This window comes from Pseudophryne corroboree, chromosome 12 (assembly GCF_028390025.1).
Source record: "Pseudophryne corroboree isolate aPseCor3 chromosome 12, aPseCor3.hap2, whole genome shotgun sequence".
NCBI classification, from domain to species: domain Eukaryota; kingdom Metazoa; phylum Chordata; class Amphibia; order Anura; family Myobatrachidae; genus Pseudophryne; species Pseudophryne corroboree.
Window position 1 is genome coordinate 131,540,872 of NC_086455.1, and position 117,515 is coordinate 131,658,386.

The window sequence follows — 117,515 nt, forward strand, 5'->3', positions numbered from 1 at the left end:
CCAGTCCTTTGGTACCATGCCTGATGTAGTTGAATCAAAGAAAATCAAATATATAGACCTTGCTAGTTCTGAGTTAAGCTTCATAAGACGCATAGTTCATTACTGTAATCCTACCACCTACAATGATCTCCTGTAGTAAATGTTCTATTTTACTTCTAAGCTGTCATAACAATTCTGGGAATAGTATGAACAAGCATTCTGAGCCAGTTCCACACATAGCAAATTAGGTCTCAGCCTATAGTGAAGCAGCATTCAGTATAAGTATTTAACAAAAAAAAAACTAAATTCTTAATTGCACTATAAATAAATTATAGTTTTTAATGAATTCATGTGTATTTTGTGAATTCTAAACCTTAATTATCTACATATATACACATTTACTATATCGCCTGTTTCAGAAAGTGCATGGTTCCACACATCAAAATGGAGCAGCTTGCTGTCTTGAGTGTTTAAAAAAAAAAAGGGAAGAAAAAAGAAAACTCTCTTTTTATGGGGCACTCTTAACAAGTTAAAAAAATGTTTTTTAAATATTACATTGATAAATTTTATTAATGGACTCACAGACATAACAAACACTTAACACATATAAGGTATAATTCGCACTGTGGCTTATTATAGCAAAATAGAATAAGAATATTTCATAATCTGTTCCTCTTGGTATTAAACCACTGTTATAAGTATAATAAATGCATACTATAATGCCAACTTATTTGTCAGTGTTACTCTTTTGTTTCTGTTTCTAAACAAATGGAGATATACTTATGCACAGAGTGTGTCAAAATAAAGAACATTGTAACAAATACTAAACCGTTTGAGAAAGAAGATCTTGTGAATGCAGTATAGTGAATTACCCTTGGTACAAAAAAATATATATTTACTCATTAATCATATAATAAAATTCTGTATCCACTTAATTAACCTAATATCAAGAGAGAGGTATGCGTTTGACCTATACAAGAAAAATATATATCTCACACCGCTACTTCTCGCCTTCCTATAACAAATTCTTTACAGAAAGCTGATGATCAGTGAGCGAGTGCAAATGATATTAATCAGGCGTCTTGCATTGATGCTGCTCACCACTCTTGTGCTGATCATCAAAACATCCAATGTCCAGTAAGCAAGTAACATTGAGCTTCTACTATTGGTTGCTATTGGTAACCATCCTATTGTAATTCCAGCAACCAATGAGAAAGCTAATTAGCTTAGTGTCAAGAAAAAAAGTAAAAAAATAGTAAAATAGAGCTCCTACTGTCTGTTGCCAATGGTAACTATCCTATTGTAATTACCAGCAACCGACAAGAGGGCTAATTAGCTTAGTATAACAAATGAAGTGTACAATCTTGTAAAAGAGAAATATCACACACCGCTGCTTCTCTCATTCATACAACAAATATTTTCAGGTAACTGATGGTCATTGAGCGAGTGCTAATAATATTTGTAAAACCTCTTGCATTGCTGCTTCTCACTACCCTTGTACTGATCATCGAACCATCGATAGGCCAGTGAGCGAGTGTACGTGATAAATAGTATAGATTGAGCTTCTGCTGTCAGTTGCTAATGGTAACCATCCTACTGTAATTCAAGCAGCCAATGAGAGAGCTCAGAAAAAATAAAAAGGGGAAGGAAAATAAACACATCTATAGATAGAACAAATGTCAGTCTCCCACTAGAAAACATCTAGTGGTTATTAGAGACGAGTTCTCTAATTGCTACATAATGCGGCAATTTGCTATGATGGTTCACTTACTGACGAAGCCGCCCTCGGTGAAACATGCATGTAGGAGGCTCTAATGGCTACCTGACCAATGTGTAGAAAGGATTTTAAGTTATGTCTTTTAATTTTTGACAACTAAGTTCCCTGATTTATCCACATTCAATATCAAAAATTGAACAAGGAGGTATTTATCTAATAATTGAGTGTGCGTTTCTATAATGTATATGTATTCTTGCTATAACAATCATGCTTAGAAGTTTTACCAATTAATAATTGATTACAGATATAGATAAGAATAACATCACATTCTTTATTAACACCTTTTTATAACCAGATGTATTCGCTCACTGCTCTTTCGATGCTTGGAAACTTCCAGGTATGATGAGGAGAAGCAGTGATGAATGATGTTTCGGTGGGGCTTCCTATCTTTCATTCATTTGTATGCTCAATGAGAATCTAAAACCTATCTATAGATGTGTTTATTTTCCTTCCTCTTTTTCTCTTTTTCTGAGCTTTCTCATCGACTCATTGGCCTTTCGATGTTTCGATGATCAGTACAAGGGTGGTTAGAAGCAGCAGTGCAAGAGGTTTGACAAATATACCTCCTCTCTTGGTAAACTAATCAGCTCCTTTGGATATCAGTATCATTTGTACGCTGATGATACTCAAATCTACCTATCCTCCCCAGATTTGTCACCATCTGTATTGGCTCGTGTCACTGGATGCCTGGCTGCCATTTCATCTTGGATGTCATCTCGCCACCTCAAACTCAACATTTCCAAAACAGAATTAATTCTTTTCCCACCAGCTAAGAGTAGTTACCAACCTGATATCTCCATAACTGTTGACAATGCAACTATCCACCCCACCCCACAAGCTCGTTGCCTAGGTGTCACCCTTGACTCTGAACTGTCCTTTGTTCCACACATTCAATCTGTCTCTAAATCATGTTACATGCACCTTAAAAACATATCCAAAATACGCCCTTATCTTACACAAGACACTGCAAAAACTCTAATCCATGCACTCATCATCTCCCGCATTGACTATTTTAATAGTCTCCTTACTGGTCTTCCCAAACATAGGCTCTCACCACTTCAAGCCATTTTAAATGCAGCTGCGAGGCTAATCTTCCTTGCCAGACGTTCTTCATCTGCTGATCCGCTCTGTCAGTCCCTCCATTGGTTACCGGTATTCTACTGTGTCAAATCTAAAATACTTTTACTTACATACAAGGCTATTAACCAAACTGCACCATCATACATCTCCTCGCTCATCTCAAAATATCTCCCTACCAGACCTCTCCGCTCTGCACAAGATCTGCGTCTCTCATCCACATGTATTACCTGTTCCCACTCAAAATTACAGGACTTTACCCGGGCTTCACCCACTCTGTGGAATGCACTCCCACGCACAATAAGACTCTCTTCTAGTCTCCAAACGTTCCCTGAAAACTCATCTCTTCAGACAAGCCTACCAAATTTCAGACCCACACACACAACCTTCAATGCTTCCCTATCAAGTTACATCCCCTCTGTACAGTCCACATAAACTCACATTTTGTCTTCCAACATTGCTGGGTGATCATATCATACAACCCATTAAGAACCTAGCAATCTGGGGAACCATTATGTAACAGGTAGCATCTATCCTTGTGTATCAATGCCTATTTCCCTATAGATTGTAAGCTTGCTAGCAGGGTCTTCCTACCTCTGTCTGTCTGTCTGTCTTTGCCCAGTTTTGTTCTATAACTGTTCTAATTGTAAAGCGCAATGAAATATGCTGTGCTATATAAGAAACTGCTAATAAATAATAATAAATAAATAAATTATTAGCACTCGCTCAATGACCATCAGTTATCTGAAAATATTTGTTATATGAAGGAGAGAAGCAGCGGTGTGTGATATTTCTCTTTTACAAGATTGTACACTTCATTTTTTATACTAAGCTAATTAGCCCTCTTGTCGGTTGCTGGTAATTACAATAGGATAGTTACCATTGGCAACTGACAGTAGAAGCTCTATTTTACTATTTTTTTACTTTTTTCTTGACACTAAGCTAATTAGCTTTCTCATTGGTTGCTGGAATTACAATAGGATGGTTACCAATAGCAACCAATAGTAGAAGCTCAATGTTACTCGCTTACTGGACATTTGATGTTTTGATGATAAGCACAAGAGTGGTGAGCAGCATCAATGCAAGACGCCTGATTAATATCATTTGCACTCGCTCACTGATCATCAGCTTTCTGTAAAGAATTTGTTATAGGAAGGCGAGAAGTAGCGGTGTGAGATATATATTTTTCTTGTATAGGTCAAACGCATACCTCTCTCTTGATATTAGGTTAATTAAGTGGATACAGAATTTTCTTATTATATGATTAATGAGTAAATATATTTTTTTTTACCTAGGGTAATTCACTATACTGCATTCACAAGATCTTCTTTCTCAAACGGTTTAGTATTTGTTACAATGTTCTTTATTTTGACACACTCTGTGCATTTGTTTAGAAACAGAGAAACAAAAAAGTAACACTGACAAATAAGTTGGCATTATAGTATGCATTTATCATACTTATGACAGTGGTTTAATACCAAGAGGAACAGATTATTGAGAAGAAATATTATTATTCTATTTTGCTATAATAAGCCACAGTGCGAATTATACCTTATATGTGTTAAGTGCTTGTTTTGTCTATAAGTTAGTCCATTCATAAAATGTATCAATTTAATATTTGTAAAAAATATTTTCATTTGTTAAGAGTGCCCCATAAAACAGAGTTTTCTTTTTTCCTCCCTTTTTTTCATATATTTTCTAACTCTTGGGTGCACCACTGGGTTTTCAATTACAATCAATTATCATTACATTTGTGTATAATGAAATGTAATATACTCTTTTGTTGCTATTCCGGTTGTAATAAATAGACAAATAGTCACCTACTGGTTAGGTGGCTATACCGGTGTGCCGACCACTTATCCTCTTCCTTCCGGTCTTGAGTGTTTGCATGTTTTGTTATGATCACCGCTTGGTAAGTAGGAACATTTTTTGGTAACAGATGCACAAATATTGTAATAAGATTCAGTGGGGAAGAAAATGGGGGGGTGCTGCAGGGGGTCACCGCAAAAGCCTATTTGTTTTTTGTTTGTTTTTTACCCGCTCCACACAAAAGGATTTGATTCTTACAGGTGTCTCAGCGATGCTGGTAATTCAGTATCATCCTACTCAGTACTTTTACTACAAATACTTTTTTTTTTTTTTTACTGAGCAGGCATCTATATGCAGGGATATAACCGTGTAATAACATTATTTGAATACACAGAAGCAACACATAATAAAAAACAAACTGATGTTATATGTAAATTAGGGTGATAATAACATGATTAGGATAAAAATATAAAACGGTTTACAAAAAAATATAAAACGTTTGATAAACGCGGTGATTCTAAAGTGCTAGTAAACCTTTTTTTACAATGTATAATGAGATCGGAGCTAAAGACTAGAAACTTAGACATATGTCCGATAAATAGGGATATTTCCACAAATAAAGTTGCAGGATTCCATTTTTTGTCATAAATGTGCCTTTGTGTGTGACTGCTGTTGTACTCGGATAATTTAAAGGCAGGAACTTTTCCATGCATATCAAGTTATTGCCCTACAAATCATAGCCTTCTCTTGAACCTTAGTTTATTAAGTTCTGTACCTTTATGCATCTGTATTTGTAACTTCTTGCAATTTAAAGCCACATGTCAATAGATAAGTAAGATTCGTGAATGATACTAATGTATATTCCACCTGTCTCCTTTTCCACTCAGAATGTATATGCAGCGTAAAAAGCAGCTACCGAGGGAGTCAGACTTGGTTTTCAATTGTCTTTCAAGTAGAAGTTGAAATCTGATACACTTTTTTTACCCAATGCCTGCAGGCCTAATTTCCCTCTGTGGTCCCTCCTCGTGCGGGCGGCGCGCTTGGTAACAAATTTAAAACTCCTCAGTGTGCAGGAATCAAAGGCGCAATAAATTGTAAACCAATCTTACTGTCTGAAGCCTGACGTGTTGTTCAGATCAAAGAGAACCAAACATCTGGCCAGGCCAAGCAAGGGAGCTTAGGAAAGGCCATTAAAACGAATACATCTCCTTCAGGAACTTGCCTAAATCTGACCTACACTAGGTCTAGATAGTGTGTATACAGTAGTGAGTGGAATAGTAACACAACATCTTTAACAGTATACATCCGGTATAGACCCCTGTATGTGGTTCACTGTAGTTAGCACTGTATAACATAGGGCCTAATTCAGAGTTGTCTGCAGCAGCAAATTTGTTAGCAGTTGGGCAAAACCATGTGCACTGCAGGGAAGGGGGGGGGGGGGGGGCAGATATAACGTGCAGTGAGAGTAAAGGGCCCAATACACTACAGCGATTATGCTCGATTTCAGCTCAATTCGATCCAATATATTGGGTGAAATCTGGCATTTTGGCTGTGTATCTGATCTGATCCAATCCGATGTGTGGCCCCGTGAGTGTCGGATCAGATCCTCCAGATCGTTAGTGCTGCACTCGTGATATGTCAGTTCCCGCAGGCATGGCTGGGATAGCATACAATATATTGTATGCAAAATGTACCAAATCGTATGGAACCACTCCCGGGAAGCTCTCGGGAGAGTTCAAGGGATATCGCCCCGACTTCAGCCTCTAGACATATCGTTCTAGTGTATGGGGCCCTTTAGGTTTGGGTGGGGTGTGCTCAAATTGAAATCTAAATTGCAGTGTTAAAATAAAGCAGCCAGTATTTACCCTGCACAGAAACAAAATAACCCACCCAAATCTAACTCTTTCTGCACATGTTATATCTGCCCCCCTGCAGTGCACATGGGGGGTAATTCCAAGTTGATCGCAGCAGGAAATTTTTTAGCAGTTGGGCAAAACCATGTGCACTGCAGGGGAGGCAGATATAACATGTGCAGAGAGAGTTAGATTTGGGTGGGTTATTTTGTTTCTGTGCAGGGTAAATACTGGCTGCTTTATTTTTACACTGCAATTTAGATTGCAGATTGAACTCACCCCACCCAAATCTATCTCTCTCTGCACATGTTATATCTGCCCCCCCCCCCCCTTCCCTGCAGTGCACATGGTTTTGCCCAACTGCTAACAAATTTGCTGCTGCAATCAACTCTGAATTACCCCCACAATCTGCAGAATTTGCACTCACTTTTCTGTCAATAACCATTTTACCAACATGCAGGCATTTATACATTAAATAGAAAAGTGGCCGCTTAAAACTGCCAGTGTGGCAACATTTCTGTACAGATCTATGTGTCATACCCAAAAGAAACAATTGTAGAGTGAATGAACAGAATGGGCATTTGGATCATTTGGGGCATGTGATTTAGATTTTGGATGTTACATTGTTATACAGCAGTAAAAAAAAGTTTTGGATGTTGCATTGTTATTGCTTGAAAATGGAGTACAGTGGACAAGCTATTATACGGGGACACAGTTTGTATTTAAAGTTGGATATGAGTATATATGTATGGCTTATTGTCTATAAATTACAATTTAACAATCCCAAACTTCCCTTATAGGGTTTAGAAGATCTCCTATTGAACAGTGATATGGTAACCCATCCCATACCCCACACAAATGAAGCCTCATACAATCCATATGACTACCAGCACTAATGTGTGGGGGTGACTATGTGGGATTACTATCCAGGGCACTACAAATGAATGGGACCTGGATTTGGCCTTAATCCTCAGGCATTGCTTGATTCTCTCAAATTATTAAAAAATGTGTCAGTTTCAGTTCTTTGATCTACAGTATGTGAGCAACATAATCAGCTGCTGAATGGGAAATTGTGAGTCCAACCACTCTGAGGATGAATAGATGGCAGTGAGTGTGAGTTGTGAGACGATGATACAGGCACTCCGAGTAAATGGCAGTAAATAGGAAGATGTGAGGTAAGGGCACAGGCACTCTGAGGGTGAGTAAATGGCATTTTCTTCCCCTGTCCATATACTCTGCTCTTCTGTCTATCCTCTGCTACTCTCCTCTATCTAGTTGGTAGTCTCCACAGGAAGTGCTGCGGATCCAGTGCCTCTTTACATAGGCACTCTGCACCCGAATTTGCTGGCAAAACCTTTTTCATACCCATTCCTTGTGGTCCATAAGGTAACCAAACAGAATGCAAGTTGCTCATATCAATTTGACAATATACTTCAGGTGCTTGAAAGGGAGGGGTAATTCTAAGCAAGAGACAGGATGGGGATTAACCCCTGGTGCCCCCCAGCACACCAAACTATATGGGTAACATGACTTGAATACCTACATATAATAGAAATCCAGAGGTCTTCGTTACATATATCTGCAGAAATATGGCAAAGCCACCAGGCCTCGACAAGGCTCCTCTGATGCTGGTGGTCCTAAACCTAATACTATATCTGGGCCTGGGGTGCAGAACCCCACAAACCGGCACAGGCCAGCCACCCCAGGGCAGCACACATGTGAGAAGGTAAAGTGTTAGTATGTGTTAATTAAAGGGAATGCAAAATCTGTATACAAAAAGTGATACACTAGTGACGGTGTAATTAAAAGACCTAAAGGATTAATAACAGTGTTAAGGGGGGTGCTAAATAAATATTATAGTGTGCTACCCCACAGAAGCCCAGCCACTCCAATCAGGGGGAACTGTACCCCAGACCCATCTCCAGTACTAATAATAATAATAATAATAATAGCCCTTCTGGGTCATACTAAATATAGTGCCACATGATAATGGCACCTAACAGATATACCCAAATTGAGAGCTAACTTACCTGGAGCCACCCCTGGGATCTCCATATGGCACTGTAGGAACCAGCATGCCCTCCAAACACTGGTCCCATCTATGCCTCTCATACTAGCAAAACAGAATGCAAGTTGCTCATATCAATTTGACAATATACTTCAGGTGCTTGAAAGGGAGGGGTAATTCTAAGCAAGAGACAGGATGGGGATTAACCCCTGGTGCCCCCCAGCACACCAAACTATATGGGTAACATGACTTGAATACCTACATATAATAGAAATCCAGAGGTCTTCGTAAAGGGCCCTACTCACTGGCCGACCCGCCGCCGAGCTACCCGACGGCGGATACGGCCGACGAGCGACCCGGCGGCGGGGGGGCAGTGACGGGGGGAGTGAAGTTTCTTCACTCCCCCCGTCACGCGGCTGCATTGAAGTGCAGGCAAATATGGACGAGATCGTCCATATTGGCCTGCATGCACAGCCGACGGGAGACCAGCGATGAACGAGCGCGGGGCCGCGCATCGTTCATCGCAGGAGTCTCCACACTGAAAGATATGAATGAGTTCTCGTTCATTTATGAACGAGATCGTTCATATCTTTAAGAAAATCGGCCAGTGTGTAGGGCCCTTTACATATATCTGCAGAAATATGGCAAAGCCACCAGGCCTCGACAAGGCTCCTCTGATGCTGGTGGTCCTAAACCTAATACTATATCTGGGCCTGGGGTCCATAAGGTAACCCAAGATTACCTCACTGGAGACCTTTCAGAACTATTAAAAATTTAATTGAATTGTTTGGAGATGTGCCGCGGATATTATATTATTGGAATTTCCTGATGTTACGAATTGGCTTTATGAACATGCTGTAATACACCAATTGTACTTTTTTTCAGAAAACACACTGTACGTATACCTTCCCCCCTTCTCTCTTTTCCCTGTGTCATGGTATGCACTAATTCCTAATATTCATATTTTTATTTTTGTAGCCCTTAATAAATATTATTGTTACATTTTAACTGCACAAAATTTGCTTCCTTTTGTCTATACTGTAGGTTGTACGCTGGGATAAATTTTTCAATACTGTGCATCCATTGGGCCTTAATTAAAATATATCTTGAAATTCCTTTTCCTGAGTACAAGACTTATTGCATATTATTGCAATATATTTATTGCATAGTTTTCCTGGTCATTTACAGGGATTTCCTTTTACCCTTATTACTATTCCCTTTTAGGTGTCATGGGCATTGAGCACCTTTGGTTACCATATTGTTTGTCCTATATGCTTTTTGTATGGGCTCATGGCTGTTCCCTTTGTACTGTATATACATGCATTTATTTACTTAATGCTGATATGGTGTTTCCTTATTATATCCCTTTCACACTGCCAGCAATATTCCCGATTATTTCATGTGAACGTGCAGCAACCTGGGATATTGTGCAGTGTGAAAGCACCCAGTTCAAATAACCGGGTCCAGAGATTCTAGGGAAGGTCCGCCTGGAGGTGTGGCCTGACAAAGATTGGCATTTAACTTGAAATTCCATAGAGAAGCACGGGTATTCAGCCAATATATATATATATATATATATTTATATTTATATACATATATGTGTGTGTGTGTGTGTGTGTGTGTGTGTGTGTGTGTGTGTGCCAATATATTCAAATAGAATTGAGGCTGTAATTGCTGCCAAAGGTGCATCAGCAAAGTAGTGAGCAGAGGTTGTGAATACTTATGTACATGTGATTTCTTAGTTTTTTATTTTTAATAAATTTGCAAAAAAAACAACTTTTTTTCGCGTTGTCATTATAGGGTATTGTGTGTAGAATTTTGAGGGAAAAAAATAATTTATTCCATTTTGGAATAAGGCTGTAACATATCAAAATGTGGAAAAAGTGAAGCGCTGTGAATACTTTCCGGATGCACTATATATACCAATACACTATATGGACAAAAGTATTTGGCCACATCTGCTAATTATTGCATTCAGGTGTTTCAGTCAGACCCAGTGCCACCACCTAGCCATGCAGTCTCCATTTGCAATAATTTGTAATACAAAATGGGTCATTCTTAAGAGCTTAGTGACTTCAAGTGTTGTTCTTTGATAGGATGCCACCTTTGCAGTAAGACTGTTAGTGAAATTGCATCCCTGCTGGGATATTGGGGGTAATTCCAAGTTGATCGCAGCAGGAATTTTGTTAGCTATTAGGCAAAACTATGTGCACTGCAGGGGAGACAGATATAACATGTGCAAAGAGAGTTAGATTTGGGTGTGGTGTGTTCAATCTGCAATCTAATTTGCAGTGTATAAATAAAGCATCCAGTATTTACCCTGCACAGAAATAAAATAACCCACCCAAATCTAACTCTTTCTGCACATGTTTGTACGGTCAACTGTAAGTGATGATATTAGAAAGTGGAAGTGTTTAGAAATAATAGCAACTCAGCCATGAAGCAGAAGACCACGTAAATTCACCATGATGCGTCAAAGTCGCCAACGCTCTACTGATTCCATAGCTGAAGACTTCCAAACTTCCACTGGCATTAATGTAAGCACAAAAACTGTGTGGTGGGAGCTTAATGGAATGGATTTCCATGTACGAATAGCTGCATGCAATCCTCACATCACCAAGTCCAATGCCAATGGTCGGGTGGAGTGGTGTAAAGCACACCGAGACTGGACTGTAGAGCAGTTGAAACGTTTTCTGTAGAGTGACGAATCACGCTTCTCTGTTTGGCAGTCAGATGGGCGAGTCTGGGTTTGGCGGAAGCTGGGAGAATGTTACCTGCCTGACTGCATTATGCCAACTGTGACTTTTTTTGAGGAGGGATAATGGTATGGGGCTGTTTTTCAGGGTTTGGGCTAGGCCCCTTATCTCCAGTGAAGGGCAATTCTTAATGCATCAGCATACCAAGAAATTGTGGACAATGCTATGCTTCTAACTTTGTGGCAACAGTTTCTGGAAGGCCCTTTTCTATTCCAACATGAAGCAAGGACTATAAAGACACATGGTTTAATTAGTTCGGTGTAGAGGAACTTGACTGGCCCTGACCTCAACCTCACTGAGACCTTTGGGATGAACTACAAGTCTCAGCATGGTAGCACCTCTTATTATGTTTGAAGTGTGCAGTCACCTGATCTCAACCTGATCAAGCAAGCACTTGCTGAAGACAATACTAAAGGCATAAAGATCCACAAGCAAACAGCTAGTTATTAGTCTGGTATCATATCCAGATAACCTGGTTTTTTTTATAGAGGTTTATACATTTCATCAGATATTCTTCACATCATTGTTTGAGCATTTTGATAAAGTATCCCTGATGAAGTCCCGACAGGGAAGAAACGCGTTGGGTCGATCTATTGTTCTAGTTCTGTATCGTATGCTTCAACAAAGAAATACACTAAAAACTGAATGTAAAACCGGATATATCCGAAGACGTCCTCTGTAAAATCATAAAGATGTACTATGTTTTATTCTGTACTTTTATGAATACATTTTATTCTATGTAATTAAAAATTGGTTTGTTTTAAACTGATGTACTAATATTATCGAAATAGTTCCATACATGTAAGCATCCTCAGATCTGTTTGTTTGCCGTTTTCCCCAGAACCTTTGCTAACAGGAGGTTCTTCTAGAGGTGCTGCTCTTTTATTCTCTTAGCGCAATTGGGTACCCTTTCCTTTTTTTTTTTTTATAAATATATATATATATATATATATATATATATACACACAAGTAAATGGGCAGCACTCCATGGACTTGTATCAAGTCCAAGATACAAGTCCGTGGAGTGTCACCCATTCCTTATGTCTGCGTATGGTCCATGCTGTTCCAGGGGAGGGCACCCAGGTAATACAACTGATTTAATTGGCGTGCCGGTCATATTACATTATATATATATATATATATAATATGAGAAAAGGGATAGGGGTATTAGCGACCAACAGTGTCTAGTAGATTTAGATGAATATGAATAATTTAGCAGGATGCACGTTTATAAAAAAAATCACAGTATATTTATTTATACAAAAAGTAATAAAAAATGGCGGGCTAAAAGATTATAGGCATAAGATGTAAAAACTACACAAAAGTAAAGCTAGAATCATACACAATAAAAAATTTTAGCAATAAAAAGTCGCTAAAAGCATAAAACGTCTAAGATAAGAGAATATTGCTTTTATTAAAATGGACGGTCAATTGAGGTACCTCCAACGCGTTTCGTCCATCAGATGTCATCAAGGGGCAGGGGGCTACTGAGCAGTATCTCTATTTATAGCTGATACAATTAGGGATAAGTGATTATGGCATCACTTCCTGTTGGGGCTATATATTACTAGTATCACAGTAAACTTAAATATAGGCATATGTCAGGAGTAGAGAATGTAATGACAGTTCCAGAGAGCTTGATATAGTACAAAAACGAGTGTTAGAACTTTTGTTATTGACAAAAATAGTCCGGGGGCACGTCCAGCGTCACTTTCGCCTCACTTCCTGCGTCCGCTCTGTCGTAATGCGCATGCGCGCTCCGCCACACTTCCAGTGTTCGCGTCTGGATTCAATCACTGCGCTTCCCCGCTTCCGGCCAGTTCGTAACATTGGGTATGCCACACTTCCTGTCGCGGCGGGACTCAGTGGTTCTCACTTAGTTATAGGACGAAATCGGCTGTCAATCATCATGGCGGTCATCTTTATGAAGCCTTGTAGTCATAGACATATTTCTAGGACGTTTTTATGATGTTGTAGACGCAGCTCACATGAAATAAATAAAATAAGTATATAAGTACAAATATTGGTGCATCACTTAGACTTAGTATTTTATATCAATGAGACTCATAGAATTTGGGAGAAAATGCTATTATAAACGGGAATAAACGGAACTTTGTATATAGGCATTACACTGGGTACTCCAAATATGTATGTTACTTAATTAAATAATTAAAATAATTAAAATAATTTACATATATAAGGACATAGGCTATTCAGTACTGCCTATCTCTATAATATTAATGACCAGGTGTAAGGTATTTTCTAGGGGTAAGTAGTCCAAGTTACCATAGTAATGCACTACAAGGTAAATGGTGCTATAAATTGTATAATGAGGATTTGTTAACAGCCTCTAAGAATTACCTCCTCATAATACAATTTATAGCCTATGTCCTAATATATGTAAATTATTTTAATTATTTAATTAAGTAACATACATATTTGCAGTACCAAGTGTAATGCCTATATACAAAGTTCCGTTTATAATAGCATTTTCTCCCAAATTCTATGAGTCTCATTGATATAAAATACTAACTAAGTCTAAATGATACACCAATATTTGTACTTATATTCTTATTTTGTTTATTTCATGTGAGCTGCATCTACATCATAAAAACGTCCTAGAAATATGTCTATGACTACAAGGCTTCATAAAGATGCCTGCCACGATGATTGACAGCCCATTTCGTCCTATAACTAAGTAAGAACCGCCGAGTCCCGCCGCGACAGGAAGTGTGGCATACCCAATACTACGAACTGTCCGGAAGCGGGGAAGCGCAGTGATTGAAGCCAGATGCGAACACCGGAAGTGTGACGCATTACGACAAAGCGGACGCAGGAAGTGGGGCAGAAGTGACGCCAGACGCGCCCCCGGACTATTTTTGTCAATAACAAAAGTTCTAACACTCGTTTTTGTACTATATCAAGCTCTCTGGAACTGTCATAACAATCTCTACTCCTGACATATGCCTATATTTAAGTTTACTGTGATTACTAGTAATATATAGCCCCAAAAGGAAGTGATGTCATAATCACTTATCCCTAATTGTATCAGCTATAAATAGAGATACTGCTCAGTAGCCCCCTGCCCCTTGATGACGTCTGATGGACGAAACGCGTTGGGCGTACCTCAATTGACCCTCCATTTTAAGATAAGCAATATTCTCTTATCTTAGAAGTTTTATGCTTTTAGTGACTTTTTATTGCTAAAATTTTTTATTGTGTATGATTCTAGTTTTACTTTTTCTATCGTTTTTACAACTTCTTATGCCTATAATCTTTTAGCCGGCCATTTTTTATTACTTTTTGTATAAATAAATATACTGTGATTTTTTATAAATGTGTATCCTGCTAAATTCTTCATATTCATCTAAATCTACTAGACACTGTTGGTCGCTAATACTCCTATCCCTTTTCTCATTTTTAAATTGCAAGGCAGCTTATCCCTGCCTAATTTCTTAGGGGTCAGCTGACACCTTACATTCTTAAAGGAGTGTCTATATTGTGGTATTTTACAACCTTAATTTTTACTCCACCCACATACACCTGTGGCGCTATACTCCCACTATTCTATATATATACTGTATACAGGTTGAGTATCCCATATCCAAATATTCCGAAATACAGAATTTTTGGAGTGAGACTGAGTGAAATTGGTCGACACACCTTAGGTCGACATGGACAAAATGTCGACGTGGACAAGAGGTCGACATGGAAAAAGGTCGACATGAGTTTTTCACAATTTCTTTCTTTTTTGGAACCTTTTCATACTTAACGATTCACGTGGACTACGATTGGAACGGTAATCTGTGCCGAGCGAAGCGGAGCGAAGGCACCATGCCTGAAGCATGGCGAGCGAAGCGGTGCACTAATTGGGGTTCCCCATCACTCTACGAAGAAAACGACACCAAAAAAACATAAAAAACTCATGTCGACCTTTTTCCATGTCGACATTGTTCCCGTCGACCTTTTGTCCACGTCGACCTAAGGTGTCGACCTAAGGTGTGTCGACCTTTTTGTTGTCAACCTGGAGTCCCAGACCCCTTTAATCTAGATTTGCTGGTTGGAGAATACAGTGATTGTAGCTTATCCTTACCCACAAAACCAAAGTGCATTATTGTACATCTAACTGTAAGCGCATTAGATGTACCTAACTCCCAGTCACCCTGCTCACATGTCCGTGCTTCCCTAAGGGGTCCCACCAAACCCTGGTGAGCAGGTCCGGATTTCCCACAAGGCAACCACCTAGGGCCCTGTGGGTCCCAAGGCGCCTTTGGACAGGCCCCACGAAGAAATCCAAAAAGTTTTCCAGAGTCTCGTTGTCTGCACTTTGCATGCTAATTAATTGTAATATATGTGTAACGCAAGGCGGTCCTGTACACTTCCCACCTACCATAAAAAGTAAATAGTCTGTGGTGATGACTCATCACCATCGTTCTATTTCATAGACACTAAGCAGGGCACAGACACACATTACTGTGTACAGATGTAGACATGCCCATCTTACAGCGATGTGGTTAGCTGGATGGCGTGCCAGGCTGTGACTATTCAAAGCCAGCGATCGTTCCATTAATTAATGGAGCGATTGCCGGCTGCGAAAAGTCGCAGCTCGACATGCCATGCAGCAAGTCATGTTGCAGCATGCTGCATCATAGCAAAGATGAGCATGGCTTTCAGATCAGATCGGCTTCAGAGCACCAGGACGCACGCAGGGACATCCCCATTGCTTCTGAGTATGCCCCCCACATTCTCCTACCCACCCGTACTATGATCTTATCAAAATAATGTTATCTCAATTTTACTTCTGCCACTAGTTACCTGCTATTGTTTATCCCCCCCTGTAATTTTTTTTCCTTCTTCCTCTCTTCCACCCCACCGTGTGTTTTTCCTGTAATGTTTACCTCCACTGATTGCACACCCTGCCATTGTGCCCTACATGCAGGGTACATCATACTGCTACATAAGCATCAGTTTTCCCATATATGAACTTGGCCCTTGTATGGCTCACCTCCCACAGTGTAACCTTCAAAGCGCGCCCAACATGGCTGCCCCATATGGTACACTTGTGGATGGGATGAAAAATACATAGGCCTGATGGTTTTGATGGAACCCTACTCTGAACTGTAGGAAATCACCCCCATTTTGTGTCATCTCTTCTAGGGGTAGACTATTCCACCCTGGGTAATCCTACGCTGTGCGCCCAAGATGGCTGCCACACCTGGTACCTTGTGAGGGTGGAATTCACAACCCTTGGAAGTCATTACCCAAAATGCCTACACCAATCCTGCATTATGCTTTCTGTGTGCTTAAGGTTTGCTTTTTTGTCGGTATTGCTGTATTAATCAAATCCTCTGTATCATGTGCATTGTTTTTGATATCTGTAAAGCGCCTTGAGTCCTGTTGGAGAAAGAGCACTATATAAATAAAATTATTCTTATTATTATTATTATATGTTACGAGCCATGGGAAGAGGGCCATACACCTTTATATTACTAACTAAGAGGGAAAAACTTAGGATTAGGGTTAGTTTAGGGCAGGCATGTCCAAACTGCGGCCCTCCAGCTGTTGTGAAACGACATATCCCAGCATGCCCTGACACAGTTTTGCTGTCAGAGAATGCTAAAGCTGTGTCAGGGCATGCTGGGATGTGTAGTTTCTCAACAGTTGGAGGGCCGCAGTTTGGACATTCCTGGTTTAGGGGTTAGGAATAGGGTATTGTGGTTGTGTAGGGTTTAGCAGATTGGGTTAGGGTACTGGGGTTATGGTTAGGGTGAGGTTTGGGGTTAAATGACCATGATAAAGAGTTCCTAACAGACATGTCACAGGCTGTGTTTGAAAAATGACAGGAGCAGGTTGGCTGGTACAGATGGAGCCATGCGCTACATCGCAGGCAGGGGCGAGAAGCGCGCCTGTGCCTTGGGCCGCCGCTGAGCGTACACAGACGCTCTTATTCACTTTGAATGGAGTGCGTGCACGACTACGATGCATGCGCGCCCTGCTAGCTCCCGGCGGGTGGTCTGTCTTGCCAGGCGCGACTAGACACAGACGGAGCCACGATTATCGTGGTTCCATCTGTACTTTATCATTCTTTATCCGTCTTCACTTTATATCTTGTTAAAGCTTAATACATCTGGGCCCTACTTCCAAAAGACTTAGGGCCTGATTCAGATTTGTACGCAATGCTGATGTTCATGCAACTGAGCAATTATTGGTAGCTTGTGCACGTACCGCGATCACACTACATATGCACCAAGGTACTTTTGTGATGCCACTCGCAACCAGGAATGGAAATAGAGTGCTATAGATTGTTGAAGGAGGGGGGCCTCAAACCAGTCTCTTGCCTAGGGACCCATGAGGTGCAAATCTGGCTCTGCCGGTGACCACAGCCTTATTGGGCACATGCAAATGCAAGTCAGTGAAAATGAATATAATTTATGATACTGTATGTTTTCTCTGCATGTTCTTTGCAGGTCTTGCCAGGCTAAGGGGTACATTTACTAAGCAGTGATAAGAGCGGAGAAGTGAGCCAGTGGAGAAATTTCCCCATCAACCAATCAGCAGCTCTGTATCATTTTATAGTATGCAAATTATAGATGCCACTTCAGTGCTGATTGGTTGCCATGGGCAACTTCTCCACTGGCTCACTTCTCTGCTCTTATCACTGCTTAGTAAATGTACCCCTAAGCTCCATCCTCATGCTCAACAAGTCACTCAGGACTTTGCCCCAAATTGGAGAGAGCAGTTTGAACAGTCCCGCCGCCCCCCCACAAAGCTTGTTTTTTTTTTTTTGTTACAAAAGTCCCTTTACATTTGAAGAATGTAAAAAATATTTGTAATTGTGTATTTATATGATATGTGTGGTGTGCAAGATCTCTCGTTCAAGATACAAGGCCAGATGCATCATCGCTTGGAGAGTGATAAAATGGAGAGTGAAACAGTGCCAGCCAATCAGCTCCTAACTGCCATTTTTCAAACACAGCCTGTGACATGGCAGTGAGTAGCTGATTGGCTGGCACTGTTTCACTCTCCATTTTATCACTCTCCAAGCGATGATGCATCTAGCCCTCTGTCCCTAGTAAGTTGATTAAAGAGTTGCCACTGTCCGAGTATAGTGCATGTGAGACCAGTGGAGAATGAGGGGCAACAGATAGAGGTTACTGTGACTCTGTGTGCACTATGGGGGTAATTCCAAGTTGTTACTGTGACTCTGTGTGCACTATGGGGGTAATTCCAAGTTGTTACTGTGACTCTGTGTGCACTATGGGGGTAATTCCAAGTTGATCGCAGCAGGAAATTTTTTAGCAGTTGGGCAAAACCATGTGCACTGCAGGGGAGGCAGATATAACATTTGCAGAGCGAGTTAGATTTGGGAGGGTTATTTTATTTCTGTGCAGGGTAAATACTGGCTGCTTTATTTTTACACTGCAATTTAGATTTCAGATTGAACTCACCACACCCAAATCTATCTCTCTCTGCACATGTTATATCTGCCTCCCCTGCAGTGCACATGGTTTTGCCCAATTGCTAAAAAAATTCCTGCTGCGATCAACTTGGAATTACCCCCTATAGCGGGTTTGCACTTTTGTAAACTATACTGAACTCAGTTCTTGCAGTCAGGAATATTTGGTCCATTTCAGCTTTTATGGAAGTCCTGACGAGAGAAGTCTTAAGTTGGGGCGATGCAATGTAACGATACATCACATCACTATATGCATTGCGTGATCTTCCGCATGATGTATCGCTACATTCTGCATGTAACAACACCGCGTCACTCGTGGAATCGTCCCATTGGTCGTGGAGTACTTCCAATGGGACGATTCAATGAACGAAGGCAGTGAATGATTGATTGGTCATAAACACTATACGATGGTCATACAGAGTGTTCGAAAGTAGCAATATTGCACAATACATTGTATAGTGTGTACACAACTTTAGACCTGAGCTTTGCATAATCCTTCAATACATAAAGTAACTGATGAACATTGCAAGCTCAACCCATTAGCATGTCATAGTTTGGAAAGCAAGCTGTTTATTTTAGACTTTAAGTAGGGCCTAATCCATGTGGGTACGCAATGTTGATGTTCATGCAACTGAACGTTAATCGACAGACTGCGCATGTTCTGCGATCACACTGCATGTGCGCAAAGGTACTTCTGCAGTGCCACTCACAGTGAGATTTCTAATGCATAGTGATTGACAGTAAGGGACTGTTTGTGGGAGATAACGGGAGTGGCAGAAAAATGCAGGCATATCATGGGTGTTTTCGGAGGCCTTCAGCTGCAATCATATATGTAGAAAAACATGGTGCTAGCATCGCTACTGCCGCGGCCAGCCTGCGTGACCATAGACTTACTCAATGAGTCGATGTTCCTTGTTATTGCGTTGGTGTTATGTATGTGTACACAGCTGCTGAGGACTTTGCGATGGCTCCAGTTTGTGTCTATAATCTTTTCTGGGCGCCAACTTCACTTGCGATGATTAGCAATTCTGTAGCCTACAAAATGGCAGCTGCGTAGCCATTGGGTACAAACATGAATTAGGCCATTAGGCACAATCTGTGTGTGTATAGTCCCAGACTGCAAAGGGACATCATTGGAACTGACCCAGACTGGGGAAAAATGTGGCTATATAATGATCACACTGATACTTTTAAATGTATATAGCAGATATAAATGACAGGCATTAGTGAATTGTTCCCCCCTCATTAGTAGGATTCCAGTTGCTTAAAAAAGCATTTGCCATTATTTACTGTATTTTGCATGTAGGTGGAATAGTCAGAATTTATAGCTAGATGTGGCAGGATTTTGCAGTGTTATTTATTAGGAAAAATGCATAGTTCTAATAGATATCAAGGTTGTCAAATCACACTCCACTTAGTACCGCCACTCAGTAGCGGATCTTGCCACAGGCAAGCAGGACTTTTGCCCGGGGCGCCGCCATCCGGAGGGCGCCAGCGCCCTCCGGAGGGTGCCGCACCAGGGCAAGATCCGCTGCTATTGTGCCGCCCGCTGTGTCCCGCTGCCGCTGCCCTCTGTGAAGGGAAACTAGACGCTACGCATCTAGTTTCCCTTCGTGGAGAGGACCTTTACTGTGCGGTGTGCGATGACGTCATCGCGCACCGCACATCATTTCAGCGGCGCTACTACTTTACAGGGGGCGTAACTGACCATGCCCTCTGTATGAGGCCACGCCCCTTATTGCCGCCTGGGACGCAAAAAGCCCCTGAACCGGCCCTGCCGCCACTAGGAGTTAAGGGCCCTACACACGTAGCGATTACGATGGTCGATATGAACGATATCATTCAAAAATGAATGATAAATCGTTCATATCTTCCAGTGTGTATGCATCAACGATGAACGATGCCCGTCCCCGCAGTCATTCATTATTTATCCTCGTTTATACATGCAAATCAATTTGGACAATATAGATGTATGTACTGTCATATTGTCTAAATTGGCCATCAATATGATCCAGTCTGTATACAAACATCGGTGATGAAAAAAACGACCCAACGATAATATCGTTGGTCGTTAAAATCGCTAAAATCGCCCAGTGTGTAGGGCCTTTTACTGTTTGCTATCACTGCTCTTCGTGAATTAAGCTGCAAGACATGTGGATATATGACCTCATACGTATTGCTATGGTATTTTAGTAGCGGTGCTTTACAGTCAGACAAGCAGGAATCATTTGTTTCTACTTAAGTTTTGCAAATAAAAGTATTATAATTGCAATTCACATATGTACATACTACAGATTTTATTATAATGTGATGTATGAAACTATTCACCTCTACACAGATGGGAAAGAAAAATACAGCAGACTTTGATCTATATTTCTGGTCTCTTTAACCCTCAACCAGTTATAACTAACTTTATTACACTTCAATAAGTGGTGTAAGTCGTCAAAGGTCAGTGGTTTCCCCACCATTTGCCTTTTGTGTTGTGGTCAGGCGCGAGACTTATTCACTTCACCACCCGTAGAGGTCAGTCAGGTTCTAACGTTTGCATAGACAGATACTTCTCTCTCATTGGCCCGGTTATGTGTGTCAGAAACATGTAAGTGTGAATAAATAAAATATATATATATACACAATGTATACGTGGATACTTGCAACAGGGGCATTTTATACTCCAAGTAAGAGTGCACTTTGTGCTTTTCTGGAGCATTCAGTTTATCATCTTTAAAAGAACGACACTTGTCTGGATCCGTAGCAGAATTTATATTGGGACGAAGGTTATTTAGTGTAGAAGAGGAGAGTAGTAGTTTGGTAACATGACAATACCCTCTGCATGGGCGCAGTCCATCAAAATGGGTCTATCAGGTTATTGGTTTGTCCCCTGCTTTAAAACTTGAGTTCAATATTAGTCCAAGTCTATAGAGATGCAACGACACTGCTTGACACGTGTGATTCTTTTCTTTTTTATGGGTGGCTGTAGCTCAGGGCAGTTGAGTGTGACTACCATGCTGGTAAATTTTTTGGGCTTACAGAAAGAGCAGGATTGGAAAGATCCCTCTTCACGGCGGATGTGTCGAGGAATGTAGAAGGAATTACACTGCCCATAACAGAACCGGTTCACGATTGTACGTTTGATACATCCCTCCTCATGGATGGTTTGCTTCAATGGCTGTGTCTTACACCAATCCCTTTTTAGGTACTGCCGCTCAGTAACAATTAGAGCTTCTTGGCTGGACTCCAGAACCTCCTCGGCCACCAGAACGTGTCCTTTCCCTTTCCCTCGACCCTTACCCCCTGGCTGTACCTGACCTTGTTCAGAGTCATTGGGCTGCCCTTTGTCAGGAGGTGGAATGGCTCCTTGAGATCCACGAACCTTTTTATTTCCTTCAATGTTTGGTACCAAAAGCCCAAGGAGGAGGAACATGGGTCCCAGTGAAAAAAACAACCGGTTCATCCTAGAAAAAGCAAAAGAAGTTTTAATTTTCCCATCTATTATAAATTAAGCAAAATACAAATAATGTAAAACCAAATCAAACTAAAACAAAAAAGAACTAAATAAAATGGAAAAAAAAAACACTTAAAAATATGAGTGAAGTAATCTACAGTGTACATTTGAAGGAGGGGGATTCTTATGTCTGAGGTGTCATTAAAATGTAAGTGGACTGTGTTACAGTTAGCTACATGCTGCGGCATTGAAAATTAATCAATTCAAAATACTTCCGCACACGTAATGGCATTCTGATTCTTATCACACACTACGGAAATGTAAACCACATTAAATACCTTGAGTATACCAAAATCTCAAATTTATTCCAAAAGTGTGTTTCATTGTACCAAACTTTTTGAGAGAAACATTTTGAGAAACTATGACATATATTTGACTTTGTAGATACAGTTACTAGAAAATGTCTGGGGTCAAAATGTATTCTGTTTTGGTCTCCATGATATTAGAGTTGAGAAAATGAGGGTTGTAAAATATATCCTTTATCCATCAAACATCTCCAACATATGTCTGATACACTTGAAATAATTTTATGAAGATTAGCAAGACATCTGTAAGAGTATGTAATTTATAATTGGTCTCCTGGATCTTACAAGTAGAGCTAACATGCACCATTTTAAATACTTCAAGACCACATAATAGAAATTAAAGGCTTCTTCAAATCCATTTATTCAATTAGACTAAGTCTATAATAGTGCTGAATTACTCTTGAAATTCAGTGCCATATGCGGAAAGTATCTGTCGATGATTTGGTTTCCTGCCTGATCTCTTGTCCAGATATAGCTTCAAAAGCTGTTTCAATCAGCAATCTATCTAATAGCAACCCCTTCCATTAATGTAAATAAGTAAAGTATTATCTAACCATAATCTTTACATGCAATAATACAAACTGATGGAATCTGTTGGACCTTGAGTAACAACGAAATTAGAAACTAAAGGTGTATCAGGAACCCACTAGGATATGATGGATCCAATACAATCTGTCTTGTTTGGTACTGTGGAAGCGTAGAGTCTATCATGGGGCAGGTGTTGTCCAGGACCCTCCTGTTATGAAGTATGGGTCTTGATGCTGATACCCCACACGTCACTTCCCTCTATAAGAGTGCCAGATGTGATCAGCAGGAATAAACTAGTTGGTGCTTGAAGGTATGACTCCTGAGGCTCAGATGGTATTCCAGTAGATTAAAAACAAAGGTCCAAAGGACACAGGACCACAAGTAATGGCTGCCACCAGATTGGGGTTGATAACAGAAATGGAGCACAAAGGACCAGAGACATGATGCAGATTTACCAGGCAACAGTAAAGAAAAACTGATTGAGCCAAAGGGTCAGAGTAGCAAGCCAACACTGACTAAAGATATGGCACTTAGCAGGTTTAAACAGCCTGCTGAGTGAATGGAGATTTGAGCCAAGGTTAATGTTTGCATGTAATCACACCTTTAATAAGCAGCACATACACAGCAGAAGCAAGAAGAGATGCCTTGTCAGGGTGAGGGAAAGTCTTGCCTAGCACCACCAGAGCCTAGACACCCCAAAAACAGATTTTGGGAAATTTTAGATAATATTTCTTCAGTAAACCAGGAACCTTAACATCTGCTTTAACCCAGGCCTGCTCTTTTCACACTTTACTTTTCTTTTCCAGGCCACCATAAAAGTTTCCTTTAAGAAGGTCCAAATTTTGATGAACCTCAAACTTGTTTCTGTGCTGTATATTGATTACCAGTGGTGGACTTGGTAAGATAGAAAACTGTTAATAAGGGCTTGAACAGAGATAGATGGAAGGTATTGGGTTGAGAAGAGAGGAAAACGTTTTAGTTTAAATGCCACTGTGTTAAGAATAAGGACAATTTTAAGTGGTAGGGAGGGGCCTTAGACGGTAAACCTATAGCTGCCAGTAATGTGAGGTGCTACCTACTGAGACTTGTAGTTCTACAGAGAAAAGGGGGGGGGGGTTGTAGGTGCATTATCTCTAGCATTACTGATATCATACAGCTTAGCATATAATAAATAGTGGAGTTCGGTTATGTATTGATCAAGGCATGTAGCTGCAGGCCCACAGCAAGAGACTCCACTCTGCTGCAGCACCTAACACTATAGGGGTTCAAACCTAGGGCAAAGGACCACCAAAACCACCACAGCCAAGCGACCCCAGGGCATCACAGGGAATGATTATGTGTAGTGAGAAGGATTAAGGAATAGGTGAGAAAAAAGTGTTATAAGGTGAATTAATATAAGTGAAAAAGGTGTGACATGTATAATAAACAAACCGTGAAAGTGCCAAATTAAATGTAATGCTGCGATGCCCTGTTGTCACCCAGCCACGGCAGTCCAGATGGCCCCGCACCCCAGGAGCCACCCCATTGCTGACTTATAGTACAGAATAATTGGACTTACCTAGAATTGTGCCATGTACACAAGTGCAGTCATGCTAGGTTCACAGTTTCTGCTTCATCGAGGGGAGGGGGGGGGGGGGGGGGGCGGCAATCAGCATGCTGGGCAGCCTTGCCCTGCAATGGCGTCCCCCGGCATGCGTTCAGAAGTATTGCAAATTTTGCTAATTAGCAGAATTTGTAATCCTTACTGAATTAGGCCCAACGGTTTTTGTCTGCATAAAAGGTTTGAAGCTGAGCAGGGTTAGAGGAGGATATATTTTTTTAACAAAAATATTTTTATTGAGAAAGAGATTTTCGCATTACAGAAATTACAAACCAATGTAGTCGTACATGAAATATATATTTTCTCTGACGTCCTAGTGGATGCTGGGGACTCCGTCAGGACCATGGGGATTAGCGGCTCCGCAGGAGACAGGGCACAAAAATAAAGCTTTAGGATCAGGTGGTGTGCACTGGCTCCTCCCCCTATGACCCTCCTCCAAGCCTCAGTTAGGTTTTTGTGCCCGTCCGAGCAGGGTGCAATCTAGGTGGCTCTCCTAAAGAGCTGCTTAGAAAAAGTTTTTAGGTTTTTTATTTTACAGTGAGTCCTGCTGGCAACAGGCTCACTGCAACGAGGGACTTAGGGGAGAAGAAGTGAACTCACCTGCGTGCAGGATGGATTGGCTTCTTAGGCTACTGGACACCATTAGCTCCAGCGGGATCGAACACAGGCCCAGCCATGGAGTCCGGTCCCGGAGCCGCGCCGCCGACCCCCTTACAGATGCCGAAAAGCGAAGAGGTCCAGAAACCGGCGGCAGAAGACTTTTCAGTCTTCATGAGGTAGCGCACAGCACTGCAGCTGTGCGCCATTGTTGTCACACACTTCACACCAGCGGTCACGGAGGGTGCAGGGCGCTGCAGGGGGCGCCCTGGGCAGCAATGAGAATACCTTGTTCTGGCTAAAAAATACATCACATATAGCCCCTGGGGCTATATGGATGTATTTAACCCCTGCCAGGTCTCACAAACTCCGGAGAAGAGCCCGCCGAAATAGGGGGCGGGGCCTATCTCCTCAGCACACAGCGCCATTTTCCTGCTCAGCTCCGCTGCGAGGAAGGCTCCCAGGACTCTCCCCTGCACTGCACTACAGAAACAGGGTAAAACAGAGAGGGGGGGGCACTTTTTTGGCGTTTTTTGATATATATTAAGCTGCTATAAGGGAGACAACACTTCTATAGGGTTGTTCCTATATATTTATAGCGCTTGGGTGTGTGCTGGCAAACTCTCCCTCTGTCTCCCCAAAGGGCTAGTGGGGTCCTGTCTTCGATAAGAGCATTCCCTGTGTGTCTGCTGTGTGTCGGTACGTGTGTGTCGACATGTATGAGGACGATGTTGGTGTGGAGGCGGAGCAATTGCCGGTAATGGTGATGTCACCCCCTAGGGAGTCGACACCGGAATGGATGGCTTTGTTTATGGAATTACGTGATAATGTCAGCACATTACAAAAATCAGTTGACGACATGAGACGGCCGGCAAACCAGTTAGTACCTGTACAGGCGTCTCAGACACCGTCAGGGGCTGTAAAACGCCCTTTACCTCAGTCGGTCGACACAGACCCAGACACGGACACCGAATCTAGTGTCGACGGTGAAGAAACAAACGTATTTTCCAGTAGGGCCACACGTTATATGATCACGGCAATGAAGGAGGCTTTGCATATCTCTGATACTGCATGTACCACAAAAAGGGGTATTATGTGGGGTCTGAAAAAACTACCTGTAGTTTTTCCTGAATCAGACGAATTGAATGAAGTGTGTGATGAAGCGTGGGTTAACCCCGATAGAAAACTGCTAATTTCAAAGAAGTTATTGGCATTATATCCTTTCCCGCCAGAGGTTAGGGCGCGCTGGGAAACACCCCCTAGGGTGGATAAGGCGCTCACACGCTTATCAAAACAAGTGGCGTTACCGTCTCCTGAAACGGCCGCCCTCAAGGATCCAGCGGATAGGAGGCTGGAAACTACCCTGAAAAGTATATACACTCATACTGGTGTTATACTGCGACCAGCCATCGCCTCTGCATGGATGTGCAGTGCTGGGGTGGTTTGGTCGGATTCCCTGACTGAAAATATTGATACCCTAGATAGGGACAGTATTTTATTGACTTTAGAGCAATTAAAGGATGCTTTTCTTTATATGCGAGATGCTCAGAGGGATATTTGCACTCTGGCATCGAGAGTAAGTGCGATGTCCATATCTGCCAGAAGAAGTTTATGGACGCGACAATGGTCAGGTGATGCGGATTCCAAACGGCATATGGAAGTATTGCCGTATAAGGGGGAGGAATTATTTGGGGTCGGTCTATCGGATTTGGTGGCCACGGCAACAGCCGGGAAATCCACCTTTTTACCTCAGGTCCACTCCCAACAGAAAAAGACACCGTCTTTTCAGCCGCAGTCCTTTCGTTCCTATAGGAACAAGCGGGCGAAAGGACAGTCATATTTGCCCCGAGGCAAAGGAAAGGGTAAGAGAGTGCACCAAGCAGCTTCTTCCCAGGAGCAGAAGCCCCCCCCGGCTTCTGCAAAGCCCTCAGCATGACGTTGGGGCTTTACAAGCGGACTCAGGGGCGGTGGGGGGTCGACTCAAGAATTTCAGCGCACAGTGGGCTCACTCACAGGTGGACCCCTGGATCCTGCAGATAGTATCTCAGGGTTACAGGTTGGAATTCGAGAAGTCTCCCCCTCGCCGGTTCCTAAAGTCTGCTCTGCCAACGTCTCCCTCAGACAGGGCGACGGTATTGGAAGCCATTCACAAGCTGTATTCTCAGCAGGTGATAGTCAAGGTACCCCTCCTACAACAGGGAAAGGGGTATTATTCCACACTATTTGTGGTACCGAAGCCGGACGGCTCGGTAAGACCTATTCTAAATCTGAAATCTTTGAACCTGTACATACAAAAATTCAAGTTCAAGATGGAGTCACTCAGAGCAGTGATAGCGAATCTGGAAGAAGGGGACTTTATGGTGTCCCTGGACATCAAGGATGCTTACCTGCATGTCCCAATTTGCCCTTCACATCAAGGGTACCTCAGGTTCGTGGTGCAAAACTGTCATTATCAGTTTCAGATGCTGCCGTTTGGATTGTCCACGGCACCTCGGGTCTTTACCAAGGTAATGGCCGAAATGATGTTTCTTCTGCGAAGAAAAGGCGTATTAATTATCCCTTACTTGGACGATCTCCTGATAAGGGCAAGGTCCAGGGAACAGCTGGGGGACGTAGTAGCACTAACCCAAGTAGTGCTGCAACAGCACGAGTGGATTCTGAATTTTCCAAAATCTCAATTGACCCCGACGACACGTCTGCTGTTCCTGGGAATGATTCTGGACACGGTTCAGAAAAAGGTGTTTCTTCCGGAGGAGAAAGCCAGGGAGTTATCCGAACTTGTCAGGAACCTCCTAAAACCAGGGAAAGTGTCTGTGCATCAATGCACAAGAGTCCTGGGAAAGATGGTGGCTTCTTACGAAGCGATTCCATTCGGCAGATTCCACGCACGAACTTTTCAGTGGGATCTGCAGGACAAATGGTCCGGATCGCATCTGCAGATGCATCAGCGGATAACCTTATCGCCACGGACAAGGGTGTCTCTTCTGTGGTGGTTGCAGAGTGCTCATCTGTTAGAGGGCCGCAGATTCGGCATACAGGACTGGGTCCTGGTGACCACGGATGCCAGTCTGAGAGGCTGGGGAGCGGTCACACAGGGAAGAAACTTCCAGGGAGTATGGTCAAGCCTGGAGATGTCTCTTCACATAAATATCCTGGAGCTAAGAGCGATTTACAATGCTCTAAGCCTGGCAAAACCCCTGCTTCAGGGTCAGCCGGTGTTGATCCAGTCGGACAACATCACGGCAGTCGCCCACGTAAACAGACAGGGCGGCACAAGAAGCAGGAGAGCAATGGCAGAAGCTGCAAGGATTCTTCGCTGGGCGGAAGATCATGTGATAGCACTGTCAGCAGTGTTCATTCCGGGAGTGGACAACTGGGAAGCAGACTTCCTCAGCAGACACGATCTACACCCGGGAGAGTGGGGACTTCATCCAGAAGTCTTCCACATGATTGTGAACCGTTGGGAAAAACCAAAGGTGGACATGATGGCGTCTCGCCTCAACAAAAAACTGGACAGGTATTGCGCCAGGTCAAGAGACCCTCAGGCAATAGCTGTGGACGCTCTGGTAACACCGTGGGTGTTCCAGTCAGTGTATGTGTTTCCTCCTCTGCCTCTCATACCAAAAGTACTGAGAATTATACGGCAAAGGGGAGTAAGAACGATACTCGTGGCTCCGGATTGGCCAAGAAGAACTTGGTACCCGGAACTTCAGGAGATGCTCACGGAAGATCCGTGGCCTCTACCTCTAAGACGGGACCTGCTTCAGCAGGGACCGTGTCTATTCCAAGACTTACCGCGGCTGCGTTTGATGGCATGGCGGTTGAACGCCAAATTCTAAGGGAAAAAGGCATTCCGGAAGAGGTCATTCCTACACTGGTAAAAGCCAGGAAGGAGGTGACTGCACAACATTATCACCGCATTTGGAGAAAATATGTTGCGTGGTGTGAGGCCAGGAAGGCCCCCACGGAGGAATTTCAATTGGGTCGATTCCTACTTTTCCTGCAAACAGGATTGTCTATGGGCCTCAAATTGGGGTCCATTAAGGTTCAAATTTCGGCCCTGTCGATTTTCTTCCAGAAAGAATTGGCTTCAGTTCCTGAAGTCCAGACTTTTGTAAAAGGAGTACTACATATACAGCCCCCGGTTGTGCCCCCAGTGGCTCCGTGGGACCTTAATGTAGTTTTGGATTTTCTCAAATCCCATTGGTTTGAGCCACTCAAATCGGTGGATTTGAAATATCTTACATGGAAAGTAACCATGCTACTGGCCCTGGCTTCAGCCAGGAGAGTGTCAGAATTGGCGGCTTTATCGTATAAAAGCCCATATCTGATTTTCCATTCGGACAGGGCAGAACTGCGGACGCGTCCTCATTTTCTGCCTAAGGTGGTGTCAGCGTTTCACCTGAACCAGCCTATTGTGGTGCCTGCGGCTACTAGCGATTTGGAGGATTCCAAGTTGCTGGACGTTGTCAGGGCATTGAAAATATATATTTCAAGGACGGCTGGAGTCAGAAAATCTGACTCGCTGTTTATACTGTATGCACCCAACAAGCTGGGTGCTCCTGCTTCTAAGCAGACGATTGCTCGTTGGATTTGTAGCACAATTCAACTTGCACATTCTGTGGCAGGCCTGCCACAGCCTAAATCTGTCAAGGCCCATTCCACAAGGAAGGTGGGCTCATCCTGGGCGGCTGCCCGAGGGGTCTCGGCATTACAACTCTGCCGAGCAGCTACGTGGTCGGGGGAGAACACGTTTGTAAAATTCTACAAATTTGATACCCTGGCTAAAGAGGACCTGGAGTTCTCTCATTCGGTGCTGCAGAGTCATCCGCACTCTCCCGCCCGTTTGGGAGCTTTGGTATAATCCCCATGGTCCTGACGGAGTCCCCAGCATCCACTAGGACGTCAGAGAAAATAAGATTTTACTTACCGATAAATCTATTTCTCGTAGTCCGTAGTGGATGCTGGGCGCCCATCCCAAGTGCGGATTGTCTGCAATACTTGTACATAGTTATTGTTACAAAAAAATCGGGTTGTTATTGTTGTGAGCCGTCTGTTCAGAGGCTCCTACGTTTGTCATACTGTTAACTGGGTTCAGATCACAAGTTGTACGGTGTGATTGGTGTGGCTGGTATGAGTCTTACCCGGGATTCAAAATCCTTCCTTATTGTGTACGCTCGTCCGGGCACAGTATCCTAACTGAGGCTTGGAGGAGGGTCATAGGGGGAGGAGCCAGTGCACACCACCTGATCCTAAAGCTTTATTTTTGTGCCCTGTCTCCTGCGGAGCCGCTAATCCCAATGGTCCTGACGGAGTCCCCAGCATCCACTACGGACTACGAGAAATAGATTTATCGGTAAGTAAAATCTTATTTTTAGGGTATCTTTAATTTTGGTCTAGATAATAATGAAGTCTCAAAGCACAGAGTCTACTACTGGAACATCAAATGAAGGCTCCATACACAATGAAGGTTGTGCAAGTCGAAGACATATGAAGTGATTGTTATGAGCAAAATCTAACCAAGGTAAAATATCTACTCAGTTGTCTTTGGGCTGGAAGATGTGTAGATTATAAAGAAGTTACTGATTTATATTTTCCATCTGCCCATACGACTGGGGATAATAGGCTGAAGAGAGGTTGAGATGGATGTATAGGATATTACATCATTATTTGTAGAATTTGGAGCCAATTGAAACGCACAATCCAAAACATTTTTCTGAGGTCATCCATGGAGGTGGAAACTATTTTTGATGAAGAGTGGAGCAGACAGAATTTTAACTAGAAGAATGCAAGTGATCCATCTTGGAGAAACAATCAGCCACTAACCATATTGTGTTGAATTTCTTACTGAGAGGAAGATCGTTGATGAAAACCATTGCAGGAAGAGTCCATGCTCTATCTGGCAAGGACAAAGTATGTAAAGGACTAGAAGGTACCCAACAAAGAACTTTATGTTGGGCACAAATTAAACATGTGCAATGAAATATTCCACACCTTTGCAGGGAGAGGACTACCAGTGTTCTCAAGAGATGAGCTCCAATGTCTTTTGGACAATTGCATGTTTAGAGGGGTGTAGTATGGTATGCCGGCGGTCGGGCTCCCGGCGACCAGCATACCGGCACCGGGAGCCCGACCGCCGGCATACCGACTGTGTGGCGGGCGCAAATGAGCCCCATGCGGGCTCGCTGCGGGCACAGTGGCGCGCTACGCGCGCCACACTATTTTATTCTCCCTCCAGGGGGGTCGTGGATCCCCACGAGGGAGAATAAGTGTCTGTATGCCGGCTGTCGGGATTCCGGTGCCGGTATACTGTGCGCCGGGATCCCGACAGCCGGCATAATGAAGACCACCCGTTTAGAGATATGGGAGGTATATACCCACTGCAATAGTCTCTTACATAACCTAGGATTCACAAAGTTATGGAGGGGGAGGAGCAGTTGAAACAGCCAAACTTTTAAGTCGGTACTTTGGGGGTCATTCCGAGATGATCGCTCGCTAGCTACTTTTAGCAGCCGTGCAAATGCATAGTCGCCGCTCATGGGGGAGTATATTTTCGCTTTGCAAAAGTGTGAACCCCTGTGCAGCTGAGCGGTACAAAAACATTTTGTGCAAAACAAGACCAGCCCTGTAGTTACTTATTCTGTGCGATGATTGCAGCGACGAAGGTCCCGGAATTGATGTCAGATACCCGCCCTGCAAATGCCTGGACACGCCTGTGTTTTCCCAAACACTCCCAGAAAACGGTCAGTTGACACCCATAAACGTCCTCTTACTGTCAATCTCCTTGCGATCGGCTGTGAGAATGGAATCTTCGCTAGATCCAGTGCACTTCAGCAATGCTCTTTGTGCCCGTAGGACGCGCATGTGCATTGCGGCGCATACGCATGCACAGTTTTGCGTTTTTTTAACCTGATCACTGCGCTGCGAAAATCGTCAGCGAGCAATCAACTTGGAATGACCCCCTTTGGTTCAAGTATGGGTGTTTTTATGCATCCTAGTCTTTAATAGCCTACAACGATCAAGAAATGGCATTTATTTTTAAATTTCTAATAGTGTGAAAGATGCATGAGCAGAATAAACACTTGTCTTGATGAGTATTTATGCATTGCGCCGTTTTTACGGTCTGTACACTCAGTCATAGGAAACAGGACTCCTCCAGCAAATATCTCCATTCCTTAATGGCAAGCTTCATGGCAAATAATTCTCGCCAATGGTATAATGTCTCTCAGTTGGCAGAAACTTTTGAGAAGCGAAACTATAAAAGTATAAGGGCAGTACGGATAGTGTAATGGTTAGCATTACTGCCTCACAGCACTGAGGTCATGGGTTCGATTCCCAACATGGCCCTAACTGTGCGGAGTTTATGTATTCTCCCCATACTTGCGTGGGTTTCCTTCGGGTACTCCGGTTTCCTCCCACAATCCAAAAATATACTGGTAGGTTAATTGGCTCCCAATAAAATTAACCGTAGTGTGAATGTGTCTGTGTGTACATGTGATAGGGAATATAGATTGTAAGCTCCACTGTGGCAGGGACTGATGTGAATGGGCAAAATATTCTCTGTAAAGCGCTGCGGAATATGTGTGCGCTATATAAATAACTGGTAATAATAATAATATAACTTCCCTGTGGAAGACCGGCGGCAGACGGTCTCTGACTTCTACAGTAATATGTGCCGTCAAGGTAGAGTATCCTTTTGCAAAATCAAGCCTTTGTTGATGGTTATGAAGCCAGCCAGTTGAAAACAGCTTGTACTTTCTCTAGGTCCATTTAGATCCTGACACAGACGGCAATTCAATCATCTGCAGGAATTTACCCCGGGACAATTAATCGCCCGGGACTATTCAGTTAGCCCAAATGCAGCCCGTAGGCTGCAATTAACAGGCATTTATTTCCCCAGCAAACAGATTGTTATTGGGTGCTCTAAACATGTTAATACATAGGTCTGGGAACTTATCTCATATTCTATGTGTTAACACCAGGGTGGTGCGGTTGGGTAAATGGCTCAGCAGGTACTGGCTAGTGCCAGAGCCAGATTTACACACAATATATGAGCCAAAGGGCTCATGTGGGCATTATACAAAGATGCAGCAGTATATACTGCTGGAAATTCTGTGAGTTTTGATCAGAGATGTGCAAAAAAGTTAGGCACGGGAGCCATTGCTTCACCTCTCATAAGGGGTAATTCCAAGTTGATCGCAGCAGGAAATTTTTTAGCAGTTGGGCAAAACCATGTGCACTGCAGGGGAGGCAAATATACCATGTGCAGAGAGAATTAGATTTGGGTGGGTTATTTTGTTTCTGTGCAGGGTAAATACTGGCTGCTTTATTTTTACACTGCAATTTAGATTACAGATTAAACACACCACACACAAATCTAACTCTCTCTGCACATGTTATATCTGCCTCCCCCTGCAGTGCACATGGTTTTGCCCAACTGCTAAAAAATTTCCTGATGCGATCAACTTGGAATTACCCCCATAGACTTTGCTCTATAGTTTTGACTATAAAGTCAATAACTATAAAAAGTAGATTAATACAAAGAAGTTATTTCTAATATATTCTTTGTATTTTTCATATGGCCAAAACTCTGGTGTATACGTTAGTAAAACAGGAAAGGCTCTGTCTCACCTCACTGTACGCCACTGGTTAACGCTCAATGGGGGTCATTCCGAGTTGATCGCTAGCAGAAAATGTTCGCTGCGATTAAGGTAAAACCCGACACTTCTGCGCATGCGCGACGTACTTTCACAACGGCCGATGTATTTTCACACAAGGTCTAGCGAAGCTTTTCAGTCGCACTGCTGACCGCAGAGTGATTGACATGAAGTGGGCGTTTCTGGGTGTCAACTGATCTTTTTCAGGGAGTGTTCGAAAAAACGCAGGCGTGCCAGGAAAAACGCAGGCGTGGCTGGCCGAACGCAGAGCGTGTTTGTGATGTCAAATCCGGAACTGAATGGTCTGAAGTGATTGCAAGCGCTGAGTAGGTTCCTTTCATTTGCACTTCTGCTAAGCTAAGATACACTCCCAGAGGGCGGTGGCTTAGCGTTTGCACGGCTGCTAAAAACTGCTAGCGAGCGATCAACTCGGAATGACCCCCAATAACTGGGTAATTTAACTAATACGAAAAAGGGCTCTAATTGAATAGTCCCGGGAGTTAAAGCCCGAGGCTACCACCTTTTTTCCCAGTACTATGGCTACACACTGAAAGGCTGACACATTCCTTGTACTGGAGATCAAGTTTTCCTCCTTGATTTATCGGTTTCAATATTTGTCTATTATACCTTCACATTAACATACATCGCCGCCCATCACAGCGATGTTGATTGCATATGTACTAACATATGCGATCAACATTGCAATGCGGTGATGGAGGCCCCCTGCGATACCTGTGAGGTGGTCTGCGGGGGTCTCCATCACCTCCCTGGGCTCTCCTTCTCAGTTGCCGGGAACAAGGTAGCAGGCTGTCCCCAGCGCCTCCTCCTCCGCCCTGCACCCAGAAGGACCTCTGGCTACGTTGCTAGGGGCGGACTAGCCCTGTGCTGGACGTCCCCCCCGCATGTCTGAGTGCCTGATCGTAGCTGTGTTAAATTTAGCACAGCTACGATCAACTCGGAATGACCCCCACTGTTACAAAACTAAAATATGAATTCAATGTATTTGAATGATTCAATCCAAAGGAAAATTTCATAATTGCTTTACCGCTGTCCTTTAACAAAGTTGTGCTGATGGCAATGAAACGCGTCCGGTATCCCTGCCTGCTGTTAGGATTCAGCCATTAACAGCTGCATTGGACGCTATGGTTACTTTTCTTTCATTGAAGCTCTGCCATATACCAGCTGCTGTAAAGAGGATTATCCATGCAGACAAGGGTGCTGAAGGACAGCCTGGGCACTGCTGCATGGTTTCTCCTAACCAAGGCCTCCAAGGGGTAACAATTATAATAATTTTATTTATGTAGCGTTCTTTCTCCAATAGGACTCAATATTTACTAAAGTGCAGGTTTTTAGAAGATCATAGCAACCAATCAGAAATTCTACTTATCATTTATCTAGCACCTTCTAGAAGATAAATTGAAAAGAACTAAAAGCAGAGCTTGTATACGTCTTTTTAATATAGCAATATAAACGTAGTGTACAGTTTAAAAAAAAAGTATTTTACATACAAAACTTATTACATAAAAATAACAATATTATTACACATTAATTCTTATTCAAGAAATTTCTCACCCACTGTTAGTATTTAATAGTAGTAAGTGTCCTTCTTTAGAAGCCTGTTCCTTTTAGTGCTCCAAGTTCCAGAAAAATTAATATTGCATGTACTGTATTCCAGCACAGTGGTGCTTGCCTTTAGGTGATGTGTCCTTTTATATTTACCGCCAGAGGAATGCTCTCCCGAGCCAAGTGCAAATACAGGTTGAGTATCCCTTATCCAAAATTCAAAATCACACATTTTTGTTTCCCCTACTGATATAATGACACATATACATATATATTATATTATATATCGATATAATATATCTATATATACACATAATATATAATATATATGTCATTATCTCAGTAGGGGAAACAAAAATGTGTGATTTTGAATTTTGGATAAGGGATACTCAACCTGTATAGGCTGGAGTCCTTGTATAGGGTCGCGGTTGGGTTCTTGTCACCGTAGTGAAGTATAGGAGATTTCTGTTCAATTAGAGTGCACTCCCTGTGGGTCGGAGAAGAACTGGTTCAGGCAGAAGGATTGGATAGGTACTTGTGGGTAGGTATCTAGAAGACAGTAGCTACAATCTCAAAATTTCTGCCTTCTAAAAAAAAAAACACACTTTAGTAAATAAACCCCCAAGACTCAAACTATTGTAGTGAATTACCTCTTCATGCAAACACTCAGTTTCTGCATATACCCAGCCACTAAAGGAATATACCCAGATTTATATTTGCAATAATATACCAACCTAGCCACAGTAATGTTATATATGGAACATTTTAGAGTCTGTATTGTCTTGTTTTTCAGCAATTGGGTAGATGTAATATTATAGGCTTTGATTCTACCACCAGAGCTTCTCTTATTTTTGATAGAATAATTTTATTGGCAAGATGAAACACAAGAAACAAAGGTGACCTACGCAGAGGTCTCAAGATGACATCCAACAAAGTGACATCATAGATCATAATAACACGCAATTAATTAAGTAGCAATATATGTATAGATACCTGTTGGATAAGTCTATTTAATAAAGAAAAAAGAAAAAAAAATGTACATACACACCTCTTTTGTGTTTTTGGAAGAGAAGAGAGCCAATTCAAGTATAGAAAAGCAAAGAAAAAATGTGAGAATTAAAGAGAAAAGAAGAAGAAGAAGGCGGGAATGTAGAGAAGGGTGTAAGAAGGAGGGTAAAGGGGATAGGGGAAAAGATTACCCGAACAGTCCAATAAGCAATTAGAGAAATGTAAAAACCTTCACAAGGTTATGAGTATGGGTGGAGAAAGGGGAAGGAACAAATTATGTAAATGCAGGGGTGCAACTACAATAAGAAATCCAGGGTTCCTAGACTTTAATAAAGGTGTGAGCGGAACCCCGGAGCGTACTAGTCATATATTCCATTGAGTGGATATACCATATTTTGGCAATAATTTCAGCCAACATTGGAGGTTCAGTAGTCCTTCATAGCCCTGCTATGCAGCACCATGTCGCAAGAACAATGGGGCAGATGTATTAAGCCTGGAGACAGCATACGGAAGTGATAAACCAGTGATAAGTGCAAGATGATAAACGCACCAGCCAATCAGCTCCTAAATGTTAATTTACATATTGGATCTGAATGGCTGGTGCATTTATCACCTTGCACTGATCACTGGTTTATCACTTCCTTATGCCTTCTCCAGGTTAATACATCTGCCCCAATATGAGTAAACAATTTATGACGCTTTGCGTATGCTCATTGAAAGAAGGAAATATTTGGCTTTTATAGGAATGTGGATAAACAGAATTGAGTTAGTTAAAGCCGCAACTTCGAGCCATAGCTGGGTTAACTTGGGGCAGTCCCACCAGACATTGAGAAATGTACCATTCGATTGTTTACAGTTCCAACATAGTGGGGAGACCTCTGGGTGCATTTTATTAAGTCTAATTGGAACGTAATATCATCTATAGCATAATTTATATGCGTTTTCTTTCAGTCTAACACTAATAGAGCTAGAAGCAATGTTGGTATAGATATCAGACCAATCTTCCGTATCTAAAGTTTCACCGAAATCCGATTTCCAAGCAAATGACGTGTGAAAATGTCTAATTTGTAAATACTGGGAAAAAAAATTGTGCGGTATAGAGAATTAAGCCTGGATATCTGTAAATGTCGGGAAGGACTGAGTTTGGGTGATTTCATTGAGCAGTCTGAGTCCACTGTTTTGCCAACAAGCAAAAGCAGCGGAAGAGTATCCCAGACGAAAGCTGGGGTTGTCAAACAATGGAACCAGAGGGCTGAGGTAAGATGCTAGGCTAAATTGGTTGTTAGCCGAGTCCCAAACATCTAGAGTGTGGGATATAGTAGGGTGACCAGTGACCATCTTAGGGCGGGCTGATCTAGGGAGCGATAGTAAAGTAGAGACTGAGGGGATCATTCTGAGTTGATCGCTCGCTAGCTACTTTTTGCAGCCGTGCAAACGCATAGTCGCCGCCCACAGGGGAGTGTATTTTCACTTTGCAAGTGTGCGAACGTGTGTGCAGCCGAGCGGGACGGAAAAGTTTTTTGCAGTTTCTGAGTAGCTCTGGACTTACTCAGCCCTTGCAATCACTTCAGTCTTTTTGGTCCCGGAATTGATGTCTGATACCCGCCCTGCAAACGCCTGGACACACCCAAAAAACGGTCAGATGCAACCCACAAATGCCCTCTTCCTGTCAATCTCCTTGCGATCGGCTGTGCGAATGGATTCTTCGTTAAATCCATCGTCCAGCTATGATCCGCTTTGTACCCGTATGATGCGCGTGCGCACTGCGGTGTATGCGCAGTAGTAACCTGATCACTGCACTGTGAAAAACGGCAGTGAGCGATCAACTCAGAATGACCCCCAGAGTGCATCTTGAGGGTGTTAGATTCTATCTCTACCCAAATTCTTTCAAATTTGGGTCTGTTCCACAAAATACACTGCATTAGTCTAGGTGCCAGGTAATAGGATTTGAAATTCAGAAAACCCAATCCGCCATCAGATGTGTGCCTTTGGATAACCGAGCGTTTTACTCTGGGTCTTTTTTTAGACCAAATAAATTTCATGACATTATGTTGAAGAAGCTTGAAGACACAGGGAGGTACACGAATCGGTAAGGTTTGAAAAAGATAGAGCAATCTCGGCAAGAGATTCATTTAAATGGTGTTGACACGACCAATCCAAGATATGTGAAAACCTCCCTATTCCTCAAGATCCTTCTGAAACTGTGCTAACAGTTTCGGATAATTAGCGTGGTAAAGCTGTCAATAGTTTTTGGTGATAATGACGTTTATGGTTAAATGACGTTTATTCCAACAAAAATGGTAGGATTGCTCAAGAGAATCCTTGACCATCTGTGGGATATACTGTAAAAGGCAAGAACCTTTTTTGCGTATTGATCTTTTTTTTTTTTTTTTTTACAATTTTATTGACAGGAAAATTACAAACACAGAAAGAAATTCACACATCAATGAAACAGAAATCATACAATACAGTACATACAGAATAATATGCACAAGAAACAATTGGAGAACAGTTGACTTTAAAAGGGGTGGCTGGTATCCAATACGGTCATATTGTACCAAGTGGTGAGGCTAAAACTTTGGCGCAGGAGTGATTTGGTGTCTGGGGGCATGGGGGCAGTGTTGTGATATAGGGCAACCATGTGTCAAAGAAAGTTGCGGCCCGTTTTTCTTTTTGTAGGGAAACCTCAGACCAAACCATTGTGAATAGGTAGGATAACCTGGTACATAAAAGAGTAATAGGTACTGAGTCTGGAGATATCCACTGGAATAATATCGTCTTTTTAGCTGAGGCGGCCAGTTTATTAAGTAATTTCAGGTTGCCGTTAGTTAAACTAGATCTCGATTCGGCAGGGACTATACCCTAAAAGGCTCATATATCATCAATAGTGAAGGATAGATGTAGGTCACGAGTAATGTAGGTTTGAAGGGCAGACCACAAGAAACGAACCCGGGGACATGACCAAAGACAGTGTTTAATATCAGCCTCCAGGTCTCCACACTTAAAGCAAGCCGACGTGCCTGCCTTGCCTATCAAAAATTTAAGTTTGGGCGTGAAGTATGCCCTATGTAGAATTTTGTGGTTCATCTCCACATATGATATGGAAACCAGTTGTTTGTTCAAAGTTTGGTAAGCAGAAAGCAGAGACTTCATGGCAAGACCAGGGAAATCAATCCTCCCATTTCATCAGTCCCCCCAACCTCCCTCAAGGGTCAGTACCAAGCGGGCTTGGTCATAGATGTATGAGGTAGTGAGTGGAGATCCTGGATTGCGTTGTACAACACTGTCAAGGTCAGTGGACATACCCCTATCTCCCAGAGTGGATAGAATTGAGGTGACATAACTACAGGCCTGTAGGAAGGGGGACAGAGGTATTGGTAATGTTGGGAAGTTCCCTTGAAGTTGTGTGTGTGTTAAGAGAGTAAACGATTCCGATTGTAAAAATTGGAATATATAACAGAGGCCATGTCTATGCCATACCCTAAAAATTGGGGACATGAGGTGGGGGTGAAAGATGGGGTTTCCCCACAGTGGTAAAAATATAGATTGGTAGCGTAACAAACGTAGTCTAGGGCGCAAAGTACGCCAGGCAACACAGGCAGAGTAGATTAAGCAGTTGGATTTAATTGATGGCAGGAGAGCCTGAGGTGGAGTATGCAGCAGAGAAACTAGGTTCCAACCGGGTGCAAAAGCCTGATCTAGGTGACTATTGGAATAAGTTTGGGTACCGCTGATCCAATCAGAGGCTATTCTGTAATTAGCTGCTAGGGCATAGGATCGTAAACACGGTAGATTGAGACCACCCAGTTCACATTTTTGCTGGAGTTTAAATAGAGAGATTCGATTGTGTTTGTTTGCCCATATGAATTTAGAAAGTGCTTTGTTCAAGTTTGACAATAGGTTTTTAGAGGGATAAATGGGTAGAGTTTGAAGGACATAGAGGAATCGAGGGAAACTGATCATTTTAAAGAGATGGCAGCGACCAATATACGTTAAAGGAAGGTGGGCCCATTTGGAAAAATCCAGGAGGGTTCTCTGAAGGAGTGGGTTGTAATTACAATCATGTAATAGGGGCGGATGGTGTGGTATCTGTATGCCTAAATATGTGAGGCAGTTGTTCTGGGCCCAACGGAATGGGAAGGAGTCCCACCATCCTCGTTGTCCCTCTGGGAAAAATGCTAATGCCTCCATCTTAAGATAATTGATCTTAAATCCCGAGACCATTTCAAAGTCTGTCAACAGAGTAAGGACTTTTGGGATAGCCATTTTAGGGTTGGAGAAGTAGAGGAAAATGTCATCGGCAAAAGCCGAAAACTTTACCTCCACCTCCCCAATCATTATCCCCCGCCAAATGGGTTCCTTAATAAAGTGTCTAAAAAGGGGGTCTATAGCAAGGTTGAACAGTAGGGTGGAGAGAGGGCAGCCCTGCCTCGTTCCTCTGGCTAAATCAATGCAGTGGGTATTGTTAGAATTGACAGTCAGAAAGGCTTTAGGGCAGTGGTTTCCAAACTTTTTTGAATCACGTGACACCCTAGAATATCAGAATTTTTTTCACGGCACCCCTAGGCCAAAAATTTCTTATTGAGAAATTTAGAAAGAAATATTACATTAAGTAGATCGCGTTTATATGTCATCCTTAGGGTCAGTTGTGTGGTGAGGGACAAGATTTGCTTCTGTTTGGCCACATATTTTATGACTGGCAGCCATCAGCACTGGTTTTGCCTATTATATTGACCATGAATAATTTGAATTGGTCCTGGACCACCAACCCAGGGCACCCCTGCAAGTGTCCCGAGGCACCCCAGGGAGCCACGGCACACAGTTTGGGAACCTCTGCTTTAGGGTTATCGTAAAGGGTAAAAAACACTTTTTAGAAGGAGGTACCAAAGCCCTGTACCTGGAAAATTCGGGAAAGGTGTACCCAGGATACCCGGTCGGCATTGCAACTTACTACCAGGTTATCCACTAAGTTGGCTTGGTGCGTCGCCGTCATGGTGGCTAGAAGTGTCCGAATATTACGGACCGAGGCCCTCATTCCGAGTTGTTCGCTCGCAAGCTGCTTTTAGCAGCTTTGCACACGCTAAGCCGCCGCATACTGGGAGTGAATCTTAGCATAGTAGATTTGCGAATAGACAGTTCTTAGCAGTTTCTGAGTAGCTCGAGACTTACTCTGCCACTGCGATCACTTCAGTCAGTTTCGTTCCTGGTTTGACGTCACAAACACACCCAGCGTTCACCCAGACACTCCCCCGTTTCTTCAGACACTCCCGTATTTTTCCCAGAAACGGCAGCGTTTTTTTGCACACACCCACACACCCAGTTTCCACCCAGAAACACCCACTTCCTGTCAATCACACTACGATCACCAGAACGAAGAAAAAAACTTGTAATGCCGTGAGTAAAATACCTAACTTAATAGCAAATTTACTTGGCGCAGTCGCACTGCGGACATTGCGCATGCGCATTAGCGACTAATCGCTCCATTGCGGAAAAAAATAACGAGCGATCAACTCAGAATGACCACCCGAGTGTCTCTTGCACATGAATCCCGTTTTGGGTAGGGTGAATTAAATTGGAGAGTATGGGTTGGAGTCAGGTAGCAATAAGTTTTTTGAATATCTTAAAGTCCTGGTTAAGTAAAGAGATTGGTCTATAAGAGGAGGGGAGGGTGGGATCTTTGTTTGGTTTCAAAAGCAAAATGATTCTAGCAACGTTAAACTGTGAGGGGGCTGGGTTACCCGAGAAAATGGAACTAAATAGTTGGGCAAGAAGTGGAGAGACTTGTGACGACAGGGATTTATAATACGTAGCGGATAGACCATCTGGTCCAGGGGACTTGCCTACAGGGAGCGATTTAATCGTCTGTTCTATTTCCTGTGTCGTTATGGGAGACATTAAGAAGTCTCTGTCGTCATCAGTAAGGACTGGGAGGTTTAGACAGGTCAGAAAGTCCATTCCTGCTGCCGGATTATCTACCGGGGTGCTATAGAAGGATTCAAAGTAGGATAAAAAGGTCAAACTGATATCATTGTGGGAAGTGGAGAGGGTGCCGTCAGGGAGTTGAATGGAAAGGATAGGGGCTGCTGCCGTGGATGCACGTACCATGCTGGCCAGGAGTTTTCCCGGTCTATTTCCCCAACGAAAATAACGATTTTTCTTATAGTTAAGATTCATCTGGGCCCTTTCAGAACAGAGAGTGTCATAGAGATCCTTAGCCTGTTTATATAAGAGGTGGGAGGATTCTGAGGGGTCGGCCAATAAGGTGGAATAGGCTACAGAAACTGCCGTGGAAGCTTGGGAGAATCTCTGAGCAAGTTTTTTCTTTTTGGCTGCTACATATGCTATAATGTGACCTCTTAGGACCGGTTTAGGTGCCTGCCAGAGGAGATTAATGTCCGGGCGATGGACATCATTGTCCACAAGGTAATTAGAAAAGGATTGTGCTAAGTGAGTTTTAAAATCATCAGTAAATGCTAAATAGTCAGGAAATTTCCAGTTATAAGAAACCGTTTTAGGTTGAAGTAAGGTAATGGACATCCAAATGGGGCCGTGGCCTGATAATAGAATATTATTTATGGCCACTTGTTCTATTTTATGTAAAACAGAACTTGACACCAGCCAGTAGTCCAGACGGGAAAAGGAGTTGGGATGGGAGTAGAAGGTGTATTCACGGGAAATGGGATGGAAAAATCTCCAGGAGTCTATGAGGCTGAGGGAGTAAAGTGAAGGGAAACCGTGTGGGGGGGTGATCTGTTGTTAAGGTGACGAGGACCTCCTGAGACATCTAGTACTGGGTCCAAAATTACATTAAGATCCCCGCCCAGAATCATAAATCCCTCTGCCCATACCTGTAATTTAGAATAAACATCAGAAAAAAAGAATGCATTTGTGCCAGTAGGGGTGTATAGTCAAACCAAGGTATATAATTCACCCTCTAAATCTTTCAAAAAGAGAAAACGGCCTTCCAGGTTGCGCCACTCATCACGTATGACGTAGTGGACCGATTTACTAAACAATATCAGAACCCCACGGGATTTACTATGATAAGAGGCAGAGTTAAAACCTTGGACCCAAGTGTCACGCAATGTATTAGGATAGGAGGCCCTCCAGTGTGTTTCCTGGATAAAAACAATATCTGGGTGGAATTTTTTCAGGTGACTCAGTACTTTTTTTTATGTTTGATGGGGTGTTGAGCCCTTCTACGTTCGAGGATACACATTTAAAAGAGGTCTTAGGGTGAGGGGGACCAGTAGCTAAGAAGGACGACATGGTATTATCATATACCTTTCCTGGGGAATGTAAAACAGTGAGGTGAGATCACATTGGACATTGGCCCATCCCAGCAAGTAGGTCAATGAGGACATGTAAATAACATACCTTGAACAAATATGTAAGAGTGGAATGTGTGAAGGAGAACATGAGAAATATAACAAATATAACCTGTCAATCATTTTCAAAATTTTAAGAACCCAATGTGGAGGCCCAAGAGGCCAATTATATCCATTAATAATAACTGCAAGATAAGATAGGAGAAAAGAGCAGGAGAAAAAAGAGAGAAAGGAGAAGTTGAAAAGGCATGGAAAAAGAGGAAAAGGAGCACTAGGCCACAACCCTGCCAAATAGGCTAAGGGAGTGTGGTCTGCTGCAGTAAATTCAGGACCTCCCTGACATCACAAAACTAATGAAGAACATATTTAACAGCGTATCAGAACAATAACATCGATACTTATCAAACTCAGATGTCAATCTGCATCAGCAACAGAGTACTGCGGTGAAACAGAGTCCAATGAGGTTAAAAAGTTTCTTGCAGCTTGCGGGGTGTCAAGAAAGATGGTGGTACCATTGTAATGCACTCAGAGTTTAGTGGGATACAGTAGCGCAAAACGAATGCCCTTGGAGAACAGCTCTGTGCATACCGGGGAGAATTCTCAGCGTTTAGTGGAGACTTGGAAGGAAAAGTCCTGGAATAATAAGATTCAAGCGTCCTCGTATTTGAGGCCTTTCAGCTTCCGGTGTGCGTCCAGAATTGAGATCTTGTCGAGGTAATTCAACAGATGAAATATGACAGGACGGGGGCGCTGTGGTTGTTTATCACGCCGGTCTGGACCGATACGGTGTGCCCTCTCCACTTGGAGCGGTCTGGCTGGTGACTGTAGTCCCAAAGCTTCGGGTAACCAGGAGGACATAATATAAAGCAATTCTTTAGGTCTCGCTGATTCCGGCAAACCGATAAGGCGCAAATTATTCTGGCGATTCCGATTTTCAAGTTCCTCTAGTTTGTCTTGAAACGCCAGCATTTTAGTGTCCTGTGTATGGAACAAAGTTTTCGCCTCCGTTAATTCATCCTCCAAAGCTGAGATCCTATCTTCGGCTTCCGTTAAATGAGAGGTGTGCTGTTTCAAAAGTGCGGTCGCGGAGGTCACGGCCTCGGTGAGAGGGGCTAGTTTAGCATTGAGTAGTGGAGATAATATGTCCGATATTTCCTTGGCTCTTTTAGCCGTGTCAGGGGAGTTCAAAGAGTCATCCCTGGAGGGAGAGGTTCGGAGAGGAGATGAAGTGACCGCAGGAAACTTCTCTTTCTGTTTCTGGGTCTGAGAATTTTTAGTGTTCCTGGGCATTTTAGCCACATATTTCTCCATGGTGAGGTAGGGTAGCATAGTAAGATAATAAGATATGCTACAATGAGGTGTCCACAATAAGCTGTTCGATAGATATCATGCAGGACAGGTGATGTCAGGGAAGGAGAGGAGTCACAGATCACATATCACACTGGCAGAGCTGTGGGGCTGTAGTACTGCAGGGAGGAGGGTCGCCCAGCACAAGCGGCCCAGCAGAGAAGCCCTTCCAGAGGAGTTCTTATATAGAACAGGGAGGGAGGGTATGGCAGCCCTCGTCCCCAAGTGCCAAGTGTAGTGTCCCCGCCAAGAAGGCAGCGATCAGCGCGGTAACTGCCATAGTGGGGACAAATGGTGGCATTCACTGTGGTGCAAGCACGGATTGTGGAGCCCAGGATGTCTGTGGGGTTCCTTGCTGGAAGTTGCAGCTGCAGCCTTATGAAGCACAGCGCTGCTGCAATGAGCCCGGCTGGAAGGCACTGTAAGCTGGAGGCAGGAGACCCGGGCAGAGGCGAGTGATGAAGGCAGAGGACTGCGTGCCATTCATGGGAAGCACCCGTGAGGTTGGAGGTCTGGGGTCCCATCCGCGACGTCACTGACCGCCGCTACAAGGATCTGCCATGAGCCGCGGCTCTCTGTCTGGGGATTTAGTGGCCACACGTTTCGTCGGCAAGGTGAGGGAGGTCGTCCGTGGTACAGGGCTCCCGGCCGGGACACTCTTGTGCTGGTGGCGGTGGGCCTAAGATGGCAGCCGAGGATGCTGGCGTCTACCAAACGCCTTCGTTCCAGCGGGGTATGGGCGGTGGGGAGCCGGGATCAGGGTCCACTTACCCACTACTCTCTCCCAGGGGTGCCTCAATGTTGGGGGGGCACCGTACCCAGTGTGGAAGGGTTTAATAAGGTATTTCCCCAGCAGGGATCAGAGAGCTCACTTAGAACGTAGCCTGCTGTCAGGCCCGCCCACCGGAAGTCTCATTGCGTATTGATCTTATACCCCGACAGTGTCCCATAGTTTTCAATTTCCCGAATCAGGTGCGGAAGGTAGTGGGCCAGGTCCGAAATCGTAAGTAGAACGTCATACAGGGCAACTTTGTGTTCGGAGGAGCCACTCTTGATACCTTTAATATTAGGATTGACGTGAATATGCGCTGCAAGCGGTTCAGTGGTAAGGGCGAAGATAAGGGGGGAAAGGGGGCATCCTTAACGTGTCCCGTTAGAAATAGGAAAAGGAGAGGAGGCTACCCTGTTGGCCAGCACAGTTGCTTTAGATTTATCATAGAAAACAGAGATTCCCTGAAGAAACCGGTTGTTGAGACCTACAGTTTGGAGAGTATGAAACATAAACAGCCATTGAATCCGATCAAACGCCTTTTCGACCACCAGGGCTTCTCTTAATATCAGTTTTATGCCATGTCATGGATGTGTGTATTTTAATAAATGTTTAAATTTTTTCTAACGGCTCAGTTCACAATAATTGCTTTTGTTAAAGAACACTTAAAAAGTGTCTTTTAGCAATATTTATTTTTTATTACATTTCCTTATATACAGTAGGCCCAGCATATTCCATTGCACTTTAAAATTAGTAACAAAACAGTAATAAAAGAAATCTGGGTAATAACAAACAGACAAAGAGGTTGGAGAGCCCTGCTCACAAGCTTATATCTATAGTATAGTGCTACTATTTACTCAGTGCTGTCCCTACAGCTGGACACCAGAAACAGAGCCGGTCCTAGGCATAGGCAAACTAGGCAAATGCTTAGGGCATGCCTATATTCTGTGTGTGACTGCGGCTGTATCTGCATATGAAATGCTACGTTGCAGTGTATTCCTGGAAATCACTGTAATGTGGCATTTTGTATGCAGATACACATAGCAATGCAAATAAGATGCATTTTCTGAAAAAAAGGTGGCCGACATCAGTAGAGCTGGCCGGGAGCTGCCAGCTGACTCATGCCAGGCATCTCCTGCTGCATGGCATATTGGGGCAAGATGTATGAGCACACATCTGTATCCAAGGATCAGAATCCAGGTATTATCTTCTAGAAGGTGCTAGATAAATCAGAAGTAGAATCTGATTGGTTGCCATGGGCAACATCCATTCTTAAATAGAACTCCCATCTTAGTAAATTTACCCCTATGTGTGTAATTATGTGTATAAGGGCATTATTAATGTGCGGCATATGTTTAAGGGGCATTATGTGTGTTATTATGTGAACAAGGGCATTAATAATGTGCGGCATATGTGTAAGGGGCATTATTGTGTGGTATTATGTGTATAAAGGCATTACTAATGTATGGCATTATGTGTATAAGGTGCTCTACTGTGTGGCGTAACATATAGAAAGGGCACTACTGTGTGATCTAATGTGAATAAAGAGCAATATGGTGTGGTGTAATGTGAATAAGTGGAATTCAGTTTGATGTAATTTGAATAAGCAGCACTACTTTGAGGAGTAATGTATATAAGATAAAGTGGTACTACTGTGTGACGTAACATGAATAAGGGACACTTTCGCATGATATAATGTGAATAAAGTGGCACTACTGTGTGACGAAATGGGATACTATTATGTGGCCATGCCCCTTCCCAGCAAGAACACTACCCTTTTTGGGCTGCGCACCGAATATCCGCGCTGTTCCTATTTAAAATATAAGGGGGTAGGAGCACCAAAATGAGAACTGCCATGGGAAATGGTGCTGGGAAAGGGGTGCAGGGTCAGAGGTGGAACTACCGTGGGGCACCAGCCAAAATCTTGCCTAGGGCATCATATTGGTTAGGGCCAGCTCTGACCAGAATTATAAATAGGCATGATTGGGATCTCACGTGAGGTTATGCACTTGAACAAGGAGGATATTACTTGCTTACAAGTGCAGTAACTTGAGTGGTAGATACAAAAGGCAAGCTGCCATCTGTGCACCAACAGGCATACTGGTCAGATCCTGCCTCTGATCAATACATATAGAAGTGTAATGGCCTGAGCACAATGCAGGCATTGGACAAAACATCAGAGGCATTTTGGTCCAGGAGAGTAACAGCCCCTTTTAAACTTACGTAGTCAAATTAGGAGGCTGATTTATTTCAGTTACTTCAACAATAAATAAATAAAAAACATAAAAAATAGACAAAAACATTTCTGTTATTTTTAGTTTTGATTGTCGACTCATCCCAAGAGTATTCAGATTTGTGTAGACAAAGACAGGAAAAGCTCGTCTGCCACTGGATTCTGAGTGGTGGTACGTATATTCCCATTACCTATACTTCAAGCTATTTGTGGCTACAAGTAAACGTTGCGACTACACATTTCATAATCTATGTCACACTATTTGGCTCCGGTTCTCCTTGTCTCCATCATGCAGACTATGTTGTTCACATTCTTCATTCTAAAATAATTTGATCTCTATAGCACCAGGGAACTTTGGCAATCACATTGGTGGATGTGTATACATTTGTTTCCTTCTTTTTGTGCATTTCTCACATAGCAAAGCTGTAAAGTCACTTTCCAATGCAATATGATCAACCCAGTAACAATAGTATTGACTTCAACATAACCTGATATACAACTCCTTTTTGATTATCAGAACAATTTGATAATTCCACACTCATTACATTACATCATGTTCGAAGATGCCACTCTCAAATATCATACAATAACATTCTTTGCGATTAATATTTACCAACTATGCCAATTCAGATGGAAAAACAAGATACAAGTATGAACGAGGACACACTTAAATAAAGATAGATATACACACATATATCACACCCATTGTGTGCCTAGTACAAAAAAGAGTTTTTTTCATTAATTGTGGTAGGTTTTATACTTTAAAAAGCCTAATTGGGCTACTATATTATTCCTGCATATCGAAATGTAAGAATGATCAACCAAGCAGGAAAAAAAAGTGTTTTCATTGTCAAGTTCAGATTTTATTGTTAAAATCGCAACATAGGATCCTGAACTTTGGAGGGTGGATTAAAGCCAAAGCAGGGCCATATAGTATTTCTTTGTGGTGTGTACAGAAAATAAAAATTACACACACACACTTTCTTTTAGATCACTTCAAGAAAAACAACACTTTTTTGGTATTTTCTGAAAATGCAAGAAATACAGAAAAATAAAAGATATTAATTTTGGTACGACAACAATAATTGATATTGGAATGTGATAAGCACGAACGTGAACAAATGGGCTCAGTACGTGACTACAAATATCCTCAATAATAAAAGTGTTAAGGGGATACACATGGGCTTAGCACACCCGCTGCAATGTGTGCTAGCCCAATCCTAACTAGACCGCAAGGCTTAATGAGAGCCTTGCGATCTAGCCAGATTGTGCCAACATGCAGATCAATCTAGAGCCGGCGATAGCGACATGCGGAGCAGCGCATCACTGTCGCTATGGGGTATACACACAGAGTGATGTGTGCTTCATTTCTAAGCAATCTGACTAGCAGCAATCGCTACGTGTGTACCCCTTCAGACTTCTATAAAAGGGTTTTATTTCATTTGTTTTATTAGAAAGTCCTTTCTTTACATATTTGTTTAGCAGCATTTGCTAGCTGATTTCCCACAAGTGTGTGTTATAAACTTATCATTACTCTCTGGTATTGGATTATATGGTGTAAAACTAGAATACATTACTAATAGCTGCTGGGTACACACCTATAGATATATCTGCAGATCAATTGATCTGCAGATATATCTATGGACGGAGCGGGCAATGTGTGTTAAGCCCCATACACACTAGACGAGAAAGTAAAAGATATCACTCAGAAGGACCATTCTCAGCATAGCCCCTACTGTTTCTCCACCTATAGCCCGTCTACGTCCCTCTGACTCCAGCTCCCCTGTTTCCCTCTAGCTCCAGCACCTACCGACACTCCATCTATAGCCCTCCTGTGTCCCTCCGACTCCAGCCCCCCCCCTTCCCTCCAGTCTCTTCTGTCTCTCTACCCATAGCCCCCCTGCTTCCCTCTGACTCCAGCCCCACTGTTTCCCTCTAGCTCCAGCCCCTACCGTCTCTCCACCTATAGCCTGCCTGCGTTGCTCCGACTCCAGCCCCCTTGTTCCCTCCAGCCCCTACTGTCTCTCTACCTATAGCCCTCCTGCGTCCCTCCGACTCCAGCCCCCTCATTCCCTCCAGCCCCTACTGTCTCTCCACCTATAGCCCGCCTGCGTTGTCCGTCTGACTCCAGCTCCCCTGCTTCCCTTCAGCTCCAGCACCTGCTGTCTCTCCAACTATAGCCCGTCTGCGTCCCTCCGACTACAGCCCCCCCTTCCCTCCAGTCTCTTCTGTCTCTCTACCCATAGCCACCCTGCTTCCCCCTGACTCCAGCCCCCTTGTTTCCCTCTAGCTCCAGCCCCTACCATCTCTCCACCTATAGCCCGCCTGCGTTGCTCCGACTCCAGCCCCCTCATTCCCTCCAGCCCCTACTGTCTCTCCACCTATAGCCCTCTTGCATCCCTCTGACTCCAGCCCCCTCGTTCCCTCCACCCCTACTGTCTCTCCACCTATAGCCCTCCTGCATCCCTCTGACTCCAGCCCCCTCGTTCCCTCCAGCCCTATTGTCTCTCCACCTATAGCCCTCCTGCGTACCTTCGACTCCAGCCCCCTCGTTCCCTCCAGCTCTACTGTCTCTTCACCTATAGCCCTCCTGCGTTTCTACGACACCAGCCCCCTCGTTCCCACTAGCCCTACTGTCTCTCCACCTATAGCCCTCCTGTGTACCTTCGACTCCAGCCCCCTCATTCCCTCTAGCCCTACTGTCTCTCCACCTATAGCCCTCCTGCATCCCTCTGACTCCAGCCCCCTCATTCCCTCTAGCCCTACTGTCTCTCCACCTATAGCCCTCCTGCATACCTCTGACTCCAGCCCCCTCGTTCCGTCTAGCCCTACTGTCTCTCCACCTATAGCCCTCCTGCGTACCTTCGACTCCAGCCCCCTCATTCCCTCTAACTCTACCGTCTCTCCACCTATAGCCCTCCTGCATCCCCCTGACTCCCGCCTTTGTGTATATGTAAAAGGGACATTATACAAAGCATATTTTGCCTACTCTTAGTGAAGTCAAATGCTAATGTTGTAATTTCTCAGTATTGTTTAATTAAGTAACTATGAGTTCCATAACTATTACTTTGATATTATAAATTACAGGAAACAAACTACTAGGCTACAATTTACTAAATAAATATGACAAAAGTTCTACATCTGTGTCCCAGTTACACAAACTTGCTATGCTACCACTGAATAAATAGTGGGAATGTCACAATAAACTCTCCAACCACTGGTGCGAAGTAACAACAAACAAACCAACCAAACAACCACATACTGAATAACAGTTACATAGTTCACGCGCTAAATTCCCAAACGTTGAATGAGATGATTTGCACTCTAACTACAAGACAATTTGCCCATTTTTGGCTGCATCAGGTGTGTGTGTGTGTGTGTGTGTGGGGGGGGGGGGCGTTGTTTCTTATTCTCTGCATATGCTAATATTACAGGGTTTTGGTCCTTGGTGATAATAAATAATGATAGCTGGCTGCTCTTTAGAATGAGCAAGTGAATGAGCGGGTGTGGTATGGAAGGTCGACAGTGTCTAGGTCGACCAGTACTGGGTCGACGGTAACTAGGTCGACAGGGTTTCTAGGTCGACATGTTCTAGGTCGACAGGTCAAAAGATCGACATGAGGTTTGTTTGTTTTTTTAAATTGTGTCGTTTTCTCCATACAGTGATCGGGAACCCCAATTAGCGCACTGTGTCCCCTTGCATGGCTTGCTTCCCTCAGGTTACTATTCCCAATCGTAGTCCACCTGGATCGTTAAGTATGAAAAAGTTCGAAAAAACATGTGAAAAACTCATGTCGACCTTTTGACACGTCAACCTAGAGATCCTGTCGACCTACTACTGTTGACCAATAGTGGTCGACCAAGACATTGTTGGCCTAAGTGTGGTTGACCTAGAGACCGGATACCGAATGGTCTTTGAGTAATCATCATCCATGTTTGAACACAGGAGGCCACGTTCAGATGTGGATGGATCTTGCATTGGTACTAGTATGGTAATGCAGTAGGAGGCTACTTTCTTACATTCTTTATTGTCAGTGTAATAGGCAAAACTAGTGCTTGTGGCTGTCAATCATATACTATATGGACAAACAGAAGCAAATCTTGTCCCTCACCACATAATTGAACCTAAGGATGACATTTAAACATCATTTATTTCATTTTTTTTTAAATTCTGATATTCTAGGGAGCCTTAGAGGTAAGCACACGGAACCTCTGCTTCTGATCACATGATGAAGTCACATGACACTGAAGTGACACTTAGTGCCAGATTTAAGTCAAGAGCCCTCAGTGTGAGTACCAAAGTTTTAGGCTTCTCTCCTGATCTCCAGCGTTCCTATTTGTTCTCATCTTCTATATGTGTATGACATGGCTAGTCTAGTAATTTCCCCTTGTTCCATCCATTCTGCTCTAATGCCCCTGTATTTATGATCATGGCTTCCTAACGATTCTCTGTCTTTTACTTTGCGCATATTCACTCCAGATCTGTGTATCAGACTCTGCTTTTTAGAACATTATGTATTGCAGCCCACCATGTGAAGAACCTGTTCAGGGGGAAGCGACTTGCATACAGTGAAGCCCAAACCTGCTTGTAGGGGTCCCTGGTGAGAACCACTGGTGCATTAGACTCCATGCTCCTGCTTCAGGTAGTGCAAATCTTGTCTGGTAGTTTTGCATCCATAAACCCTAGTAGTGCTTTGTTACTGGAAGCACACAATTGCAGTGTTTTTTGTTAAACTTATTTTATTGAATTTTATAAATTTTTACAATAATTATATATAAAAATGAGAGGTAAAGGGAACTTCTATTCTAGGGGATGTCAGCTGGTGCCACATCTCTTGTTGTCTTCAAATGATTCCTACTTCATTAGGCAGAAACCAGTGGCGGCTGCAGCACAGTCCAACATTCAAATAGGGGAGCCACAGCAACTGCCGGTGAGTCCTGGACATGGGTGTTTGGCAGCGTTTGGGGTGACAGTGATCGCCCTGAGCTAAAAAAAATTGTGGGTCCTACGGACCCCTCACTTTAAGAAATTTGGGTCCTACTCCACTATTTCTGGGTCCCATCACATATTATGGGGGGTGAGGGCAGGCAAGAAGGGGGTTAGGGGCAGGCAGTGCTGGGGTTATGGAGTGGGCAAGGGTAGACAGAAGTTTGGGCAATACTGGGGGAAAGGAGTGTGTTGGGGGCAGGCAATACTAGGGGCAGTGATGGGGGTAGGGAGGGGGTAAGGGTGGATAGAAGTTGGGATGTTGGGTGGTGTTATGGGCACTGTGGGGGTGTATATATATGTTGGGCACTGTGTTGGCATAAAGGGTGTATAATGAGCACTGTGTGGATATGGAAGGTGTTATGGGCACAGTGGGGGTATGTATGGTGTATAATGAGCACTGTGTGAGTATGGAGAGTGTAATGGGCACTGTGGCGTTATGGAAGGTCTTATGGGCACAGTGGGGTTATGAAGTGTGTATAATGAGCACTGTGTGAGTATGGAGGGTGTTATGGGCACTGTGGGGTGTGTATGCTGGGCACTGTGGGGGTGTACCATTTGGGTATGGAGGCTATTATAGGCACTGTGGGGGGGGGGGTGTACATATGCTGGGCACTGTGTGGGCATGAATGGTGTATAATGAGCACTGTGTGAGTATGGAGAGTGCTATGGGCACAGTGTGGGTATGAAGTGATAATGAGCACTGTGTGGGTATGGAGGGTATTACAGGCTGTGTGTGTGTGTGTGTGTGTATGTGTGTGTGTGTGTGTGTGTGTGTGTGTGTGTGTGGAGGGGGGTTGTACATATTCTGTGCATGGTGTGGGTATGAAGGGTGTATAAGGAGTGCTATGTGGGTATGTAGGGTGTTATGGGCACTGTGTGGTGTGTATGCTGGCCACTGTGGGGGTGTAGTTATGCTGTGCACCGTGTGGGTATGGGGGATGCATATGGTGGACACTGTGTGGGTATGGAGAGTAGATATATGTTGTCCACTATGGGGGTACTGGGTGTGTGTGTATATTTTGCAGTGTGGGGGTATGAGCAGAGTGTATGATGGGCACTACACCAACCCCACCATTTGCATCGTTACCCGCCTACTCCCTCCGTTAGCTGCTTACAAGCACAACTACATGCAGCCAGAGACGATGTCTTCTAAGTCAGTACATGCACTGGGTGAACGAGGCTTGCTACTCACAAGCGAGCACAGTCTCCCAGCCCCTCATGGGTCTGCTGTACCTCTGTCCCCGCGATGTTCCCGGCAGCCAGTAAGTTCCAGAAGTTTGAGGCAGAGATCCTAACCTGCTGCAGTGTCTCTGCCATCTTCCCAGCAAGCATCAGCAGGAATCAAATCAAGTTCTGCTGTGCAGTCTCTGGAGTGGCACGCTGGCGGGCAGGGTGGAGGGACGTCTCAGGCGGGCTTGGATGGGGAGACGCTGCCGGCGGTAATTGGAAGAGGAGATGCTGCCGGCAGCGATTGGATGAAGAGACAGGCAATGAGGAACCTTATTGATTGAGGCGCACAGGGCAATGAGAGACAGCGCGTCCCGTTGGGACCCGCTCCTTTTTAAAAACAGAGTCCCTCACTGCCTGTGACGTGTAAAAATGCGCTATAGCATGTATTTTGCGAACACTGGGGTGGCAGTTGGTGTGGATCCCCTATTTGAATTTTAAACTGCGCTGCAGCCCCATCTCTGGAGCCACGACTGGAAGCCACTCTGCTCTTCCCCTTGCACTATGCCCTTTTGATCACTATTTCTCCATCTGTGGTATGCTTTTTGCCCTGTCTGCGCCATTCTCTCCACTCTTGCCCTGTTTGTGTTCTCCCATTTGTGTCTCCTCTGTGTGTACAGTATCTATTCCTTTTTTCTTCCTCTTTGTGTCTGCTTCTAATATTCATGTTACACCGGCTCTCCATGTCTATTACTTTGTACCCCCCTCTTTGTCTACCATTTCTCTCTCCCCCATTGCATGTATCTGTCTGTCTCTCTTTATCCCTCTTATTAAATCTATGCTGCCACCATCATCTTCTGCTATTTTCCTCTTCCCTCACCCACCTTTTACTACGTGTCCCTCATATTTTTCTTTTTTATTCAGTAATTTCTACCGTGGGGGAGGGTTAGGGTTAGGCTGCGGGGTGGGGTTAGGGTTACAGGCTTAGGCTGCAGGGAGGAGGGTTAGGGTGCCAATCCTTGTCTGACTGCCAGCATCCTGAACGTTGGCATTCCAATCCCAACTCATTGAGGATTATCTTGTGTAGCTGCCTTTTGTCATATATACCAGTTAACCTCTGGATTATTGTGTATGCATACTAAACATGTAACTTAAGGGGGGTACTCACTGAGCGATCGCTGCTTAAAATCTAAGCAATCTGACTAGATTGCTTAGATTTTAAGACAGATTGCTCCGTGTGTACCCCTCACAGCGGTAGCGATGCGCAGCCCCGCGCATCGCTATTGCTGGTGCTAGATTGGCCTGCCGTGCAGGCCAATCTAGCGGGTCGCTCATTTCACCCGCTGGGTGAAATGAGCGGCCCCCCTGTCTCCCCCCGCACGCTCAGCACACATCGCGCTGTGCTGAGCGGCGGGAGAGATGTGTGCTGAGCGGTTCACTCAGCACACATCTCTCCCGCATCGGCCAGTGAGTACTGACCTTAACAGTTTCATACATGTTACAATTTGTATCATTTGCTTATACCATCTGGTGACCCAATTTGATGTCTACTATTGTTACTACATGGGCAGAAGTAGTCACTATTTATATGCATGTATGGATTCACAAGGCCAGACATATACTAGCATATACTAGCAAGGCCAGACATATACTAGCATAAATAAGTCAATACACCCGGTATGGTACATAGTGTGTTCTGACACACACTGCTGCTGTATTTATATATATATATATATATATATATATATATTAACATGGGCACTTTATTTAAGACAAAGTAGATAAAAAGCATAAACTTCAACAGACTGTGGCTGAAGCTATACCAAGACAAAATAATAATCAGCCTATTAAAAGTAAGGTAAAAAAGAAGTATATGAGACAATAAAAAATATATAAAAGGTTGTATAAGAGACCCCCCCCCCCCCCCCATAAAACATATATCAAAAGATAGGAGGTATGTCTTATCTTTTAGAAGGCAGGAGGTCACAGTGAGGGAGGCCCAACGCGTTTCATCCGAAGACGTCATCAAAGGGTCTCATGTCAACTTTTTATTGAATATATTTATTCTTGATTATTGGTACTGTAACACCATTGGTCGCTGATATCCACATCATATTTTTATATATATATATATATATATATATATATATATATACACATATACATATATATATATATACATATAATATATATATATATATACATATATAATATATATATATATATATACATATATACATATACATATACATATACATATATATATATATATATATATATATATATATATATATAGGCATCTCGGGACCAACTGCACACAATATAAATCCAATTTCGGAGTGCCAATCACATAGTAGGTTGCAATATATTAAAATAAGAGGCCGGCACCTCCAATAAATGCAAGAGATCTTTGTAAAGTATTAAAAGAGACTTCGGTGCCCGTATGGCACCTTCACCATGGACAACCAACAAGTGTCACAAGTGAGCTATTTAAACCCAGACTAATGAGTAAGATGATACTCACCTGCGCTGGTAACTCCCATCGTCCGGTCACATCCAGTCCCGCTGCAGCCGCCACGTCCGGAAGTGTGAGCACAGTATGTGCGTTCCACCTCCAGCCAATACCAGCAGCCACAGGCCGCGGCCGTAACCGGAAGTGACAGCGTGTTCGTCAGCGCACATCCGGTCAGTACCGGCCACACGTTACCGGAAGTGCCCGGCTGTGGTCATGGTAACTAACACAGTGGAAATGTACACATATAAAAAAAATAATAACAAATACAGTAAATACACATGAGCATATAGAATAAACAGTATACCCTAAAGGCCATAATGGTGATAACGCAGTGTAAGCACAAAAGTGCATCCAGGTGCGGCACACCAGAACCCGGGTAACTTTAAAAATCCAGAAAACAATAATCCATATAAAATACTCATGTACATAAATAGTACACAACATAGATACAACAATTACAAGAAAACCAAGAATAGGAGTAAGGGGGAAATATAGTTTAACAAATATAACACTGTCAAACTAGAGTTTAGAAGAAAGAGGGATTAGCTATAGGAAGCAACCGAATGAAAGGCCTTTATTAAGCCCATTAGGTGAAACAGAGCTATTCAATAAGCTTCACGTTGCAACAGTAATTATTATGGTCACCTCCACACCTCAGAGGGGAACACAATCTATGGGCATACACTTAAAGTCCTTCATAGTATGTCCCTGTGATACATAGGGGTTAATTCAGACCTGATCGCTGCTGTGCATGTTGCACAACAGCAATCAGGTCTGAAGTGCGCATGGCAGACAGCTGACGGCTGTCTTAGCCCTGCGATCTCCTCTGCCTGATTGACAGGCAGAGGCGGTCGCTGGGCGGGAGGGGGCTGCGCCGTTTAGGGGGGCGCGGTCTGGGCAGCGCAGATATGCCCGGACCGTTGGGGGTCGGGGCGGCCCGCGGTGGCTGCGTGACATCACACGCAGCTGCTGCGACCCGGGCAGCGTCGAGTAGCTCCCTGCCAGCGCGCAGGAGCTGCCCTGGCTGGGAGTTACTCCTACAGTACAAAAGCATCACCGCTGTGCGATGCTTTTGTACTTGTATGACGGGGTATGGCCTGACATGCGGGGCGGACTAGCCCTGTGCTGGGCGTCCCCCCGCATGTCAGGGAAGCTGATCGTTGATGTGCTAAATTTTGCACATCTACGATCAGGTCTAATTCATCCCCTTAGTGTCTTGCCACTGGCGGGGTATTTGAGTCCATCAGGGTGTAGGCTTTTTTAATTGAGGAGGGGTGCATCAAAATCCTCTCGTTCAGAGACCGAATTGTCTTACCTACATACAGTAGGTTGCGCGGACACATTATTACATAAACCACAAATCGGCTGTCACAGTCCAAATGGTATCGTATTTTATACTTCTTGTTGTTTCCATCAGAAAAAGTGTCACCCAAGGACAAAAATTTGCAGTTGGCACACCCATGGCATCTGAATACCCCCAGTTTAGGTTGTAACCAGGTCTTAGATTTAATTTAATCACAGCAGATGTTTGTTTGTGGCTTGGCCACTTTTATGGGATTAAGGCTAGAAGGCCTTCTCCAGCCTAGAGACATTTTCTGGGTGGTGTTGTCCAGAACCTTATGACAATAGTTTGTGTGGCTCAGCTTCTTCTATGTGAGTGAGGCCGGGAGGATGTTTCCTTGTTGGTGTTATCCAACCATCCGTCCCACACATAAAATTTCACCTTTGGGTAGTAATTATCTGTCTCAATGATGTCTTCCTCATCACTGTCATGGAGTATGATATCTATGTCATAGCTCTCAGTATTGCAGAAGTCTTCTGCATGGATATCAGCTGTATCCCCATCATCTGTGATGTAATGGCTGGACATCTGGGTATAACATTCCGCATCAGGTGTGTCTGCCTCTCTGCCATCATCCTCATCATTGTCATCACCAATAACTAATTTCACTTGCAGTTTCCTCCCTTTTTGAAGCCCAGTATCTACTGACCGCCCCTGTCTCCTACCCCCACCCCTTTTTGTCGCTAATACCTATACAGCATTTATGGACTTGACTTGAGAGCTCCTTGTTGTTCAGTCGCACTGTCCTTTATTACATTTCAGGATGCTGATGTGACCAGGATACAAACCCATTGCCTATGACATTGCAGTCGGACACTCTATTCATTGAGCTATCTGCTCTTGCATAGAAAGCTAGAGAATTCCAAGCTGGAGAGTTGTAACAATTTGAAGTTTACCTTGTACTCTGTAAAGGGGTGATCAGTGCATGGATCTGCTCGATATATATAATGGGCTTTCTCTGGGATTAATTTTGCCATACCTCTTCCCCGCGAGGCATGCGTCTTATGTCTCTAATAGAAAATTTGGGGGAAGGGGGGGGGGGAGGGGGGGCTCTGTCTGTACCACCCTGACATCTGTCCCATGTACCAGTATATCCTGCACGGCACTGTCCGCACTAATCCCAGCAATAGCCCTTATTGTACCGTGCCCCTCATATAACCATCACATACACAAGACTACATATGGTAATAAACACATAAAACTGTGCTTTCATAATGATTGTTACTATTTAATAAACCCATGTGTGTAATAATCATATATTGAATCATTTATGAAGTCAACAAGTACTAAAAATGTTCAAATGAACTTCTGCAGCTACAGAATATGTCAGATGAATACTATGATTAGTATAATAGTCTCACCACTGTAATTTGTTGCAGAACTCCACGTGTTATGATAAAAACAACAGAGAATGGGGGTCATTCCGAGTTGTTCGCTCGTTGCCGATTTTCGCAACGGAGCGATTAAGGCAAAAATGCGCATGCGCATGGTTCGCAGTGCGCATGCGGTTAGTATTTTAACACAAAACTTAGTAGATTTACTCACGCCCGAACGAAGACTTTTCATTGTTGAAGTGATCGGAGTGTGAGTGACAGGAAGTGGGTGTTTCTTGGCGGAAACTGGCCGTTTTCTGGGAGTGTGCGGAAAAACGCAGGCGTGTCAGGGAAAACGCGGGAGTGTCTGGAGAAACGGGGGAGTGGCTGGCCGAACGCTGGGTGTGTTTGTGACGTCAAACCAGGAACGAAACTGACTGAACTGATCTCTATGTGTAAGTCTCGAGCTACTCAGAAACTGCTAAGAAATTTCTATTCGCAATTCTGCTAATCTTTCGTTCGCAATTCTGCTAAGCTAAGATTCACTCCCAGAGGGCGGCGGCCTAGCGTGTGCAATGCTGCTAAAAGCAGCTAGCGAGCGAACAACTCGGAATCACCCCCAGTGTCCTAAGAAAATAATATGAGCCCATTTAAAAGAGTACACAATATTCAATTATAGTATTAATGCAGGTCGTTCAGTATGTGCATTGTCTTAGCGAATCTTATTGGCTATCCAAAACACGTGACATCAGTGAGCCAATAAGATTCGGTTTTGAGAACCGAGTAAAACCGAGTAAAACCGAATCCGCTCATCACTATGTCTTACATCTGCCAGTCACAAATGTGACCTCCATAAAGCTTCAGACCAGACGCTGCTCACATCAAAGGTGAATCCGGAAAATGAATGCCCCCATATGACAGCGTGCTTACATAGCATCAGGGCAGCTATCACCCTGTCACCTTACCAGACCCCTGTATTTATATCCATATAACATTGTGGCAATTGGAGCCAAAACCAGCATACATGGTAGTAAAGGTCACAAAGCATAAACACTCAAACACGATTGTAGTTGTTATTTTAATGTATTACTGTTATAAGTTGTTATATTATTGTTGTATATCATGTTAAACAGTTGGTATTTTAGGATGTTAAACAATAAGTAAGTTGTTACTGACATCTGTAAAATGGTGAGCTGATGTAAGTATCTCGCTGTAAGCAGGTTAGTTGGATCTCTTTGGTTTTCTGCCCAGCTTTGATCTAATCCATTGGAAAACATTTCTCTTGGATTTTTTTCTCTGTGCCAAGGCTTAAAGTGGTCCTGGAGAAGTGGTGGAACTCATTTACCCCCCCCCCCCCCCTACCCCCCCCCCCCCCCCCCCCATATCCTCACATTAAGGTGAGCCAGGGCCAGTGCTAGTGTTTTCAGCACCCCATTGCAGCTATAAATAAATTTCCCTACTTACCTTACCTTGTAAAGGGACATTGATCTCACAAAAAAGTAGTGTGGTCACATAATGGTACCCCCAATTCAAATTACTTGTCTTCAAGATGCACAGAGCCTGCTCCTCTTTATGCCTCCTCTGCACTTCAGCAGTGGTGACAGCATGACATCACATATGCCGTGCCGGAAGAGGAAGCCACCTGAGGAGGGGATGAATGCTGTCTAACATACACAGCGTGTGTGAGTACCAGGAGGGGTGGGCTGTAGAGGGAGGAGGACCACGGAGCCACTATCATCATCTATTGATATAGGTGATGGGGCAGATTTTTCTGTTGGAATTACTGTGCAGGGCAATGGAGGTGGTGGAACTAGTTCCCCCTACCATTACAGGTGGTGGAACTCCGTTCCACCTCGTTCCCCCCCCCCCCTTCCACACACACACACACTTTAACCCGTGCTCTGTGCTATGGGCTTTGTTTGTATCCAGGTCCTGACATTGGATTTGGGCCTTTAATTAATAACACCTGTGGTGAATTTGCCGGGAAATTCATGGCAGGCGCTTGTGTGTGGCTCTGCCTCTTCTATAATAGTGAGGCCAGGAGGTCTTTTCTCACCAGGAGATGTTTTCTGGGTGGTGGTCAAGACATTCATGGCAGATGTTTGTTTGTGGCTCAGTTTCTTCTATGTGAGTGAGGCCGGGAGGTCTTTTCTTGGCTAGAGATGTTTCCTTGTTGGTGTTATCCAACCATCCGTCCCACACATAAAATTTCACCTTTGGGCAGTAATTATCTGTCTCAATGATGTCTTCCTCATCGCTGTCATGGAGTATGATAACTATGTCATAGCTCTCAGTATTGCAGATGTCTTCTGCACTGATATCAGCTGTATCCCCATCATCTGCGATGTAATGGCTTGACATCTGGGTATAACATTCCGCATCAGGTGTGTCTGCCTCTCTGCCATCATCCTCATCATTGTCATCACCAATATAGGGGGTAATTCAGATCTGATCGTAGCAGAAAATTTGTTAGCAGTTGGGCAAAACCATGGTGGTCATTCCGAGTTGACCGCCTATGGGGGAGTGTATGTTAGCATAGCAGGGCTGCGATCGCTTGTGCAGCCCTGCTATGCATAAAAAGTTTCCTGCAAAACAAGACCAGGATCAGACCTACTTACCCTGTGCGATGGATCCAGCGACGAAGGTCCCGGGATTGACGTCAGACATCCGCCCTCCAAACGCCTGGACACGCCTGCGTTCAGATCTCCACGTGCGGAAAATGGTGAGTAGACACCCCAGAATGCCTCCCCGCCGTCAGTCTTCTTGCGATTGCCGCTGCAATCACTTTCAGCGCTGGCGGCGTCGCTGCCTGGCGACGACCGTCGCCAGGCAACAACGCACATGCGCATTGCGGGCGCCATGCAGCCGCAGTCCCAACCTGTTCGCACCACAGCGAAGAACCGCTGTGTGCGAATGGGTCGGAATGACCCCCATGTGCACTGCAGGTGTGGCAGAGAGAGATAGATTTGGGTGGGTTATTTTGTTTCTGTGCAGAGTAAATACTGCCTGCTTTATTTTTACACTGCAATTTAGATTTCAGTTTGAAAACACCCCACTCCAATCTATCTCTCTCTACACATGTTAAATCTGCACCCCCTGTAGTGCACATGGTTTTGCCCAACTGCTAACAAATTTGCTGCTACGATCAGGTCTGAATTATATAAAGACCAAAAAAATATGTGTAACCTGATCAAATGCGCCTATAAGCAGCCTATTGGATAAGTAAGTGAAGTAGTTTCAACCCAAACTACCAAAACCACATGTAGAACACAATATCACCACTTTATCCTTTGGCACTTGAATGAAATTATGATGCTTTTAATATCATATATATATATATATATATTAAATTACATAATTTCATTCACGTGCCAAAGGATAAAGTGGTGATATTGTGTTTTATATATATATATATATATATATATATATATATATATATATACATACAAGAATAATGCCTTCATGGAAGAAAACACGGGCGGCATTCCACGGACTTTGTAAAGCAAATTGTATTCACAATTATAACATGGTCATGGTACGACGTTTCAAGACCATTACGGTCTTTTCATCAGGTTGTGCAGCATAAAGTGGAAAAACAAAAGACTAAACGTCATACCTGCACCAAAGCATTCTGGCGCCAAGGACTACTGGGAGCTGTAGTTTACTGAGTGCATCTTCTTCCCTGTATAGCGGCGCATTGGGACACCGGCACTAACAATAGTGACTGGCTGCTTGGCTGCTGTGCGAGTCTCCGGGAGAGCCACTGCCAAAGGGAGGACAGCAGCTTAGCTGCTTCCAGGAGGAGAAGCATTACCCGCCCCTCCCCCACCCGCAGTACCACTGGGCCCCATCCGTGGCACCCCCACACCCTCCCCTCCCCCACCCACAGCACCCCCGCACCCACCTTTCCCCCACCTGCAGCACCCACACAACCTCTGATCATCCACCCGCGGTGGCTCTGGACCCCCTCCCCCACCCGTGGCACCACCACACCAGCCCCTCCCCCACCTGCATCTCCCTTGGACCTCTTCCCCCATCCGTGTCTCCCCTGCACCCGCCACTCCCCCAACCACAGCACCTACTAGGTGATTCATCAGTCACTGCGTGCGTTGTTCACGCCATTGCAAGGGGCTACGACCCCTTAACCATCGCACACGCACTTTGGCCGTGAACTATTTAACCACTCACACAATTATGATTGGAGGTAATACTCCATATAATAAAAATATTGCACACCACAAGGGTGTGCAATGGTTAAGGGGGCATAGCTCCTTACGACGGTGTGAAGAGCACCCGTTGGGCGTGATGAATCACCTAATATATATATATATATATATATATATATATATATATATATATAAAATGTCCATCAAGTTCAGCCTGTATTATAAAATTAAATATCATTTAGATGCTGTAACCTTGAATATTTCGAACAGTTAGGAATTTGTCTAATCCATTTTTAAACTTATTTAGTGATTCCACCATTACTACCTCCTCTGGTAGAGAATTCTAAATCATTACTGCTCTTACTGTGAAGAATAATACAGGTTATGTTTGCCATTGCGCCTGAGGTGAAGAAATAATTGATGTGATGCAGATGGTAAATGAGAAAATCACTTTACTAATCAAAAATAAGCCTCTGTTGTACAAGGTATTTCACATATGCCACAAATAATAAACGAGGTGGTACGCCACCAACTGAGTGAACAGTTCACTTACTATCATTCTGGACATTGTGTACTGACAATGAACTCTAACTCTTTATAGTTAATTTGTCCCCTCATCCCTTTCCCTATCCCCTCCCACCTTTCTTTGACCTTTTTTCGTTTATTATTTGTGGCATATGTGAAATAGCTTGTACAACAGAGGCTTATTTTTGATTAGTAAAGTGATTTACTCATTTACCATCTGCAACACATCAATTATTTCTTCACCTCAGGAGCAATTGCAAACAAACTGTGGAGCCCAACAGGGTAGCTTCACCTGCAATTTGCTGCCACAACTATATAGACATATAAGTGAGCGCAAGGTATACTATCTAGAATCATTGATTACCCTTACTGTGAAGAACCCTTTCCTTCATTGTGTACTAAAAAAAAATTCTTCTAACCTCAGGGGGTGTCCTCGTGTCCTGTGTAGTGTCTTTTTGATAAACAGATCGTCTGATAAGTCCTTGTGCTGTCCCTTAATGTATTTATAAATATTAATAATGTCCCCTCTCAGCCGCCTCTTTTCCAGTGTAAACATATCTAACCTTGTAAGTCTTTCCTCACAATTCAGTGCCTCTAACCACTTAACCAGTTTGGTGGCTCGCCTCTGAACCCTTTCTAGTTCCTCCAAGATATCTTTTTTATAGTGCGGTGCCCAGAACTGGACATAGTGATCCAACAACAGAGTTTAGTATTGAATTGAAAGTACATATGTTGCAGGAGGCTGTGGATGAACACATTGTTACCCCTTACACGGCTAAAACATTGGAAGTGCCTTTTCCCATAGTGCCGATTTTCTACACAATCCCCAAATTACACAAGGATAAAACTAACCCCCCTGGACGTCCTATTGTGTCAGCAAGGAACTCCATTTATAGCGAGATTTCCAAATATTTGGATCATTATCTGCAGCCGATAGTCAAGCAGTAGGATATGAATTTAAAAGACACCAACACCTTTTTACAAAAAAATGTGAGTCCTGGGAGATTTACCAGAAGGGAGTTGGCTTTCTACAGCGGATGTTGTAAGCCTCTGTACAAATATACAACGAGAAAGAGGTGTGGTGGCAGTACTAGTTATTAACTAATCATTCTGAATACAAAGGCCCACAATTAGACATTTTTGACAAATTTTTTGACCACACTTTGGATCAGAATTATTTTATGTTTGAAGCAGAATTCTTCCAACAAACCTATGGTTGTGCCATGGTTACGCCTGTGTCTCCGGCGTATGCGTTTTTATGTTTGGTGTGGAACGTAATTTGTTGATCAGTAAAGATGCCTATCGTGAAAATATTTATTTTTATTTACGATACATCGATGATGTCTTTCTAATTTGGCTTGAAACGAAAGAGGAATTCATCTCTATGATGCGTGATGTAACACCTTGGACCTTGGATCTAGATATTAAGTTTATATATAAATGGGTATATAAGATAAATGCTGATTCCATCCACATTTTGGATGATGTTATTTATAAAAACCAGAATAATTTATCGACATCTCTCTATTGTAATGTTGTGTACACACTGGCTTTTATATCGGCCGTTCTACTGAACAGCCGATATATTGCGGGTCCTTCAGCCAGTGTGTACGAACGATATGTCTGTGAACATCATAGTTTACAGACATATCGCATCGGATATCCGGTCTACAGGGGAGGAGGGAGGGGGTCTCTGGAGCCACAGCAGCGCACTGTAATTGGTGGAGGCGCCACTGCAGCTGTCCCTCTTCATTTTTAAACACTTAAAGCTGGGTACACACTGCAGTCATATCGCATCAGAAGGCCATTTTGGTGCAATATATCGCTTCTAATCGCACAGTGTGTATCCAGGACTGCGCACTCCCACGGTCGCATGCGACAGACGCTTGTTTTGTTGTGCTGCAAATCAAACCAAGCGTCTGTCGCTAGTGTCCTGTGTTATGTTAATAAAGGATGGAACATGGTCGTTCCGTCCTTCATTAAAATCGATCCTGTGTGTTCAGGCGTTCTGGGCTGACGGGGATTCGTTCCTATGTCGGAACGAATCCCCGTCATTCCAGTGTGTACCCAGCCCAAGTGCTATGAACAAGTTGTGTATGTGAACGGAATACTATAGCTAATTCATACAGGCTACCAGTGAGGTAAATGTTTGATGAAAGGTGATACATTACACTGAGGTGATAGATTACACTGTATTTGGCTATGCAAACACCAGCCCTTCATTAATTATGCCTCACTGAGAAAAATTTGAAGTGCAAGTATTAACAATTGCATGCAAATCATGATATTACAAATGTTGCTAAACATAAATTGGATGCTTAGTGTTTGCAGAGTGAGGATAGCAGAGTGATATATATGTACTTACATTTTAAGTTGTAAAGAAGTTAATCTGTAGTTACAGTGCCGCCGTTAAGGGGGGAATGCTGGGATGTAGTACTGGGCCCGGACAGATAGGAGGCCCCGGGACTCAGGGGCTGGGGGGGCAGGGTGCCCCCCCCCCCCCCCCCCCCGAGCCAATGCAATTTAAGGGTTCCAGAGCCACTGTTGCATTGCATTCCCTGCGAAAAGCTGGGGCCACATGCTTGAGTCTGCCCCCCAGGCTGAAAGTTGCCAGCCAGCCCCTGCCGGGACGTAAGTGTTTATTTCAGTCAGGGGAGGGGGTCACGGTGGGCGATTGTGCCACTGACCAGAATCCTCTGTAGACATGGCCATGGTCAGTGTGCGCACCCGCCTTCCCCCAGTTTAGAACGCGGCACAAGCAGAGGTGAGCATGCAGTGCTCATTACACAGAATGGTAGCCAGGATGATGAATGGGAGCGTCTGCTCCTTTCCAGTCATGGCCGCTCCTTGTCGCCCGGCCCATGACTGAGTGACATGTGGAATGGAGAGTGGTTAGTTGCTGGTAACATGGGGCTATGTTGTTGGGCAATACTGTATAGGCTGTGAATAAATGGATTTAATGCATCAAGGCTTTAAAGGGGGATGGGGGTCGGGGGGCTCTGCCTATTTTGGAAGCACTGGACCACAATTCCTGATGGCAGCTCTGTGTGGTTGTATTAGTTGTCAGATGTTTTCTTTCAGTTTAAGCACAGGCTAAGTGCAGACTAGTTATTAAATTGTAATCATCACACTTGAATTCTTCACACTGCTTATATCAGCTTACGGCTATTCAGCTTCCTAGTGCTTAATATGTAAACATATTTGGATGCTCACTGATTAAGACCCCTCCTCAATGCCCAACACCCACAAAGGAGGTGAGCAATAAAAAACAAAAACAAACAAATGGTGAGAGGGAAAGACTCCATTCCTGATTCACAAAAAAATCCAAACGTTAATCAGGTTTAAAGCTGATATGTATGTATATATACACACACACACACACACACACACACACACACACACACACACACACACACACACACACACACACACACACACACACACACACATTCTCTCTCTCTCTCTCTCTCTCTCTCTCTCTCTCTCTATATATATATATATATATATATTTATTATAGAGAGAGAGAGAGATTCAGGGTGCACTCATCAGTCTTCATTAATCAGTTTATTATTCAATCCAAGAATAAAATTAGGACTGAAACGTTGATGCTTCTTCTTCTTTTTCTGTACATTAAGAAGGATTTTTCCTTTTTTTGGAGTTCACACCCGAGCAGCTGCTCTTTATTGGATACGTGAGTGTGGACTTTCTATTTGGTATATATATATATATATATATATATATATCAAAGCTTATTGCACGGCACTCCCTGAGTCCTCAGCTGGGGTTGAAGCAAAATGAAATGGCCGGTGCCTTCCAGTGGTTACAGCAGGCGCTGTGTCCAATAATAAATCCGGAATAACGGCGGCACTCACGGCGTAAAATGAAGAGGCAGACGCAAGTCTGATATCAACGTTTCAATGTTAGAAAAACCTGACGAAAATGTTTTTCTAACATTGAAACGTTGATATCAGACTTGCGTCTGCCTCTTCATCTTATAATTTCCCATGCTCAATATTTGTGTCATTTGTGATGTAAATTCGATTCATTACAGATTATGTCATATCTTGGACATCCATCACCATGTGAATAATAGTTGTAAAAACTCAATTATGGTATTATGACTGTATATTGATTAGACCCCTGATGAAATCCTTTGGACGAAACACGTAGGGTTGCAAATCAGAGTCCACATCTTTTCAGAAAAAGAGACTACACCGGTGAAGCAGCACCTTTAACATTGGTAAATAAATTTAATTTTAAGCAATGTCTGTATATTTGTATGTGGATTCACTTTTATGAATGCTGTTTTTTAATTGTAAATAAATATCTGTTAAATTTCCAAAAAGGCGTTCTTTGGTACCCTAATAAAGGGATAGAAATCCTTGAGGTGTTAAAAATAGGATTTTAATTACCTACTGGTAAATCCTTTTCTCGTAGTCCGTAGGGGATACTGGGAATCCATTTAGTACCATGGGGTATAGACGGGTCCACTAGGAGCCTTGGGCACTTTAAGAATTTGATAGTGTGCGCTGGCTCCTCCCTCTATGCCCATCCTACCAGACTCAGTCTAGGAAACTGTGCCCGAGGAGATGGACATACTTTGAGAGAAGGATATAGAAAAAAGGATAGTTGTGAGATTATGAACCAGCACACACAAACAAGAGGAAAGCCATGCTAACCAAACTTGAAACCAGGAATAGCAACCGCTGAACAAAACAACATTACTGAACCAAGTAACAGTGCAGGAAGAACGAAGCACTAGGCGGGCGCCCAGTATCCCCTACGGACTACGAGAAAAAGATTAACCTGTAGGTAATTAAAATCCTGTTTTCTCTTATGTCCTAGAGCATGGGTCTTCAACCTGCGGCCCTCCAGCTGCTGTGAAACTACACATCCCAGCATGCCCTGCCACAGTTTTGCTATTAAGGTATGCTAAAACTGAGGCAGTGCATGCTGGGATGTGTAGTTTCACAGCAGCTGGAGGGCCGCAGGTTGAAGACCCATGTCCTAGAGGATACCAGAAATCCATTTAGTACCATGGGGAAATACCAAAGCTCCCAAACCGGGTGGGAAAGTGCTGAGGTTCCTGTGCAGGACTGGTTGACCAAACTGGAGGTCCTCAGAGGCCAAAGTATCGAACTTGTAAAACTTTGCAAACGTGTTCGAACCTGACCAAGTAGCTGCTCGGCAGAGCTGAAAATCCGAGACACCCCGGGCAGCCACCCAAGAAGAACCCACCAACCTAGCAGAGTGGGCCTGTACAGATTTTGGAACCGGCAATCCTGCCGTGGAATAAGCATGCTGGATAGTGTGCCTGATCCAGCGTGCAAATGACTGCTTTGAAGCAGTACACCCAATTTTATTGGGATCATAAAGAACGAACAGTGAGTCCAATTTCCTGTGACGAGCTGTCCTCTTTAAGTACACCTTCTAAGCCCTCACAACATCCAAAGACTTTGAAGTAGCAGAGGTGTCCGTAACAACCGGAACTACAAAAGGTTGGTTGATGTGAAATGTGGACACCACCTTAGGAAGAAATTGCTGACGAGTCCTGAGTTCAGGTCTATCCTCATGGAAAATTAAGTAGGGGCTCTTGTACGACAATGTCCCCAGCTCTGACACACATCTTGCTGAAGCCAAGGCCAGCAGTGTGACGGTCTTCCACGTAAGGTACTTTACATCCACCTCCTGTAACAGTTCAAACCAGTCCGATTGGAGGAAGTGCAGAAGCAAATTGAGATCCCATGGTGCCGTGGGAGGCACAAAGGGAGGCTGGATGTGCCAAACACCCTTCAAGAACGTCTGAACCTCAGGGAGAGAAGCCAATTGTTTCTGAAAGTAAATAGACGAAATGTGGACTTTAATGGAGCTTAGACGTAGGCCCACATCCACTCCCGACTGCAAGAAAAAACAGGAGACTTCCCAGATGAAACTCTACCGCAGAATATTATCTCACTAAGAGATATACTCCTTCCATATACAGTGGTAATGTTTAGCCGTTACCCCCTTCCTGGCTTGGATCATAGGGGGTCATTCAGACCTGATTGCTCGCTACGGTTTTTTTTGCACTGCTGCGAGCAGATAGTCGCCGCCCATAGGGGAGTGTATTTTCGCTTTTCAAGTGTGCGAACGCATGTGCAGCTGACTAGTACAAAAAAGTTTTGTGCAGTTTCTGAGTAGCCCAGGACTTATTCAGCCGCTGCGATTATTTCAGCCTGTCCTGGACCGGAATTGACGTCAGACACCTGCCCTGCAAACTCTTGGACACGCCTGCGTTTTTCCTACCACTCCCAGAAAATGGTCAGTTGACACCCAGAAACGCCTTCTTCCTGTTAAATTCCTTGCGATCGGCTGTGCGAATGGATTCTTCGTACAATCCATCGCCCAGCAAAGATCCGCTTTATAGTTGTACGACGCGCCTTCACATTGCGGTGCATACGCATGCGCAGTCCTGACCTGATTGTAGTGCAGCGAAAAATCCTAGCGTGCGATCAGGTCTGAATGGCCCTCATAGTTGGGATGACCTTGTCAGGAATCCCTCTCCTGGCTAGAATCAGCCGTTCAACTTCCATGCCATTAAACGTAGCCGCAGTAAGTCCTGATAGACGAACGGGCCCTGTTGTAAAAGATCCTCGCAAAGAGGTAGAGGCCACGGATCTTGGATCAGCATCTCGAGAAGATCCGCATACCAGGCCCTTCGCGGCTAGTCCGGAGCAATGAGGATTGCTTGAACCAAATCTAGGGATCAGAGGAAGTGGAGGAAACACGTACAGCAGCTGGTAGACCCACGGAGTTGTCAGAGCGTCTACCGCCAGTGCTTGTGGGTCTCTCGACCTGGAACAATACCACTTGAGCTTCTTGACGAGTCGAGAGGCAATCGTGTCGATCTGTGGATATCCCCACCAACGTGTCAACCACTGGAACACCTCCGGGTGAAGGCCCCACTCCCCCAGGTGCAGGTTGTGTCTGCTGAGGAAGTCTGCTTCCCAGTTGTCTACTCCCAGAATGAAGAGCGCCGATAAAGCCACGTCATGTTTTTCCACGCAGAGGAGAATTCTTGACACCTCTGACATTGCTGCTCTGCTTTTCGCTCTGCCCTGTTGGTTTATATATGTTACCGCTGTTACATTGTCTGACTGGACTTGAATGGTCTGATTCAGAAGTAGAGATGAGGCCTGCAGAAGGGTGTTGCAGATAGCCCTGTGTTCCAGGATGTTTATTGGAAGGTCGACTTCCCGACTTGACCATCTTCCTTGAAACTGCACCCCCTGGGTGACTGCTCCTCAACCTCTCAGGCTTGTGTCTGTGGTTAGCAGAATCCAATTCTGAATCCCAGAACCTGTGACCCTCGACGAGGTGAGAAGTCTGTAGCCACCACAAAAGGGAGATCCTGGCTCTTGGCGACAGATGGATCCTCTGGTGCATGTGAAGATGCGATCCGGACCATTTGTCCAATAGATCTAGTTGGAAGGGCCTTGCATGAAACCTTCCGTACTGAAGCGCCTCGTAAGAGGCCACCATTTTCCCCAGAAGGTAAATGCACAGGTGAACCGAGATCCAGGTTGGCTTCAGGACAGCCCAAACCATCGACTGGATTACCATAGCCTTCTCCAAGGGAAGGAACACTCTCTGAGGCTCTGTGTCCAGTATCATTCCCAGGAAAGGAAGCCTCTGCGTCGGTTCCAGGTGAGATTTTGGTAAGATCAGAATCCACCCGTGTTCCAGGAGTAGTCTGGTTGAGAGGCCAATGCTGTCTAACAACCGCTCCCTGGACAGTGCCTTTATCAGAAGATCATCCAGGTACCGAATTATGGTGATCATTCCGAGTTGTTCGCTCGGTAATTTTCTTCGCATCGCAGCAATTTTCCGCTTATTGCGCATGCGCAATGTTCGCACTGCGACTGCGCCAAGTAAATGTGCTATGCAGATAGGTATTTTACTCACGGCATTACAAGGTTTTTTCTTCGTTCTGGTGATCGGAGTGTGATTGACAGGAAGTGGGTGTTTCTGGGCGGAAACTGGTCGTTTTATGGGCGTGTGTGAAAAAACGCTACAGTTTCTGGGAAAAACGCAGGAGTGGCTGGAGAAACGGGGGAGTGCCTGGGCGAACGCTGGGTGTGTTTGTGACGTCAAACCAGGAACGACAAGCACTGAACTGATCGCACTGGCAGAGTAAGTCTCGAGCTACTCAGAAACTGCACAGAGATGTCTTTTCGCAATATTGCGAATCTATCGTTCGCAATTTTAAGATGCTAAGATTCACTCCCAGTAGGCGGCGGCTTAGCGTGTGCAATGCTGCTAAAAGCAGCTTGCGAGCGAACAACTCTGAATGACCACCTATGTTCACTACCTGTTTGCGGAGTAAAAATATCATCTCTGCCAACACTTTGGTGAACACTCTTGGTGCCGTGGAGAGACCAAATGGCATGACCTGAAACTAGTAGTGACAGTACTGCAGTGCAAACCGTAGATAAGCCTGATGAGGCGGCCAGATCGGAATGTGAAGGTACGCATCCTTGATATCCAGAGACACTAGGAATTCCCGCTCCTCCAGACCTAAGATCACCGATCTCAGAAGACTCCATCTTGAATTTGAACACTCGTAAGTATGGGTTCAATGACTTGAGGTTCAAAATCAGTCTTACCGAACCGTCCGGTTTCGGTACTACAAACAAGTTGGAATAATACCCCTTGCTTTGCAGATGAGGTGGAACTGGAACAATGACCTGAGTCCTGTAAAGTTATACTTGCCTCTTGCGAAACTGGCAAGCATGATTTGAAGAATCTGTGAGGTGGGAGCTCCTGGAACTCCAGTCTGTAGCCCTGGGAAATAAGATCTATGACCCAGGGATCCTGGCACGAACTTGTTCAGATGTGACTGAAGAATTTTAGTCGGGCTCCCACCTGCCAGTCTTCCAGGCATCGTGGTCCACCGTCATGCTGAAGGTTTTGAGGAAGCAGAGCTTGAGCTCTGTTCCTGAGAACCTCTGGCGGCGGTAGAAGAACTTCTGGGCTTGCCCCTAAACTTGGCATCCGAAAGGACTGTAAATTGGGACCTGAGTAAGCCTTCTTGGCTGGGCGAGCTTCAGAAGCAAGATATGTGGACTTACCCGCAGTAGCTTTGGAGATCCATTTGTCTAGTTTATCTCCAAATAAGGCCTCTCCTGTGAAGGATATGCCTTCCACGCCTTTCCTGGAGTCCGCGTCAGCAGTCCACTGGCAGAGCCATAAGCCCCTGCGTGCTGACACTGCCATAGCTGTGGTGTGTGCATTAAGCAATCCTATTTCTTTTATGGCTTCCACCATAAAGTTCGCAGAGTCCTGTATATGTTGCAGGAGTAAAAAAATCTCCCTTTGAGGCAAGGTATCTAACACCTCAATTAGGTTACCCGACCATTTGGCAATGGCTTTAGTAATCCACCCACATGCTATAGCGGGTCTCTGGGCCATCCCAGCAGCTGTATACAAGGATTTGAGTGTGGTCTCAATTTTACGATCAGCCGTGTTTTTCAGGGAGTCTGCACCTGGGACAGGCAGTACAATTTTTTGTGATAGCCTGGATAATGATGCATCCACTATCGGTGGATTTTCCCATTTTTTCCTAAAAGGTGATAGCAACCTTTTAGGGATTTGAAATTTCCTATCGGGATTAACCCACGGTTCTTCAAATATGGTATTTAGGGGGTCATTCCGACCCGATCGCTCGCTACAGTTTATCGCAGCACAGCTATCGGATCGGAACTGTGCATGTAGAGGCGATCGCTAGGGAACGGGCATGCGCTGTGCTGAGCAGGGGGAGAGATGTTTGCTGAACGGTCTGTGTTAAGATCACTCAGCACACATCTCCCCCATCAGTACTGGTCTTTAGCCAGGTCACAGACTAAGTAAATAGATTAGGGACTCAGTACACTAATAACCGCTCCCCACCCTGCTATGACCCCCTGGTACCGCTGAGGTAATCTGGAGTCTCTCCGGAGGAGCTGCGCGTCCCTGTTAGTCAGCATCTGTGTCAGCTGCAGAGGGAAAATGGCGCTGGTGAGCTCCTGGATCCGCTCATAGTGAAGCCCTGCCCCTTCAATGTGAGTGATCTTCCTGCTCTTTTTTACACTGGCTGAGGTAATTTTGTGCCTGAGATTGAGTCAGCCCCCTTTTAAGTCTGTAATGCCAGTAAGGGTACTGTGTACACATATAGTGTACTGAGACTCAGTTCGCCCCCTCAGAAGCCGTGCATCTGCACGGTGTACGGAGTCTGGAGACCCAGCCGCCATGGTAGAAGCCGTGCGCCTCCGTACCCTCATGCTGCCATAATGGCAGGCGACCCGCTAACTGGGATGCCGGCTTAGTACTCAACACTCTTCTATCTTCTGGCTCTGTTAGGGGTGGTGGCGTGCTGCGGGAATGTACGCTCACCATGGTGGGGCTTGCAAATAGTTCCCTCAGGAGCTAGTGTCCTGTCAGCAGGGAACGGGACCATGAACCCTTCAAGAGGTTGGGCCGTTTCCCTCCCCCCCTAAGTCCCACGAAGCAGGCAGGCTGGTGCCATCCAGTCCTGCCTGAAAATAACAAACATATAAAATAAATGCTGAAAATTCTTCATGAGCTTCCAGAGATGTGACCGGCTTCTGCGGGCACATTTTCTAAACTGAGTCTGGTAGGAGGGGCATAGAGGGAGGAGCCAGCCCACATTATTTTATCGGTTACATTTACTGAATTACCCTAAGATATCCTATTTTTTATATATACAGGTTGAGTATCCCATATCCAAATATTACGAAATACGGAATTTTTTGAGTGAGAGTGATATAGTGAAACCTTTGTTTTTTGATGGCTCAATGTACACAAACTTTGTTTAATACACAAAGTTATTACAAATATTGTATTAAATGACCTTCAGGCTGTGTGTATAAGGTGTATATGAAACATAAATGAATTGTGTGAATGTAGACACACTTTGTTTAATGCACAAAGCTATAAAAAATATTGGCTAAAATTACCTTCAGGCTGTGTGTGTATAAGGTGTATATAAAACATAAATGTATTCTGTGCTTAGATTAAGGTCCCATCACCATGATATCTCATTATGGTATCCAATTATTCCAAAATACGGAAAAATTCTATATCCAAAATACCTCTGGTCCCAAGCATTTTGGATAAGGGATACTCAACCTGTATATATATATGTATCCAGCATTATGTCGCCATGGTCACTATGTCAACATTGACAGCGCCGACATGGAAAAAGTCGACATGAGTTTTTCACTTTTTTGTTTAATTTTATGAACTTTTTCATACTTTACGATCCACGTTGACTACGATTGCGAACGGTAACCTGTGCCGAGCGAAGCGAGCCGTGCGAGGGGACACGGTGCACTAACTGGGGTTCCCGGTCACTTTACAAAGAAAATTACACCCAAAAAAATGTAAAAAAAAACTCATGTTGACCTTTTTCCATGTCGACCTTGTTCAAGTCAACCTAATGACCTTGTCGACCTATTTCAGCTGTCGACCTAGTCACTGTCGACAAATAGGGATCAACCTAATGAGTGTCGACCTACTTACGGTTGACCCTATGATCCACACCCCACCCACCACAGTGGCCACAAGTGTATGAAACTGGTTCAAGGAATACTGTGCGCCGGGATCCCGACATTCGGCAACGTGAAGACCACCCGGTGCAGAGTGATGGGGTGGCATCTATATGGTGTAATGTGGCAGAGGAGGTGCAGAGTCACTATACAGCAGCGGCACAGGGAGGGACAATAAAGCTTTCCACTGCTCAGTCGTGTGTGCCCAGTGTTTCAAACATGGGCTGCTATAGGAAGAGGGGGGGAGGGGGTTGGGTGGCCTGCCCCTATTGATTGTAGCAGGAAAAGAAAGAACATTCTTATCTACAGAAGCACAGCAGATACTGTGAGCCTATGTTAATCAGGGGCCTGGAGCTGCAACTCCATCCTCCCATTGTTAACCCAGCCCCAGACGCACATATCAAATACACAAAGTATTAACTCCTCTGTGTACATGGCTTTAGTTTAACACCCCTTCCCCAACATTGGTATAGTACTGCTTCGCAACATGACAACTTAATATATCCAACATTAGAAGCCACACTCCAAACACATACTGGTAGGCCAATTGGTTTCTGAGTCGACGTGGCTGATGACACAATTTGTACTGAACTGCATCATTGCCCCCCCCCCCCATCCTTCACAATGCCAGTAACCACACCATTGTGCATCAGCAGTCGGAAGGGTCACAATCAGAGCCTACCCTAACCAATATGATGCCCTAGGCAAGATTTTGTCTGGTGCCCCCTAGCACCACCGCTAGTTCTGCCTTTGACCCTGCACCCCTTTCCCAGCACCATCACCCATTTGCCATAGCAGTCCTTTTTTTCCCTACCCCCTGTAATTTAAATAAGAACACTGTGCACATTCGGCACACAGCCCAAAAAGGTATGTGTTTTTGCTGGCAAGGGGAATGGCCACACAATAGTACCCCAATTCAAATTATGCCTCACAGTAGTGCAACTTTATTCACAATTTATCATGTGATAGTGTCTCTAATTCACATTACATCACACAGTAGTACCACTTTACCTTATATATGTTACTCCTCACAGTAGTGCCCCTCATTCACATAACATCATATTGAATTGCTCCTTATTCACATTACACCACATCATATTGTTCCTTATTCACATTACAACACACCATATTGCTCTTTATTCACATTAGACCACACAGTAGTGCCCTTTCTATACGTTACGCCACACAGTAGAGCACCTTATACACATAATGCCACACATTGGTAATGCATTAATACACATAATACCACACAGTAATGCCCCTTACACATATGAAACACATTATTAATGTCCTTTTAAACATAATGTGCCTTACACATTATGCCAACCCTTATTAATGCCCTTATACACATAATTTCCCTTACACATATGCCGCACATTATTAAGGCCCTTATACACATAATGACACACATAATGTCCCTTACACATATGCCACACATTATTTGTGCCCTTATACACATAATGACACATATAGTTCCTGGCGTGAGTCAACTGGCAGCTCTGCTAACGTCGGGTGCCTATTTTTTATGAAAATGCATCTTATTTGCATTGCTATGTGGCTAGGATGCACAAGCAGCTTCTGCTGATTAAAATGATATGCGGCATGCCTAAATACTGTGTGCGACTGTGGCTGTATCTGCATATGAAATGCTGCACACAGAATATAGGCATATCATTTTAATCAGCAGAAGCTGCTTGTGCCTTTAGGCATACCAGGTACCCTAGGCAATTGTCTAGTTTGCCAATGCCTAGGGCCGGCTCTGGTCACAATGATGCAATCATGTAATTGTGCTCACCTGCCATCTGGAGGAGGAAGCCAGGAAGTTGGAAAGAGTGCCCCCCTCAGATGGTGTCACTGAGCAGCGGTGATAGCAGTGATGGGTGATACGCAATTGCACTGTGCTAGGAGAGGCTGGGGGCTGCACCGCAGCTCCTGTCACATTGGGCATGTCCCCACAATGTCAAATACTAGAGGGCAGCACAGCACATAATGTCATACACTAGAGGGCAGCACAGCGTAGCTGTGGTATATTTCAGCACCACAAATAAATAAGTCTGCCTGGTGGTAGAAATACATTTCTGAAAGGCTCAGTAGAGTAGCATTGAAATGTAAAACTGATGGCTAGTTTGCCAAGGAAGGATGCGGAATAAGAACGGGGTGACACAGCACCGATTACGGGGCCACTGTCTTTGTAAAGGACAAATAAGATGCTGTAGGGTGAACACAAAAGATAAAGCAAGGCGGGTCATTCCGACCTGTTCTCACGCAGCGGTTTGTCGCTGAGGTGCGAACGGGTCTGGAATGCGCATGCCCAGCGCCTGCACGTCATTGCCCGGCGACAGGGGTTGCCGGGTTATGTCGCGCTCTACGAAGACAGCGGTCGCAGAGCCGACCGCAAGAAGATTGACAGAAAGAAGGCGTTCCTGGGTGGATCCGGACCGTTGGCTGTCGTTTTCGGGGAGTGGACAAGAAAACGCAGGCGTGTCCAGGAGAACGGGGGGCGGATGTCTGACGTCAAAGCCGGCCCCAGCATGGCAGAGATCGTCGCACAGGGTAAGTATGTCCAGGGCTAGTCATGTATTGCTTGAAAATGTTTTAGCTTAGCAGGGCTGCACAAGCGATCGCAGCCTTGCTAAGCTAAAATACACTCCCTCACAGGCGTGTACTAGTTGATCGCAGCAGCAGCAAAAAGTTGCTGGCTGCGATCAACTCGGAATGACCCCCAATAAGAGATAACATTGCTCCATGGTAAATATCTGCAGTAAACTCCTAGCATGCCATCAGCAATTAGCTTTGCATGTCAGCTGGGAGATAGGCAATGTTCTCAATGTCCCTTAGGTCACAGAGTTCAACCAGGCAGATGTGGAAAGGCTGCACTGCTAAGGGGAGGTAGAGACAAGATCCCTGCAGCAGATGGATTGTTTCTTGAGATTGGAAGAGATTAATACAGATACTTTAAACTCTGTCGATGTATAGGCAGGGCTGCCAAGAGAAATCCTGGGCCCCGGTACAGTAACTTCCTGCCCCCCCTCCCTGCAGGGGGTGTGGCCACAACCTTTTAGTTGCATGGCTGCACCACTTTGTGGGCACGTCTAGCACACAAGAAGTACCCACTCACAGGAGCATGACATACCTCCTAGCAGTCGGGACAAAAGCATTCACTAATAGGATGGTGGGTCAGTCACATAAAAGCTGCATTGGTTGCAGAGCGCATTTCTTGGAACACCATCATTTTCTGAAAGTGGATCCTCTATTGTAATTTTGGGATAAAAGATGCGCTATAGCGTGTAAGTGCAATCATGGTACACACACACACACACACACACACACACACACACACACACACATATATATAAAAACCACACACACACACACACACACGCACATATATAAACACACACACAGAGTATATGCAGAAATACCACAGAATTTTCAGGACTTACTATGATTAAAGTTGAATAAACTGAAATGTTGACTCGCACATTAATGGTCATCATCACCAGAATATATTGTTACATTAGTAAGTCCCGAGAGTGCCACTGTAGTTCTGCTTATATTACCTGTCAACCCACTGAGGGCACCCGGGCAATTGTTTAGTAATTTGGACAGAGTGCCAGCCATGACATATATAGGTAGATAAATAGACACACACACACACACACACACACACACACACACACACACACACACACACACACACACACACACACACACACACACACACACTTGCCTATTCACAGGAGGCGTGGTCATGCACCCTTTGAAAAAATAGCGAAAAAATATATATTTTAAGCGCCAGAAGTCAGCAGCGTGTGCTGGGCTAAGGAAAAGAGCTGTAGCTGCTGTTGCCAATTAAGTGGGAGGAATCTTGGGGCCCCCACTGGGCCCATCCATCAGACCTGGGTCCGGTTAATTTGTACCTCCCCCCCCCCCCAGCCCTCTCTCGGCAGCACTGTGTATAGGTACTATTACAGCTGCATGTTATTAGCAGTATTTTACATAAGGCAACTTGTATCTAAGTGGTACTTTAGATGAGGCGAGGAGATCTATGGTAATCATCTTCACTGCTGGACTAGAGGGAGAATAGAAGGCATTTAACAAAGACAAGATGACTGTTGTGAAATATGTTTGTTTGACAAGGTCACTGCTGTCGGAATGAATCAGTTACTTGAAGTACAAAATGCAGTAGAGCCAATTATCTCCACAGTGCAATTGTTTTATTGTTTTCTTTTGGACCCTCAGATTCATGTTAAGCAATCTTGGAAAGTAATTGGAGAAAGCGGATGCACTGAAGTCAAGTGTGAGGTATTAAATAAGTTACTAGGAGCACATCTGCGGTACTCTTATAATGCGGTCACAAGGAGCTTCCACATCGAATGGACCATATTTATTAAGAGGGGGAAAAGGTATTTTCTCTGAAAAAATACATATGTGTTTGAAGATGATATACTGTAGCTATTTTCCATATATAAAAGGCTATTGCTATGGTAGCCATCTTTGGGACTCTCTGGTCAAGGCCTATTGACTGTCCTCCAATCACTATCGGCTTCTCAGGATAGTGACAGAAGTGCCAGTGAGTAAAAATTATTTTTATATTTTATTATTTCTTTTTATTAACAGTTTCTTATATAGCGCAGCAAATTCCGTTGCGCTTTACAATTGGAAATAACAAAGATATAACAAGACTGGGTAATAACAAACAGTCATAGAGGTAGGAAGGCCCTGCTCGCAAGCTTACAATCTATACTGTGCTTTCACTACGCACATGTGAACCGGCAAAGCCAGCTTGCATTTGCACAGAGGGTCTCTGCAGTAAAGCTGTTTCCTCATGCTGCTGGTAAGCCAGCACAGGTAGCTCGCACGCAGTTGTGTAACCAGGAGCGGTTCTAGGCACGGGCAAGCAGGGTGGGCAGCCGCAGTCATCCTGCAGGTGCACGCCACCCACCCACACCCCGAATCCTGCGCCTTGCTCCCGCTCCCCGGCTGCAGCAGGCGCCGTGGGCTGTGTGGGCGCCCGCTGCAGCCGGCTCCATCGTCAGACACTAGAGGTCATAATTGACCTTTAGTGTCTGTGCGGCGCCGCCATGGGAGAGACGTCATGACGTCTCTTTCATAGAGAGCAGCGGCCGGAGCAGCAGCGGCACCAGAGACGAAGCAGCAGCAGCGGTCGGGAAGCAGGAGCGGGGCTGGTGAATATTGTTTTGTTTGTTTGTAGTGTTTGTTAGCGGCGCTACCAGGGGGCACAACTACTGGGGGCACAGCTACTCCGGGCACAACTACAGAAGGCACAGCTACAGGGGGCACAAACCAGGGGGCAAATCTACAGGGGGCACAAACCAGGGGGCACAACTACTCTGGGCACAACTACAAGGGGCAAAGCTACAGTGGTCACAAACCAGGGGGCACAACTACTGGGAGCAAATCTACAGGGGGCACAACTACTGGGCGCAAATCTACAGGGGCACAACTACAGGGGGCACAACTACAGGGTGCACAACTACTGGGGGGCACAGCTACACGGACATAACTACTAAGGCCATAACTACAGGGGGCATAACTGTGGCAACACCCCTTCCCTATGAAGTCACGCCCCTATTTTTTGGCGCGCACTATGTTTGACCTTGTGGGGGGGATATGGCACCGAAGGAAACTTTCGCCCTGGGCGCCACAAGGTCTAGAACCGGCCCTGGGTGTAACTAAACATTCGTGTGCCCCATAGCAAAATGGTGAAACTTTGATGTAAACACAGTGCTTTGACAGGGGAGGAGGCCCACTGTTGCAGCTTCCTCTACTACTGTAGTTACACCTTTGCTTACAGGTTAAACTATGCTCATTAACAGTACATAGTTATTTCTTCTTTTGTGCAGAGAACACCCTGCAACATGATTTCATTTATAGCTTACAGAACCGTATTTAAAACAAAAGATTTGATCATTGTTTTGTTATGCTGCATCCTACTACTATTGCCCTGTGCTGTGATGCACCTTTTTATAGTCGTACAGTAGGTGTCACTTGTTATAGCAGTTTAGGATGGCTAACACTGAGAGCTCCCAATAGAAAACATGCTAAGAGCTCTATTAGGGGGTGCAATGGTGGCATTCATTTATCAACAGTGACAAAATGTTGACAGAATATTTACGTTCATATTTCAGCCAATATCAAACCTCATACTTACTCCCGGAAGTTGTGGGAGACTCACATTTTTGGGATAGCCCCCACTCCCCCAGATGAGTGGCTGATTCCTAGTGAAGTGAGCAGAATGGGGACATAATACTGGAAATTACGGCTCTGTATGGAAAGATGGTGCTAAATTGATGCAAATTGTGCCATCTTAGCCCTGCCGCTTCCTCATGGATACGCATTTCGCAGCATTCTGTCACAATGGGGCTGGGGTCTAATGATGTGGGAGCACGGCTCAGCCACGGAAAGTGGCTAGCTGCATCTCTTCTCTGAGTTTCTCCCGGAGAGGAGAAACAAAATGTAGGCAACCTTAATGGCAGCTTAACATTAATTCCATGTGCTGACGTTCAGAATGTGCCGGCATTATAGTGCCGGCATTTTGAATGTGAACATTTTGACTTGATTACCTATTAATCAATATTTGCCACAACCAACACATGGCATATTTTGTCTTGTATCTCACAAGTGTGGACACCACCAGCATTCATTAATACCAGTAGCGGACCTTGCTATGGGCACGCAGGATTTTTGCCCGGGGTGCCGCCTTCCGGAGGGCGCCGCCGCCGTGGCAAGATCCGCAACTGGTGCCCCCCAGTGCTCGCTAGATACGGTGCTGTGCGGCACCGCATTGCATTGTGGGAGCGCCGCATAGACACTAGGGGTCACAATTGACCTCTAGTGTCTATGCGGTGCTATGGGAGAGACGTCATGATATCTCTCCCATAGATCAGGGGAGTGGTGCCGGAGACGGAAGACAGCAGCGTTCGGGAAGCAGGAGGGGGGGTTGTAAGTATTAATTAATTAATTTATTTATTTTTAGCGGCGCAACTGGGGGCCCTACTCTACAGGGGGCACGGCACAACTAGGGGGCACTACTCTACTGGGGGCACAGCTCTATAGGGGGCATAACTGACCACGCCCCTTCTCCATGAAGCCACACCATTATTTTTTCGCCTGGGGCGCCACAAAGTCTAGATCCGGCCCTGATTAATACGTACCTTCCTCTGGACCCTCAGCTATCTTTCCTTCTCAGTTACTTGCAGCAAAAAGTTGAAATATAATACCCTATTGATAAGTGAAATTTGTAAATATAATACCCTATTGCAAATGTAATACCCTATTGTATCTAGTCAATATCTTAGTGATCTTACCTCCTGATGAGCAATGGAAGTCACTAATACCCCTTTTCCACTACTTAGCACAGGTCGCAGCCGGGAGCCTGACACAGGTGCTACCCGGCTGCGGCCCGTGCTCAGCCCCCTTTCCCACTGCGCTCACCAACCCAGCATATTGCTGGGTTAGTGATGCTGCTATAGACGTGGCAGGCGCGGTGCTGGGAGATCACATGATCTCCCAGTGCCGCCCTTCAATACAGTGTAAACGGGAGCCGTGTCATATCGACATGGCTTCCGTTTACACTACAACCCTACCCGGATAATTCCCGTGTCCTACCCCAGTAGTTATCCAGGTTTTTGCGTGGGGACCCTTTTCCACAAGCAAAAAACACGGGTAAATGCGCGCCCCCGTGCATTTACCCGTGTTTTTTGAGCTAGTGGAAAAGGGGTATAACTCTCAGCTGGTTCATTCTTCCTTCTTTCTTATAGAGAAAGGCCAGTACCTCCCATAATACCACCACTCAATGGTGGTCATTCCGAGTTGTTCGCTCGTTGACGTTTTTTGCAACACAGCGATTAGGTGGAAAATGCGCATGCGCATGGTACGCAGCGCGCATGCGCTAAGTAATTTAACACAAAACTTTGGTGATTTGCACAAGCTCGAGCGATGTTTTTTCAACGCTCGAGTGATCGTAGTGTGATTGACAGGAAGTGGGTGTTTCTGGGCAGCAACTTGGCGTTTTCAGGGAGTGTGCTAAAAAAGGCAGACGTGCCAGGTAAAAACGCAGGAGTGGCTGGAAAAACGGGGGAGTGGCTGGAAAAACGCAGGGCGTGTTTGTGACATCAAACCAGGAACTAAACGGACCGAGGTGATCGCAATCTAGGAGTAGGTCTGGAGCTACTCAGAAACTGCAAGGATTAGCAGTTCTGCTAATCTTTCGTTCGCTATTCTGCTAAACTAAGATACACTCCCAGGGGGCGGCGGCCTAGCAATTGCAATGCTGCTAAAATCAGCTAGCAAGCGAACAACTCGGAATGAGGGCCAATGACCGACAATTGATATGGATAAAAATATTTTTTTTTTGCTCCCATCCAGGGCTGCAAGAACAGGTTGCTTGTTCCTTTTAAATGTCAAATTTCAGTTAGACGATTATGCAGTAAATTACAGAATAAAATATATTATAAAACACTTTGCTATATTCAACGCCTCGTTAGGCTTGGTCTAGTCAAGGGAACTATACCACAACGAGGTAAATAAAGTGTCCTACAAGAATCCCATTACAAACTACTACAGTAGATCAATTCTTTCAGGACAATTCCAGTTAATTCTCTACTGTAGAATATATTTCTATATCTATATATACACTATTCAGCATTCCCTTTTCTACCAATATAATAGAGCCCACTGTTCTTCACAAATATACTTTATATAATAATTAAACAGTCATGAAACCTAATATATGATATATGGCCCATATATCTAATTATTGAGATATTTGCTGTTGTTGACCTGGGTGATAAGGTTCATAGGGGATCCTGAAAGTCTTATCTTTCACAATATGAAGGTCTCCTTTAAGTTTATAAGAGCAAAATCCCTGGTTTCTATTGTCTCAAAAGGTTAAGTATAAATTCAGTATTTCACTTCATGTACACAGGGAGGGCGCAGCTGGACTTTGGGGTAAATGCCCTTCTGTATAATACGGCTGGCATATGGAAGGTTTCCTTATCCTTATGTCCTGACTATAAAGTTATTCACGTATAAAGGCTTTTCTTGAGCATTAAAATGTGTCTGCGACGTTTTAGCACTAGTTCTATGCTGGAATTACACCTGTCTAGTCACTGTCTCTAATATACAGTGCTTCACTTTTTCCACATTTTGTCATGGAATAAATTTATTTTTTCCCTCCAGATTCTACACATAATAATACCTCATAATGACAATGTGAAAATGTTTTTTTTTTTTTTTTTAGATTTTTGCAAATTTATAAAAAATTAAAAACTAAGAAATAACATGTACATAAGTATTCACAGCCTTTGCCATGAAGCTTAAAATTGAGCTCAGGTGCATCTTGTTTCCACTGATCATCCTTGAGAGTTCCTACAGCTTAATTGGAGTCCACCTGTGGTAAATTCAGTTGATTGGATGTGATTTGGAAAGGTTCACACCTGTCTATTTAAGTTCCCACACTTGACAGTCTGAGCATAAACCAAGCATGAAGTCAAAGGAATTGTCTGTAGACCTCTGAGACAGGATTGTCTTGGCACAAATCTGAGGAAGGGTATAGAAAAATATCTGCTGCTTTGAAGGTCCCAATGAGCACAGTGGCCTCCATAATCTGTAAATGGAAGAAGTTCAGAACCACCAGGCCTCTTCCTAGAGCTGGCCGGACATCTAAACTGAGCGATGGAGGGAGAAGGGCCAAGAACCCGATGGTCACTCTGTCAGAGCTTCAGCATTCCTCTGTGGAGAGAGGAAAACTTTCCAGAAGGATAACCATCTCTGCAGCAATCCTGTATGGTAGAGTGGCCAGACAGAAGCCACTCCTTAGTAAAAGGCACATGGCAGCCCGCCTGGAGTTTGCCAAAATGCACCTGAAGGACTCTCAGATCATAAGAAACAAAATTCTCTGGTCTGATAAGACAAAGATTGAACTCTTTGGGGTGAATGCCAGGTGTCATGTTTGGAGGAAACCAGGCCCTGCTCATCACCAGGCTAATACATCCCTACAATGAAGCATGGTGGTGGCAGAATCATGCTGTGGGGATGTTTTTCAGCAGCAGGAACTGGGAGACTAGTCAGGATAGAGGGAAATATGAATGCTGCAATGTACAGAGACATCCTGGATGAAAACCTGCCCCAGAGTGATATTGACCTCAGACTGGAGCGACAGTTCATCTTTCAGCAGGACAACGACCCTAAACACACAGCCAAGATATGAAAGAAGTGGCTTCAGGACAGCTCTGTGAATGTCCTTGAGTGGCCCCGCCAGAGCCCAGACTTGAATCTGATTCAACATCTCTGGAGAGATCTGAAAATGGCTGTGCACCAACGCTTCCCATTCAACCTGATGGAGCTTGAGAGGTGTTGCAAAGAGGAATGGGCGAAACTGGCCAAAGATAGGTGTGCCAAGGTTGTGACATCATATTCAAAAAGTTTTGAGGCTGTAATTGCTGACAAAGGAGCATCAAAGTATTGAGCAAAGGCTGTGAATACTTATGTACGTGTGATTTCTTAGCATTTTATTTTTAATAAATTTGCAAAAATCTCAAAAACACTTTTTTCATGTTGTCATTATGGGATATTGTGTGTAAAATTTTGAGGGGAAAAATCGATTTATTCCAGATTGGAATAAGGCTGTAACATAACAAAATGTGGAAAAAGTGAAGCGCTGTGAATACTTTCCGGATGCACTGTACTTCTCACCACTAAGAATAGAGCTTTCTGTCTGCTGTGTGTATTGAATGCATACCCTCCAACTGTACCTTTTTGCCAGGTACAGTACCTTTTTTTTATGGTATGCACCGATTTTTGACTCTCCAAACTTCCATTGAAAGTATATGAAAGGGGGAGTGGTCACGTCCCCTTCACCCATGGCCACGCCCACTTTTCTAATTTGTACCGATTTTTATGTGCAAAATGTTGGAAGGTATGCTGAATGGCTGTGTGGGGTCTGGGTAAATAGGCTTTACAGACCTCTCCAGGTGCTAGTGCTGTATCCTCCACACTGCCACTGTCCTCCATTAACCAGGCTTCACACCGCCCGGATTTTCTCCTCACAACGCCAACACAGACTGCCAGGACCCAGGTAAGCTCAGTGGCGCAGCTCTGCTTCCCTCCGGTCTGCTCTCAAACACAACGCAGCTCAGTCTCCTCAAATGGCCGCCTCAGCACACTCCTCACGCATAGCTCTCCACTCTAGGTCAGGTACCTCAGCCCAGTTAGCTCACCACAAAACAGCTCTTTCTCCCAACTGTCCCTAACCTCCCCACCTGACTCGTCATCTGACCCTGAGCTCTTCAGCAGTTGCCGGGGCTGCTGGGAGTTGTGGCCTGTCAGTTGTATAGTGACATACACCTGCACTGTAGTGTGATGTCTGACATACTGTAATGCTTCACAGTGAGGGGTATTACACAAATAGTTTAAACTGGCGAGTAACAAAGATAGGCAGAGATGCTTTATTGGCATCGCCTGAAATGCCAAAGGTATAGGTAACACTCTCATTAGGTGGGGCAACCGAGCGGTGAGAAGCAAGGATTTTAGGTGCTTGATAAATGGACTCTATGAGGATGGCAGTAAAGTGCACAAAATGTCCACTTTATTAAATAGCAAGAAGCTGTGATAGTGCCTGTAGATATATGCTGTATGTGGATGGCGAAGCTGCATCATTGCCATCTTTATACAAGAAGTGCCTCTGCAGCCATTGTTCAGCATGACTGCAGCTAGTAAAGTCACACTTCTGCAGCTCTCCAGAATCCTGTGGTGGTTTGCATATTTTTACAGTGCCTGTTGTCAGTGTTTACATTGCTTTTCATCACTTGATAAATAGAGCCCTAGAAGAAGAATCCCACCATCAAAATTTGCAAAGCCCTATAACACTAATATTCCACTAAAAAACACAATAAAATGCTTCTTGAAAGGTGATATGTTAGCTGACATTGCTGCCTATAGTTTGTTAGGACGGTACCGGTATGAATGGTGGACTCATTAGGTCGACATTGACATGGTCGATATGGACAAATGGTCGACACATAAAAAGGTCAACATGAGTTTTTTTACTTTTTTGTGTCGTTTTCTGCGTAAAGTGACGGGGAACCCCAATAATTGCACCGCGTCCCCTTGGTTGGCTCGCTTTGCTCGCCATGTTTCGGGCAAGGTGCCTCACTCCACTACCGCTGCGCTCGGCACAGGTTACCGTTCCCAATCGTAGTCCACGTGGATTGTAAAGTATGAAAAAAGTTTAAAAAAAGAAAAAAATGTGAAAAACTTTTGTCGACCTTTTCATGCGTCGACCATGTCAATGTTGACCAATAGTGGCCAACCTAATGAGTGTCGACCTTAACATTGTCGACCATCTGAATGGATACCTGTTAGGACAACCCAGATTGTTTCTAAATTGTTTTGCTGTCAGTCATTTTTATCTTGTGTTAAGAAATCCTCCAAATACGTGTTCCCAAATATTCATATCATATGTCCTGCTCTATAGCACGCAACGTTAGGATTGCAAAATTTGCAAATCGCAATCCGTCCGATTATCGAATGACTGCGCATGTGCAGCATTCACGCTGCGCACGCACCAGCAAAAATAGCAACATAAAATGCCGCAATGCGTACACACTGTGATTGCAATGCAGCCGCTGGTTGACTAACAGGAAGCCAGCTCTTCTGGGCAGAAACCCGCCATTTTATGGGTGTGTCTGAAAAAACGCAGGCATGCCCAGACGTATTTAAGGAGGGCCTCTGACGTCAGCGATGACCACTTCCAGCCTCTTGTGTAGCAAAAATTGTGGACGACCTTGCCTGGTGCAGATAGGCACATTTTTCGATGTTCCGGTACTTGTGTATGGTTTTACAATCAGCCCGCCTATTGCGATGCATTTGCAATTTTGAAAATGGGTGTATTTTCTCAAATTCTGGGCGGCAACTATTTGATCGCAGAAACTGCAATCCATAGGGTCCATAGCAAAGAACTTGTGATGAATCTACATGTTAAGAAAGAGATCTGTGCCGGTCAACATGCTCTGATATCTCCTAATAACCAACCATGAAAACAGACTGTTATGTGAAAGCCATTGCACAAAAGCCTTTTTTTATTTTGCTTTTTTTATTATTATTATTATTATTATTATTATTATTCCTCTGTAGGAAGTCAGATTACACAGGGGCTTTCCTTGCCAGTTACACCCCTGCTGTTACCCTAATATCTCAGTCACACTGATTTTGTAAAATCATGACTATAAATATTTTTTTTAGGTCACAACTTGCTGACCCTGGTATACTTTGTGATATGCACTCTTCAAGCTCAATATCACATTGACCATTAGAGAAAATAGGGATGTGTTCAGCATCCCAGCTGTCGGGTTGCCGGTGGTAACGCTGAAGGTGAGTGTCAGGGTTCTGCCTAAGGAATAGGCACTGGGGGGGGGAGGTTAGCACTAGCCGCCATCCCCCTAGGGTAGGTGCTGGGGGGTGTAGAAATACTTACCCCCTCCGATGTCGGCATGTTCACTGTCGGGATGCTGCGGTTGGACATGTGACCGCCGGCATCCCGACTGCGGGATATCATGTGTTTTCCAGAAAATCAGTACCTATAAATCAGAACTTACAGCAAGCATAAATGAAACCTAATAAAGACGGCAGCGGTGAATGTAACAAGAAGTTACTTATGGCATCTAGAAGTACGGATGTTATAATGACAACTACAAGTACGGATGTTAACACACTTGCTGGTGAGTGCATCACATCAAATAATGGACATTAACAGTATGAAGACCGTGACTAACTTGGAGGATGGTTATCTGAGCGGGGAGATCCTGACATACAGCCGAAACCTCTTGAGTACTTATGAAACCTGATGTACAGAACTTTGTGGGCCCCATAGCAACATTTTGAAGGGGCCCCCATTCCAATGCTTCTAGAGCAGTGATTTTCAACCGCTGTGCCGCGGCACACTGGTGTGCCGCCAGCGGTTGTCAAGTGTGCCGCCGCCGCCAGAGATCCCTGCTGCCAGTCCCCGTCTGCTGCCATCTTCACTATACAATGACCGCGTAAGAGCTGCCTGCGCTGCCCGATAGTGATACTGATTTACAGCATCACTATCGGGCAGCACAGGCAGCTCTTCTGCGGTCACTGTATAGTGAAGACGGCAGCTCTCCTGCGGGCCCGCCCATGACCCCTACGACATGGCGTGACTCATAGGTCACGTACACATCACCATCCCGCCTAGGCAGCGACTAATTTCCCTTCGTGGCCCGTGCTGCTGTGTTCTACTCCTCAATGCTCCTGCCGCTAAGGGGGAAAACAAAAAAGGTTTGGGCCAGTGCTTTATGATGTGTGTGCAGTGCCATTACTATGTGTGTGGTGGCATTACTATGGGGGTCAGTGTGTGTGTGGTGGCATTACTGTGGGTGTCAGTGTGTTTGGTGGCATTACTATGGGGGTCAGTGTCTCTGGTGGCATTACTGTGGGTGTCAGTGTGTTTGGTGGCATTACTATGGGGGTCAGTGTATTTGGTGGCATTACTATGGGGGTCAGTATATTTGGTGGCATTACTATGGGGGTCAGTGTGTCTGGTGGCATTACTGTGGGGGTTGGTGTGTGTGGTGGTATTACTATGGGGGGGCAATGTGTGCAATTACTATGGGGGACAGTGTGATGGCATTACTATGAGGGTCAATGTGTGGAATTACTGTGGCAGACAGTGTGTTCAAGTACTGCGCATTATTTTAATAACTGTTGGGGACAATGTGTGTGTGTTTTTAGCCTTGGGGACAAATATGTTTGTTTTATTTCCCTGTGTGTGTTTTATTTTTCCGTGGGGTACCGATGGTGTGCCTTGGCAATTTTTAAATCTTTTTGGTGTGCCGCGAACTGAAAAAGGTTGAAAATACCTGCCTTAGAGACACTTCTCTGCAGCAGTTGTTAATTTTATGCCCTATAACAGTGCCCTAGTTCATTTTCTGACCCATAGTAGAGCCTTATTTACTGTTATGCTCCATAGTAGTGCCCTAGTTTGTTTTATGAATCGCAGTAGTGCTTAAGTTCACCCTATGTCACATTTCCGAGCTGCCAGTACACATTATGCCGCACAGTATCCCCAATTCACATTATGATATATTGTGCCTCATTAAATATAACGCCCCTCGTTCATATTGTGCCTCATTGCAGTTCCGATGTTCATATTATATAACATTAAAATGCCCTCCAGTTAATTTTATACCACACTACAATGAGCAGGTCAAAGGGCATACCTCCCAACTGTCCCGATTTTCGCGGGACAGTCCCGTTTTTTGGGGACTGTCCCGCTGTCCCACCCGCGGACCGCAGTGTCCCACGGTGGGGGGGGGCAGTTGGGAGGCTCTGTCTGTCGCTGCCCTGCTTAGCACAGCAGCGGTGAATAGACGCTATGCGCATGCGCACAGCGTCTATTCACTGAAGTCAGAGGGAGAGGGGGCATGCCAGCGGCTCACAGAGCGCTGGGCATGCCCCCTCAGTGACGAAAACGGGGGCGTGGCTCGCGATCGCGGGTCCTCCGCAAAGCCACGCCCCCTTTCCAATAGACCACGCCCCTTTTTCGGGAGCGTGCTTCGCCGCGCGTGTGTCCCGCTTTAAACAGAAGAAATGTTGGGAGGTATGCAAAGGGGCATACCTAGATATATTGCAGGCTCCAAGGATGAAGTTTGAAAGGACACCTACGTACCAGCCAATGGCGAAAAATGTATATAACACATGTAACTTTGACAGGGAAGCTCTGGGACCCATAGTAGCTGCACTGCCTACACCTATGGTAGCTACGCCCTTGCATCTATATGACAGAAGTCTGCACACTGACACTGACTGTGCCCTATTAGTCCTCCAACAAGAATGCCTAATTAGTACATCCTGCTCACATTCACCACTTATGAACAGATGAACTATTATGCTTTGCTTGAGTCTTGATGGCTGTGATTACATTCAGAGAGATTGCCACAAACTACCAGAGAAACACGCAGAATGGCGAGACCTCTCGGTCACCAACATCGCACTTTTTTATCTTGCACCCTATGGTGGTGAACTGAAAGATGCCCAGCTACACACCGCACATATCTGAGAATAGGTTCGCCCTCTATATTTTTTCATAGCAGATTGCTACTGAACATGTAAGACATACAAACCAACGTGAAATAAGAAAGTAAAGGTTCTAGGATTTGCAGATATAACCCATCAGGGTGAATGCACATGGGCAGTCAGCAGGGGTATTTCAGCAGAGGAGAGGGCCCATGTGCACCTTCAGGTGGGCCCCCTCCTCTGTACGGCACTGTAGCCTCCGTCTACTGCGCGTAAGCAGGTCTCCGGAAACATGGCGCCCGCCATGATCCGGAGACCAATTTGGCTACCGAGCATTTTCGTGGCGATTTCCGCCCCAATCGCTGCACCCGCCGATGGACTCCGGTAAGGCAAGTATTTAAATTGGTGCAGTGTGGGCCCCTCTGGATCCAGGGGCCCATGTGCTCCGCACACATTACACCCATTATAGAAACGCCAATGGCAGTCAGTCAGCGTTGCTCTTGCACTTCAGATGGCTTCTGTTTCATTGAATGAAACAGAATGCAGCTCATACAGAACCCCTGTGTAAAGGACTGGAGCCCAAGTGATGGAATAACACAGGGTTATTGCCTAATCACAAGAATCCTACTAGCGAAATATAAGCATGACAAAGGGGAGATTTATCAAATCTTGGAGAGAGATCAAATGGAGAAGTGCTCACAGAATCCCATCAACTTCCAGCTGTCATTTTTATAGCCCAGCCCGTAACATGACAGATAGAAACTGATTCTTATGGGCAAGTTTTACATTTTCTCTCTCTCTCCAAGATTTTATTAATATTATTATTGTCATCATCCTCCTCCTCCTTTATTTGGTGCCACAAGGGGTCCGCAGCACCTTATAAAGTGCAGAAACAGTATGAACAAAACAAGAAACAGTGGTGGTCATTCCGAGTTGATCGCTAGCTGCATTCGTTTGCTGTGCAGCGATGAGGCAAAAAAACGGTACTTCTGCGCATGCGTTTGCGGTGCAATGCGCACACGCAACGTACTATTACCACGAACGATGTAGTTTCACACAAGGTCTAGCGAAGCATTTGATTCGCACTGCTGGCCGCAGAGTGATTGACAGGAAGAGGGCGTTTCTGGGTGGCAACTGACCGTTTTCAGGGAGTGTTCGAAAAAACGCAGGAGTGTCAGGAAAAATGCAGGCGTGGCTGGGCGAACGCAGGGCGGGTTTGTGACGTCAAAACAGGAACTGAACAGTCTGAAGTGATTGAAAGCGCTGAGTAGGTATTGACCTACTCTAAAACTGCACAAAAAAACTTTGCCGCCGCTCTGCGATCCTTTCGTTCGCACTTCTACTAAGCTAAAATACACTCCCAGAGGGAGGCGGCATAGCGTTTGCACAGCTGCTAAAAACTGCTAGCGAGCGAACAACTCGGAATGACCACCAGTGACTAACATACAGTACAGAGCAGAATTTGATAATTCTCCCCCATAGTGTTGGAAGAATCACAGAATAGAATACACCATGAGCTAGGGCATTGCATCAATTATTTATTATGAAGTTTTTTTTGTGTGTGTTTTTTAATTAATTAAATAATAATAATAAGTGTCCAAGATCCATGACAATGTCAGCAATACCTTATTCAATCCTGTTCAATTGATTGGATAGCTAGAGAATTTAAAAAAAACCTAAGTATCCTTGGCTATGGGAGTATCACAGTGAGCTCACAATACCATTCTGTGCAACACCAAATCACAGTATGATAGTGCTAAACAACATAGAGAAGAGTTTCTGCAGCTACTCCCTATCTGTGATATATAAGCAGCCTCTGTATACTTATATTCCGTACAGAGCAATGAAAGTCATGTTCTAGGGATAACTATTTATGAAAAAAATGTTTAATTTCATAGCAGTGTTCGCTCTGTATACGCCCAATACAAATGGAGAGAATCTCCTCACTAAATCTATACTCTATACAGCTACAGGGATGCCCAATACATCTGTACAGGCCACATTTGGAGTCGCAACTCAATGTATTTCTTTCCGATTACATACTGTATAAATAAATACCACAAATAGGAAACATATCTACTTATAGCTAGATTCTAGCCCTAACTGTCTTGTGGATGAGATGAGAATCAGTAAGTATAACAGCATTATATCACACACTGGAATATACGGCACCCACCTATAGGAAATGCTCCATAATATGTTTGCTTGGTTTCTGTATGACACTGGAGCTGTATCTAGTTACAATTTTTACCTATGTACGGAAACCATATAAGTGTGACTAGACCAGAAAAAGACTGATTTTAAAATAATTATTATGCCGTTACATGGTAATGTAAAACTCACATGCGTTACACAGGGAAATAAGTATTGCAAAAGTCACAGAGACGGTCCATTGTATTTCATCAGAGCACAATACAGTACAGGGGTTACACGGCACTCATCGTAAAGCAATGTTTGCTCACCCCCTGCACACCATAATAGGTTATAAATGAAAAACCCAGCTCAACCTAACACTGCTATATAGCAGGTAAATCAGACATATGGCTATATCGTGGCCATAAGAAACGATCAGAAAATACTATAGTATACTGCTGCTCCCTCTCTCCATAAGTGTTTTAAAACATTGCTGAAATCCAGAACTGACCGAGACAGAAACATCTCTTTCTAAGATCTTGCAGCAAAAACACACCAACTTATAACCAGGGCACTGGGAAACCATCAACTAGTAGATAGGTGCCATGTTCATCTATTGCACTAACACACATCACAACAAGTAGATAGGTGCCATGTTCATCTATTGCACTAACACACATCACAACAAGTAGATAGGTGCCATGTTCATCTATTGCACTAACACACATCACAACAAGTAGATAGGTGCCATGTTCATCTATTGCACTAACACACATCACAACAAGTAGATAGGTGCCATGTTCATCTATTGCACTAACACACATCACAACAAGTAGATAGGTGCCATGTTCATCTACTGCACTAACACACATCACAACAAGTAGATAGGGGCCATGTTCATCTATTGCACTAACACACATCACAACAAGTAGATAGGTGCCATGTTCATCTATTGCACTAACACACATCACAACAAGTAGATAGGTGCCATGTTCATCTATTGCACTAACACACATCACAACAAGTAGATAGGTGCCATGTTCATCTACTGCACTAACACACATCACAACAAGTAGATAGGTGCCATGTTCATCTACTGCACTAACACACAGCACAACAAGTAGATAGGTGCCATGTTCATCTACTGCACTAACACACAGCACAACTCGTAGATAGGTGCCATGTTCATCTACTGCACTAACACACAGCACAACTCGTAGATAGGTGCCATGTTCATCTACTGCACTAACACACATCACAACAAGTAGATAGGTGCCATGTTCATCTATTGCACTAACACACATCACAACAAGTAGATAGGTGCCATGTTCATCTACTGCACTAACACACATCACAACAAGTAGATAGGTGCCATGTTCATCTACTGCACTAACACACAGCACAACTCGTAGATAGGTGCCATGTTCATCTACTGCACTAACACACATCACAACAAGTAGATAGGTGCCATGTTCATCTACTGCACTAACACACAGCACAACTCGTAGATAGGTGCCATGTTCATCTACTGCACTAACACACATCACAACAAGTAGATAGGTGCCATGTTCATCTATTGCACTAACACACATCACAACAAGTAGATAGGTGCCATGTTCATCTATTGCACTAACACACATCACAACAAGTAGATAGGTGCCATTTTCTTCTATTGCACTAACACACATCACAACAAGTAGATAGGTGCCATGTTCATCTATTGCACTAACACACATCACAACAAGTAGATAGGTGCCATGTTCATCTATTGCACTAACACACATCACAACAAGTAGATAGGTGCCATGTTCATCTATTGCACTAACACACATCACAACAAGTAGATAGGTGCCATGTTCATCTATTGCACTAACACACATCACAACAAGTAGATAGGTGCCATTTTCTTCTATTGCACTAACACACACCACAAGAAGTATATAGGCGCCATGTCCATCTATTGCATAAAGAAAACTATTTACATAACAGCCAATAGTAGATTTGCATACATGGTAGAAAGAAACCACTAATTCTAACTTTAGAATCAAGAAAGTTTGTTGCCCCAGAAAACCTGTTTCCAATAGCCTACCATATTGCCATGTATGTTCCCAGCAATGGCTCTCATTGCCCGGCAACACTACAGGTGACCTCTGCAGATGGAAAATGGAGGCTTCCAATGCTCGTTGCTGAGAGTTTGAAATAAGGAAATTATTATTTATATCTGCTAAAATAATAAATGCAGTCTGCAATAGCCAATTACACATCTAGATTCCACGGGCAACATTTCCTTTTAAAGGTGAGAGTTTTTTCATTTTTGTTTTATTTAGATCTGAGTAAGTACAGATTTAATACACTACCAGCAGTTTTCTTCACATTCATACATGCCTGGTTCATTGGTTCAGTATACTTTGTGCTTTTTATCTGGCAAGTATTTTCTGGCATCATTATTCATTGTTATAACTAGCTCCAGAGACAGGAAGATATCAGTGAAATGATTCTAGAAAAGAATAAAATAAGTATCTGAAGACCCAGTCAGAGAATGGAAGCTACCATAAGTCTTCTATCAACTGAAGACGCACAAGGCACTCACATATACCAAATGCAGCCACAGCGGAACTACTTTTTCTGCAAGTTTGAGAACTAATTTTGCTGTCTGTTTAATAAAACGCTGGTTCTATTACACAGCAGATACTGAGGTAGAAAATCTGCAAATTGATCAAGTTTAATAACCTGTTATATCATTAATTTTACTTTATATTAGAACTTACAATATTTCCATAGAAACATAGAATTTGACGGCAGATAAGACCCACTTAGCTCATCTAGTCTGCACTACTACCGTCAGGATTTTATTTTTTTTATTTTAAAATCATAACATATTGTGGTGTGACATGTTTATCATTAGATAAGGTTTCATTTTGTTGTCAAAATGCACTAGGATCATTTAAAATGTAGAACGAAATGAAATTGGGCTACAAGAAGTTTACATATTATGCATTATAGTAGCAATGTGCAAAAGGTTTGTAAATATTACACCAGAATTCACGCTTTAGCAATTACATGTTAAATACATTGAACACAATAAATTTTTTTATTGAGAACTGTAATTAATTGCATAAAAAAATCTGTGTAATGACTGAATAAATCTGACTGCCCGTACAATTTTTCTTTGCCTACATTGCTTTCCCTATGCCTTTAATACTTTATATATTTAAATGTATATATGGGGCGTTATGTAATATCTGTCGAGATGCAGGTACAGATGCGATTACAGGGAGTTAGCCCATATTATTAAAACAGCTATAATTTAAAAGGCAAACCCAGTTTGGTTTTATCTTTTAAACTATTCACACTTTAAAAAGTACGGGCTAACTTACCAGAAGTACACTCGTGCTACATATCACAGGCTATTACATACGCCCTATAGTATGCGATAGATAGATAGATAGATAGATAGATAGATAGATAGATAGATAGATAGATAGACAGACAGACTCGAGCACAATATCAAATACCATGACTGTGCCAGTAAAGAAAGAATTATGTATCTTTGCACACAGTATTATGCCAGGCTACTAAATATAAAATGTCATTTATAGTAAGCAAGCACACCAGTGGCATTAACTGTATTTACAATATACATTAAAAAACAACAACATATTATTACAGAATTCTATAATTTCTTTATTTAAATGAGTACAAAGTCAAACCATATATTTATCACAAATAGGTATATATGTAGATCTATCTATCTATCTATCTATCTATCTATCTATCTATCTATCTATATCTATACATAAACACACACATATATATATATATATATATATATATATGTCCAGTAAAGTCGCACTCGCATATTCAAATATTACAGCCGCTGGGGTGCATTAACCAGAGACCAGTCCAATCCAAACACAGTCCCAGAGATAGGATATATAGCAAGGAACACACTCACCAGACTTCTTCAAAAGTGAAATATATACTCTTTATTCAGCTCTTTTGAAGAAGTCTGGTGAGTGCGTTCCTTGCTATATATATATATATATATATATATATATATATATATACACACTGTATATAGGATAAGTATCCAGTAACGTTAGTTAGCATTGCAGAGAACTCAGAGTATTACCTGTGTGAAGTGTCCAGGGTTCCTGCCTCACAGGATTTGAGTCCTAGCTGTGCTGTCCATGCGAAAGGATGGAGGAAATCCTTCAGATCCAGGCTACAAATTGCAGCAGCGCCGAGCTGTCTCTCATTTAAATGTCTGCCAGCTGAGATCTACTCTCCAAACCTCCCACATCATTGGCTGACAGACAGCACAGCACTCAGCCTGTGTGCTCTGCCTTATCCACCCCTTTTAACACTTCCCCCGGCCTCCTCCACAAGACTCACTGTGAGTGACTCCTGTGACATGGGGCTGAAGTTGGCTTCTTATTCACTTAATCATGCTCCAGCTTCTTATTCACTTATTTTCATATTATTAAGTCAAGTATGATCACTGATAAAATATTGTCTTAAGACTAATGGATGTCCATCATGCAAATCAAAATTGTACTTTTCTTGGTCTAACATGGGTCGGGGTATGAAATCAGCTGGCAGAGCAGGCACAAGCCCCACAGTTTATCAATTTACATGTTGACAAAATATACAAAAATTTGACACAAAAAATAAATTCATTATCTCATTTAATAAAAAAAGAAATCATTTTTATTTCACACTGATATTTATTACTCTGTTGAAACATAATTCTATTACATTTTAGCAGTACTTCATGTCTAGTGACCTGTAGCAGCTTATGTACACTGCAGTACATAATGTACCTACATCGGCACTTAAGGTGCCCATACACTAGTGCGATTTTGCCCGATTTAATTTGATTTCGACGCATCGATCCGAGAAATAGGATGAAAACTGGCAAATCGCATGTAAATCCGATGGGCGGTCCCCTGCTTGTTGGATTGGAGCCTGTAGATCGCAAGGGCTGCACTATAGATTTCTCGGATACGGTGGCCTACGGCAGCCTTGGCTGGGACCAGTGGTGCAAGTATGTAGGTACGCTCGTATTTAAGAATTTGGCAGCAGGTACGCAGTACCACCCACTGCACACTTTGCATCTGTGACTGCCATTACCACAATTATAATGCGCTGCCGAGCAACAAGACCATGGTGTTCGGCAGCATGACGGCGCCTCCCACTTTGTCAGGGCTACAGGAAGTGCGACGGTGATGTCATGAGATCACATCACGCTTCCTCTACTTGTGGCCGCGGCTGGCACGAAGAGTGGAGCCTGGGGAATGGGCTGGGTGCCTTTCCCCACAGTGTCCAGCTGTTTCCCCAATATATATATATATATATATATATATATATTATAAGGTCATTACTATAGATTTCTATTGTAATGTGGGACACTACTATATATGTCTATTATTATGGGGGCATTACTATTTATTTCTATTGTAATGTGGACACTACTATATATTTCTATTATTATGGGGGCATTATATGTATTTCTATTGTAATGTTGACACTACTATATATTTCTATTGTTATGGGGGCATTACTATGTATTTCTATTGTAATGTGGACACTACTATATATTTTTATTATTATGGGGGCATTATATGTATTTCTATTGTAATGTTGACACTACTATATATTTCTATTGTTATGGGGGCATTACTATGTATTTCTATTGTAATGTGCACACTACTATATATTTCTATTATTATGGGGGCATTATATGTATTTCTATTGTAATGTTGACACTACTATATATTTCTATTGTTATGGGGGCATTACTATGTATTTCTATTGTAATGTGCACACTACTATATACTTCTATTATTATGGGGGCATTACTATGTATTTCTTTTGTAATGTGGGACACTACTAAATATGTTTATTATTATGGGGGCATTATATGTATTTCTATTGCAATGTGAGACACTACTATATATGTCTATTATTATGGAGCATTACTATATATTTATATTGTAATATGGGACACTACTATATATTTCTACTATACTAAGGGCGCTACTACAGTATATATTCCTGTTATAATGGGGGCATTAATATGTATTTTTGTAAAATTAGGGGCATTACAAAATATTTCTATTATACTTAGGTTATTACTATATATTTCTATTATACTGGAGGTAGTGCTTTATATTGTTAGCCTTGTCTCCTGAGTGCAAAGAAAAGGGACTATGCTGTGTGGCCACACCCCTATCGTAATGTAGCCACTCCCCCTAGTGTCATGTGGTCATGCCCCCTCATGACACGTGACCACCCCATGTTTTGGCCACTCAGTACCACTAAGAAAATATTTCTACTTGCACCACTGGCTGGGACCGCATACAATACCATGTATTGTATGTGATCCTGCCGCCAGGGAAGCTGCCGGGCAGTTCAAGGGCAACGTATGCAACTTCTCCCCTCGGAGAAGTCGTACTACTGTATGGCCACCTTTACCTTGATAGCCTCCGAGGACAGCAGCCTGGTCTATATTAAATGAAGTAATTGTGTTTATATGGTGCCTTGCTAAAGTATTAACACCCCTTTGCATTTTTCATGTTTTGTTGCCTCACAACCTGGAATTAAAATGGATTGTTTGAAGGTTTGCATCATTTCATTCACAGAACATGGCTACAACTTTGAAGATGTTTTTTTTTTAAAGTGAAGCAAACAACAAATAGGACAAAATAACAGAAAACTTCAGCGTGCATAACTATTCACCCCCCTAAAGGCAATACTTTGTAGAGCCACCTTTTGCAGCAAATACAGCTGCAAGTTGCTTTGGATAAGTCTCTATGACCTTGCCACCTCTTGCCACTGGGATTTTTGTCCATTCCTCAAGGCATAACTGCTGCAGCTGCTTCATGTTGGATGGTTTCCGCTTGTGAACAGCAATCTTCAAGTCTGACCACAGATACTCAATTGTATTGAGATCTGGGCTTTGACTAGGCCATTCCAACACATTTAAATGATTCCCCTTAAACCACTCGAGTGTTGCTTTAGCTGTATGCTTCAGGTCATTGTCCTGCTGGAAGGTGAACCTCCGTCCCAGTCAGAGCCGGCCCTAGCCAATATGATGCCCTAGGCAAGATTTTGGCTGGTGCCCCCTAGCACAGGCGCTAGTTCAGCCTCTGACTCTGTACCCCTTTCCCAGCACCATCACCCATAGCAGTACTCATTTTGGTGCGCCTACCCCTTATATTTTAAATAGGAACAGTGTGCACATTCGGTGTGCAGCCCAAAAACGGGGCGTGTTCTTGCTGGGCAAGGGCATGGCCACACAATAATTCCCCAGTTGAAATGACTCTACACAGTACTGCAACTTTATTCACATTATACCATGCAATAGTGTCTCTTATTCACATTACATCACACAATAGTACCACGTTACTCACAGTAGTGCCCTTTATTCACATTATACCACACAATATTCACATTATACAACACCATATTGCTCTTTATTCACATTAACCCACACATTAATGCCATTTCAATACGTTATGCCACAAAGTAGTACACCTTATACACATAATGCCGCACATTAGAAATGCATTTTGTATGCAGATAGAGCAGCAGTCACACACAGAATATAGGCATGCTGCATATAATTTTAATCAGCAGAAGCTGCTTGTGCCCCTAGGCATTTGCCTAGTTTGCCTATGCCTAGGGCCAGCTCTGGTCCCAGTCTCTAAATCACAGGCAGACTGAAACAGGTTTTGCTCAAGAATATCCCTGTATTTAGCACCATCCATCTTTCCCTCGACTCGAAACAGTTTCCCAGTCCCTGCTGCTGAAAAACATCCCCACAGCATGATGCTGCCACCACTATGTTTCACTGTGGAGATGGTGTTCTTGGGGTGATGGGATGTGATGGGTGTGCGCCAGACATAGCATTTTCCTTGGTGACGAAAAGTTTAATTTTAGTCTCATCTGACCAGAGCACCTTCTCCATACATTTGGGGAGTCGTCCACATGCCTTTTGGCAAACTCAAAACTGTGCCTTCTTATTTTTTACACTAAGTAATGGCTTTTTTTCCGGTCACTCTTCCATAAAGCCCAGCTCTGTGGAGTGTATGGCTTATTGTGGTCACATGCGCAGATACACCATTCTCTGCTGTGGAACTCTGCAGGTCCTTCAGGGTTACCTTTGGTCTCCATGCTGTCTCTCTGATTAATGCCCCCTTGCCCGGCCTGTGAGTTTTGGTGACTGGCCCTCTCTTGGCAGGTTTGTTGTGGTATCCATTTGAGGATGATGGATTTGATGGTGCTCCAGGGGATCATCAAAGATTTGGATATTTTTTTATAACCCAACCCTGACTTGTAATTCTCAACAACTTTATCCCTGACTTGTTTGGAGAGCTCCTTGGTCTTCATGGTGTGATGCCTCTTGCTTAGTGATGTTGCAGCCTCTGGGGCCTTTCAGAAAAGGTGTGTTTATACCGACAGATCACGTGACACTTAGATTGTACACAGGTGGACTTCAATTCACTAATTATGTGACTTCTGAAGGTAATTGGTTGCACCAGAACTTTTGAGGTGCTTCATAGCAAAGTGGGTGAATACATATGCACATGCCAATTTTAAAATTTTTATTTATAAAAATTATTTTTTATATACATTTTTCTAATTTCGCTGCACTCATTTAGACTATTTTGTGCATATCCATCAAATTAAATTCAGATTAACCCCCCCCCCCTCCAGAAATTACAGGTTGTTATGTAACAAAGTAGGTAAAGAGCCAAGGTGGGGGGGGGGGGGGAGTGAATACTTTAGCAAGGCACTGTATGTCATCCCTAGGTTATGTGGTGAAGGACAGTATTCGCCTCAGTTTGTCCACATATTTTATGACTGGCAGCCACAAGAACTGGTGGTTTTGCCTGTTCGAGTGACCATAAATAATTTGAAAATGTTCTGGACCACCAACTCGTGGCACCTCTGCAAGTGACCTGAGGCACCCAAGGGTGCTTTGGCACACAGTTTTGGAGCCACTGGGCTTAGCTATTCAGAGCTTGGTAAATTACTGCAGTTTGCTGTCCCCATATACTACTAATGGGATGTGGTAATGTGACCGGCGGTCTCCTGACAGCCGGTCACACATACCCAACCCCTACTACTAATTATTACACAAATAATACTCTCATTCCCCTATGCTACTTCTACACACAATGACACTAGGACCAGTACCACCATGACTTCCACACACTAAAAACAATGGCCTGCTATTGCTAAATACATTTCCAACCACATTCTCCAAGCCGCATTTCAATTCATTCACATACTACTACTCACCACCACATGCTAATGCCGTGCACTCCACCATACGTATGTGTTACTATGGAAGGTAGTGACAAGGTTTTTAATGCTCAGCTTCTATCTGCAGTACCACCAGGGAGCAGACATGGAACTACAGGCACATTTTCACAATGGTCGTAGTCACAAGCAGTGCTATCAGCACAGTCCCAGAGGGCCTTAGCAATTACTGACAGGCTGGCAGCTTCTCAAAGCATGCTCTTAAAAGGAACTGAAGTAGGGTTTCTAGGCAACAGGAAACCCTCCTTAGATGTGCCCCTGTAACTAATGACATTTTGGACACTTTCTATCCCTGCGTGCTTAGCAGCGATGTCACCACACAGTGCTTTTGCTTCCGAGATCATAAAAAAGACAAGCAGTCATGGGCCCACGTAGAATATTGGGGTTCCATGAGGCCTCTGAGACCTAGTGCAATTGCTACCACTATTGCTATGCTGATGGCTGTGGGTATGTTGTGGACACACAGGCTTACCAACATCTACAATTTAAAAGAAATAAAAAGGAAACTGATATTACTAGACCGTAAGTTTATCTTCATTTTTAAAAATGTATATTTTGGAGGTTAGTGCTCTGTTCTTACTATCTCATCCCGTATAGGTTTTTCTCCTTTATAGATGTATTGTCTAAGATGTCTTCAAGTTGTCACAGAAGTTAGTAGTGGCCTAATCTATTTGACACCTGGGGCGGGTCCTTCATTTTGCACACTTACTTCCAACCCCTGATGAAGGGACTCAGGTGCTACTCTATGATGTTTGCACTGTGCATGCAGAACACAGAACCGCTGCAGGCTCCCACAACACTCAGTGACTCCCTCAGTGCTAAGCAGCACTGTGGCAGTGATTATTGGTCTGTCAGCGCTCCCACTGTGTCCAAGCCCCCAGAGACAGAGAGTGACACAGTCAGACAGACTCTCGACTACATGGAACCCCCTCAGAAGTAATACCTTGTGCAGAATATGTGATAGAGCTGTGGAATGGTTTCCCAGCAGTTGTGATGAGGGACACAAGCAAAAAATAAATAAAATGATGGGGAATGTCCTAACTTAGATTTTCTCTCCAATGATGGTGGAGCTACTGCTTCAAGTGTAAAGAAAAGATGGTATGCGTTTAGAATCCCAGCAGCCGTGATGCTGGCTGGCGGTCATGTGACAGACACCGGAATCCTGACACCACTCGGGAGACCCACGCTGGAACACCGCCAGCCAACCTCTAGAAGGTAAGTATCGGGGTTCCTGTTAGAGTTAGGGCCTAGGAGGGGGGTTTAGGTCTAGCTGCCACCCCCTGATGGCTAGCCCTAGTCACCTTCGGGTTAGGGCTAGAGTAGGGGGAGGGGTGGGGGGGTTTAAAAATACTTTTGCCCTCCGACATCAGGATCTTAATTGTTGGGATGCTGCTGTCGATCCTGTGACTGCCTGCGTCCCGACAGGCGTTATATCTTTTATCAAGCTAGAGCATCATTTTATACACAAAAAGCTGACCACCCAGGAATTCAAACTAGTAAATCCAGCAGCTTCGTTACCAACACAGCGAACAAGCCGTATACTGAGCCTATTAGGCCACTGAGCTACTCTGGCTGCAGTGCTCAGGGGCTGTTTTCTCAGTATTATCAATCAAACTTGAGCAACATTCAATACGCTAAAAGCAGGCGACTTAGGTATTAGAACCAGAAAAAGCAGCAGCCTTGTCATCACCACTGTAGACTAGCAGTACACACTGATCTATCATTTGCAGGCCATTGGCCAAGTGAGCTGGTATACTATAAGTCAAGCAGAATGCTTTCTCAGCATCATCAATCAGCTTTCGCTGGTTTATGTACAGGAAAGACTTCCCACTGCTTTAGGTGTGAGATGGTACTATGGTCTAGGTGACTGCAATGCTAGGAAATGTGTTTCGAATCCAAAGGTGGCCTCTTTTTGCAATATATTGCCCATTGCACTGGGTAATTGATAACATTGTGAGAACTCTTGCCATTGCATTGAAAGCTGAGATATCTCTGTCAGCATGTAAGTGGCCACTCTAGGGTGATTCTCCAGAAAAAGAACAAAGTCCTGTGCAGTACACGCTTTTATTTTTATTTTCCTTTTAAACTGGTTTGTTCAGAAATTGTTGATATATGAAAATTTAATTGCTTAGTAGCAATGCCTTACCCTATAACTTAAGACCCATTAAAATCTTACTGGGATATTCAATTACCCCGACAGCAAGTTGTGTGTAATGTATCGCCGCCATGGACTATCTAATTAGCCCCGATAAGCCAGTGCGCGTGGCTTATCGGGTATTTGTTTCACCTGCCTCCAGCAGGCGAAGCAAAATCCCCGATATCAGCCCCATTTTCTTCTGAAAACGGGGCCATTTTACCCGAAAACACACAGGTTTCACTGAACCTGTGTGTTTACGGGTGTAAATGTATTTGTTAACGGCCGAGCTAATCAAATAACCTGACCGAAGCACCCGAAGGAACATCAGGGGTTTTTACTCCCGATGTCTCTTCGGGGCAAATTGAATATCCCAGTTGGTATTTTTGAGAAGTATGTCGTTTGAATTTGTGTAGCTGTCCTGTGCATCACAGAGAATCACCCTCTACAGTGATGAAGTCTCTGGTTTGAATCCCAGGACTTCCTGTTATACCATGATGCTCTTAAAGAAAAGACTGTGACCTGACCCAAAATTTACTGTTTGCATTGTTATAATTAATTTTGAAGGTACAAGGAAAAACAACTGATTAGCTCAGCGCTGTAGATGACTATCCTACTGGCAATGATGGGGAATGTCCTGGCTCAGATCTTCAACTTGGGGATGCTTCTTGCATATTCTCATTATGTGTATGCACAATCAGGGCTGCTGGGGAGCATCCTCCACATGAGGCACCGAGCTACAAGGATTAACTATTAGTGTCAGGGATGGAGGGAAGGGATGTGAGGGTGAGCATGCAGGATGGGGAAGGGGCTGCTTACAAGAAGCAGTGAAACTTTCATCATCCAGCAAGGTAATTAGTTGCAAGATAGAAAACAGAAAGTTGTAGCAAATGGAGTGCATTAACAGGAGGAAAAGGTTACCAGTGGAGTACCCGAGGGATCTGTACTTGTATTAGTAATATCTTTATTGGTGACACTGCAAATGGCATTAAAGGGAAAGTATGCCTTTTGCAGATGACACAAAGGTATGCAACAGTGTAGACACATCAGGATGGGTAAAACAAATTATTGATGATCTAGGAAGACAAGAGGAATGGTCAAGAGCATGACAACAAATGCCAAAAACTGGAAAATCATGCACTTGGGTCTCAAAAATCCAAAGGCTAAACATAGCATTAATGGCATTATACTGTAAACTACTGAGCAGGAAAGGGATCTAGGAGTCACTATTTCAGGTGACTTAAAGGCAGGTAAGCAATGTAACAAAGCAATGAGGAAGACAAGTCAGATGCTTGGTTGCATAGGGAGAGGAATTAGCAGCAGAAAGAAGTGATAATGACAACGTATAGGTCATTGATGCGGCCTCATCTAGAATACTGTGTGCAGTCCTGGAGGCCATTTCTCCAGAAGGATATAAATACATTAGAGACTGTACAAAGAAGGGTAAGTAAAATAGTGCATAACCTACATCACAAAACTTACCCGGAAAGACTAAAAGATCTTAATATGTATAGTTTGGAGCAGAGAAGGGAAAGGGGGGACATAATCATGATAGAAACTTTAAAATATACCAAGGGATTTAATAATGTCCAGGAGGTAAACATTCTTCAAAGGAAGAGACGTATTAGAACACGAGGACATGCAAATGGTCATGACAACATATTTCAATGTTTATATACTATTTGTACATTGAATGCAAATTTTCTGTATTGTAATTCTATGTTGCCTCAATAAAAAAAAAATATTTTTTTTTTAAAAGAACACGGGACATGCACTGAGACTGGAGGGGGGGAGGTTCAGGGGAAATTTATGGAAAATTACTTCACAGAAAGGGTAGCAGATAAGTGGAATAGCCTTCAATCAGAGGTGGTAGACATGCTTGGGATGGACATAAGGATATCAAATAGGGTTTAAGGTAACAATATGGTTGAAAAAGTGGCAGACTAGATGGGTCAAGCAGTGCCGTAACTACGTGTGTGCCAGGTGTGCCTGGCACACAGCGCAGTCGCACTGAGGACGCAACAGCCCCCATTCCCTAATGTCAGCAGCTTGTAATGAGCCAAATTGACTCATTACAAGCCGCCTGTGCCGGAGGTGGAGAAGGCGCAGCGGAGAAGGAGGGAGCCGCAGCAGCGCTATGTAATTGGTGGCAGCTGCAGCAGTCCCTCTCCTTCCACATTGGCTGGCCGGCACTGCTGTGAATGTTGGGGTGCGCTTCCCTCATCCCAGCATTCACAGCAGTGGTGGCCAGCCAATGCGGAAGGAGAGGGACAGCTGCATGCAGCGCCGCCACCAATTACATAGCGCTGCTGCGGCTCCCGAGTCCCCCTCCCTCCTCCTCTTTCTCCCCTGCCCCCAGAGCTGCCAGCACCGAGGAGCCTGACTGCCTGAGCCAGCGGAGAGATCGTAAGTTATCTATCTATCTATCTATCTATCTATCTATCTATCGGTCTGTCTACCTAATGTGTAAAAAGGGGGTCGCAGTCTGCCGTAATGTGTAAAAAGGGGACGCAGTCTGCCATAATGTGTAAAAAGGGGACGCTGTCTGCCGTAATGTGTGAAAAGGGGGACGCAGTCTGCCGTAATGTGTAAAAAGGGGGACGCAGTCTGCCGTAATGTGTAAAAAGGGGATGTTGTCTGCCGTAATGTGTAAAAAAGAGACGCGGTCTGCCGTAATGTGTAAAAAGGGGACACTGTCTGCCGTAATGTGTAAAAAAGGGGACTATCTGCCGTAATGTGTAAAAAGGGGGACGCTGTCTGTCGTAATGTGTAAAAAAGGAGGACGCAATCTGCCGTAATGTGTAAAAAGGGGATGCTGTCTGCCGTAATGTGTAAAAAAGAGACGCTATCTGCCATAATGTGTAAAAAGGGGACACAGTCTGCCATAATGTGTAAAAAGGGGACGCTATCTACCGTAATGTGTAAAAAGGGGAAGCTGTCTGCCGTAATGTGTAAAAGGGGACGCTGTTTGCCATAATGTGTAAAAAGGGGACGGTGTCTGCCATAATGTGTAAAAAGGGGAATGTGTCTGCCGTAATGTGTAAGAGTGGCTGTGCCTGGTGTAGTGGCACTACTGTGCGATGTAATTTGAATAATGGAGACTACTATAATATGTAATATATGAATTGGTATTATTTTGTGGCCACACCCCTTCCCCATGAAGCCACACCCCTATATTTTTGGCACGCGCCTAAGGCGTGCAATGACCCTTTTTTACATAGGGGGGGGGGGGGGGCGCCGATGCCCTATCTTGCACACAGCGCTAAAATGTCTAGTTACGGCACTGGGGCCAAGTCGTTCTAATCTGTCGTCAAATTCTGTGTTTCTATGTTACAACATTCAGGGTACTAAAGGTAAGCCTGTTATGTGATTTGAACCAGGGACACCACCATCATTGAAGTACAGCTACCAGCCCACTAAGCTATGCAGACTTTGGTAAGTCATGCTTCTTATTCTCAGTGTCATCAACTAGACTACTGAAAATCCACAGAACTAAGGGGGAGATGTACTAAGCAGTGAAAAGAGTGGAGAAGTGAGCCAGTTGCGAAGTCGCCCATGGCAACCAATCAGCTGCTCTGCATAATGTTATAGTATGCAAATTCTAAACGTTACTTCAATGCTGATTGGTTGCCATGGGCAACTTCTCCACTGGCTCACTTCTCTGCTCTTTTCACTGCTTAGTACATATCCCCTAAATGGAAAGCTGCAAGGGGATTAGAAGCAGGATTCCCACCAACATTGTCAGTAGAGAAGCAGTAACTAGACAACTAAACTGCTCAGTCTACAGTAAGTAAGGCACCTTTTACTCAGTGTCATCAATTAGCAAAATCCCCACTATCATTGCCATTAATGCAACAGAGCATTAGTCCCAGTGCCATAACTAGGCATGTGCTGGAGATGCTTTTTGTAGGGCACAAAAACCTCTGTCAGCACCCACAGGGCCATGCCACATTGTTGACCCCCCAGCCATCGCAGCCAGCTAGCTGCAGCACTACCCGCGGAGGTAAGCGCCCGGCTCCTTCTCTCACTGATAATATTTAGATAGCCGGGCAGCACTGCAGCTGCATGCCCTCATGCTCCACCCCCTCCCTCTGTCAGCAGCATCTCCTGAGACTTGGGAGAGACATCATGTCATCTCTCCCAGCCTGCCCCCAGCACACACCCACGGTACCCTGCGAGGAGCCGTTGCCTTCCAGTGGGAGGGAGAACCCAGAGAGCAGAGAAGTTGAACTGAACCAGGACAGGTCATCCCAGCCCCTAACAGCCCATCCCAGCCCCCAACAGCAGGTGCATCACTGCAGTATAGTGCATGTGCACCTGACAGTGACTGTACCCCCACTCTGTCCAGGTCAGTGCCCTCAGTCACAGTCTCATGGAGGGGAGGGGGGGGGGTGCACTGGCTCTATCTGGCATAATGTGTATAAGGTTCTCTACCTGGCATCATGTGTATAAGGTGATCTGCCTGGTGTCATGTGCATAAGGTTTTCTACCTGGCATAATGTGTATATGGTGCTCTACCTAGCATAATGTGTATAAGGAGCTCTACGTGGTGTTATGTGTATAATGGGTTCTACCTGGCGTAATGTGTATAAAGAGCTCTACCTGACGTAATGTGTTTAAGGGGCTCTACCTGGCGTAATGTGTATAAGGGGCTCTACTTGGCGTAATGTGTATAAAGAGCTCTACCTGACGTAATGTGTATAAGGGGCTCTACCTGGCGTAATGTGTTTTAGGGGCTCTACCTGGCATAATGTGTATAAGAGCTCTAACTGACGTAATGTTTATATGGTGCTCTACCTGGCGTAATGTGTATAAGGGGCTCTACCTGGCGTAATGTGTATAAGGAGCTCTACCTGGTGTAATGTGTACCTGGCGCAATGTGTATAAGGGCTGTCCAGAGCCGTGTCCTTTCCTCCTTTCCAGCACAGGGAAGCAGCAGCCCCACTTCTACAAGCATGTAGGAGCTGCTGCTGGTCATTACCATCATATTCTCCTGCATAACACTGGCGCAGGAGGAGATTGTGGTGCCTATGGTACTTGCGTGTATAAAAGTCAGCTCAGCTCAATCAGATCAGATAATTTTTGTGCTATTTGTTTCTAGGGATGAAATGGATGCAGCTCACATAGTGTTAAATTATAGGTACCACAGACTCCTGCAAGAATATAAATCTACTTTTGCCCTTGATACTAAACTGTGAGAAGGCCATAGGTCCCCACTACTTGCATGATGAGTATGTCAAAATATGAACCAGCAGGAAGTCTAAGGTTTACTCATGTCTGTGCAATTGTTATAACCCTGCACTTCCATAGTCTGAACTGTGAGTAATCTGGAGATATCTATTAAACAATTCCTCCTGTAAAGACCATATCTCAACTTCTGGGAATGCCATACCATCCACGCTCTGTGCACCTCCACTGCAGGTTTTGGGATACAACATGTGTTCAACACATGGGCAACATCTTCTCAACCATTTCTGGGTCAGAGCAGAGCAGTTAACATCATAAATAATCTAAACATGATCAGACACTACATCCTCTATGATCACGCTGAATTAGAAAGCAACACACAGAAATTCTAAAGCACTTTCCAGACAGCGAATATCCAGGAGGAAGTCATGGTATGGAAAGACTCCCATCTGTCCCGGGGTATTCAGCAGTCCCAAAATCCGTAACTGACCATTCTAATTTCCCATAATTCCTTATGAACCCAAATTAATCAGACAGGGTGGAATATGTTTCTGTAACTGTTATACCTTATTTGGGACCTAATATTAAGTAAAAGACTTGATTTTATGAGTGTTAGGTCACAAAGATTTTTTTATTACATCCTGTAAAATTAGAGGAACACCATTGTAAGGTTTAGGGTTTTAATTTAGGCGCCATGTCCTGATATCATAGCCATATTTACTATCATTAGAAAAAACTGAAGAATATTGGTTGCGAGAATGGATAGAATAGTGGTTGTAGCACTAGGTGACCTTTAGGTGGCAATACAGAGTTAGACCATTCTTCAAATTCTTATTAACTAGACCCCTGCCAGCACTTAAAGTGAGCTGTAAATTATTTTAGGCAAGATAAATATAGACTGTAAACGTACTATGTGTTTAGTAGTAATAGGCCTGTTTTTGGATTCTAAATATGCTATGAATCTATGAAGAGTGTACAGTGGTCGTTTTGTTTGACAAATTGTTACTGAAGAATCTCTCAACTGTAAATCTTGCACTTTCACTATCCACAGACTGTACTGTAATAAAACAAATAAGAATGAACTATGTCCTGCTAACTTTCCTAAACTATTCAAAAGCATCAAGGAGCTGGGACAAACTCAAGATTGCCCGGTTTAGCAGCACAGCAGCGGTCAAGATGAATGTACTCCCATGGTTAACATATCTATCCAAAACATTGCTGGCTACACTGCCATCCCATGTCATTTGTGATCTTCAGCTGCAGAATCTCCGGATTTGTCTGGTCAGGTGGGAGGCCCAGAGTACGCTTTTGAGATCTTCAAAAGCTCCTAAGACAGGGAGGCATGGGTCTGGCCAAAAAGTATCACTTGGCAGTGCTCTTACCCCAGACGGTCCCCTGCCAAGCTAACAGACGGAGTGATAACTAGAAATGTTAGTACCTGGAGCAAGAAAGAAAACAGACTCTCTCATGCCTTCAACTATAACCAAATTAACCTAAACTCTACCCTTATTCAGTTTTGAATCCTGGTTTCCCCTCCTCCAGAGCCCTAGGACCTGATTCAGACATGCCTTTGTGTGCAGCTTATCGGCTGCAGCATTACCATAATCTTGCTGTAAAAGTTGCCGCTGCTACTGTATGCCGTCCACCTCTGTATCAGGCGCCTAGTTATGGACCTGCTAACAGATGCACTAGTTCAGCGGTTCTCAAACTGTGGGTCCTGACCATCTCAGCATGGGGTCGCGACTCCATGTTGCTGACCTTCAGGTTGATTACTTCTCTGATCTCTCAGTCAGTGATCCAAGGAGTCTCAAAATCATTTGAATTGTTACTTTAGACTTCCAGCATCACTGCCTTAGGGATCTGAAGAGTCACCAGGCAGCTCTGCCCCCACCCCAGTGCTCTGCCTCTCCTGCCCCGCCCAGCAGCTGCTGCTGCCGCCGCTGCGACCCAGCATGCTGCACTCCTGGCTCCCTCATCTACATGCAGATATCCATAGGGGGCACACTTGGGGCATCTTAGTTGTTAGAAACTTGCAGATGAAACAGGTAGCCAGCAGTGGACCGCAGTCACACTCAGAAGAGCTAGTCCTTAGCGAGTCTGTGAAGAACTTCTTGTAAGTAAGTGCAGCATGGGGGAGTCGTCCGCAGGCACCATGGGAAGGGGGGGGGGGGTAGAAATCAGCAGCAGGGGGGCATGAGGGGGAAGGAGGGGAGCACTGAGCACAGACTTTATGGGATGTGTCTGTGGATGGGGGGTACAGATGAGAACACTGTGTAGGATGTATAGGAACACCCACTACTTCTCTTTTACATTCCCGATACCATTTGCCATCCCCCTGTCACTCCTTTTCATTCTCCATTACCCACTGCCATCTCCCTGCCAACCTTTTCCTCTCCCCCTATTCATCCTCTGCTATCCTCTATCACCCCCTGCCTTCCCCACTGCCATCCTCATCATCCACTGCCTCTTCCTAATCATCCTCTGCATCTTAATGAAGCCACTACCTCAGCCTCTCTACCACTGCCACCCTCTGCATCTACCTACCACCCCGTCAACCTCATCACCCACTGCTTCCCCATGCCACCCCTCTGCCTCCCCATAATCCTATGCCTCCCTCTGACTATCCCTAGTCAGCTTCTACCACCTCTCATCACTCACTGCCATTCCTTGTCACCGTTTCCCCCTGCAACCCTCTGTCTCTCCCTGTGACCCACTGTATCTCCCTGCCAGCCACTGCCTCAACCTCTCTTCCACTGCCTCTCCATGTCATTAACTGCCTCCCGAGTCTCCCACTGCCTCTCCCTGTGCCTTCCCCATCACCCTCTGCCATCCACTGCTTCACAGCAGGTAAATACTTGAACACTTACATGAATATATTAAAAAGCAAATGCAGGGCAGGGACTCCGAAAGGAGCTCATCACTGCGATTGTATAAGAAATGAAGGGGTCTAAAGATAAAGTGGATGGAGATAAAGACCCAACCAATCGGCTCCTAACTGCCATGTCACAGGCTGGGTTTTAAAAACGTCAGTTAGGAGCTGATTGGCTGGTACTTTGTCTCCATCCACTTTATCTCCGTCCAAGTCTTAGTAAAAAGACCCCTAAGTGACGCATTAGTGGTCACCCAACTTCTGTTTTGTTCCACCACAATGCTGCTGTGCATGTGCGGTCTGCTGACCACACATATGTGGCGGCCATTCTGTGGTATCTTGCTGGAGCCTGTAATCATTTTTATTGTCTGACGGCATCCCAGAGCAAAATAGTTTGAAAACCCCTGCACTAGTTGATGGTTTGACATCATACATGTTATTCTGGATTAGACACAAGGCGACCCTGCCACCTACTCTAAAGTTCTTGCTCAGAATCTAACCTTTGTACATGCCCACATGAATTAGGCTAGAATGGTGCCACTCTGGAAGATTCAGCGATGACCACTGACCTGAACTACAGAGCGTTTAAAAATGGTCTAACCTTAATAAGAAGTTTTTGCCAGGCATAGCTTTGCTTCAATGTACCCAGACTTTGGTGAAGTCAGAGTGCGCTATAACTTGCCCACAGTAGCTTGTACCACCACTTCCACACACCGAATGATATCCAACCCCTCCACACTAGAGGTATGCTGCCTATGCAAATCATATTCCAAAGGTCTTATATCAAGATTGTACTAGACCAGAGGTTCTCAAACTCGGTCCTCGGGGGCACACACAGTGCATGTTTTGCAGGTAACCCAGCAGGTGCACAGGTGTATTAATTACTCACTGACACATTTTAAAAGGTCCACAGGTGGAGCTAATTATTTCACTTGCGATTCTGTGAGGGGACCTGCAAAACATGCACTGTGTGTGCCCCCGAGGACCGAGTTTGAGAACCTCTGTACTAGACACTTGTTATGCACTACTGCCATTAATATAAGCGGTAGGATATCATGGGGGAGACTTTAGACCATGGGTCTTCAACCTGCGGCCCTCCAGCTGCTGTGGAACTACACATCCCAGCATGCCCTGCCACAGTTTGCTATCAAGACATGTTAAAACTGAGGCACAGGTTTAAGACCCATGCTTTAGATAGTAAATGAGGAAAAGCATTAGGTAAAGTGTCTCTAAGAGCACAATATATGAGAATAAAGGGGTACTCTCAAACGCTTTTGTATAGGTGGTACGTGATCTCAATATGGGTTTCAGAAATTTATCCAGACTCCCCCTGTCTCCATTGGATGGAGTGTGGACAGGAGAACACCAGCTCCTATGTGTGGTGGCACTGCCCTGGGACTAGGAGCTTCTGTCAAAATAGTCTACAGTGTCTTTAAGGGGGGTATCTAGCCTCTAAATCAGGGGTGGCCAACCAGTCAGAGTCAAAGAGCCAGAAAAGATCTGTAGTCAAGGGCAAGAGCCAGTATCATGCGCGCACCGAAGGCGCGTGCTCAAAAATGGGGGCGTGGCCTAGTTTTCACAAAGCCACACCCTATTTTGTGCGCACACCTTTCGTTATGACGTTTGTAGGAGTATGACCTTCTGTCATAACTCCGTTTTTAGTCATGTTGTACAGTGCCAAATACATATAATGCCCCAGTACAGTGCCACGTACATATAAAAAATGGGTGCCTCCACACTCCCAGAAACATATGTCCCCACAGTGCCACATACACATATGTACCCACAGTGCCAGATACACATTTCCCCCCAGTGCCAGATATGCCCCCAGTGCCAGATATATATGTCCCCACAGTGCCAGCTATGCCCCTAGTGCCAGATATATATGTCCCCAAAGTGCCAGCTATGCCCCCAATGCAGTGTCCCCACAGTGCCAGATATGCCCCCAGTGCCAGATATACTTGTCCCCACAGTGCTAGCTATGCCCCTAGTGCCAGATATACATGTCCCCACAGTGCTAGCTATGCCCCCAATGCCAGTGTCCCCACAGTGCCAGATATGTCCCCCAAGTGCAAGATATATATGTCCCCACAGTGCCAGCAATGCCCTCAGTGCCAGTGTCCCCACAGTGCCAGATGTGCCCCCCAGTGCCAGATATACATGACTCCCCAGTGCCAGCAATGCCCCCAGTGCCAGCTTTACACGACTCCCCAGTGCCAGCAATGCCCCCAGTGCCAGCTATACATGACGATGACCCCCCCCCCCCCCCTTCCCCCTTGCTGCTCACTGTGTGGCTGCTGTCTGTGAGGGGAGGAGAGCGCAGCGTGCGCCTCTCCTACCCCTCACTCTCCGGCGGCTGTGTCTCTCTTCTAGGCGCCTGTCCGTAAGCCAATCAAAGCTCGTGGTCCAACAGCCTTAGCTGCCAGTCCGCAAGCTCTGATTGGCTCGCGGACCAGCGCCGGAGAGTGAGGGGCAGGAGAGGCGCACGCTGCACTCTCCTCCCCTCACAGACAGCAGCAGCACGGGAGTAGGGGAGGCCAGGGCAGTGGTGGCCAAGAGCCGGCTGAGCCGCATGCGGCGGATGAAAGAGTCGCGGGTTGGCCACCCCTGCTCTAAATGGTGAAGTGGACAAGTGAAGAAGTTGCCCATAAAAATCAGTTTGTAGCTATAAAATGACAGGTAGAAGCCAATAGAGTACTATGGGCAACTTCTCCACTCTTTAGAAGGATCATCTCCCCTAAGTCTGTTGTGGGAGTACAGATGGCATTTTGTCGCACATATTCTTTATTCCCTACAGTGACCCTAGGTATACCCAGGTAAACTTCTAAACTGATGGTAAATATGCACAATGTACCATCATTTTTATAGCTGGCAAATGGAAAAGATCAAGCCTCCCTCATACATTACTAGCCCCATTACATTTCACAGCACCTGAGCTTCTTTGAAGGTACATTATGAAACTACTTCTTGTGATCTATATATACATTTATGAGACCCCCAGTCTCGAGCCCCAGTATGACATACCCCACTGCGCTCTCATCTTTCTGATGCTCCCCCTTCTAGCATCCCCCTTACGTACAAAGCTATAATCCAGACATCTGCCTGTATATGTTCTGAAATTTCTGACATATAATCGTATGAAAACAGATTAGATCTGTCAGTTCTAAGTATAATTAAAATGTTGCAATGTTAGCTTTGATCTCTATGATGCCCCAGAGATCATAAGAATCTTGTATAAACCACTATCACTGAGGGATTATATATTATCATTGAAGCATACATGTCTACTAATCCGATAATGTCCGACTCCCAAAATCGCAGATCCTGATTCTCTTACTTGAGAAGTGAGTGTTCACTAGGAACCCCTCCCTCTCACCTTCACATGGACGTGATTTATGTTATTGTGCAAATGTGGGGAGGGTCTGGTGGTGAATGGCCTCGCCCTATGCTTCGTTATGAAGCAAATTTGCACCATCCCATAGAAGAGGTTACAAAAGTAGGCAAGCATGCATTCATGTAACTTTAGTTAGTAACAATAGGGGATGCAGTCAATTTACCTCCAATCAAAATCCCGACACCAATTGACCGACGGCCAAAAGCCCGACAAGGTCAAAATCCTGACATGGACAAAATTCCGACATTTAAAATAACGACAAGGTCAAAATACCAACATGTAAAATGCCGACAGGTCAAAATGCCGACATGAGTTTTTCATTATTTTTTTAATTGAAACCGACTTGTTCATACTTTACCATCCCAGTGGACCTGGAGGGGGAATATAATAGTGTGCTGAGCGCAGCGAGGCACCGTGCCCGAAGCAGGGGACGCGGTACACTTATATGGTGTCTATGTCGACATACACACAAAAAAACAATGAAAAACATATGTCGGTATTTTGACCTGTCGGCATTTTACTTATTGGTATTTTGACCTTGTCGGTATTTTAAATATCGGTATTTTGTCCATGTCGGGATTTTGACCGTCTGTCAATTGCTGTCGGGATTTCGACCCTCGGGATTTTGATTGGAGGTATTTCATACCGATCCC

The 117,515-nt window shown here is 44.1% G+C and overlaps 1 protein-coding gene across 3 annotated transcripts; it reads right to left on the reverse strand.

Moving 5' to 3' along the window:
* Positions 1-20,993: 20,993 nt before the first annotated feature.
* Positions 20,994-98,232, reverse strand: GREM1 (gremlin 1, DAN family BMP antagonist). 3 transcript variants are annotated; one of them, XM_063947307.1, is made up of 2 exons: positions 98,081-98,232; positions 20,994-22,167 (listed from the first exon to the last, which is right to left on the reverse strand). In XM_063947307.1, exon 2 carries the CDS (start codon positions 22,164-22,166, stop codon positions 21,618-21,620), a length of 549 nt encoding a protein of 182 aa, XP_063803377.1. In that variant the 5' UTR covers position 22,167; positions 98,081-98,232; the 3' UTR covers positions 20,994-21,617. The 3 variants fall into 3 exon arrangements, with proteins under 3 accessions (XP_063803377.1, XP_063803378.1, XP_063803379.1); XM_063947308.1 differs by lacking the exon at positions 98,081-98,232 and adding an exon at positions 86,746-87,048; XM_063947309.1 differs by lacking the exon at positions 98,081-98,232 and adding an exon at positions 35,477-35,671.
* Between the last annotated feature and the right edge of the window lie 19,283 nt (positions 98,233-117,515).

What these genes read in the sequence shown, in the direction of transcription:
- GREM1 (XM_063947307.1), bottom strand. Translation starts at nt 22,166, where the DNA reads ATGAACCGGTTGTTTTTTTCACTGGGACCCATGTTCCTCCTCCTTGGG.